The sequence below is a fragment of the Lynx rufus genome, unplaced genomic scaffold, assembly GCF_022079265.1.
Source record: "Lynx rufus isolate CCGP_SWC_20201006 ecotype Redwood Valley unplaced genomic scaffold, mLynRuf1.p SCAF_21, whole genome shotgun sequence".
In the NCBI taxonomy this organism is placed as follows: Eukaryota; Metazoa; Chordata; class Mammalia; order Carnivora; family Felidae; genus Lynx; species Lynx rufus.
Genome location: NW_025814836.1, coordinates 17,149,610 through 17,293,788, shown reverse-complemented (window position 1 = coordinate 17,293,788; position 144,179 = coordinate 17,149,610). Strand labels below are relative to the sequence as shown.

The window sequence follows — 144,179 nt, the reverse complement described above, 5'->3', positions numbered from 1 at the left end:
GAAAGAGGACTGGCTTGCAATTCATCTAGGTTAGTCATACCAATTATCAAAATATTGAAAATTGAATTGTTAAGATATTTCTATTCCAGCTGGTAAACTGAGAGTGCCCCCAAAGCACTCTCTTTATTCTGTTTGGTTGGTATCCAAGCCATACTCATTGATAAATATATTGAATATCACTCCTAGGAGGGGGAAAGAAAAGCTTTGCTCTACCAGGATTGGACATGCATGTATAAACGCTACCTTGAGCTACTGACAGTTCTATAAAATAATAGTCATTTTCTGTAACATCAGTGAGAAAGCTTGTGTGAAAGCACAGAGCATACTGCCTACCACGTAGCAGGTGTTCACTAAACATTAACTCCACTATAATCTAAGTTATGTTGCTAAATGGCTCCCTTGAGGGAGAGTTTGGAACCCAGCAATTCCCAGAGTTGATAGAACTGACACATTCTTTTAAGAGGCAACAGTAGAGCCATTTACATTGAAGTCCCTGAAGTGGAGATACGAATCAGATGTGGCTAAAATTGGAGCAATTGCCTGGCCACCAGAACTGCCGGACCTGAATGGGCACTAGGTGATAGACAAAAGCAAAGCGAAAGAGGAAAGAGGTTTGTGCCAACAGCAGAAGCCAGTGTACTCCCACCAAGTCCTCCCTGTGGACAGATGTTGGGCACTAACATTTACTGAGAGCTTTGTCTTCTTTGAACCCTTACACCCATTATAGAAAGAATGACAGTATTCCCATTTTTTTTTTCATGTTTGGAAACCTAAGTTTAGAAAGCACTGGTAACTTGTCCAAAGTCACATAGGTATCAAGACATGAAGTCAGAAATCCCATCAATACTATCTGCTTCTAAGGCAGTTAGTCTGTCCCCCTCCACTGCGCACCCAGGTATCTCCCTGATACTCTGCTGTGGGTTGTTTTAACAGACCCTTTACAAGGAGATCACAAAAGTAATGATCCAAGGGGCGCTCAGTTGATTAAGCATCTGACTTCAGCTCAGGTCATGATCTCACAGTTGGGTTCGAGCCCCACGTCAGGCTCTGTGCTGACAGCTCAGAGCCTGGAGCCTGCTTCAAGTTCTGTGTCTCCTCCTCTCTCTGTCCCTCCCATGCTCATGCTCTGTCTCTCAATAACAAATAAAAATGTTAAAAAAAATTTTTTTAAAGTAATTATCCAAATATTCACATGTTCCAAATTGAAGGTGTTTTTAATAGAACTCGCCCATAACCCAGAGAGGACAGCAAGGTCTGTGATGATGGGAACAAAGAGTAATGAGATTCAAAGAACAAAACATGCACACCTACAGCTGCCAAGGGAAACAAGAAAAGAAAGTATGAGCTGGCAAGACTAGTGATAACCAATGGCCTCTCACTGCCTTGAATGTTTCCAGTGTGGGTGGAGAATTCACCCAGTGAAATTCCCAGAATTCATCCAGTATGGGTGCCAAGGATATGCTTTGTCCATCAATGGCATCCCTGGATGAGCAGGCTTGGCCTCAGCATGGAAGGGAGCCATGAGCAATGAGGCAGGTAAATGTCCACCATGAGGTTGGTGGCCAGATTGATGCAGTAGCTGCCCATGTCCATGGACTGTGCATGTTTTCAACCAGCATCAACCCAGAGGGTTGATACAGTATCAACACAGTATTACACGTGAGGAACTATAGCCTGGAGCCCATCTATACGCTCACATAGCATCTGTAATGTCCAGCCTTCGTTAATGTATATGTGAGTGTATATGTGTAGCTCTTCATGGTTTTCATAGTGCCCTCTCAGACAGGATGGCGTTTTAATTGGATAAGGATTTTGAAGACATTCTGGTAATCCAGGTAACTGCAGTCCAGTCTTTTGATTATCACACGGAAGAATGACATTCATTTTCCCTCACTAGAATTAACTACTTTCTTACTGGTCTCCGTGTCTCCAAGCTGGACCGTTGTGTCCAGCCTTGTTCACTTCCTAAAATGCCTTCATAAATACAGATCTATATTTGTATCATGCTGCTGCCTACTGTAGTCTTTCCACAGACAGATGATATTCTGAACATGGAAATGTGGCTGAATAAGTTTGGGGAGGTACAGCAAACCAGACCTCTCTGTGTTTCACAAAAGACAGTGGCCTATTAAAAGGAGTACACAGACTTGTTTTCCTGTGTTTTTTGGATCTTCTCAATAAGTTGGGCTACAGAAATGTACTTAGCCCTCTTGAAACATCTGCTAAAATCTTAGACGACATCTTGTAGAACAAGCTTTGGACAAGTTCTATGTAAAATATACTATCCAGACCCTTTAACTTGATGTTCACAACCTTCAAGAATTTTGACCTAATATTCTTTTCCAACAGTGCTAAGAGTCCAGGGTCAAGAATCGGACAGATCCCAGTTCAAATCGCAATACTGACATTTAACTGCATGTGACCTTGGCCTTAGTCACTCTCTCATTCTGTGCCACAGGATCCTTATCTATAAATGGCAATGACTACACCTACCTGGAAGGGTTATGCAAAGTACTGCAATGAGATAATGAATGTAAAGCCCAGAGTAGAATATCTGGTCTGTAGAAAAGAACCCAATGAATGGAAAACTGTCCTAAGTCCCTTTGCCAACCTGCTGTAACTCACTCCAACCAATTTATTTACCTTTTTCCAGAACTTGTCCTATGGTGTCCAAATTTCTAAGTACTTTCCACATGGAAGGCATCTCTCTCTTCCCCATCTCTACAAATCAAAACTCCTTCCCATTACTCAAAGCACAGGCAAATGACAATCATACATTCAGCTTCCCTGCTGTGAGAATCCATAGAGGACCTTTTCATTCCTTCCACACCTAGCTTCTGTATCTAAGAGGGCACTTAATCCTCCCAACCAGTGTGGCTTTTAGGTCCATGCCTGCCTTGTGATGCAGTGATATGGGCTCAAGCTTTGTAGCCAGACACCTTGAACCCCACTTCCCCAGAAAGCTGGCCCTGTGACATTGGATATGTGTGTCCCCCCACCTACAAACCAGAATGAGGATTCTGATAGAATTCCTACAAGGACTTAGGGAGACAGCATGTGAAGTGTCTAGTGCTAGTGTTAATTCATGCTCCCTTCCCTCACCATCCACCTTACCCCATCATGCAATTATGTACATAAACCAGCACATGTTAGGGACACAAGGAATAGTGAACTGACTGGTTAAGCAGCTTTGATATATCGATAGTCTCTTTTAAGTCAAAAATGAGGGACATATCAGCTTACCTAGTCTCTAATCAACCTTGCTTTGATTTTTTTTTTTTTAAAAAAAAAGACCATTTCTGAGCATACAGTACCTGGCTTTCTTCTAAAACTTCTACAGGATCAAAGACCTCTGATCATAACACAAGCAGTGAAATAACTGATCAGGATGCTGAATACATATGAAAACTTTTAGGAGTTTTCAGCACCAGAAAAATGACACTGCTGTAAGACATAACTTACAATGAACATCATCTGTAGTGAAAACCTACATTTTATGGTCCTGGCTATACCCATAACTTAGTGTGGGAGCCTGAGCAATAGAGTCTTGCCCTCTAAGGGACTCAGTTTCCCCCTTGGCAAATGAGGATATTGGACACAAAGATAACAAAGTTCCCTACCAACTCTAACATCATGGGAAAACCATGGGCTCTCTTTCTAATGCTTCAAGTCTGATACGTGTTAATTAACTCCCAGGGTGGCATTTGCTATGTCACTCTAGAAGCATCACACTGAGAGCATCAGATCAACTGTGCTGCCTTCCATCACAAAGGACCATGCTGGACCACCAGCTTAGTCCAGATCTGCCTGTGTGATGCGGGTCACAGTAGCAGAAAGCTTTCCCTGAACATGCTGGGAAGTCAAGAGGGAAGGCAAAAAGAGAAGGTTTCTCCGCTATACTGATTTGGTGCCTTTGTCTGGGTCTCTGGTACACTTGGAGCCAATAAATTAATCCCCTGGAGTAGCAATAATGGTGAGGATTTTGGCTTTATGGTTCAACCATGTGGTAATCTCTGGAGAGGAATAGTGGAAATCTAGTCCCTAATGAATGAAGAGATGAGAGATTATCTGATTTGTTCATCTCTTTGACTAATTTTAAGTTCTGGTCAATTAAGAACTTCATGTCCACAAGGAAGGAGAGCAACTCTTCAAAGTCTAGGCTAGCAAAGTCTTGTGTTTCATATTTATTTTTAACTTCTGGCTAAAGTTGTAGAACTGAAACTACAAACTCCCTATGACTATAACTGAGAAAGTCCTTGACATCTCACTATAAGAATGTGAAATGATTTCCTACTTTTGGGAACACTGACAAATTAAACTGTGTTTCTTAAATTAAAGGAGCATTCTTTTTGACTTGTTTATAAACATAAATAATCACATAACTGGAATATTCCTAAAAATCCCACAAAATTAAAACACTGAATATCTGATACTTTAATAGGCTAGACATGACAAAATCATTCTTACACAAATTGTTGCTCAAAAACATTCTAAGGATCTAAGCTCACATAATTATGGTATATTTTGGCAAATCACATTACTTCAAGAAAAACCAGCTATCTCTTTTCTTTCATTTACCAGTGTTAAGTATAATGAGTAGTACATTTTATTTTACTTGGGTTTGTTTTTGCAAGGAAAAAAATCTTAAGTATCCTAGATTTACACAGGTTTGCTAAACAAATAAGCTAACATTACACCCAATGATGTTTAAGATTATTTAAATAATGTAAATTTGTGTTCAATTAAATTGAGTCATTACCTATGAAGTTTTCGTATCAACAGTAATTATATTTTATATTGAACTAGTTTAGACATAATTTCCAACATCTTTAGGTGAATTAAAACTTTAAAAAGTATATCAAACTGAGTTAATTAAGGGATCATCCTTAGATTATTTTCTAAAATAGAATACTGAAACATTAATTACAAAGTATAACTTATGGTTTGTGTACTTTTACTTATTTTTATATGCTATACAGCTATCTCTTTGGGTCATGTTAATAAATATATTCACCGTAATGTGTAAAAGTGATGTCTGTGGCTAAATAAAATTATATTGTGTGTATCACAAGCTTTGTTAGTCTGCTAAATGCTCATATATGACAGACAGTTCTCAATTATCTACCCCCCAATTTTCTCTGTAAAATGGAAGTTAGTTACTTTAGTTACAAGTCATAATTAATACGGACAGTTGAGACTATATTAGAAGCCATAGTGCCTGTGTTCTTTTGTTTTTCAAGCAAGTCTATTCCAGAATATGAAATGGGGTAAGTGAAGGACAAAACCTGGAAAGCGAATTCTATTTGCCTTGGTTTATATAATACCTGAATCTGAAGAGAAGCCATGAAAATGTTAACATTTTGGCAAACTTCTCTCATTTTGAAGGGTTAACTTCCTCAGTTTACTGACCAATGTCATTATCCACAATATAAAAGAATATTCTTTACCATCTATGTAATCTGCCTAGATAGGAAAGATTGTCTTATCAGAATAATTTTTATGCTTCTCTCTGTGCTTTATGTTTACTTTATTATGTCTTTGATTATTAAAAACAAAATGTTCATCACATGTAAAACAGCTAAAATGCTTTATAAGTCTATTATTTAAAAAAATATTTAGGGGCGCCTGGGTGGCGCAGTCGGTTAAGCGTCCGACTTCAGCCAGGTCACGATCTCGCGGTCCGGGAGTTCGAGCCCCGCGTCGGGCTCTGGGCTGATGGCTCAGAGCCTGGAGCCTGTTTCTGATTCTGTGTCTCCCTCTCTCTCTGCCCCTCCCCTGTTCATGCTCTGTCTCTCTCTGTCCCCAAAATAAAAATAAACGTTGAAAAAAAAATTTTTTTTAAAATATTTAATAGCCACCTTGAGAAATAGGTAGCCAATTATTATTTTTCAGGCACCCAATGATCCTATCTTAATTAAGTGTCCAATTCTCCTCTGGAAACCCTTTATATTTTGTCTTCCCTACACTGGATACTAATTTGGGAAAAAAATAAATAAAATGTTAAGGATATTTTGCATACCTGTCTTTGAAAATTCCCAGGAGGCCACTGAAAAATGGCAAATATCTGTTCTTTCACTTTACAGAGAGACAGATGCTGAAAATAATTAGGTTTGTTTGGTGTGAATCATATTCTTTGATTGGATTCATTATTGTAAGAGATGCATTTGAAGAGTTGTCAGCTGAGAAGGGCTGCTCAGCTTTCCCTGCCTGAGACAAGTTCCTGCCCCTGACAGGGAGGAGTCCCAGACACGAACCTGCCCCCTGGTCTATACAACAGTAAAAATGTCGTGGTTTCCCTCTTCCATCTTAGCTTGTACAAGGTGAGAGGATGTAGGCATCCAAAGGATTTGGGGTAGGTAAGAACTCAGTGATTGACAGATGTACAGAGAAGATTCTCTTGAATGCTTTCCTTCCCCATGCTCACAGGACCACCACCTTCCAGATGTTTTCTTCAACAGTTGATCCTTGAACTTCATGGGTCCACTTATACACAGATTTTTTTCAATCAATATAGTACAGTGCTATAAATGTATTTTTTCTTCCTTATGATTTTCTTAATAACATTTTTTCCTCTCTACCTTACTTGACTCTAAGAATACTGTATGTAATAGATGTAACATATAACATACAAAATATGTGTTAATCAACTGTTTATGTTATTGGTAAGGCTTCTAGTCAACAGTAGGCTATTCATAATTACATTTGGGGGGAGTCAAAAATTATACAAATTTTCAACTTTGTGGAAGGTCAGCACCCTTAATTCCTTCATTGTTCAAGGGTCAACTGTATGTGTAATGAGAGTGACCTTTAGAAATCACAGAGAAGCAGAACCACTTGGGTGGGTGGGTGGGTGGATGGATGGATGGACGGGTGGATGGATGGATGGATGGATAGATGGATGAGTGGGTAGGTGGGTAGATGGATGGATAGGTCTGCTCAGCAGGGACTTGGTCTTATACAATTGTAAGAAGACCCTGTAAGGCTGTTTGTCTTCTTAGCTGATGCTGCACTTTAAGTCTTCAGGGCAGGCAATTGGGATGGGAAGATGGAGGTAAAATGAGGGAGAGAATGGACAAACTGGAATTCACAAGATAGACTAAAATCTGTGTCAACCCTGATGAGCAGGGGTCGTGCAGAAGCTGATTTTAGGGCATGGGGAAAATACAACTATTGTTGTACATCATAAGACATTGTGTATTTCTCAGATTCTCTCTACCACATTTTCCAGGACATTTTTCTCATCTTGTAGTTAGTTCCTAAACTCATCTAAGGGTTCTATCAAGCAGGCATCCCCTTACTCAGCCTGAGAGAACAGCTCACAAGGGCATACACCTCTCACTTCCTCTCTGACTGTTCTGTCCTCCCCTAAGCCTGTGGAATTGTTATCTAGTCTGTGTTTACAGAAGAGAAAGAGCTGCTTGAAAAATAATCTTCCAAAATTTTTTTACCACACTCTTGGGCAGTGGTTCCTTACTCTTTAAAAACCAACCATGTGATATATTTTCCTCTGGCTGTACTGTAGTCATCATCTTGTAGGGAAATGCACTCACATCTGACTGCTGGGGTTGAGGGGGAAAAGAGTATGTGAGAAAAAGTGGAAGCATAGCAAAATGACCTTAAGGAGCAAATGGGGAAATTCAAAGTGGAAGCAGGGACTCATCAGTTAATATTCCAGAATTTCCTCCACTGCACAAATACTCAAACACAAGGACTACCTAGGTAATAATTTCAACAAATACTTCTTTCCTTTCCAAACCCCTTCCCAATGTGCCTACTGTACACACTGCATTTGAGTCCAGTGAGACAATGGCCTTGACACTGAAAGTAGTACATAGGCACTGTTGTTGGGAAAGGAAACCACAATGGACCTGAGCATCCCTACATGTTCTTCCTAGGTGTGTGAGGAATGCCAGGCCCTGACAGCTATTTACCTGGGCTGCTTCTCAGGGTTATTATCTGCAGCAAGTAACCTTGAGGGAAGAGGCAGCATCTCATTCCCCAAAGGAGGCTTTCTTCTCCTCTCTATAAAAGCAATGACTCCTCCAAGCTCAGTGTTCCTCTCCTGCAACATGATCCACCGCCTATGAGGCATTCATCTAGATGTACCTCTGGTATTTTCCCCCAAACCCCATGGGACCAAGGTCACAGTGAACTGATACAAATACGAAGCTCTGACACAGACTTTGCCATAAGTAATAAAGTCCTTTGTCTCTGACCCAGGAGTCTCATGTCTTTTGCCAACATCCATAGAACAGTGACATGATAGCTTGTAAGTAGGGTAAAATCCCAGACATTGACAGGTTTTTTTCAAAGTTCCTTTCAATGCCTTCTCCCAAAGGGTACACAGGTCATCTGTGACCACCATCTATGTGTCTTAGTGTGACCCAAAATAAGATCTTGCTAAGTGACATAAACAGAAGGAGAAGCTGTTGGTGATAACAAAAACCAAAGCCATTGTAGAAATCTACCATCCACCTCCCACTGGCTGGCCTCTAGCACCATGCCTAGAAACCCAAAAGCATGAAGACAGGAGAGGACAGTTGGAGGATGCCCTGGTCCAGCTTGGGTAGGGCCAAATCAGCTGACTGATATGGGCTGCATTCTTGGTGGTTTTAGAAAGAAGGCATCTACCCATCCAATTCAGCTTCTTAGCTTGCTCCTAGCAAATTGCTTGCCATTCCCGGATTCCTTGAAGCCTTTCCTGACAAGTTTTCAAACCTAATTAAGCTTAGCATTATCATTGTTTTTATCACATTAAGTTCCCACTTGGCCCTCAGCAGCAGAGACCACAAAGTCAGCACTGCATCTTTAAACAGAAACAACAGATTTTGGTTCAATTAAAAATTCATTAAAATGCAAATTAGTTTGTAAATTTTTTTCCCTCCTTCTGATGATTCCTCAACATGGCTTTTTAATCATAGCTGGTGCTGAAGGAGAGGTGAACCTGTAGCTAGGAAGGAATAGAAAGGGAGAGACAAAACTCTAGAGCCCCTCTCACTGCTGCAGGACAAAGGATTTCCTGACAGCCTTACCCCCTTCTTCACCCCTCCATCATCTCATTTGCTCCCCAGAGGGGACTGGTTTCATCCTCACTGACCCCCTGTGCTTGACTGATAAATGTAATCATTTTTCTTATCTCAAGCTTACTGAACAATGCTATCTTCACCAGGATAAAATGAATAATTAACCTTATCCACCTACATTCCCTGGCTGTCCTATAATATTTTGGTAATGCTTTCAGGGAGCTTTCTCCACAAACAGCATAGTGAAGTTTGACTTGGGGTTCCTGCAATGACTGAAAATGACAATTAACCCCCAAAATGCTTAGCCAAGTAACCTCTTTGCCCAAAACCTTCAAAGTCACAGCACCTACAGAGAAACATCTACAAACTAATATCAACATCGACTATACACAGGACCTACAAGGCTTTCCCTACATTTTCTCACCAATCTACCCAGCAATCTTAGTCAGTTCCCTATTTTTTATGCCCAGCTTAGCAATGGGGAAACTGAGGCTCTGGAATTTGGGGGATACTTGCCCAATGTCGCATTACTGGAAAGCGTTAGTCAAGACCTAAACTCGTGTCACTTGGATTCCAATTACCATTCCACTCTTCATAGAACTTGTCCAGCTTATTGTTTGGCTGATTGACCAGCTGTGACATTCAATGGATCCTAAGACAGGTTGGATATGTACATGGACTCTGGCTTTCAAGAAGACGATGCTGTGCTGCCTCAGACCTGAGGAGAAATGTTCTCAGCACTCTGTATGCTGTGGGAAGCAGGCAGCTACTGCAAGTTCATTAGATGCCCCTAATTGCTAAGAACACATTCAGGAAGTATGGTAAATGCAACTTAATTGAGAACTAATTAACTTGTTATAGTTATCTCGTTACATGCCAATTAAATGTCTAAATATTCTTTTCTTCTCAGATAAAGGAATTTAAAAAAAAAGAAAATTAGTGAAGAAGTTGTATCTCCAAATGAATGAATTCAGATAGTTGTTAGGTTTAGGTAGGTACCAACTCTGCAGGGGAAGCAATGGGGTCTCCTGGTCCAGAAGAAGTCAAGCTCATTAACATCCTTTTAAAGGAAGATGTTCAAAGGCAGTGGGCAGATTTTGACTTTCAGAAGAATTGTCCATTAAATCTGGTGTGAAATGGGATTTGGCCTCAAAGGCCCCAAGAGACAGGACCTGGCAAGGGCTGTTCCTACCACCCGGCTGCTGTCTGGCTATTTAAGGTTTGGTCTTCTTATCCCTTTGTTTGCTTTTAATCTGCCCTTTTCCGTGAAAATCCAAGGAGACCTTCCATGTAGCTGCATGCTGTTATCACGAGCATATTGCCAGGGCAGGGCTCGGTTTCAGCTCAGCTCCCAAGTAATCATTCGCTCTTAATCTGTTTTCAATGGCAATGTCGTTTAAACATCTCCTCTACAGAGTTTCCAGAAACTCTTCCAAAGAGAATCAGCAGCAGTGGAGGAGCTGAAAGGGGCCTCCCCAGAGGGCCAGGAAGAGAAAGAACTCTGTTCACAGCACTCTACCTTCAGCCCGGATGTTTCTTTCTAAATTACGCCTGTTTAAATCACGGAAAAAAAGCAAATCCTGCTTTTTTTTTCCTGCCAGAATCTCAAATCAATATCCGGTCCTGACAAAGGAGAGAGGCAGATCTTATTCTCACCAGCTAGTTCCTGTCAGAACTGATGGGCAGTGAGTTTGGGCTGCCTTATTGAGATCAGCTGGCATTGCATGAGGAAAGGACCTATCTGGTTTTCCATCTTAATGAAAAGCAGGCATGGCTGCTCTGAAATGTTCCACTTGACTCCCTCAACCTCTCCAGTTTGACAATTAGTACCTGTTGCCAATCTTTCTGGTTCCCTGTTTGGCTGAAGAATGTCCCAACTGCATTATCCCCAGGGTTTTTCCATTCTTCCTTTCTCATAGACAGTGTTTATTCTCTCTTCTAGGGACTTCTGGTGTGGACATAACTAAACAGCATTCTAGAGAGACATTCCAATGCTGAAGACCCATTCTCTAAGGGGAGATACGCATCCCGTCTGCCCCCGACAGGGCCTCCAAACCCCAGAGTCCAGGTATGTTTCTGCAAAAGGGCCTGATGGATTCCTTAGTTCTGGCCTTTGTGAAGACAACAGAAGAATTAATTGAAAACAATGAGCCACCCAATGGAATGAAAAATGATAATCCACTTATTACACAGTCAGTTTAAGCCATGGTGCATACAGCAAACTATACATAACACACAGGGATATTCTGATATGAATCTCAATTTCTTTTCACTACAAAACGAGGGCAACCTCTCTTTAGTATCATGAGAAGCTCGCCTGCCCTCTGATTCATCTGGGTTTTTGAAATTTATTTTATTGCCTATGTTTGGCTACTTTGCTTTCGCTGAGGCTCCAACTCCATTCTTATTCCCCTTCAGTTTGTGCTGGGACATGGCTTCATTGTGTGAAGCCCTTGCTTGCTTCTCTTTGCAGAAAACACTCAATCTCTGCTTATGCATTTGTTCAAAGTTCACTTTAAGTACAGAGTATTTATCAACTGTATTGCTCTGCAAAGCGCCTGCCGCTGGTTACTCATTACAGGGAATGGCTTCGCTTCCTATTTTGCATGGCCCCACAGCTTTCTGTCTGTGTCTCTCTCATTTGAGCGCTCTGTTTTCTTTGGCCAGCTGCCTCTGTGCTCAGACTGCAACCTGATGATCATGGCATATTTCAAACTCTACTCCCTGAGGGTGAGGAAGTTAACTACTAGTTTGGGAGTGAGATTAAAAGAGCTCTTCTAGGGACACCTGGGTGGCTCAGTAGGTTAAGCAACCAACTTTGGCTCAGGTCATGATCTCACGGTTCATGGTTCGAGCCCCACCTTGGGCTTTGTGCTGGCAGCTCAGAGCCTGGAGCGCTCTCTCTCTCTCTCCCTCTCCCTTCCCCACCCCCTGCCTCAAAAAATGAATAAACATTAAAGAAAGCTCTTTTATTGCATGGCAACGTGGTTACTATGTTAAAACTCTCCTGGTGGAAGCAACACCCTGGTAACAGAGGTTTAACCAAAGCTTTGGGAATGGAGGTAAAGGTGAGGGCCACAGAGAGGTGTGGTTTCTGCCAGAGAATGGTTCTCTCTAGCCTAGCTGCCCAGTTCAGTCTTCTGGGGGCGGGGGGGGGGGGGTGGGGGAGGGCATTTGAAAATTCTAACATCTCTATCCTCCTCAGAGATCCTGACTGAATGATTGGGAAAGAGGAAGCCTGAATCCAGGTTGTTTGAAGTTCCCTAGGTTAGACTGAAGACCACTGGACTGAAGGTTTGAGCTAAATCAGAGTCTGTAAGAAAAAGCTCAGCTTCACATGCAGAGGAGAGCAAGGCTCAACCTCAAGTCCAAAGGACCAGCAATAGGATTGGAGTACAGGCTACAAAGTGAAGAGTTCAAAGCAGGGCAGAAAGGAAGCACAGTGTAAAAAAAAAAAAAAAAAAAAAAAAAAAAAAGCCAACCATACAAGAGCCACAAGAGCCCACAGTGGCCTCTGCAAGGGCCATGGCCTGGTGGGGCCCACAGCTCAGCCTTGGAGGCTAAGGTGTCTGGAGCCCCAGTAGGTCAGCTTGGCTTAATGTCTGAGGCAAGACCCATGGCATGTCTGTGATTTCCTATTTATACCTCTTTGGCACCATTCTGCCTCTGGTAGCTAAGCGTTGGTCCATTTCATGCCATTGCTACACAGATTGTAATGACAAATGTAATGGTATAAAACCACAGAGTGTCAGAGCCCCAAGAAATAATGTAGTCCAACCTCCTCCATTACATCAAAATCAGATCAGAGACTGTTTCCCTTCCCAGAGACCTCCAATATAAAGACTTGAAAGACTCAAGTCAGATGTTCATAGAGACAAGCACAAATGGTTTAAAATTTTAACAAGAAAGTTTCAATTATCATCAACTCTGTTATTATTGCAGGGTGGTGAGAAATGGGAAAGAATCCCTAAATCAACCTTTCTTGAACATCATTGTGTTTGAAAAATGCCCAAGGGGGAGTGTGTTAAAAATGCAAAGTCCTGGGCCTACTGCAGAGAGTCTGATTCAGTAAGCCTAGGAAGGGGCCCAGGAATCTGCATTCTTAATGTGAGAGCTGGCCTACTACCTCAGGGATTCTAGTGTATGTGGTTCTAGAGCCAGATTTAAAGAGATACCAGTTCAAGAAACGATATCATCACCTGATTCCTGAACAGAAAAGAAATTCCAAATGGGCAGTCATCAACCTTGGTTGCATCACCTGGACAGCATTTTAAAAATACTAATGCCTGGGCCTCAACTCCAGCCAACTGAATCATAATCTCTGAGGACTGAAGCCTTGTATTAGTAAGACATTGCTATAATGATGCTGTGTAACAAACATCTCAAAACTCAACAGCATAAAGCCACAAGCATTTATTTCTCACTTACAGGTCTGTGGGTAGATTAGAGTTGACTGACCTAAGCTGGACTCAGCTGGGCAAATACTAAAAACTGCAGGTTGCATTGAGGTCAGCACTAAGTATATTTCATTCTCCTTAGATCAGTGGCTACTTAGGATATGTTTTCATGACGGATCATTGGAATGCAAGAGACAAGCCAAACTAAGCACATTTAAAGCTTCTGCTCATGTCATGTCCAGTAACATCCCATTGGCCAAAGCAAGTCCTATGGCCAAGCCTGATATCAACAAGATGGGAAAAAATATTCTGCTCAGTGGTCCAAACTATCACATGGCTCCATCTCAGAGCAATTAAATAATAATTTCTGGGTTGGGGAATGGGCAATGAAAAAGCCCCCTAAAATATGCAGCTGGGGTTGGATTCTTCCTCCTAAAGGATGATTCAGGTCCCAAGCTACCCCACAGATAGGCAGTTAACCCTGCATGAAGGAATTACAGGGCAATATAATTGGAATAAAACATGATAGCACCATGACAATAGAATTATTAATGATAGACAAAATAATAAAAATCAAACAAAGTACATTATTTGTCCATGTCAGCCCTTCATATATTTGGACTCAATGTTCTACACTGCCAACCCCAGCTCCTAATCTGAGCTTTATACTGTCTGTTCTACCAACTGTCATCTACATGCTATGCTTTCAATTCCCCTCACCATCTCATCCCACATGTCTCCAAATGCACTCTACATTATATGTGTACCCCTTCAATACTAGGTCCCCCCACAATATCCCACAGTGCTCCTGCCATGGCCTTGACTGAGAGGAATAAATTAGATGGCCTCTTCCATTGTCTTGAGACCAAATTCCTATTAATTCATCCCAAGTGAGACCAACGGAAAGGGACAACACCCACCCACCCAAGTCAGTTGCAGCAACCCTGTCAAGACCAATTCCTTAGCCAGTTGCCCTCACTTTGGGGTCTATTCCCAGATCTGCCTCTGACTCCCTGAGTTTCACTGGATAAGTTGCTTTCTCTCATCTTGGTCCCAGTTTCCTCATCTGGAAAAAGGTGTCTGCAGATGGCCTTTCCTTTCCTACCCTGACCTTGAGTATGGGTTTATGCAGGCATGAGAATGGCCTTCAGAGAACATGGGGATCATTCATCCAACTGCCTTTACCCTAACCAATAAGGCCCTGTGTAACCTGGCCCTTCCTCTCACTCTGTGCTTGTCCCCATGCTTTACCACGTGCTCATTATATCAGCCTCCTGGACATCCCTGAAATACACCACATTCTTCGCCTCTCACTGGACCTTCTCACCCACCGTTTCCTCTGACTGGGACACTGTTACTAGAGTAACCAACCATCCTGTTTTGCCTAAAACTATCCTGCTTTTAGCACGAAGTTCCCACCTCTTAGGAAATGCCTCAGCCTTGGGCAGAAGGAGGTTTGTCTATCCTACTATACTAAATATTCACATGGCTGGCTTTTTCATTTCCTTCAGGCTACTTTCCAATGTTATATCTTTAGAGAAGCTTTCATAAACCACCTTTATAAGATGGCCCACCCTAATTTCTTTTCACTTTTTATCACTTACCATATGCTAAACTTGACTGAAATTTATTGTCTGTCTTTTCCTTCTACATAGAGATCAGAGGGTTAGTCTTATTCCCCACTTAGAGGAAAGTCTGGTCCATAGAAAGCATTCTATAAGTATTTTCTGTTGGAGTAATTTTAGGTAAACTGAATTGGTGTCTTTTGTTCTCCAATCACAGAATGGAGTCCAGGGGCAATGCTTTCAACACCATGCTCTCCTGGAGCATTTTAGGAGGCCAACTCGTCCTTGAGTCCCAAGAGCTTGAACCTTTGCTCACATCATTACTTGTTTAACAACAGAACAAACTGCCCAGAGATGCAATAGTGTAGGCAGAAAACAGAATTCTGTTAGCTCTTTAAACCTGTAGCAAAGTTTCATGGAGAAACATGGGACCTGCTAAGAACAAATTTAAAGAGGAGAGGTATGGTATGCCCATGAATTGGAGAATAGCTCAGAATCGTGCATCCACTCTTTAATCATAATGAAAATGGCAACCAAGTATAAAATGCCAATCCTTAAGGTGTTTTTCCTCATTGAATCCTCATACCTCTATAAAAGTTAGATGATATTACTTCACTTTAGAAATGAGGAAACCAAGGAAAAGAGAGAGCAAATAATTCACATCAACTGGTAAGTGGAAGCAGATATTTGAAGGCAAGTCTGTCTGACACTAGAGCCTTTTGTCTTCTCTCCAGACCAAGTAGCCTCCTTATTTCACTAGCTATGCAGAAATTTAAAAACGTATTAGGACGTTTCCATAATAACTTGGGAAATACCATGTTGTAATGTTTCAAAAAATTAGGATGCAAACATGTATGTATGCTTTTTTAATATTTACATTTTTTAATGTACATAGGAAAAAGTATTAATCTAAACCAAAATGATACAGTGGTTAACCAAGTAACAGACTTTTAAGTAACATTTTTTTAATTTTTTTTAACGTTTATTTATTTTTGAGACGGAGAGAGACAGAGTATGAACAGGGGAGGGGCAGAGAGAGAGGGAGACAAAGAATCTGAAACAGGCTCCAGGCTCTAAGCTGTCAGCACAGAGCCTGACGCAGGGCTCAAACTCACAGACCGTGAGATCATGACCTGAGCCGAAGTCGGACACTTAGCCGACCGAGCCACCCAGGCGCCCCTTAAGTAACATTTAAAATAGTTTCCAAATATGTGGTAATTTTTTTTAACGTGGTTATTCAAATGGGAAGTTGCTGACACCTTGTTTATCTGTGATGAGGTGGGAGGAGAGCTCTGGAGATGTCTGATCTGTAATCTCATTTGGTTCTTTGGAAGGCAAGAGGAGGCTATAGAATGAAAGTAGTTTTTCAAGCAAGAAGTTGGACATGGAGTGAGAAAGGTGGGGGGGGAGTGGCTGGACAGTATCATGGATGACATCAAAATTAAGGCAGGGTCTCACTGGCAAGGGCCAAAGACCCATGTGGTCTGACCAACCTGAGTTAGTGTCCCAAGTTGAGGCTATTAGCAGGCAAGTGTCCCAAACCAAGATCATTCCAGAGGGAAAGTGGAGAATAAACTTGGTGCTCAGCCCCCTTTCACTCACAGGGCAAAATATCAGGCATGATTTCCTTCTGTCTTAGGTACTTTGGATCTGATGAGTTACCTGAGAAGCTCTCAATATGGCTCAGCCTTTAGATGCTCAACCATGAACAAGCTTTGTGTGCACTTTCAACAAAGTCTACTTTTCAAAGGCAAAAATTGGGAAATAGTGAAAGAAGGACTCATCTTCAAGGGGAAATTTTATTGCTTAGGATTTTTAAATAGATTCTATGAAACAGAGTTTTATGGAACCCAGGACCACATATGATAGATGGACTTCTACGGATGGCAGAATTATTGATTGTGGATTACTTTCTTTCAAAGGAAGGGAATTAGAAGTCTCTTTTTGAACACCATCCTTATGACAAGTTTAAAGACCAAAAACTATCCCAAGAATATTAGAGATATCTCAGGGCAGTTTGCATGTGCTTTGTCATGAGTTATTTTACCACTATTGCATGATATGTTAGCAGAATAATGGCCTACTGGAATCATAGATCATCCTGGAGAGATGGCAGGGTACACTGGAATGAATATGGGTGCTCCGGTCAAACAGACATAGGTTGAAATCCGGTGTCACAGTCAGCTCAGGCTTCCATAAAAAAATATGGCATAAACTTTGTGGCTTCAACAATAGACATTTATTTTCTCATGGCGCTGAAGGCTGGAAGGCACAGATCAAGGTGCAGCATGATTAAGTTCTGATCAAAACTCTTTTCCCTCATTTGCAGATGGCCACCTTCTCATTGTGTCCTTATATGGAGAAGAGAAAGAGCAAACTCTGTGATGTCCTTTCTTATAGAAGTACTAAGCCCATCATGAAGGTCCCCACCCTCATGACTTCCTCTAAACCTAATTATTTCCCAAAAGCCTCATTGCCAAATACTATTTTATTGAGGGTTATTATTTCAACATATGAATTTGGGGGAGGTAAAAACATTCAGTCAATAACACTCAAGCACACCACTTACTAGCTAGGGGGTCTTAGGAAGGCCATGAGACTTTCTGAGTCTCAATTTTGTCACCTGCAAAACTGGGAGACCTGGACAATTCCCCAAGTTAAATGAGCTAAAGTACATGAAAACTGAAAACTGCAACATAGTCCGTGGCACATGGGAAGCATCCCACATATGTTATTGATGCAGAACACTTTTCTTCATAGACAGAAGCACCATCTACACATATAATAAGGGAAGAGCTGATTCTGTTAAGGCAGCCCTCACATTTGAGTCTCATTTCTCTCTGGAATCAACAGTAGCACCAAGGACTTCAGAGAACATCATTTAAAAATCACTCATCTGGCATAAGTCCACCACACCTACTGAGTAGTCATCCCACCCTCACTTCCAGGGGTCCTAAATGCAAAATGCACACTCATATGAAGACACTGTCATAGCTCAGGCAAGCCTGGACTCCTGGTGACACATCCACACCCTCAGCACAGGTGTCTTTCTCTGTACAACCATCTCATCCCAATGCCCTATGTTCTCTCTTCGATGTCCGTAGCATGCCTCCCACTCCAAGCATGGACTTAGATTCTCAGCCTCCTCCCACTTGTGTTTAACCCTACCCCCCCCACACACACACAAAAAGGAAAAGGAATCCAAAAGATTTATTTCTTTTCACACTCCAGGTTAAAAATTTTGGAAGGGTACAGTGTGTGTATGTACCATGGGTCTCGGTATAGACAAACTTACTAGATTTAGGAGTCTTATTTTCTCTTAAGGAGTTGTACAGCAGGTTAAAAAGTGCATGATTCATAAATTTTGCATTCATTAGCATCATTTCTGTGCTGCTGAATGCATAATTCTGACTCATAGTTCCCACTAAACCTATAAGGAAGAGGATTTATTTTATCCTTTCCTTTTATTCATTGCTTTTTCTTCATTTTCAGTGTTTCCCTAGGACTGTGTCATGGGCAAAATTTTGCCTGTGGTTAGAGATGGAATTATAGCAGTGGGAGTTGGGAATCCGGGTACCAGTCTCTGGTTGGCTGCTACTTAGACCTGGGTGGCATGAGGTTGTTTTGAGAAGAGTTGTGGCCTCAGCCAAAATGTTTCTTGCCAACGCAGAAGAAGACTTGACCCTAAGGTATTAGGACCTACTCCTTAATATTTTATATTTTTGATAAGCTGCTTAGACAATGTATCTTCCTTTCAATCCAACTATCCTAAAATTCATAACTAGTTTCCATCATGAATAGCAGTTCACAGAAGAAACATAAGATGTTCACTCACACATATAATGAAATGATTTTCATTTAAAACAACAAAATACCAATTTCTTTCCACCTAGCAGATGGCAAAGATCAACAAGTTTGATATAATGTTATTTTAACAGGTGTGGAGAAACATTTTGATGGAAGAGGATATTTGCATAGCTCTTTGGCAATGGCCGCCAAAATGTAAAGTGAATATGATCCCTGATTCAGCAACTCTGCTCCTGGGACTTCTCAGAGCTACAATGGCCCATGTGAACATGGCTGAAGAAAATCCCATGCCTGTGCAGATTGGACTCCTTTTAATTTTAGCTTCAAATCTCAAACAGCCTCCCTGACCCTGCTCAGGGATTCTACCACTCTTTCCTAGTCTCATGACTTCCTGTTCCTCTAGATGACCCCATCATACGGGCACCTCACTTCTTACCTTGAACTTCTCTCAGCTAGAGATCCCTCCTCAGTCTTCATGGAGAAAGAGATGCAGATACAAACTTGTTTTCCCAATTTCAAAATTATGGCAGGTCTATCATGGGAAAGGAAAACAGTCTAGGATTTGCTAGTCAGCTTTAGAGGTAAATAGGTTTAAATGTCACCTATTAGCATGAGATTTTGGCCAAGTCATGTAAACTCTCTGAAATTCTTCTTCTTTACCTAAATAGCCTAGGTAGATCCTGGACATACCCTTGAAGGAAAGAGAAGAATCAAGAATAACCAAGAATGACCAAAGTCTCATACAAATAGGTGGCATTTAAACCCATTTACCCCTGAAGCCGACCCATCGCCAAATCCTGTGCTGTCTTCGATGCACAGATAAACCCTCCACAATCTTTCAGTATGTTTTCTTCCTCTGGGTTTTTTCGCCTACAGTTATAAGAAATAAACTAAATTCTCTAGTTATCCTCCAAAGCCTCTTGTCAGGAAGGGACTTTTCTTATCAGAAAAGAGATCTTATTAGGAGAAGTAGGGATGAGGCCCCAGGCAGGTCTTTGTACCTCCAAAAGCAAAGGTCTTCTACTAATTTCCTCCCATAAGTACTTTCACAGAAGGGAAACATTCAAAGATATAACAGGGAGGAAAAAAAAAGATCCACACTCCCTCCCCTTGACTGTTTCAGGTTAATAAGCCAGAATTTGTGCAAATGGATTGACTATGATGGCCACATGAATCTGAGCCTGCCAAAAAAGATTACTCCAAAAATGAGCACAAAATGGACAAGTCAATGCCACACTCAAATGGGGTCATGATCTGCCTGTCACTCACTGTCTTCCTAAAGACATCAGATGGCATTACCTCCCAGGGTCTGGGCCATCAGATGGGCTGTTAAATCTGAATTCATTCTGTATGGATGAAAAATGTACTTGATTTAGTCAACTCAAGAGAGGCTGGAAGCCAGCAGTGGGTTCCACAAAGGTTTTACAATTATTTGCTGATCAAGGAGACTGTGAGCCCCAGCCAGCATGCACCTGCAGAAGCTGGGGAAATATTCATGGGTGCTTGATCAAGGGATCCGGATGTAAGATTGGATTGGGCAGGACTGTGGGAGTCATTAATGTGTATGCATGTCATAGTGTAGGGTCCTTCCTCCTGGGACTCAGGTACCTCTTCAATCAAAAATTGGCTGAAACCAAGAATATGGGAAAGGAGATGTAATATTTTATGGAGGTGATTGCCCCCAGTCTTCTTCTCATCCATCCTTGATTTCTTCTGGTTTCACAGCTGAGCAGTAAGTACCCTTGTTGGATGCCATATATTTCATCTCTACTGCCACTGTGTTCTATTACTTGTCTCCAGAACATTCTGAATTTTCTGTGGGTCAAGCCTCTTGGATTCCACTCCTGCCCTGGTCCTCATCATGATAAATGTGCCCACATGGCCTTCATTGTTCCAGTGCCCTCTCATCCCTACTGCTCTCCGTGTGCCCAGCTCAGTAACAGCTTCTCCTATCACCAGCTCTGGCTTATAGAGGAGTAAAAACCAGTGAACTTTTTGGTGATTCTGGTGCTCCCGAACCACTGGTCTTAGAAAATGGTATCTTTGAGACTTCCTTAGATAATTTGTTGAGTCTCCTGGCTTTACATGACATATCCACTTCCTAAGGGACCTACAGCCATTAATTTGCATAGGTGTACACCTAGAGAAGGGAATACTCAAATGTTTGGAGGACTGTTGGACACAGGTCTGAATTAACACAGATACTTACAAACCTAAAGCATCACTATCCTCTCCTGCTCTGTTAGGGAAGGGATCAGATGGGGTCCAGGTAATAAGTGGAAGCCTGGCCAAGTCATGGCTTACAGTAGATCCTCTGGGTCCATAGGCCCACCTACTAGTCACTTCAGGGCCCCAAATGCATATTTATGGTTAACATACATGGGAGTTGATGCAACCCCCATATTGGGTTCTTGATCTGTGAGATGAGAACTATCACAATAGGGAAGACCAAGTGGAAGCTTCTGGAATGGTATTCACATTTGGAGGTAATTCCCATAATTCTGACATTTCTGTTCATCTTTCAAGCCAAAGGCCGTGTAGGAATGTTTCTATAACAGATAGCCTTAGAAGCTAGAAAGAGTGTTTCCCTAAAGATAGAAACTGCAGGAGACATTCCAGGATGATAAAATCTCCCTCCTCCCAGGAGAGGATTTTCTTACCTTCCAGAGTAATGAGCCTAATCTGGAGAAGAGGATGGGCATGTTTGCCAGCAACCGTTATAAGATTTAGCATTTTCTAAGCTTAATATTTCTTGGCTGTGACACAGACCTGTGTGTGCAGCATCTATCCATTCCACATCACCCCATGGTATTTGGGGGGGGGGGCAATGGGGCAATGGGAATCCATGCAAATACATTGTGCCATGACTAATGAATTGTCTAAATTCATTTTTCCTCATTTTTCTCTTACCAAATTCATGGAAATGTAGAAACCAAATTTTAGGAACTGCTTGACTGCTTGGTTTAACACACCCTCCTCCAAAACAAGATAGTAAAATTTCTTTAGGGTGGTAGAAATTAGTGACACTCTTAAAGACCTAAAGCTGGCGTTGGCAAATTAAAGTCCATAGGCCAAGCCCATTCTACCACCTCTTTCTCTAAATAAAGTTTTATTGGAACACAGCCATGTTCATTTGCTTATATATTGTCTATGGCTGTTTTTGCACTACAGTAGTAGTGTCAAACAGTTATAACAGAGATTGTGTGGCCACAAAGCCTAAAATATTTATTATCTTGTACTTTAAAGGTTTGCTAAAATCTAAAGATTGCAGGGTATGAAATCCACATCATACCTCAAATGAATTCATCAATATGGCTCCTGGCAGAAACCAAATGGATCCTGAAAAATGACAATAAAGTGCCACAAACTCAACAATAGAACCCCTAATAGCAGCTGTCATGTCAAATACATTGACGTTGTTAGGGCAAATTAACATGGGCTCAGTAGATGGTATGAAAAGAGGATCTGAAACAGTATTCATTCACACGGAATGGGCAACACTATATATTCATCATTTTGTCCCAGAGATATAGGAACCCTCCTGATAAAAGAGATAGGGATGATTTGGACATCCCACAAAGCCTCACATCTTCTACATTGATTACATTATGATAATTGGGCCAGATAAGAAAGAGTTGGCTAGCACACTGGATGCTTTGGTATGACACATGGTCCTGATGGTGGAAGGTAAACTGTGCCTATGCAGGGCCTGCTACATCAATACAATTTTTAGGGTTACAGTGGTCGGGGGCATGCCAAGACATCTCCTTCCATCCTTCCAAGTAAAAGATAAAGTATTACATTTATATCTCCAGCCATGAAGAAGGAAGGAAACATAGTGCCTGGTAGGCTTCATCGAGTTCTGACATTACCGTTCCAGCCTACAGACTGGATAAATTGAAACACTGCATACTTTGAGTGGATCCAGAACTTTCCATCATGATCTAAGTCTCTCAGACCCACCACGTCCTAAGGTTGGGCTAGCCCAGCAGCAGCCCATCATAAAACGGAAAAGAAGTGTGCCCAGAGGGCACAAGGAAGCTGCAGGAACAGATTGCCCAGGTGTCTATGACTCCTCCCTTAGCTCATGTCTGCAGCTGTATTGGAACCACGTATAACTGGTTAAAGGAAGAAAACAACAAACCTTGGTTTATAGATGGATCAGTACCATGGACTGCATGCTTACATACCCTCAGAATTCATACGCTGAAGACTTACCCTCAATGTGATGGTATTCAAGGTGGGGTCATTGGGAAGTAATTAGGTTTAGATGAGGTCATGAGGGTGTGTCCCTTGTGATGGGATAAGTGCCCTTATAAAAAAGGAAGAAGCACCAAAACTCCTCTCTCTACCATGTGAGGATACAGAGCAAAGGCAGCTGTCTGAAAGCCACGTAAAGAGCCCTCACCAAGAACTGAACCTGTGAGAAAATAAATGTCTATTGTTTAAGCCACACAGTTTCTGATATTTTGTTATAGTAGTCTGAGTTGACTAAGACAGCTTGGTACATAGATGTGAGCAAAAACTGGATGATGGTTGCACTAGAGCCTCACTCCAGGGAGTCTTGAAAGACAGCGGTGAGGAAAATTCTTCCAACAAGTAGCATTTCCAGCAGCATGCTTCAGTGTCCTCTTTGTACAGAAGGATAAGTGGCCAAAGGTGAGAATATATATGGCTCGTAGTTGGTGTGATTAGTCTGGCTGAGTGGTCGGGAGCCTGGACACAAAGATTTGGAGACTGAGAACAAAGAGATTTGGGTAGTGGCATGTGGATAGGCATATGGCAGTGGACACAAGGTGTGAAGATCTTTACATCAAATGTTAACATCTACCAATGAGCACCCACCATGAATGAGGCACAAAACAACCAACAAGACAAAATGACTCAGCCATTTGAATCATCCACCCTGAGTTATTGGCCACCCCAGTGCTCATACAATAGGCACATGAATAGAGTGGCCACAGAGGGAGGGGTGAATGCTATGCATGGTCCCAACAGCATGGGATCCCACTTACCAAGGTTGGTAAACTACTGCTGCTACCGAGGGTCCATTTGCCAGCCACCGAGAAAACCCTGAGTGCCTAATATGGCAATATAGTTTAAAGAATATACAGCTGGCCACTTAAATTCTTCCATTCTGGAAGAGCTAGAGATCCTTTTTAAGAGGAATAGACGTATATTCCAAGTATAGTTTTGCCTTTCTTGTCCACATGGCCTCAGCTAGCACCACTCTCCAAGGGCTTAAAATGTTTGATCCACCAACGAGGGATCTTACATAACATTGCATCATAAGAGGCACACTTTGCAGCAAAGGAGGTGTGGAAGTTGGCTCATATGGAACCCACTGGTCATATTACATAATGCACCACCCAGAAGCTGCCAGCCTTATAGAGCAACGGAATGGCTTGTTGAATATTCAGTTGAAACACCGCTTAAACACAATACTTCATGAGGATGGGGTACCATTCTCCAGGATGCAGTATACACATTAAATTAAAGACCTTTATATGGCATTGTGTGCCCAATGAGAAGAATGCATGGGTCTGGGAACCAAGAGGTGGAAAGAGGAATGATCTTACTTAACATCCCTCTCAGTGACCTGCTGGAGAACTTTGTGCTTCCCATCCCTGTAACTGTGCTCTTCAGAGTTAGAGGTCCTTTTTGCCAAAAGGGGCACACTTTTGCCAGAGGCAGAGCAAGAATGCTATTGAATTGTAAGTTATGATTGCCACATGGGCACTTCAAACTCCTTCAGTCCAGAGACAAAGAAGAAAAGCAAGGAATCTCCATTTTGACAGAGAAAACTGTCCCTGAATGTGAGGAGAGGTAGAGCTCCAGGTTATCTACTCAGTGCCTGTCAGCTGGTCTTCCCTTCCAAATGTGAAGGTGAGGGGATGGTGCACAACCCTGGCCTAAGAAGGAACGGCGACAAGGGACTCAGACCTCTGGACCACTTTATCAGGTAAGCCACTGAGACCAGCAGAGGTACTAACTGATGGTGGGGGAAATCTAGAGAACAATGAGTTCCAGGTGGGGCCCCAAGACCAGCTGTCATAGGCCCTTCTAATCTTTTTCTCCTAAATTTTCCACAGGACGGGAGCAGCACTCTGGGATCTCGGCAGAGCTGCTTGAGAATGTACGTGAAGAAGTGAGTCTGGTGGTGCAAATAGTGGACTGTGGACACAGAGACATCCACTAAGATCCCTATGGAAGAGAAGGCTTGTTCCTGCAGCTGTGAAGATTGCTCTCAGAGGACAACTTCCAGCTGTCAACTCCTCCAGGTTTTCTCAGCTGCAGAGAGTGACCTCACCCAAGGGCATGTCTTTCCTAGGGTAATACAACCAATGACCCATTGTGAGGAGTATAATATCTGTCATTTTCCACTCAATGGGGAAAAAATCTCTGGTTGGCCAAACATAGTCAAGAGTTCCCCATGTAGTTGGCCAAGCTTTTGTTAGGTCCACATAGCACCACTCCCCCACTCCCAACCCCAACCCAGCCTTGCTCCCTTTACCTCTTTTTTACTGTGGTTCACAGAGAAATGAGCTGCCCCAAGCCCTATTCAAGGAAAGATATGGTGTCCAGAAGATGCAGTTAGCAGCTCCAGTGTCAGCTCCTTCCTGCTCTGTGTCAGGGACAGACAGCCCCCAAGCAGAGGTCACTCCCCTCTTGGGGGCAGCTTGCATCCAGTGGCCCAGAAAGCTGGGCTATAGAGGCTCTGCCATTTCAGTCCCATTCCAGACACGTCTGATGGACAATATTTGCTCCAGAGTCCTCCCAACCCCAATTAGATGAAGCTGTATTAGTGGACACTGTGATTCAGTTCTCTTTTCCGCCCAATCCTGTTCCCTTCCCTTCCTTTCACAGGTGTTGAACCCTGATGAACATCTTGCAAACCAAACTCTGTTTCAGGGAACCCAACCTACAATGAAGAGAAGGGGGGAAATGTGAATTAAAGTCACCCCAAATCACAATTTCCACCATAAATATAGAGTGTGTCTCAGAGACATGATAGCTCTGTCATAAGTATATGAAATCAGCCAAATAAATTGTAAACTGTTAAGTCACCCTTCTGTTTACTCAATGACAATGTCAAAATCTCAATGTTTTCATCAGAATAAAATATAAAAGCCTGTCAGTGCTGCATCTAAGTGATGTGTAGCCCCCAAACGTTTTAAGAATGCTGGATTTATGCCATCCAGACACATTGACGTCTACTATTTTCCTATATATACCTCTAGATCTCTTACCTGGGGTGTTAGTTATCTATTGCTACGTAACAAATTACCACAAGCTTAGCAGCTCAAAACAACACACATTTATTATTTCAGTTTCTGTGAATCAGGAATCTAGACACAGCTAAGTTGGATCCTCTTTTTAAGAGTCTTCCAAAATCTGCAATCAAAATGTTGTCCAGAGTAGGGTCTCATCTGGAGGCTCAATAGGGGAAGCTCACTCAATGGTTATTTGCAAGATTCAGTTCCCTATGGGCTACTGGATGAAGGCCTCAGTTCCCCACTGGCTGCTGGCTAGAAGCCACCACCTCCACCCTCACCCCCCGACCCCGTTCCCTGCCAGATGGGCCTTTCTGACATAGTGGCTGTCTTCACCACGTGAACAAGCCAAAAAGGCAGCATAGAGAGCCCAAATGCAAGACAAAAGTCACAATCTTTTGTAGCCTAATCACGGAACTGACATCCCCTCAGTGTTGCTGTATTCTATTGGTTAGAAACAAGTTTCTCACAGGAAGAGGGTTATACAAGGCTGCAACACCAGGAGGCAGACATCCCTGGGCGCCATTTTGAAGGATGCTCACCACACCATGCATCTATGTGCATGTTAATAGTTGCAAAACTGGGGTCATATTGTTCTATAATCTTCAACTTACTAAAATGAAAAACAACTTTGATATATCACCTATTTATGATGATATAAATATCACCTATTTATGATTGCTAATGACAACATTGTATTCCACTGGATAGCTGTCACATGATTTGTTCATGAAGGCCTATTGACAGCCATTAGGTTATTCTCAATATTTCATTTCTATAAATGACATTGTCATAAACATCATCTGTCTAGACGTGTCCACATTCAATTATGTATTTCCTAAGGAAAACAATTTCTAGAGATGGGTGGGATTGTTAGGTTGAGGGAATTCTCTCTTTAAACACTTCTGTTATGTTATGGGATGTTTTCAACTCCAATTAATGGACTTGTTTGGTTAACGAGAGGCCTCCACTCCTCTCTGTAAATCATACTGCTAACCGCTTCCAGGGCATGCAGACTGTGCAGGAGGTGCAGACCTCCTTCCTGGTGGGTCTGCACACTTGTATCCTCACTGATCATCAATTCTCGTATAAGTGCCTCGTATAACAGGGCTTCCATATATCGCCAAATTGGCCTCCAGAGGTGCTGTTCCAATTTACCCTCTCTGAACAGTATAGGGGATTCTCCCCCATTTAATATCTATTATGTGAGAAGGTGCTAACCCATCCTTAGTGAGGTACACACTTTCTAGGGTCTTTTTCCTAATGATGTAGGTTTCATGTTGATCCAGTTCCCAGATGGCCCTGGAGCCAGGCAGAGATCACAGCGTGTGAATCAGACTAGATGTAAAACGACAGGGAGTGGTGGAGCCTATTGAGAGCTGGGAAGCCTGTGGTCCCCTCGAGGTTTTCAGTCTCAAAAACATTTTCAAACACTTGGCTAGTCCAAGAAAATATTTGGGAGGCTCGGATTAAACTTGGGCTATGAGTTTATGACCCATGATTCACACTTCAGAGAAAGACAGTGGAGAACAGTTATTGCCTCTGAACATGGAAAAAAGGAAAGAGAAAAAAAAAAGCATGCCTAAGCAAAGCCAACTGCCTCAGATAGGTGACCCAAAAGCAACACATCCTTACTACAAAAAAAAAAAAAAAAAAAAGTCATACAAAATGGGCCAGCAGGAACTCCAAGATGGACAAAATGCAAAAATCAATAAGCCTTCTCTTCTTGGGAAGCAAAATGAGGTGTCATAAAAAGCATAAATGAATGAACAAACAGTGACAGCTTGTGGGAACAGTGTTCACTTCCTCCTTATCTGCCACAGGACCAGAGCTCTCCTGCTTTCAGAACCTGGGAGCAGTGGGAGACACACTTATAAATACTCTGCACTCACCATGAATTGCAGTAGCTTCAATTCTACATCCCTGGGGGACTGACTATAGGAATCCATTAAGTTAATGAGGGGTTGGGTGCAGCTATATCTGTGCAACATGTGACAAGCGTCACCCCATAATTGAATCAGGGATCTTTTCCAAAGACTCTGGGGGAAGAGTTCTGATTTCTATTTCTTAATACCATAGCACTGGGCACAGTGGTGGGCACATAAAGGGATGATACCAAATAGTGCCTCATGGCCAGTGCATGAGCTGTAAGGACATGGATGCCGTATTAATATCACCCCCGTCCTCCATTCCCTAGGAAGCGAGCAGATTTGCAGTTTTATGTACCCTCCTTGGAGGAGGGGGGAAAGGCACCAAGAGAAAGGCTGATTCTTGGTCTAATTATATGTCGGGATAACTGGGAAAGTGGAAACATTTCATATCTTCTAACTCTTCAATTTGAATAGCTGGAAATGCACATCTACTGTTGTTGTGCCCAAATCAGGGACACTGCATTGATTTTCACCGATAGTGCAAAGTGTCTATCTATTATTGATTTCCATTATGGATTATCTGAAGAACTGCTCAAACTTACTTCCTCCACCAAGGCTGGAAGGGGCATTAATAAAAGGACCCCGCTGCAGAGACAACTTGGATCTTCCAACCAGTTTTAGGTGATCCATGGTCATCTCCTGTTTTGTTTGTCTTGAATACTGATTGCTGGAGATGCTATGTCTACTTCTCATCTCAATCCCAGTTACAAGCTTGAAAACTGGCTGATGGAAACTGGCTTCCGTGAGTCAAACACAGGTCAATAAGCAAAATGCAAGATTCTTGTCCCTCGGGTGCTCCTGTGCTCTCTCTGTTCACATTCCCTCTATCTCTCTTTTTGACCCTCCCTGGCCCGGGATCCACCCCGCACAGGCTCAGCCCTGTAATTCCATTTCATTTTTGGAGACCCTTGTCTAGCACGGCGCCACCTGGTGGCCCCTCTCAGCGATTGCAAAAGCCCAGAAAAGTCCACCAAATGAGTGAGGATGAGAACATCCTGGATTGATCGCATGAAAGAAATCAAATGAGGGATAAAGAGAGATAAATTCCTCCTTTTGCGGAATGGCCCATAAATCCCCAACCTGTATGACAGCACAGGAAGGATTGATTCTGCAGAGACTATTTTACAAATATCAAAACTATTCTCTTCTCCACGTCTTCTCTCAAAATACCTTTTACATCGTGTTTTGTCAGTGGACAAGGATCACTTTCGAGTGGTTAACCACTCCCAACGGAAGCCTTCTCTTTACTGGCTTCTGAAAGCAAAACTGTAAAATGGTTTTCTACTATCTAGCAAATTATGATGAATCATCAATATTATTGATACTTAATTCCTGCTTTGCACAAAGCGTCTGGCTCTCACGATGGCTAGCTGCGTGCTATAGTCCTGGATCCCAGCAGGTACTCTGCTGTGAGAAGAAAAAAGGAACAAAGTGGCAGTTATCTTTTTAAGCAATTATCTTTTTTTTTTTTTTAGCTACGCTTTGGAAATGACAACGAAAATGTTTGTTGGATATGATTTTTACATTTCTCTACCTTTTAAAGTGGATGCTGCTTAGCGATTTCCACCACATCATTATTTGTGGTCAATTACATTCTAGAAACAGAGAAAAAGAAGTTCTTTTCCATCAGCTTCCTCTTTCCCATTGGTTTCCTCGCCCAATGCATGCCCCTAATGGATCTTGAAATGAATATAGTGCTGCTGTTATTTTCTTCCTTTGTGCACGCACCTCTGCCAGGGCCAGGCTCCATCTAAGCCATGAGGACACTCATCCTGCAAGGAGGACGCCTGCCCCCGGGGCAAGCAAACAGGAAGTAAGAAAGAGGAGGGGAAGATGTGTCCCCCCTTTGCTGGGCCTGGAACCATGAGAGAACGTTTTCTTTTGAAATGAGCCTCACTACAGAAAATAAAAGAGAACCAAGAAGTTGGCAATTCAGGTGGAAAGGTGGGGTGGCAATACTAGAAATGTGGGAGCTCCTTAGAAAAAGCCAGATGGGGACACCTGGGTGGCTCAGTCGGTTGAGCGTCTGACTCTTGGTTTTGGCTCAGGTCATAGTCTCATGGCTTAGTGGGTTTGAGCCCCACATCGGGCTCTGCACTGGCAGCACGGAGCCTGCTTAGGATTCTCTCTCTCTCTCTCTCTCTCTCTCTCTGCCCCTGCCCCACTCTCTCTCACTTTCAAAATACAGAATAAACTTTAAAAAAAGTAAAAGAAAAAGCCAGATGAAGCCCTTTATACCTTTTAAGTACAAAATTAAGTGCCAAATAAGTACTACAAGACTCATCTTAAATGGTCCACACTAGGGATTATTCACACAGAGAACAAGGCAAAAGGAAGGATATTGTGAAGAAAGCGTTCTGAATCCAGCTGTCAGTGGTTCGTCGTCCGTTTTGACCGCCCCCGAGCACTCAAGAACCACAATCCACACAAACAGCTGAATCCATGGACGTGAGCCAGTGTGTCCCTCTGGTAAAATTTAGAGAGTTTGGCCAAGGATCTTATGGGCATTTAGAGAAGTATAATAAGCCTCTCTGGGGCCTTTCTGGATCTGAGACCCTGGCATTTTCCTTTTGGAATAAAACTGAAAGATCAAGCTGGCCTTCCTAATCTCTCTTGGACATATGTTCTGCTGTACTGGGAAAATCACATAGCATTTTTCTGACTCAGTATGTGAGTAACTTAAATGCTCACAGGGACTGCTGTTATGTGCCCAATTTACCTCTGGTGATGTCAGGTGGCTGGAGGCCATGGCTGCTCCCAGGGCCACTCAGGAAAATTTACGCACCTGTTTTCAGAAGAAAGAATGACCCAGAACTTACTTGTCATGTCAGTGAATTTCCAGAAACCTGCAAAATGGACCATATTTCTTCCAATGGATCAAGGCTATGACTGGGGTTCTGTTACTGACCAGCGGGCTTGGAAGGAAATAAATGCTAGCTATTACCAATAATATGTGGATATAAAGGCAGATACACAGCTACAAATCTCCATAATCATTTAAAATTATCAAAATCATCTCCCTGTTGGTGAACATCTGCTCTTAAGCTTTAGTTATACACGGGATCCCAAAGCACTCTGAACGATATTTGTAACAACAACAAGAACAAAACAAAACAAAACAAAACGAAACATGCAACACTACTAAGCCGTAAAGATAATCTTTCTCCCAAAAATGTTAACGATAATAAATGTTATGTAGTAATAATGCCTTTAGAATTTGGAAGAGTTTGAGACAATTTGGATTTTACTGTTCAGATTAAAAAAAAAAGTCTGGGGGATCTTAAATTATCGCCTTCTTTTTTCATCTCAATAAATTTCTTCCCACCAAAAAAAAAAAAAAAAAAGTAGGGAGGGGTTAGATATTCCAAAATAGGAAGTGGTCACATAGCTGCATTCAAAGTGAGGGTCATTCTTCTCAAAGAGAGCTGTGTACAATGAGATGCAAGGACTTTATGTGTGAGGATTTGAAAAGGAAAGATGTCTTGATTATGTCCCTCGTGTTTGTCTTTCCCCCTCTGCCCCTCATTTTAATACATCTTCAGTACAGTCGCCTGCACAAAACCTTCAGTGGCAGAGTGTGAGCCATGGTGAGAATGGAGAGGAGAGTCAGTCCCTTCAGCCCCAGGAGCTGGGTGACTTGAAGCATCGTGTGGGTGGGAGGCTACTTCCTTCTCTCCCTGCACACCAGTCACCCCTTTGGTCCAGAAGCTGGGACTTGGCTGTGACACAGAGCCACAGAGAAGTCCGGGTTCCATGCTGAGCGGGTGGCATCAGGTGAGAACGAGAGGAAAGCATCTCCAGGGCTCCCAATGCCGGTGGGCAAAGTTTTATGGATTGTGTTTTCCTTCACCAGAAACGGCAGTATGAATATTAGGCAGCTGCTCACAAAACATCAAAGAAAGAAATTGCAAAACCAATTTTCTTTACTAAATACATGTGTTTCTATTGGGTTATTAAGAAAGAATATTAAATTCTGGCAGAAAAAAATTCAAGGCAGAGAAAATAGGCGCAACAAATTGTAATGACTTTTTTTTTTCCTGATCACAGATTAATTTATGGCCATTGTAGAAAACGTATAAAGTGGGAAAAAGTGTGGAGAAAATAAAAAGCAACCCAAATTTCACCACCCGGAGATAACCACGCCTTGCATTTTACATACTGTGTATCTTTATTATCCTAAATAATAAAAGCCCGGCTGTAACGAACACTTACTTTATGCAGGCATCCTCCTAAGTACTTGAGTTACCTTCTTACCAAAACTCATGAGCTAACTGTTATTATCTCCCCCATTTAATATCAAGAAGACAGGAACTTAGATCAATATCACGGAAAAAGCGAAGTTCCAAACAGGAATCGGTGTGATCTCAAAATCAGCTCCTGTCAGGACCTTTCAAGGTGTGGCACAGGGGCCAGCGCTGGTGTGTGAACTGTACCTTCCTGGTCTGTGCTGAGGCAAGCACAGAAGCCGAAGACAAACGTTTAGAACCATTCACAGCAGTTCCACGTTTTGCAGCATCTGTGTGTGCGATCAGGGACTCCCCTCGATGAAGAGGGTTTAGGGGTGCTCGACAGGCATGGTGAGCGGCGCTCGGTGTGAAATGCCCACTAGTGGGTGCTTTGCAATCAATGACACTTAAAAGTGAATAAAAACCCTGGTCCCGTTCCACTAATAGTTTGAGAAGCTCTACCCCAAACCATGTCTTTAAATGTAGGTGTTATTATAATTCAGCTGTGGTGAAGCCAGTGATCAGGAGACCGTGACCATCGAAAAGATGCTTTGTTACAGCTCCCTCGAGGAGAGCACAGGCCGTGCCACATAGGGCCACAGCGTCCTTCAGGAGGCAAAGGAGTGGGAGGAAAACGTGGGCAAGAGCCTTTATTGTGGTTTTCACGGGAAGGACCAGGTGGGTCAGGCTTAGGATTCACTTGTTTGTGTAATTTCAGGGGACTCTGGGGCACAGGGGCTGTTTCTGGCTGCCTGGTATGAGGCCTTGGGGTGATGAGGGCACAGAAATCGTGGCCCAGAGAATGAGAGTCCACAGAGGAGGTGGATGGGCTCTGGGCTCTGGATTGGCTGGTTTGCATACGAAAGGCATACTCCCAGGCAGAACCCTTACTATCTCTAGGAATTGACTAGTCCTCGGAGGGTACTTTCCAAGGTCAGGGAAGCCGTAGATGTCAAAGCATTAGAATAGAAAGATCTGCTTAATTCAGATCACTGTGCTGCCTCCCTAGGGCGATAACAAAGAGATAAATGTGGCAAACTAGGGAGCGGAGAAACAGGAAGACATCAACAACGTGGAACTCAGCTTCAGAAACAGCTCTGTTGCCACGGACTCGGGCATTTCTGGTCAGTCCGCACAATTATCTGAAGGCAGGGCTAATGAGGACTGGTGTGCAGAGCTGAAGACGGGAGAGAAAAACCCTGCGGTGAGTGGTCTCTTCGTTGCCTTTGCGGCAGATCCCGGCACTTACCCCTCACATCTGCGCTGCCCTTGTTCCATAATGGACTATTGAGCTGAGCACCCAGAGAGCCAGAATCAAGGTCTGCTTCATGCTTGCCCTGCAGCTGGGTGAGGCCGTGTGACAGCATTCTTCTGGCTGAAGGGGACTAAGCAGAAGCACCGTGTGGTAGGTTTCAGGAAGTCTCCTTGCTTTTTTATCTCTTCCTCCATTCTACTGCTTGGAATCTGGATGCGAAGAGCCATGAGGAAGAGCCTCATCAAAGGGAAAGCTGGAAGGACCTGAATCCTAAGGACGTCAGGAGCACCCTGGCCAAAAGCCAGCCCTGCCTGCCTCCTTGGGCATTTGCACAGGACAGAGAAATAAACTTGTTTCGAATAAGCCATTGGCATTTAGGGTTCACTGTTGCTTGCTGCTTAACCTAATCCAAATACACTCATGCAGCCCAAAAAAACCGCTGTCTCTAGATCTCCCTGCAGTTTCCCAGTCTGCTTTGTCCAACCAGACTGGGGGAACTGGGGAGAGAGGAAGTGCAACCACAAAGACTCTGAGGCAGGGAGAGGTAGAAGACGACGCCCAAAGGGACATTTTGCAAGAAATGCATTTGGGTCCCAGGGCACTCTCCTTTGGCCACTGCTTTATGCCAAGATCCTAGCAGGTCGATATTCCACTGAATGCTGCCACCGCTTTGAAGACTATTCCATCTGGAGTTTGCTGTGGAGATGTTATTTCACCGGGGCGCCTGGGTGGCTCAGTCAGTTAAGTGTCCGACTTTGGCTCAGGTCATGATCTCCTGGTCTGTGAGTTCAAGCCCCACGTTGGGCTCTGTGCTGACAGCTCAGAGCCTGGAGCCTGCTTAGGATTCTGTCTCCCTCTCTCTGCCCTCCCCCCTCATCACTCTCTCTCATTCTCTCTCTCTCTCTCAAAAATAAAATAAACACTTTAAAAATTTTTCTTTAAATGATATTTCACCAGGGCACCTGGGTGGCTCAGTCGGTTGAGCGTCCGACTTTAGCTCAGGTCATGATCTCACAGTTTGTGAGTTTAAGCCCCGCGTCGGGCTCTGTGCTGACAGCTCAGAGCCTGGAGCCTGCTTTGGATTCTGTGTCTCATTCTCTCTCTGCCCCTCTCCCATTTGTGCTCTGTCTCTCTCTGTCTCTCAAAAATAAATAAAAATGTAAAAAAAAAAATTTTAATAAAAAAACGGTATTTCACCAAGCATGCTCACCAAGTTCATTGTTGCCACTGGTCACCAGTATTGTGCTGACGGTGACCCATGCTGATTGCTAAACAGAGCCATGTAAACTCCCACTAAATAAACTTATTAAACACAAAAGCCATACGTACTCAGAACTCATCACTTCCTAGTTTTATTTTCTAACTTTTACTACTACCTATGCCCTTGAAATGATTTCATTTATCATACGTATGTGATGGACATACTATACCATGGTGTGCCACTGCACACCCTTCCCAACATTGCCTTCAATGACATGATGTTGGTGGCTTGAAACTGGCCATGGGGGGAACCGGTATTCATTGGGTTTCTACAGCACTAGATAATGTGGGACCAGAAGAGGAATAAAGCTCTCTACCCCTTGGGAGCTTACAATCTCCTCGAAATGTCATGAAAAACGAGATGAAATTGTGTATGTGTGGGACACCTGGCATGGAGTTTAGCTAGGGGACAAGACAGAGAGGATTCTGTTCTCAGCTCTAAAACTCTAAAACTAGCAATGGGCCTGCAGGTTGTCCCTTGATCTCTGGGTCCCAGCATTCTCTATCTGTAAAATCCCATGGGACCCCGAGCTCCACAAGGGCAGAAACTGTGCCTGCAGTTCACCACTGCCGCGCGGGCTTCTAGCATAATTCCAGACACACCATAGGTGATGCAGCAATATTTGTTGAGTGAGTGAATGGACAGGGGGCATGCTCTCTACCCAACTTTCCAGCTCTGACAATGGAGAGGTCTGTGATCCAAACAGAGGCTAGGAAAAGTGATACAAGAGGGAGAGCCAGGGATGGCTGACAAGGGCCAGCTTCCTTGGATGCTCATGGGGAGGGAGTCATGCTGGCGTTTGGGCAAAGTTGGACGAGCTGATTCAGACATCCCAGTTGTAATTTTGCTCAAGCACTGTTGAGAATCATGACAGCACATTCCTTTTCATTTATCTCTGCCATCTGGTCCTTGACTTCATGTTTTGGTTCAAAACCACCTTTAATCCTGACTGAAGACTTTGGAAAAATCCCAGCAAAATACTGAACCACCGCCCTCCCCCACCCCTCACCTTCTGCTATTACCTCCAGCTCCCCTGTGGAGCCCATTCCAAGTCCCTCCCAAGGTCTCTAGCAGATAATCCCAGAAACATTTACAGCACTTGCCTGGGTATATTTCTTTTCTTTCTTTAGCTAATATACAATTTTGCTATTTACAAAAGCTACAAATGGAATGCAAATGTGCCCATTTATTTTCCCATATTGTTATCAACGGGTTCTGATTTTGAAGGGGGAAATGTTGCATTTGTGAGAACATTCAAATTTGGTGTAAATTTCAAAAGGGAAGGCAGGTTCTCTGCTTATGGGAGGTGCAGAAATACAATAGCCTATTAGTCTGTTCCAACTATGATATTCTAAACTCTTTACCCCCTCCTAAACAGCCCCCTCCCCTCTACTAGGCTATTCATAGCTCCTCCTTCAGAGATGTGAAAACACAAGGCTATTACCACTCTATTTTTTCTTAAGCGTTCTAAACTGCTTTCTGAATGAGTTCAAGGGTGTTCAGGACTGGGTCAGAATTCTGGATAAGAAAATTATTATTTATTATTGAGGGGTTTGGGGTGGGTTTTTGTTTTGTTTTGTTTTGTTTTTTGAGATTGGATTAAGGGGCACCTGGGTGGCTCAGTCAGTGAAGCATCCAACTCTTGGTTTCAGCTCAGAACATGATCTCAGAGTTCATGAGATCGAGCCCCGCATCAGGCTCTGTGCTGACAACGTGGAGCCTGCTTGGGATTCTCTTTCTCCCTCCCTCTCTCCCCCCACTTCTCTCTCAAAATAAATAAAAATTTTTTTAAAAGGTTAGATTAAAAGGACTGTTTTCTTCTGGGTGGAGAGATAAAAATTGAGATTTATGATTACAGTCTCACCAGTGATGGAGGGTGTACTGTGAGTGAAGATAAATTTGTTCCCTGAATCCTGACATACCCAGGCCGAAGGGGATTCCATTAGAATCAAAGATGCTACCTACTTATACATCCATTTAGAACTGCCCAAAGTGCTCAGAGGACCTTGGCATTCCCACAGTCCCAGAAGTCAATGAAGCCCAGAGGAGGCCAACTGCATTGCGATTCCCTCTCTGCCAACTGAGCTATCTTGGGCCATCGAGCCTCCTTTGAGCCTCAGTTTCCTCACGTGTAAAATGAAGATGATGGTACCTGTGCAAAACGATTGCCAAGAGGTGTCTTTTTTGCCCCCAGGAAGTAGTTCAGATGGAAACTCGCCATATCTGGGGTGAGCGGTATAGAGAGTTTGCTGATGTGTCAGTGATACATACGGTTTTGGGGTTTTCATGAATTTCAGCTCTGGATGGGGGTCCCCACTGTTGAGGTCAGCAGCTGGAAAGAGAAGCACGCCCTTAGCCAGAGTCAGAGACAAGGAAGGGCTGCCTAACTGCTACGTGTGAATCCACTAGGTGCCTTGGGGGCTCTGCAGAACCTCCTGTTACTCTATCCCTCATTAATATGAACTTCCTAGGGCCTTATCAGTTGCCCAGATAACGAATATACTACCATTAATGTGAGTTAAAATGTTGATGTGTGGTAAAGACTTTTAATTTGCTGTCGCTCCCATCTAACACCTGTGTTTTAACCCAAATACTAACTTAACCTAAAGATGTGATCACTGTGGGTTTTCCCAGTTTCTTGGAAAGACCAAGGCAGGAAAAGGGACTTGTTTAAACGGAGGGGTCGGAAAGAGGGGAGCGGTCAGGATGGCTGAGCCAAGTATGTGTGCCTGTGGCAGTTAACTCAGCATCCGCAGCGATGACACTTACTGCCAATGCAATCAGGTTCCCTCTTTCCAGACTCCAGGAACAAACTCAGTGTTCAGAGACAGCTGTGAGGCAGTGAGTGTGCACGGGGCCATGCAGATTCAAACTGCCTCCAGACAGCATTGCAGTCAACTGTCATGAGGGTTCCCTATCACCCTCCAAATAAAATCCCGTCCCAGTAACTCTCAGTACAAGGACAGCCTCAATAACAAGGATAGCCAGTTTTTTCCCAGCAGGTGTAGTTGAAGATGTTGCTCTGTGGGTCTGGTTACAAGCATTTCTCTATAAGGGATGGAACTGTCCAACAGTGTCCATGTTTCCTGTCCGGTCCTAATGACTCGTCTCAAGTGAGTCCAAAGAAGGAAGGCCCTGATTTGGATGAATTTAGGATCACAATAATCTCTCCATGCTGTTCAGCATAGTAAGAGTGTAGCTGGTAGAGAAGCAGGGAGCAGAGAAGAGAGAGGCCAGCCAGTTTCTTCTTGCTCTCTTGTGTGATCTTATTAATTACTTATAAGCTATGCAGGAGACTATAGCTATAGTGTAGCTCACTCACATCCCATACCATAATTACATCTGTCTTCCTCCTAAACCATGAGCCACTAGAGGGCAGGAAATGTCTCTCTCTCTCTCTCTCTCTCTCTCGCTCTCGCTCTCACTCTCGCTCTCGCTCTCGCTCTCTCTTCCTCCCTCCTTCCCTCCCTCCCTCTCTCCTTCTCCCTCTCTCTCTCCTCTTCATAGCTCTAGCCTGAAGCACAGAGTGGCTAGCACAGGGTAGGTGCTCAATAAACATTGCTGAGTAATGAAGTGAATGAATAAGTGATTGAAATATTGAGTAGCGTAGCAGGTACAACCTGTTTTTCTTACCTCTCCCTGTTCAGATATCACAACCATTCATCTCAGAAAAATAAAACAACAACAAATGCGATTCAACAACTCCTTAACCACCCATCCAGCAAGACAGAGGGAAAGATCAAGGCGATCAGAAGATGTGGAGACACGATGGTTAGACCATGTGGCCAGCCACACACACAGATGGTAAGCCCTCTTTTGGTGCATGTTACCACCTCTAATGGACTGGGAGATGAACATCCAACATTGTACCTCAACATCACACTCCAAGAAAAATATGGGGTATTCTGGAGAAGCTCGCTGTAGGAATGGAGGTGCAAGAGGCTGGGAAAGAAATTAAATGCTGCCGCGGGCATTGGTACACCCCTCCAATGGGGACAAGATGTCTGCTCCCCACAACCAAAGCTCTCCCCCTTTCTAAGGGCTGCTTCCCTTTCCTGCTCTCCAGGCAGGCTGATGGAACCCCTCCTGCAGAACTGAACTTATCTCCACTTCCAGGGTCAACAACAGCTGTCCAGCAGCCTCCTAGCTTGGAAGCCTTGGTCCTGTCCCTCCTTCCTAACACAAAGAGGCAGGATTCTGGCCAAAAGCAGTGCTTTAAAGGCCCTCTTACCTCCCCAAGGTGACCCTGAAAGGACTTAGCCACTGCCAGCCCCTCCCCAAACCCTCTGAGAATGGGCTCTGAATTGGTGGCCCTGAACAAATAGCCAATCTGCACACACCCCCCCCCTTTATTCTTCGGTCCTTTCCAGGCAGTTAAGATATTCCACACAGCTTCTTGAACAGGACCCTTTTCCCCAAACTCAGACCTCAAAGACCCTTTCATAAACCCGACCATCACTTCTGGGAAGTTACATTTCCTGATTTCAGGATTGTTACAATTAGTGCAAGAAAAAAAAATTAGGTAATTATCTAATTCCAGTAAAACTTAATGGGGCCCTTCCCAGGCTAATGGTTGGTGCAAAATGTAATTTGAGTTAAATTGTCTAAGGCTGGGGAAGCGAAAAATATTCGGCATGGGGGGCATTACCCCTTTGTGGGAGCCATATTTTCTAGGAGGCCTTTAGATCAAGGTAGGACTGGGTGGCGGGGGTGGGGGGTGTTGATTTTGCAAGGAGAGGGTAAGAGCTGGGGAGAGGAAGCCCAGCCCAGAGTTAGAAGGGCGAGGGCCAAGGCAGGGTGGGCGCTGAGTCTGCCATTGTGGGTAGAGCCGCCACTCCGGCAAGAGCCCCGAGTTCTAGCCAAGGCTGTGTGACCTCAGGCAACTCGGGGAGCCTCTCCGGATCCACTCTCGGCTGTATCAGTGGTGACCAAGATGACCGCCCTGAGGGGGTGGTTTCTCACGGGCCGAGCACCTGGCCCTCAAATTGCAATCTGCATCTCCGCCGAAGTTGGCCTATCTTAGGTATCTTTTCTCTCCTCCCCTTCCCCCACCACCCCTCCTAATTCGTCAACTGCTGAAACATCTGCCTGGTTGAAACCGCCTCCTCGCCGAGCGCTGGGGGCAGTCCCCAGGTGTAGGTCTTTGTGTCGCCAAAACTTTGCAAGGAAGCGAGGGCGCTGGACAAAGAGCGAGCGCGGGAGGGCGTCTGCCAGCCGTCTGGGGACGCCGGGCGGTGCGCGCTCTTCCCTGGGCTCAGCGCGGTACCCGGACGCCCGCGGTGCCCCGAGCCCAGCCTCCCTAGGCGGGGAGTGGCAGGTTCTGGCCACATCCCAGCGCCCTCGGGAGCTGAGAGAGGAACCAGGCGGGAGAAGCAAAGGCGGATGGCTGGACATTGGAGTTGACTAGGGTGGGAGGAGGCGAGCTGAGGCGCGGAGCAAAGCTGTCAAACTGCACTCAGAGCCCCGCGCGGGGCGGAGGAGGGAGGGGAGGGGAAGGGGAGGGAGGAGAAGGGAGGGGAGAGGAGGGGCGGGCAGGAGCGGAGAGGGAGCGAGCGGGCTCGCCGCGCCTGAGCAACCCCTGTCTGCCGCTGTCGCCGCCGCCGCCGCTGGCCCGCACTCGCCCGGAGCGCAGGGTGTCTGCCCCGCTGCGCGCCGCGCGCGGAGGCTCCGGCGCCCGCCGCTGCGCCCTCCAGCCCCCGCTCCTCGCGCCGGCCCGCGCGGGTCCCGGCGGGCGCGAACCCACCATGCAGCTGCAGTTCCGGAGCTGGATGCTGGCTGCGCTCACGCTGCTCGTGGTCTTCCTCATCTTCGCGGACATCTCGGAGATCGAAGAAGAAATCGGGTAAATAGCTGCGCCCAGGCCCGTGCGGAGCCCTGGCGGGATCTCTCCCACCCCGGTACTCCGCCCCCCACACCCGCTTTGTGTGCGCCGCGCCCCCCTAACGCTCAGCTGGAGAAGTGGGGGGGAGGTTTCGGCCCGGGGAGGCGGTGCCGGGGGACCGGGACGGTTTGGGGAGCGGAGGATGGGGGGCGCGGCTGCCGTGGGGTGTCCCCAAGCGGGGAGCACGGGCAGCCTCCAGCTGGCCCGCGTCAGGGAGCAGACTCGCCCACCCTACCCCCCTTCCCTAGCTTGTCCGCGGGCGCTGTCGCCGGGTCGAGGGAGGGCGCCGGGGAGTGTCTGGGGTGGGCGGAGGGGCCGAGAGTGGAGGAGGCAGGAGTTTCTTTGTCTCCAGCTCGGCCGCTTTCTCGCCTTGGCAAAGTGGGCAGGGGGCGCGCGGGGATCTCTGCGCTGGGGGAGGGGATCCCCGGGTCGGAGCGGAGGGCGGGGGCTCTGCACTGGCTCCCGGGAAGGGGAGTGTCCCCAGTACCCACGGACTGGCACACGATCCTCCCGCCGGCCCGGGAGCCCGGCGTTGGGGCGCCGGCTGGTACCGCTAGAGGCGGAGCGCTTGGGGCTGCGCTGAGACTCTCGCTGTCGCCTGGCTTTGGACGCTCAGCCAACCCCGCGGCGCCCCCTGCGCCCCCGGGTTCCCGTGCGCTCCCAGCGCCGATACCGAGACCGAGACCTGTCGAGAAAGTCTGTACCGTCGCCGGGGGGTCTTCGGGGGCCCCCAGGCGCGCTGTCTCGCCCCGGCTTTTCTGGGATCTCTCCAGAGGTGGGGAGGGACCACGAGCCCCTGCCCTTGGCGCGGGACTTCCAGGAGTGCGCACTTGCAGCTCGGGACGCACCCGCCGTGGGTCCGGGAGGCTGAGACTCGCGCCCCGCCCGGCCACCTCCCGCACGCTCCTCGCGGTCTCTCTGCTTCAGCGCCACAAAGAGCGTCCAACCCGCGGCGGGCAGGTGGGGAGGCAGCTAGGGTTCTGAGGGGCCCTGTGGAGAGCTTCCTGGCCCAGGACAGGGAAAAGGTGAGGTCGCCGAGTGGGCAAAAGGTCCCCTCTTCTTTGGGGCTACGGCCGAGCCGGAGCCCTACTCGAGTCTGCGCCGCGCGCGCCCCCTCCTCCTTTGTCCCATTTGTTGCCTTCATTATCACAGCGAGTTTAGGGCCCGCTATGCCGACACGTCCCTCAAAAGGGGAATGCCAGGATCCCAAGGCCCTAAGGACCCAGACCCCAGCCCCGGGGGAGGCGCCCACCTCCTGCTCTCTCCTTTTCTCCCTGCGCCTTCCCATCTCAGGAACCCAAGAATTCCTTCTGTGAACTCCACAGCACTTCAAGAACCCCTCTGTCTGCCTCTTCTTCGTCCTCGGTTTCCCCAAGAGCTCCGCAAACTTTCACAAATACTGTTCAGTTAATACATGACGTGCTCCCAAGCGGAGATAGAGGAACACGCTACTTTCCGGAGCTGTTCGCCTCAAAAACCAGGGTCGGAAAGGAAATCAGGCAAGCCAAGTCTTGGGGTGATGGATGACCCGGTGGGGAGGGCCTTCCTCCCAGTTCTCCCTCTCTCCTCCCAGATGTGGGCTTGCGTGGCCCAAACCACTTGCTGACCTTGCCCGGTGAGAGGGACGGATCAGCAGCTGCCCATTGTTCTACCATAAAAACCTAAGGAGTGCTGCACTCATTCAGGCATCCCTGGCTTATCCATTCCCCAAACTTTTACTGAATAGCTTCTACATGCCAGGGACTTTTAATTTTTAAAACACAGTCAGGAAATCACTTTGCGCATAATGCTGCACTTTCCTGCCAAATGCCTTATAGAGCCCCCACACCCCACATCAGGTTACTCCAACAGTGTATCCAGGAATAAGCCAGAAGGCCTGAGCTAAGGACATCTGCATATATATTTAAAACCCAGGGCTTTTCTGCTATGCGTGTGCCCCTGGAGACCTGTTTCATTGGGAGGTTCCCTGTTTAGGCTGACCCTGGGGAAAACTGTCAGACAGGTCAAATGTGTTATCTTCTGTGGCATTATCCTTCCTTCTTGGTGCCCCTGTCCTCAGGGTGACCCCTGGCTAGACCACTTGTGACCCAAGCTTGAGAATATCCTCCCACTTCAATCCCTCCCCCCAGGCTGCCCCACAAGTGTTTAAGTGGAGTGGAGCCGTATCTAGGATTCGCCGTGACTGGAGGAAGAAGGACATGGGGCAGAAGATTAGAATCCCAACAGGTCTGATATCTGCTTCAAAGCCAGGTTTCAAGCTCAGTCGTGTATATAACCCTTGGAAGCAGCCCATCTTCGAGTAACCAGTAGGGGCTCAGTGGTTTAAGAGCCCTGGCACAGTGGCCAGTAAGGGGCGCCAGGAGTAGGGTTCTGTCTTCCTTATCATAGTCCTTCCTGGGGGACCTGGAATCACACTGAAGACCATGGTGCTATTATACCAGGCATGCCCACCCTTCCCCAACTTGACCTCCCCTATGCTAGGGGAGATGGAAAATTACCTGCCGGAGAAGACGATGGTTCTGTAAAAGGATGGCTGTTTCTGGAAGGCAGTGAAGAGTGGGGACCTTGTGATTTTGATTTTGGTAGGAAGGAAAGAAGGAAGGAAGGGGAGGTAGGGAAGGGGAAGGGGAAGGGGAAGGGGAAGGGGAAGGGGAAGGGAAGGGAAGGGAAGGGAAGGGAAGGGAAGGGAAGGGAAGGAAGGAAGGGAAGGAAGGGAGGGAGGAAGCGAGGGAGGAAGGGAGGGAAGGAAGGAAAGAGGGAAGGAAGGAAGAGAGGGAGGGAAGGAGGAAGGGAAGGAAAGAGTGAAGGAAGGAAGGAAGGGGGAAAAAGGAAGGAAAAAAAGGAAGGAAAGGAAGGAAGGAAGGAAGGAAGGAAGGAAGGAAGGAAGGAAGGAAGGAAAAGGAAGGAAGGGAGGAAGGGGAAAAAAGGAAGGAAGGAAGAGAAAAAGAAGGAAGAGAGGGAGGGAAGGAGGAAGGGAAGGAAAGAGTGAAGGAAGGAAGGGGAAAAAAGGAAGGAAGGAAGGAAGGAAGGGAGGGAGGGAGGGAAGGAGGAGAAAAAAAGGAAGGAAGACTTGTCTTTCTGGAGTAAATATTCAAAGGATTAAGGAATGAGAAGTGAACAAGGAAAGAGAATTGTATATGCATATCAGGTCGAAAAAACTGAGATACACTTTTCTTAAGTTCTCCATCCCCTTTCTTGTAAAATGAAGCTTCTGGTATGGTAGTCTCAGAGGTCCTGTCCTGCCCAAGTAATCGTATGATGGGTTATGAGGGGCAGGATTTTCTTCCCGAAGCTTTTTCTGAGAGACTCGTTTCTTTTCCTCGGTGATGGTTTTCAACTTCTAACTTGCGCACTTGTGAAAATGCCTCCCTGGGGCTGGAAGAGAAAAGGAAATGTAGAAAGATGAATTCTCTGCAAAGCACTCAAACAAAGAGCAAATTCAAATTCTACATCCAACGTTGGATGGGGCTTTGATAAAACAGCCCCCATGGATTCATGCCATGCCCCAATTTTTAGACCCAGTTGTAAGCTACAATGTTTTTCTGATTGTCCCCTGAGCTTTAGTGTTACATGTAACCCACAAGAGAGGAGCGTGAGGCATGGCTGTCTTGCCCACCATGGTGTCCCCAGAACCCAGCACACAGAGCATTCAATACACATCTATTGCACTGGCCCAGTGATGGCCATGCATGGCATCCTTGGGCAAAGCAGACACCCACACAGCCTTAGGATGGAAAGGAAGTGTGAGTTTCCCCCTAGGAAACCTCCTCCCTTTTTACAGTTAGGGTAAATTTGACCCTGAGAAGCAACTTCACCTATCCAACATCACACCCTGACCTGGTAAAGAGAGGCCAGGCCCGCACAGATCTCCATATTTGCAACCCAATCCCCTCCTCCCCAGAGGATCTCCATGAACATAAAAGAGTCTCTGGTTTCAAAGGAGGTAACTGGCAATAATAATAGTCATCGTGATAATGGTGAAGATGAAGATGATGATGATCATTAGCATTTATTGATTTACTGAGTGCTTGCTAGGAGCCAAAGGCCATTCCAAGTGCTTCATAGATGTTAATACATGTTATCCTCATGGCCACCCAGTGGTCACCTCCCACTGGCAACAAGAGCTACTATTTGTTGAGTTCTGTTGTGTCAAACATGGGCTAATTGCTTTAAAGTACCACTTCACTCAATCCTTACTGAACCTCCTTAAGCTAGGTACTTGTGGCTGTCTCCAAATTATCAATGAGGAAACCGAGGCTCAGAGAGTTTTGGTGATCAAGCAAGTGACCCTAGTTCTGTGAGAAGCCAAAGCCTGTGCCCTTTTTTTTTTTTAATTTTTATTTATTTTTGAGAGAGAGCGAGTGGGGGAAGGGCAGAGAAAGAAGGAGAGAGAGAGAGAGAGAGAGAGAGAGAGAATCCCAAGCAGGGTCCACACTGTCAGCACAGAGCCCCACGTGGGGCTCAACCTCAGAAACTATGAGATCAGGACCTGAGCCAAAATCAAGAGTCGGATGCTTAACGGACTGAGCCACCCAGACACCCCACAGCCTGTGCTCTTGACCACCTTGCTAGACTGCCCTGCCCTGTGGGTTCTTTCCCCCTGTGCCAATAGTAGGGAGTGGGTCTCAGAACTTAACCCATTCCCCAGGGATCTTCCACAGGCCCAGAGATTTCCTGAGAGACTAGTCTGGCCTCAGAACCTTATAAAGAGGGAAGGTGAATAAAGAAGACTGTGGAAGCACTGAGCGCCTGTCTCCCCAAAATGCCCCATTGGTCCAGTCAAGTTCAGTAATGGCGCCATCCCCCTGGCTTGCCAGACAAGCTCCCATGCCATAGGTATGGGCATCCTAGACTCACAGCTGGGGCCTTGGCTAAAGCTTCCGGAGGGAAAACTCTCATCCCTCTGCAAATCTGATTCAGATGTCAATTGAAAGAGAATGCTGGCATCTATGTGCCATATGATTGGGCATCCAGGGGCCTGGAGCAGGGGTGATAGTAAAGATATTTAACAATGGGTCTATTGGAAGAGACATCCAACTGGTCAGAATGGATGCCATCCAGTCACCCTGGCCAGCGGTCCCAGTGCACCTCAGGGAGACATCAGACCATGTCTGGGGAAAGTAAAGGCAAGTTGGGGGGCAGGGGTGGGGTTCTACCTCTGGTCCTTGGCTGTGACCAGATCTGGGAGCAGGCAGCAACTGTGGCCGTCAGCCAAGAGTGAGGTGAGGTGCACCTTTTGGTGGTGGATGAGTCCAGGCTGATGTGAAAGAAAACAAGCTCTCCTCTTTGAACATTTGAAGTGCAGGCACTTTGTAAGAAGCATACATATTTGCTCAAGACGATACAATCTTTTTTTTTTCATTCTTTCTTTTTTTTTTTTTTTTTTGGAAGAAGCTCATTCTTCTCCCCAGTCATGGTGTACTTCCCTCACCTCGTGTAGAAATATGACTGGAGGGTAAAATAAGAGAGAAAGCTCTGGTTTTTAAGTCACTTGCTCCAAGTCCTCTTGCCAACTGTTCCTAGCATCAAATTTAAATTGTAAATACAGATCCGTCTTAGAAACCAATTCACCACTCAGGGCCTCTTTCCCCTTATAAAGCAGGGTTGCTAGGTTTTTAAAAATTATTTAGGTTTTACAAATTGGGGATGTTGTGAGTTGCCAATTATAAATACTTCTCAGAGAGAGTGGAATTCCAGAAGGGCTCTCATGGCTTTTAGCACGGTGTACAAGGTAATACATAATCTGGCCCCTGCCTCCTGTTTCAGCCTCCCTGGGTTCCAGCCATTCTGTTTTGCTTACAATTTCCCGGGATGAGCCATGCCTCCATGCCTCCATGCTTTTGCACATGTTCTTTCTCCTTTCTGGAAAAGCCTTCTTGCACATCCTAGCCCTCCTGAGTCCCACCCCACACTATCCTTCCTTCCCCTGCCTCCGCTTTCAAGGCTGAGGTCTGGTATCAGTTCCTTTGTAAAGCATTTCCAGACCCCAGACCCTCCTTGGACAGTCCACGGTAGCTGCCCCTCCTGTGTGTTCCCTTAGCATGCTGTCACGCCAGTATCCACGCCAATGAAGAGAGACTCGATTCTGTTTTAGTTCTCCCTGCCCCCAGGCCCCTGGTGATAAGCATATGGTCTAGTGCATAAAGCCCATAATATATTTTTTTGGATGAGCAAGTTCAGGCCTAGGACATGGCGAAAATAAGCTTTCAGTCTTTCTGCCCCCAAAGGTCTATACTAGTCTAATAACAAGTAAACACCCTCCACTTAGTCAGAAGGCCCTGCTTTTTCCACCATATGCATCCAACATGGAGAGCACAGCCCTGTTAAGGGCATTGTTCATCATCTTAGAATGTTGGAGGCGGGCCAATGGAAAAGCCTTTCTAGTTTGTAAAAGAAGGAGACCTGGTGGTATGTTCAGAACTGCCAGTTCAGATAAAAACCATAGCTGTAGAGACCCACCTCCAAGCCTCTGTTTAGCTCTTTATCCTCCACTGAGCCCCTTCCAGCCCTGCCACTGCCCAGAGTGCCAGTGCCGCCAGACGTCGTCCTTTTGCCCGGAGAGAAAGTGCCAGCCCTTGTGCGCCTGTATCACCTTAATGCTTCCATACGGGTGCTAAGAGCAGACTTCACTTAGAGCCAACTATTTCCTTCCAAGGGCTGATCCCCAGAGAGGATGCTGGAAGTTGCATGTTTGAAACATTGGGAGGGTAAGAGACGTGAGGTCAGGTCAATGTGTGTGATCTCCAAGACTTTTGTTATTAAGCATTTTTAACTGGTGTTTTGATTTTCAAACACTGAGCAAACCAGGGAATCGTGATGGATGGGTCAAGACTTGTGGCAGCTGTGTGGACCCTAGAGAAGCTCCAGAGATTCTGGAGGAAGTTCTGGAGGCAGATGGAAAGACAGAATGAACATAAATGCCATGGTGGGGGGAGGGGGGCGCAGGAGGGGTGGACACATCAGGTGGCCATCTCCTACCAGGGGATGGGGTAGGTCCATTTGTCCAAGAGAAGCCCCAGGGTGAGACACTTGGGTGCCATCTGGGTCCAGGAAAACTGTCTCCTGTGTCTGAATGACTGCCGGTCTGGGGCTTCTCCTTAAGTGTTGAGATTACTCACTCTCCTGGGTGGCAGCTGGGTTGGTTTTAAATTCTCCCCAGTCGCCTGCAATTCGTCACTAGGCTAGGAAGCTGCCCGGTGTCCTGACGGGACCTGTTTGTCCCCGCGTTTTCTCGGCTTCAGCTGTCACAGACTTCACAGTGGCAAGGGGAACTGCTCCATCTGGGGAGAGAGCAGTGGCTGTGACGAGACATGTATCCTGGTGACATGCCAGCAGGAGCGGCCCTTCCGGACACTTGTCCACTTGGAATCCTGATTCGCTGCTCTTGGAAATCCAGCGTCCGCCTTACAGGGTGGGTGTGGGTGTGAGGTCCTAAATTGCTTTGCTCTGCAAACAAGGAGGATCTTGCTTTGACCCAGACTTTCCCCGAACACTTTTGTGTTCTTATTGGAGGAACATGGAGGCCCTCAGCCCTGCCTGTAGCCCCTTTTTGAGGCTTAAAGTTTTTCCTTCCCCTCTAGCCTCTTAGTCAATGACTAGGGGGTCAAAATGATCCTTAGATCAGTGGTCCTGAAGGCTGATCTGCAGACGGGCGGTGATCTGAGAGGGAGAAGAGAAAGAAAAAAGAGAAAAAGCACAATGCATCCATGACAGTTATGTTCTTTTCAAGTTGCTCATCACCATTGCTGACAATGACTCTTCTTTGTTCAGAGATGACGTCCTTTTTTCTTTGGGGTATTCCTCCCTGAAAGAGGGTGTCAGTAGATAGTGATTGTGACGGTCTTCCTTAGCCAAAGAGGTTGATAACCCTATGACTCCCCAAGTCCCAATCTGGGGGACACATTACCTGTCCCTGAAATCAAACATACTGGGGTCCGAGTTTGCCTTGAAAGGTAAAGGGAGGTGGTTGCTTCTGGAAGCATGGCTTCACTACTCACACATCTTTTCTGCTCAGAGGCTGAAGCCAACAGAGAATAACGCATCACCTGTGGGTGTCTGCTCTGCGCTGAATGATACTCTAGACCCATGAGCCTTCTTCACCCCTGTAGCCTTCCCAGAAGTTCTGTGAGGGCTGTGTTACTGCCTCATCCACAGATGAGGAAACTGAGGCACAGAGCAGTTGAACAACTTGGCCAAAGTCACACAGCCAGTAAGCTGTGCAGAGCTGGGATTTGAACCCAGGCTCCGGGAAACAAGGAGAACTATCCAGAAACGATGTGCTAAATAGCACCCAGTAGGGAAGCAGGCACGCTCCTGCTCCAAAGGCTAAAGCTGGGAAACACAAAGGTCTGTGGGAAGCACCAGTGCCAAAAGAGACCCGCGGGGCGGCGGGCCAGTGCTAAGGCCGGGACAGCATCCTGCAGCCTAAGGACCACTGCCGCGTCGAATCACCCTGTGGCACAACGGTGCTCCCGCTCTGCCTTCTGTCTCTCTGCCTCCCCCAGCCACCTGCTTGCCCCGCCGAGTCTCATCACATCGGCTCTGGAGCACGGCATTTGTTTGCCTGTCTCATTACCAGACAGACAGATACACACTGAAGGAAGAGAGAAACAACACAAATGATTAAGGCCTGGAGCAATTTTCTTCGGGGGAAAGATAGAAGGGCTGGGGCTTTCAGCTTCCTCAGGCCGGGCGGGGGGCGGGGGGGGGGGGGCCTGGCGAGAAAGGAAGGAAGCTGCCAGGGAAGGGGACAGGCTTCTGCCGGGAGGAGGTACCCACCCAAGGAGCCCCGTGGCCTGGGGACTGCCTCTGGGCCCCCCGTTCTGCCAAGAGCCCCACGGGTCACCCGCTGAAGCCTCACAACCACCCTCTTTGCCCATTTGCAGAGGAGGAAGTGGAGGCCCGGAGAGGCTCCAGGATTTACTAAGGTCACGCAGGTGGGGAAAGTGAGGAGCTGGGGTTCCAGGCCGGTTTGCCTGATTCCACGGCCCACGCAGGCTGTAGCCGCTTTTGTGCACGGCAACTACAAGGCGGCTGGTCCTGGTCTTCCAGCTCCCGAGGCCTCCTCCGTACACTCTGTGCCACACAGTTTGTACAGGGGACTGGGGACATCTGACACTGCACACTAGACTCACGGCAGGGCAGGTGAGCCTCCGAAACGCAGCGATGGCCTTTGCCCTTGGGCGCACCGTTTCGGCAGATGCTGGGGGAAGGGGCAGCCGCGCTCAGACTCTGCCCGGTGAGGCGTGGGTGTGTGTCGCTAGTTACCCATCTCCGATTTCAAGAACAAGAACATTGGCTGCACTCGGAGGAGCGATACCCAGGATTAATTCACACCTTCTCTCTCGGTAAATGCCACCGTGGCTTAAATAATGAAGGGAGGAGGCAGAAGATATCCAGAGAAAATGAGTTGGTAAATTCATCAGGCCAGTGGCTTTCATTTGCTGTTCTCCTGTGAGAAGCAAATCCTCTCCTATTGAACCTCTGCAGTTCCCAAAATTTGGGAATTGGTGCTAAGAGGACCCTGGGTGATGTCTGACTATACCCTGATGGGTAGATTTAGTTCCAAGGAGAAGCAAAGAGAAGGGCAAGAGAGAAACCTGCAATGGTGCCTCTATCCTGGCCCTGGGTAGGATGCCTCTTGTGCTGCTGTGCATGAGGACGGCATGCTGACAAACGGCCTTGCATGGGCCCGCGTGGTCCAGCCTTGGGGGGGAACCAGCCAAAGCGCCATGGCCCCTTCTCCAGCCTGCTGGTGCTGCCCACCAAAGCTCCGACCTCTAGTAGTGTCAGAATAACTCATTTAGGTCTTCCCTGTAGATTTCTCTCAGCTGCCAACCTGAGGGTTACTGTGGGAACATTGAGGCTCTGGTCTCTTGAGAAATACTTATTGCCTGTGTGACCGCAGGCGGGTGCCCTCACCTCTCTGAGCTCCACTTTCCTAATCTAAATAATGGGGTCAATAATATCCAACTCACCGTGTTCTGAGGATTAAATAAAACAGGACTATGGGAATGAAAAATAGTGCAGCCGTTATGGAAATCAGGACGGTGGTTCCTCAAAAAATTAAAAATAGAATTATCGTACGATCCAGCAATTCCACATCTGGGCGTCTACCCCAAAGAATTGAAAGCAGGGGCCTGGACAGGTATTTATATTCCTATGTTCACAGCAGTATTATTTACGGTGGCCAAAAGATGTCCATGGGTGGATGATAGGATAAGTAAAATGTGGCATATACGTACAACGGGATATTACTCAACCTTAAAAAGGAAGAAAACAACGTGGATGAGCTTTGAGGACATGATGCTCAATGAAATAAGCCAGTCACAAAAAGACAAATAGTGTATGATTCCACTTACAAGAGGGGCCTAGAGTCGTCAAATACATCCAGACAGGAAGTAGCAAGGTGGTGGCCTGCGGCTGGGGGAGGAGGGAGCTCCTATTTAATGGGTACAGAGTTTCAGTTTTGCAAGACGAGGAGAACTCTGGAGACTGGTTTTACAACCACGAGAATGTACTTAGCGCTACTGAACTGTGCAGTTAAAAATGGTTAAGATGGTGAATTTTATGTTATGCGCACTTTACCACAATTAAAAACACACATACAGATGCGAGCCGCCGAAAGAGTGTCTGGCAGGTGCTCAACACCCATTGATTTATTTTAAGAGGGTAGTTACGATATTAACCGAGCAACATCAATGGGAACGTGCTTTAGTTCAAAAAATAATATAGTGACTAAAAGCGTGGTGCGGAGGAAGTAGAGGGCGAAAAAGAAGAAGGGATGTAGACGTAGATTTACAGAAATACAAACCGGTGTTTGTTATATTTGGACACACTTGCTGCAGGTGAGCAAATACCCAACACCTGGGATTTAGGATTGTGGAAAGTGCAAACGCATAATTTTTGTGTGTGTGTGGCGTTCTGTAAATACTTGTTGGTCTGCCTGCCTGTCTCCATTCAGTGGAGGAGCCCATGAGGTCTCGTAAAAGCCCAAGCCACATGTAAGGCACCAAATGGTGGGGGAAGACAGTAGGGCGCTGGACAGCCAACTCATCCTCCCTAGCAGAACTAGGTCCCTAGCTGCCCCTTTCCTTACCACCTGCATTGGGGTCGCCTGATCTAGTGTTTGGGGGTCAACAGTGAATCTGAAAACAGAAAAGAGCCCCCACATGCTAATACCCAGAGACTTGGCTCTTTCTGGCCTAGGAAGGGCTGAGATACAGCTGTCTCTTCCCTTTTAGGCTCAGGCCACATGGTTCCCATAGCACAAGAGGAATGAGCAAGTGCTGTGGGTGGATTCCAGGGACGGGAAGTGCCAGAGCTGTGGCTCAGCATCACATGAGGGTGTAAGAACACACACACATTGCTAGCCCCACCCCGGAGGTTCTGATTCAGCAGGTCCCGAGTGGGGTCTGAGAATCCAAATCTCGAACAAGTCCCAAGGACCCTTGGTCCTTCCAGGCACCATCCTTTGAGAACCACTGGGCTAGAGCCTTGTCACTCAAAGGGCAGTCCTCAGACCAGCCACATGGCATCCTCTGGAGTTTTGGTGAAAACGAAAAATCTCAGGCCTCACCCCAGACCCAGACTTAATGAAATGGAATCTGCATTGTAACAAGACCCCAGGTAACTTGTGTATACACTCCTTCCATTGGTGGGAATAGTTGGTTTCTGCAGAGTCCCAGCCCAAGGCAGTGATGTAGGCCCATGAGACAAGAGGATCCCTGTTACCCATCACAAAGTTGGCCTGGAGTTATGTTCAAATGGATGTCAAAAGACATTAATTATAATTATAGCCACTTGCTGGATGCCTGTGTATGCACCAGGAGCCTTTCATACATTATTTCACACATTGATTATAAAGCCCCTACAAAACCCACTTTATGGAGAGGTAAACTGAGACTGAGATAAAGTAACTACTTACTAAACACAAAAAAAAAGAACTGAATTTTCTCAAGGTCAAGCTGGCCATTTCCCAGGTGCTGGCAATTTAGCCCTAGAGATTAACCTGCTTCTCTCTCTTTGCCCATCTCCCAGATGAGGCAAGGCAAGGAGAAATCCTAATCAAGTATTTAACTGACTTACTAAATCAGTTTTTAAGGAGGCTGTGGCCGGTCTGTACCAGAAACAACTTTGACCCAGGCCTAGAGCACGTGATTGAAATTTCTGGAGAAGCTGGACAGCAGAGCACTCCTCGACTGGATCATTAGGCCCCCTCATGAGCTTGACTGAGAGGTGGTCATTCACACAGCAAATGGCACTCCCTTTACAGTTGGCACATGCAGTAACACTCCCCTGGAGTTCTTGGGGTTCCCGAATGTTTTTGGTGACCTGCCCAGCCTACAGTCTCATTCCAAACTGTGCTCTGTTCTGGAAAGCAGAAGATTTGAGGGAGGAGGCCTCTGGGGGCGATCTAAGACAAGTATAATGGAGCCTTTTAGAACCAACCTGCTCCTTCAGGTAAAGACAGCCTCTGGGCAGGTCGGTAGCAGAGAACTTAACTGCGTTTATTTTTGCCGTTACTTTCTACTCGGGGCAAGGGATATCGGTATTCTATTTATGGCAGTGACATAAAGATTCCTTTTGTGATAAATTCATTTAAATTTTTAAGCGAGTCATTGCAAAGTAAAGTATTAAGTCAATAATGTGGAGCTGGCAGAACACGTGAAGGTGGATCCAGGAAACAATTGACGTCTATGCAGCGACCACGTGCTAGTCTTTCTTCTTCCCCCTGGTCACTATCTGCCCCTTTGGTAGCAAACCTTCGACAACTCCTTGCAAAATTCCTATAGAGAAGAAGTGAGTTAACCTTCCCAGAAAAGTACCTAGTGACAGATACATTTTCTCACTGTACCTGGGCAATTGCCCAGCGTGCAGATAAGGAATGGTCCGATGAAATAATCTTGTGAATGACTCAAAAGACAAGGACAATTTCGACTCGAGAGACCTCCCCACCCCCAGCAATGCCACTAGGTTAGACCCCGATCTTGCCGTCTTAGGGCATGCTCTCCTGCTTTTTTGCACAATTTCTTGGGCTTTATGGGTCTTGTGTGTCTTGCATGGTATCTTTCTTGCCTGCTAGACAGTAGCCCGAGGAAGGCTGGGACCATTTCAGACCTGGGCTCCATGGTACTTCCAGCTCCCTGCAGGGTGCCTGGCAGAGAGTAAGTGCTGGGTTGGAGAAAAAAAGACGGAAAGGAGGGAATTAGCTCCTTGGGGTTCAGAAAGGCCCCTGACATCGACATCCTGAGATCATGTATATGTTTCTCTCCATGGCCAGAGGTGAGAAATGTATTGAGTTATATGAGCCCCTGCCATAGAACTGTCTTCTGTGAAATCCTTAGAGTTCTATCTTATTTATAGGTGAAGCCCCACTTTCCTTCTTCCTGATTCCACGAAGAAAGACCAGCCCCCTGCTAACGTATTCCTTGCAGGGTAATTCACGGTTCTATACCGGCTCCGTGGCCTGGTACACAGAAGCCAGAGGACTGGAGGGATGTGGCCAGAATCGGGAATCAGACAGGCTGGCTCCTGGCAGGCTGAGATTAAGCTGATAAAGAAGGAGATTAATAAGGGTCTGCAACCTCTTCCATCCTGTAGCATCAAGGAGGGTTTTTAAATCAATGCTGGTCTGACTGGCTTAATGGTACCTAATCTTACCTTTTGAAGCTGGAACATTTGGGAGTTGAGATCAATTGAGAGAAAATAAAGTAAAACGTGTTGACTTTTGGATTTCTTAGTCTTCATCAGAGTCCCATTGTGTAGCGTTGTTTTTATTTTCTGTCTTGGAAACAGGCGGAGATTAGCCACAGAGAGGGTCGTTCAGCCTGGACGAGGCAGTGGTCTGTTTACTTTTGTTCTTACTGTTTTCATCTGCCACAAGATGATCTCCGTGAGGGAAGGATCCGTTTCTGTCCCGTTCACCAGTGTGTCTCAAGTGCAGGGCACACGGTACAGGCTCGAGTGTCAGTTTCTCACATGCAACATTTCAGTGTAACCAGGGCATGCTATGCGCCACGGGCCAGTCTGCTGGAAAAGTCCATCTGCTCCTGATGCAGGGCCGGGGCAGAAACAGCAGCCTTACTAGGCGTTCACGGTGCCCCTGGAGAAAAGCCCCGGGAGGCTCCTTGGTGCCTACTTTTCTGTGACAGAGACCATGAGCTCCGTGCAGCCATCACAAAGCTGTGTGAGTAAAATGCATCCGACTCAGTGTATACAGGTGCTCACAAGCCCTCTGTTGGATGCTGGCACCGTGCAAAGCTGAACCCAGTACAGAGAAAGGACTCAAGGTGTTTGTGGTGTGACGGGGCAGAGAATCCTTAGGGGTTGATGACAGGCGTGTCTGGAGTGAGCAACAATTTGGAGACAGGGCTTTGGTTGTGGATTCGCCACCACCGGGCCGTTACCTTAACGGCAGGCCCTAAGCTTTCTGGGCCTCAGTTTCCCCATCTGTACAATGAACTCACACACGATGAACTCACACATCACAACTGGGTGCCTCCCTGGATGAGCTTCCCTGCTGGATGGAGTCCAGACTCCCTGGAAATAGCAAATCCTTTTGCTATGCCTCTGAATTCCTTGCCCTGAAATTTTAGAGCGGGGCAGTAATAGGTGCTGGTCTATTTTCACCCACCATCTGCTCTACATTAAATAGAATAAAAAGGCCACTGTCAGAGCGGGCAAGCTAACACACGGAGCACCTGCCACACGCCAGGCATTGCAGTAGACACTTTCACATCTCAACGAAGCGCCTTGATGAACTTGCAAGAGAGGTGCAGCAGCATTGGTGTTTCCTACCTTCCAGCACCACTTGGAGACTCGTTCTATTACGGCAGGATTGGCGTTCCAGATAAATTATGCTCAATATTCCATGTTTCAGAAAAGCGCCTGAGTGTGTGTAATAAAATACGAAAAAGCTATTATCGAACATAGCTAGGTTGGCGGATTTGGGAAGCCTTCTTCCTTTGGTTTTCAGGAAGATTCATCGTCACCAACCAACCTCTCGGGTGTGCAACGGCAGAGCCTGTCCTCAGCCGTGAGCCCTGCCTTGTAATAAAAATGAAAGTGACATTATTATGCTAACGGTACTGATGATTCGTACTATAGGAGTTTCAAAGAGGGAGTCCCCACCAAGGGCTGGGGACAAGGTAGACATTTTCTAGAGGAGACAGGATCAGGGTGGGACTTACAGGAAGGGTCCAAGGACTTAGCTGAAAAAAAAAATGAAGGTGGTGATCCAGATGGGGAAAATGGCCCAGGGCAAAGAAGGTATGAGTGACAGCAAGGGGCTTGGCTGGAGTGAAGGCTTCTGGGTGCCTGGAGGTGGAGGGAAATATGCCAGGTCAGAGGGCTCAGAGCCAAGCTGTCTGTGCTGAGGAACTCACACTTGGTTCTTTGGGGAGTCACTTCAGGTTAAGCTGGGGTCCAAAGACCTCTAAAGAGTCCGTGATGGATCTCAGGAGATCTGTGAACCTCCTGAAATTGTAGGCATTTTTCTGGGCAAAGGATACATGTATTTTAAAGGATTCTCAAAGGGATCCACAAAACTGAAGACAAGATGCTATGGACAGTGGGGACCCCTGAAAGGTTTTGAACAGGAGTGTGCAGAGAATATGTGAGTTGCTCAGAAGGGGACAGGCTGGGGAGACCACTCAGGTCATCTACAGGAGCAGCTTGGAGGGTGTGGGGTGTGGTCATGTCAATGGAAAGGAAGACAGAGTTAGGGCGTCTTGGTACAGAGAAGAAGTGACAGCACTTTGGGGACCATCAGTAGTGGCCGGGACAATGGCTTGGTCTTAAACATGATGGTTTTAACAAGATGGAGTTTATCTATGTGGGAATGAAGACATTTAAAAATAACTGAAACACCAATTATTGGAGCACAGGGACAAAAGGCCAGGTGGTCCATTCTCCTTTATGTTTCAAGTATGGCCACAAAGGTGCTGAGATGGTGAGAGACTGTCCGTGGTCACCGAGATGGTGAGCAACAGGGGACCAATCCATGAGAGAATTATATTTAGGAAGGAGGTCATGGAAGATGGAGATGGAAATTGGAAGCCATTTGTAGGGAGACATTGACTGAAGCCACGAGTAGAGATGAAATCCCTAAAGTAGCAGAGACCCTAGGATTAAGCCTTGGCCATTGCCCTTGGAGAGGCCAAGACAGCAAAGGCCATGGAGAAGGATGGCCAGAAAGATGAGAGGGGAACCAAAGGAAAGGCAGTGAGCAAGAGAGGTGAGTGCTCCTGGCAGGAGGACCACAGGAATGAGTGTCTCGGCTGTTGTCAGGCCCCTGGTGACCTGTGAGACAATGATGAGGTGGAAGGAGAGTTCGAATCACGGGAATGTACCCCCAAAACCAACAGCACACTGTACGCACTGTATGTCAGCCAATTTGACAATAAATTATATTCAAAACAAAACAAAACGAGGTCCCTGATCAAAGGAGCAGTGATCACAGTCTGGCCGCGCCAGAGGTTTGAGAAGGAAGGAGAAGCAGGTCAGGGGCGGGGAGACCAGGCAGGAGGACACTATTTTACAAAGGGAAGAATGCGTTTGTAAAAATAAGGCAGAGAAACCAGGAGTGGAAGGAGAAACGGGAGGTTCTACGATAAAGCCACAATGTTGAGGTGAAAACAGGCCCAGTATCAGAGGTGGGGAGGAGGAGGGGGGGTGGGAATGAAGGTTCAGAGACCATATTCTGCAGTGGGGAGGGTCCAGAAACATGAATTTTATTTTTTTTTTAAATTTTTTTTTTTCAACGTTTATTTATTTTTGGGACAGAGAGAGACAGAGCATGAACGGGGGAGGGGCAGAGAGAGAGGGAGACACAGAATCGGAAACAGGCTCCAGGCTCTGAGCCATCAGCCCAGAGCCTGACGCGGGGCTCGAACTCACGGACCGCGAGATCGTGACCTGGCTGAAGTCGGACGCTTTAACCGACTGCGCCACCCAGGCGCCCCCAGAAACATGAATTTTAAAGGAGAGAAGGGGCGCCTGGGCGGCTCAGTCGGTTAAGCGTCCGACTTCGGCTCAGGTCATGATTTCACGGTTCGCGAGTTCGAGCCCCGTGTCGGGCTCTATGCTGATGGCTCAGAGCCTGGAGCCTGCTTCAGAGTCTGTGTCTCCCTCTCTCTCTGCCCCTCCCCCACTCGCACTCTGCCCCTCTCTCTCTCTCTCTCTCTCTCTCAAAAATAAATAAAGATTTTAAAAAAATTAAAGGAGGGAAGATTCGGGATCCACTGACCCATCAGGGGCTTCTTGCCTGCATGCTCTGGCCTCAGCTGACCCCTCTGCCTGGGGCTCTTCCCACAGTCCCTGGCAAGGCTGGCTCCTCATCAGATTCTAGGATTCTGACAAAATGCGGCTCCTTCAATAGCTCTTCCCCGACCACTGCCGAGTCGCCCCCCAGTCCACAGGCTCACCACTCCCCCTGTTTTGTTCTCAGGGCCACTCTTCCTTTGCTGGGGCATTTGCTTTCCTCGGGTGTGTATGTGTGCAATTCCCATCTCCAAATGGAGATGCTAAGCACCTTCAAAGGGGGAGCTCCCTGTCTATCCCCACTGTGCCCCCAGGGCCCAGCTCAGGAGCCTGTCACATAGTAGGTACTCAGTAAGTGCGTGCTCATTGGCACAAAATGACAGGAAGGCAGAGGAATTCAGCCGTGACCAACCTCTCCTCTCTGAAAAGTTTTAACGAGAACAATAATAAAATAAAACAAAGCATCTGCCAAGCTGTTTGTATATATTCACCATCTCAGTGACTCTTCAGAGTTTACTCCCTTGAAGGAGTGAGGAGGCTCAGTTTTAAATACTCTGCTTGTGAAGGCGGAGCTAGGGAATCACCCTAAAGCCTGTGTTCTTTTGCTATTCATTTTTTTGACAGCATTGGATCAAAGACGCCTTTCTGTCAAAAAAAAAAAAAAAAAATGCCAGGCGGTGGTAGGTGCCCTGTCCCCACTCCTCCCCATTCCAAACATGCCATACAAAACCCTTCACATGCCAGGGTGTTTTACCAGAGCATGAAAAGGGTTACATTCGCCATCCACTTGTCAGTCCGCTCTGGTCACATGGAGAGGAATTCTCTTTGCCTGTGGATTATTCTCAACTCCAGGGAGGGGCAGACTACCCCCTCCCCCTCCACTTCACCCTAGCTTCTTCCCTGGCATATTCCATGGGAATTTGGTGGCAGGAGAAGTGGGGAGAGGGTAGTGCTCTCAAGCAGCCCCAGTACAAAGCCCAAAATTGTACCTTGAACCACTGTTCCCAGAGCACCATGCAGAGCCACCAGCCCAGACGCTGGAGGCAGACAGGCCTGTGACTGTGATGCTCCCAGGCCCCAATCTCCCCCTCTGGGAGTCTGGACTGAGGCTCAGGGCAAGAGGAAAAGCAAAGGAGGGGCTAGTTTCTAGTCCAGCGTTGCACCTCTCATTTGTGCATATTCACAACAGACACCAGGCACAGCCTGAACTCCCTGAAAAGCTGCTAGAAACATTCCATGCATGAGGGCCAAAGCCTTCTAGAATAAAAGGGTAGGAATCCAGTCGGATGGACAGTCCCAGACCCCTGCGCGCACACCCGTTATAGGACTTGGCTTCATGCTTCCTCCTCTCCACTCTGCCCGGTGACGTTTTTTGGGCATCTGTCTGGAGTCAGGTGTAGTGTCCCAGGTACAACGACTGCCTGGCCCTGCTCTCTGGATTCTCTTCTGGGTTTGTTCCGGTCACACTAAGCCCCAGTTTGGACTCCACTCAGGCTTTGCCAGGCTTTACCTGCCCCCTCACCCCAGCCCTTTACACCACGTTCCTGATTTGGAGACAATCTGTCAGACAAAGCCGGGTTCAGATCCTGCCTCCAGCCCCTCCTTGCTGTAAATCCTTGGATTCAATGCTTACCATCTCTAACTGAATGGGAATACTAAAAATGTCAAGCTCACAGGGCTGTGATAGAGATGGAAGGAGAAAATCCTCAGCGAGGGCGTGGCCTGTGAGTGCTGCATGCTAGGTGCCCAGCAGTAGTAACTCTGCATGGTCCCTCCTCTGGGCTCTGTCCACCCACACAAAGTTCTTCTTAAGCCCCCATCCAGACACCTGTTTCTAGGTCGACCTGACACACCCTCTGTTGCCACCATCCTCCCTACGCCTATCCCTACCCCACCCCCACCTGCTACAAGCTTCAGTGATCTTTGTTGAGTGGACTCATTTTTCCATGCCCTAACTCAGCATGGCTGGAGGTCGTGTTTTCCACCCTGAGCACCATCTCTGGGCTTTTCTCTAAGGCAATCAAGAGTAGGCTCACAGAGAGGACCGAAGGAGCAGAACCCCACCACAATCCCTCCCCAGAGCCCCAGACTCCTGCAGAACACAGGGCGGGGTTGGCGATGGAGGCCACGACTGTCACCTGAAGACAGTGGGGCTAAGTATCCTTCCGGAGTGTGGGCTGGCTTCCTCTTACTGTTCTATCAGTTGGCGATTCAATCAGTGAGCCTCAGGGAGCAGCCTTGCACTGTATTGTAGGAAGAACAAGGCTCCCAGATATTCCTTTCTAGCAGCTTCGTCTTCTACACGTTGCAGGGAGCAAAGGGCTGGGGTCCTGGGTGTTCCTCTTCTGTCTATGGTTGACTTGGTCAATAAGCATCTTGTCAGTTGTCCCTGAGGAGCAAGAAATTAGTACCCCCCAGCCACTCCCTGCACATCATCAGGTCCGGCAGGGTTACTCTGCCTGGCATAAGATGGGCTTCTACAGGGGAGTTAATGGAGAAGATGACGTGCACGTTGCTACCTGAGTAACAAAGAGTCGGTCCAGGGATCTCACACTTCAGAGTCAGGTGGGACACATACATAAGTGAGGCAGCTCGGTGTAATGCAATGGGGAGTGGAGAGGACTGTGGCATATCCCCCGCCCCAACTCCAGCCAACGTGAGGCATGGCTGCTTCTCCTGTGTGTCCAGTACATGTCACTGCAGTCCCACAAAAAGACCCCACTTTATCAAGAAGGGCATCGAGACCTACAGAGGTCTAGAGCTGCGAAGGTAGAACCATCAGGAGCCAGAACCCCTAGTCCCCTAAATGATGGTCCTGGCTGGCCTCCTTCTTTTTTTTTTTTAAAGTTTATTTATTTATTTTGAGAGAGACAGAGCGTGCAAGTGGAGGAGGGGCATAGACACAGGGGGAGAGAGAATCCCAAGCAGGCTCCATGCTGTCAGTGCACAGCCCGACACAGGGCTCGAACTCATGAAGCCACGAGATCACGACCCGAGCCAAAACCAAGAGTTGGACGCTTAACCAACTGAGCCACCCAGGTGCCCCGTGGCTGTCCTCCTTCCGTATGACACAAACACTCCCTGCTGTTGACCGCTGGGCAGGCAGGGTGGGGACACATCTGACACCCAGAAAAAAACATGACTTCAAAGTCCTCTGTAACACTGGTGCCCTCGGGGGGTTTCCTCGGGAAAAGGCCACAGCTGGCATTAATGGGGATGCTGTTTCTGAATGTGGCTCTATCAAGAAGTGAACAAAAGACGGGGAAGAAAGGCCGGCTTAAGGTAGAGGCCTTTCAAGTGCTGGCGAGGTGGGTTCAAGAGCAAAGCACGGCACGGTGGACGGGCATTCTGCTTCTCTTTAAAGAGCACGGATTTATCCACAGCAGGCCACACGAATGAAATGAGAAGTCTTCAGAGCTGCCAACCTCTTGCCTCAGGTTTTGCAAGAGTATATTTCCAACACAATGCGAAAGGGAAAAATGACAGCCAAGTTTAACACTGCGTCTGCAGCAGGAGGCCCAGGGACGGCCGATGATGGACGCTAAGTAACTGGCCAGGGGAGGCACTACCGTCTGAGTGCGTGTGTCCTCCCCCAAATTCACAGGTCACAATCCTAACCCTCAATGTGATGCTGTTAGGAAGTGGCGCCTTTGGGAGGGGATCAGGTCACAAGGGTGGGGCCCCCAGGATGGGATGAGTGCCCTCCCTGTAAACCCCATGGAGCACCCTCGCTTTCCCCACCACGCGAGGCTAGAACAAAGAGGGGGCCTCACCTAACTGTGCTGGCTCCCTGATCTCAATCTTCCAACCTCCAGGACAGTGAGCAATAAATTTCTGTTTATTAGCCACCCAGTCTCTGGTGTTGTTCCAGCAGCCCAAACGGACTCAGACAGTAGGATCGAATGAATTTTCATATAAAACCATTCCTAACTGTAGCTTCCAACGGCTGGATCATGTTTTGTCTTTACTGGGGCGCTGTGGGTAAAGAATCCAACTTGAGTATTTCCCCAGTTAGCCCACCAGCTGCCTCAAGACTACTTGTTGAGCTAACCTTTGCTTCCTCTTAACCCCCTGGAGCCCCCTTGACAATATATTAAATCCTTACTTGCAGCTGGTGAAGGGTGGGGGTCAGGGACTGGCTTCTGTGGTCACAGGAGATCCCAATGCCTGCTCTGTCAGTGTTTCCACTGGGCCAAATCTTTTGGGGCCCAGTGGATCTTACTTTTAAAACCAAAACATGGAAATTAATATGTCTTTTGCACCCAGCCTGGCACATGGTGGGCTCAGGCAGATGAGGTTACTAATATTTTGCACTGATCTCTTGGAATCTGCATCCCCGTCCCAGGAATATGTTTTGTTTTTTTTTTTTAAGTTTATTTGTTTATTTTGAGAGAGACAGCGTGAGCAGGAGAGGGGCAGAAAGAGACAGGGAGAGAGAATCCCAAGCAGGATCTACCCTGTCAGCGCTGACTCCAACACAGGGCGCAAACCCATGAACCATGAGATCATGACCTGAGCCGAAACCAAGAGTCAGACACTTAACCTACTGAGCCAGCTAGGCGCCCCAGGAATATGTTTTATTAACGTGTCCACCTGGGACAGGGATTATCACCTGGATTGGAGAAAGCATCACTCTTAGGAAGTAAATTTTGGTGGGAAAAGAGACTTTTTCATTTGGGAAAAAAAAAAAAAAACACATATTCTGCTATACTGTGTGTTTGAAAATTTTACATAACTCATATTTTGTGAGAAAAACCATAGAAAATACTGCTGGACAAAACCTTGCTGAGTTTGAATATAGAGAAAAATCAAGACTTTTAATTGGGGGTGCCCTGTCAGGGGAGCAGTGAGAATCAAGGAGGGATTTTATGTCACTGTAAAGTGGAACCTTAAAGTGTTCAGAGGAGATGATTTAATATAATAATGGATTTTCTGAGCCAGAAGGAATCTTAACGATGCCCTGAGGACTCTAACCCATCTCTTCATTGGGGATCATTCATCATGTCATTATCTAGTAGCATATTTCCTCCAGAGGGAGAAGGTCTGTCCCATGGCCAGACCCAGGAAGCCCTGACTTTACCTCTTTACCTCTCCAGGAAGGAGGACGTGGCCACTGGCGTCACACAATGACGGGGTTCAAATAAGACGGGGAATGAGTAACGTCCATTGCGAGATACTCACACAAGAGCTCTTCTGATGGTGTGATGAGGACGTAGACCAGATGAGAATGATGCCAGGAGGGGATGGAATGAGGAACACTGATGGTTAGTATAGACAGTGCATTAAGAAGTTTGCAAAGTGCTGGCAAGACACAGAGAAAGAAGTGAGGGGAAATGTCAAATTAAGGTTGGGGTGTTTATTTCAGAAAAGCAAATATAAGTATATAAATGCTAGTGGGTATTAGCCAGTAACTCAGGAGCTGGGCTCCTGAGCCAGTCTACTGGGATCAAATCCTGGCGTCCCTACTTTGTCCCTGTGCTACCCTAAAAAAAGTATTTCAACTTCTCTGTGCCTGGGTGTCGTCTTATATAGGATGGATAAGATAAATATCAGAAGTATTACAGAGCTGAAAGGAGGCTGTTGAATATAAGGAAGGGAAAAGAAATAGTAGAACAAGAGTCTCAAAAGGCAGGTAGCAATGCAATTCAGAGCCCAGGTGGGAGCAGTGGGTTTGGATAAGAGATCAGCCAGCTTCTCTGTTTTAACAAAGGAAGGGAGGGGGCAGGCTCCTTCTATTTACAAATATTCATTGGGCCCTGCTGACGTCCTGGCGCTGTGCCCAACACTGGGGGCGCAGCAGTCAACAAGACAGACACAACACTTCCATCACAAAGCTTACATTCCAGGGGCAGAAGCAGACAGGGCGCTTAATACACAAACATGGTGATAAGAAGACAAAAGGAGATAGGAGTGAGAAGGGCCAAAATGGGGGAGGGGGGTGGGAAGAGCAGAGCAGATGCTATTTTATGGGATGGATGGAGAGGTCTCTCTGAGAAGGTGACATATGAGCCAAGGTTTGAACTAGCAGGGAGAGAGCCATGGAGATATCTGTAAAAAGAGTGTTCTAGGGAGAGGGCACAGCCAGTGCAAAGGCCCTGGGACTGTAGCACCCCTGGGGGAACATGGGTAGGTGGGCAGTAGTATTGGAGGTGAGGCTGGGATTTCCCTTCTTCTTCCCCAAGCCATGCTTCTGGGAGGCTGAATCCTCTTCTCTACAGCAGAGGAACACTTTTAGCTTTTCTGACTCATCTATTCATTCAGCAGTACTCTCCAGAGCATGTTTGATGTGCAGGAGAAACACACCCACCCTTCGCAGTATGGAGATGAGCAGGACCTCGTCCTATGCTTGGCCGCGTTCTGGCAAAGCCACATGCTAGGCGACACTGCAAGTGGTAGGGAACACTTGGGTGCAGATACAACCAGGACACTGAGTAGGACAAGTGCACTGGCTCGCTGTAAAGTGGGGTCTTCAGAATGGGGACAGGAGTCCGGGGGACTCAGAAAAGCCTCCATAGCCATGAACAACTTACAGAAGTCTTCTCTGCCAACAGCTTTACTATTTCCAGCTCAAGCGACACAATAAATATGTCTCCTCTCTGACTTACAGCTGCTTTGGTTTCTGGGTTTTTGAGTGCTCAGGATTTTGGAATGAAGCATTCTCTTAGAAGTCTTTCTATTATAAAGTCCATCGCCTTTATAACATGGGTGTGGATTGGACCATCGATGAGTCCCACATGGATTGGTAATCGGTGCCTCAGTGTACTCTGACAGGGATCTGGTTTGGATGATAAGTTATATGGCCCCCCTCTCCCCCACCCCATTACAAGGGACAGTTTGACGATGAGAAAGGATCAGGAATAAACATGGTACAAAATGTTTGGCATCCGAGTGACTTGTTTACTTGAATTTTGATGTGCAGATGCCTCACCGCACCTTTATATAAAGATGAGGGAAATTAGCTGGCACATAATCAAAGCCCTAAGTTCACACAGATGTTTTCTGAAGTTGAGCAAAGGGAAGAGCCATGAGCTGGTTGCTTTTTGTACACCGACAGAAGCTGAGTAACAAGCAAAAGTTTGTCGAAATCAAAGCAAATGGATAAAATTTAATAATTTAATAATAAGCTAATATGTAAAGTGAGGACAGCAGAGAAGGGAGCTGAGTAGCCAACAGGGAGAGCGCAGGGGCCTAAGAGAGACACCCACAGGGGTGTAAGAGCGACACCTGCGAGCTTGCTGACATAACCCTCCTCCCTGGCATCTACAGCAGATATCTCAGTTGCCATGGCAACACCACGATCAAGGTGGAACCCCACACAGGTGTCTTCAGAGCTCTGTGCCCAGGGTGTTTCAGTATCTGTGAGGTTCAAGAGCTTCTGTACAGTAAGACTTGCTGTACAGGAAAAGGTGTCTCAGAGACTGTTGGGCACATCAGTAAAACTTTAGGCTTACCTGATGAGCAAGAAGCTGAGTTCATGGAACCAGAGGGGAGGGACAAACTGGTGACAGACATGGGTGGCATGGAAAATAAGTCTCAATTTGATGGAAATACCATGCCCAAAGCGTCACCTGCTGCCTATAAAGTCAGAGCTGCTGTGACCTTTACAGTGACACGCAGTCCTGGCTGGCAATCCAGAAGTGACTGGTCAGTTCCTGCTTTCTATGTGATCCACGGTAGTTGTCACGGTGGGGAAGAGCTGGCAGTGCAGGAGGGCATAGTCCTCCTGGTTGGAGCTGTGCCCAATCAGAAGGACATCATCAAAAACAAATATAGCAAAGACACCTCCCATGTGCAGGATGAGGGGCATTTTGCTCTTGACTTCCTAGAGCAGAGGTCAGCAAAGTGTGGCCCACAGGCCATAATCCAGCCAACTACCTGTTATCACGTGGCCCTCAAGCCAAGAATATTTGGACATTTTTTAAAAGCCAGGGTAAAAAAAATCAAAGGAAGTCTAACACTAATATTGAGTGCTTTATAATATGTCCTGCAGTGTTCTAAAGCCTTGCATTCATTAGCACATGCAATCTTTACAGAAACCCCATGAAGTAGGTAGTGTTACTCATTTTGTAGACGGGGAACCCAACGGAAGCTTCTAGATAGGTTAAGTAATAGTCAAAGGTCACACCACTAACCATTAGTCCAGCTAGAAGTCAGACCCAGGGAGTCATCCCAGAGCCTGTGTTCTCAACCCGCATCCCCATACAGAGTAAGGGTAGGTAGAGTAGAAGTCTGAGAGAGTCTCATGTTCCAGTGGGTTCATGGGAGGGAAGATAACAGTGTGGTGGAGAAGCAAGGGAACGGAAGGTTTTGTGGAGGAATGATACAGGAAGACTATTAACTCTGAACCTCAATTAGGCAAATTCTAATCTCCCCCAAAAAGAACTATATTCTTCTCATTGACAGACCTATACCAAAAAAAAAAAAAAAAGTACTCAATTACTTTTTCTATTTCATCAATGAGAAATATGTGGACATTTGTTTTTTTCTCTTGTTTAAGTTCTTCAATTTTCCCTCTTGGACCACAAAGCCTAAAATATTTGCTGTCTGACCCTTCAAAGGAAAAGTTCGCTGACTCATATCCTGGAGAATATAGAACCTTGGAGCTGCAATGAAATGTGACTAGAAAGGCTGGCTCCATTGGGGCACCTGGGTGGTCCAAGCAGTTAAGCATCTGACTCTTGATCTCAGGGTTGTGAATTCAGGCCCCACATTATGAAGGGAAAGAAAGGGAAGGGAAGGGAAGGGGAGGGGAGGGGAGGGGAGGGGAGGGGAGAGAGAGAGGGAGAGAGAGAGTGAGGGAGAGAAGGGAGAGAGAGGGAGAAAGAAAGAAAGAAAGAAAGAAAGAAAGAAAGAAAGAAAGAAAGAAAGAAAAGGGGGCTACATTTACATGGTAGTGAATGATGTGAATGCAATAGCCTCTAGTTCTTAGAGTTTGGAAAGTATGACCTTGAACTTCAGGTTTCTTGATGACCCCAGCCATTGCCTCACTCCTGACTAGCTGGTGACTGGGTGCAAGCACTTCATCAAGGACTACCCAGTGGTGTCTACTGAAGATGCCTTAGACCAAGATGACCAGAAAGCTTGCAGGTAGTATACAGGTTGTAGGGGTTGGTCTCACAGCAACCAACCCAAAACGGATTACTAAGCCTATGGACAAGAAGGCCTGCAACTACCTTCTGCTTAGAGTGAATCAGAGACCAGTGACAGAGAATCTTCAGGAATGCAAATTGGCTTAGCCCAAAGGATGGGGTGCCATGTTTCCCACTGTGCTAGGGCAACTGAAGATACTTTTATTGCCAGACTCATAGTGATGATCTGCAGTGGATCAACAAGGCCAGGCCCCTTGCCCATCTGAGCACTTGGCCAAGTACAACGAGCTCCATGGAGGAGGAGATGGACAGCAAAGCTTAATTTTCTGGCAACAAACTCAGGAAGCTCCTGGGCAAGAGAGCCCCCGAGCCATTCAAACACTGGTCAACCAGTAGAACCTCTGCTCCTATTCTAATCACAGGTGCTCAAGGATCAAGACATGAACGCTTTGGAGGGGTCTTTTCTTCTCTGGTCTCAATAACGTTCTGCCTCCTTACAACTGCCACATCAAAAGCCAGGCTTCTGATACATGCAACTACATGGAGGAATCTTGAAAACATTATACTAATTGAAAGAAGCCAGATACAAAGGACAAATATTATATGATTCCATGCATATAAAATATCTAGAATGGACAAATTCACAAAGATAGGAAGTAGAGGGGCGCCTGGGTGGCTCAGTCGGTTAAGCGACTAACTTCAGCTCAGGTCATGATCTCACAGTTTGTGAGTTCGAGCCCCATGTCGGGCTCTGTGCTGACAGTTCAGAGCCTGAAGCCTGCTTCGGGTTCTGTGTCCACCTCTGTCTCTGTTCCTCCCCTGCTTGTGCTCTGTTTCTCTCTCTCTCTCTCTCTCTCTCTCTCTCTCTCTCTCTCTCTCTCAAAAATAAATAAACATTAAAAGAATGTTTGGGGGAAAAAAAGGAAGTAGAATAGAGGTTGCCAAGGGCTGGGAGGAGGAGGGATTGGGGAGATATTGTTTAATGGGTACAGAGTTTCTGTTTGAGGTGATAAAAAAACAAACAAAAACCTGTTTCTGTGTGAGGAGAAAAATAGTGCTGATGGCTACAGGATTTTGTGAATATACTAAGGCCACTGAATTGTACACTTTAAAAGGGTTAAAATTGGAGTTTTATGGGAGCACATTTTAGCACAATAAAAATATTTTTTAAGAAACCTGCTCTTGAACTCTGTAGGGAAGCCCTAGCTCGGTCCATGTGATTGATCCCAAATGATTCATCCCTTTCGTGACTGTCCTCCCAACCATGCGTCTGTGGAGCCATATACTTATAGTGTGTCCCTTGGATGTCAACAAGTAGGAACCCCAAGTGGTTTTAAGGAAAAATTAAAAAACAACAACAACAACACATTTAATATCCTCCCAAAACTCTGAAGGAAGAACCGTCTGCAAATTCATGAATTATGCTTTAGTTTAATCTTTTATTCTCAAGACTAGTCAATTGCTTAAGTTGGGTCTAGACTCTTAATTAAAGCTGACAGTTTGTTTACTGAGCCTGACTCTCCAGTGAAAAACAGAGAACACAGGAGATTCTCACACAGCTACAAGACCCCAACATGCCGGGTGTTACCTTACCCAGAAACAACTGGGCTTGGGTGAAGAGGCAACACAGAAATGCAGTTTTCAGGTTTGCTAATTGCTTTTCACTAAAAACAGAGCTAACTGTGCATGATGTATTTTTTTAATATGCCATTTTGATGTATTGTCTTAGTTGACCACATACACTGTACTCAGAGGAAGTATTAGGTCAGTGGTGGAAGGGAGACCACTGTGCTAAAATGTAGAGCTTTAAAGCAGTCAATCTCTATTGTCGCTGTGGCTGAGAATATTTAGCAGGGTCAAATGAACAGTGGTTATTACTAGTATTATACCTTGTTTTATAGGGTTCTTTATGTGTGCGGAGTGCTTTCCCATATATTTTCTCCTTTGCATGATCTAAGCGCCTTTGTTTCTATGACTTAAGCACACTGTGAATTATCTTTAGCAAACCTTTCCCACTTGATCACCTTCTTATGTCACTCACCCAAGCAGATATCAGCATTCCCCTAGCATAAGGAATGTAAGCTTATTTTAATAACATTGAAGGCAAAACCTAATGAGGAAAAAAAAAATCCCTTCTTAATTCATGTGATTCTTGTTGAGCCAAAAATCTGCAGTCTGTTTCTTTGAATGTCTGTCTGCCCCATTCTATGGACATGTGAGAGGTAAAACTATGTCTGGTACAGGTGGAAATAATATGCAGGAACACAGTGTGCACACTGAAGAGAAGACTTTGGAAGAAAAGTCCCACTAAATCTTGAAGTCAGATTTGATTCACTGAGCCCCAGTTGGGTAAGGCTGTGAAGGTGAACAAGGCAGGATCCCCCCGTCTTAATATAGGTTTTATTATTATTTAGATATGGTCAGGCCAACAGATCAGGGGACAACTGCCATTAAAAAGATATTGGTTATACTCCTAGACCCCAAGAGGAGAGGACATGGTGCACCATGCAGGGCCACATGGACGAGTGCCAGGTCACTCAGGAGGCAGGAAGATGGGGAAAACTGTGGACAAGAGCCTTTACTGTCATTCTCACCAGAAGGAAGAGTGAGGCAGGGCAAGCAGGCTGAGGGTTAGCTAATTTGAATAATTTCAGCAAGCTCTGGGACATAAGGGCTGTCCTTAGAATCTGACACCTAGCTCTGGGGTAGTTAGGGCAGGGGAATAGTAGCCCAGAGTATGAGACTCCAGTAAGGGAGGTGGCAGGGGTGTGGGCTCCAGATTGGTTGGTTTGCACTCCCAGGTGAGTTGTTTACTGTCCCTAGGAATTGGCTAACCCTGGGAGGGGCAGTCCCTCCAGAGTCCACAAGACCTCAGACATCAAAGCATCAGAATACAGAAAATAAAAGATGTGGTTAATGCATGCCCTCCAGGGGCTTACATTCTAGTGTGGTGAGCCGCCAAGAAAGCTGCAACCAGGACCAAATCTCTAGTCCCTGATTTCAACTCTAAGAAGAGGAGTTTAGATGATACAAGTGAGATTTTTTTTTTAAAGCCTCCCATCTGTGAGTCCATGATATAATTAAATACGGAACTAAGGTGACAAATGCTATAAGAGAATTGAATGCTCTGGGAGAAGGAAAAGATGGTGGAGAAATGAAAATGGAGATGGTTCAGAAGGAAGGCGCAGGCATTGGCTTGGGGTTTAGCATGGGAAGGTGATGTGGATGGGCTGGCTGGTGGGGGATTCATCTTCCCAGGGGCACCAGGCAGAAAACAGGAGTTAGAGCAGAGATCCTGAAATGGAGACAATTTGGCCCCACGGCCCCAGGGGACATTTGGTGATGTCCAGAGACATTTGGGGTTGTCAAAGCTTAAGGGGTAGGGCGGGAGGCCTGCTACTTGCCGCAAGTGATGGAGGCCAGGATGCTGCTAAACACCCTACCCCAGAACCCGCCAACAAAGAAATACCCCAACCAAATGTCAACAGTGCTAAAGCTAGGAAGACCTGAGGTAGAGGAAGGCTTGGTAGAAAGAGTGCATGGAGGTGTGGTGCCACGTTGGCAAACCTGGGTGCCACTCAGCACCTGGCCTGGAGGCAGGTGAAGAGAAAGACCAGGGGCAGCTGTTGTCTGGCATATGGTCCTCTCTAAACTCGGGTCACATTAAACCAGAGGGTTCATACAGACAGTGCTCTCTCACCTGGTGCCTGCTTCCATCTCATGAAAGACACTGTGCATGGAGTTTGTTGAGGACTGTTTTTTGTACAAGCAGAGTTTTACATTTTTATGAAGTCAAATCTGTCTTGTATTTCCTCTCATGATTTCTTCTTACCCTTCTGAATGTAAAAAGTCCTTCATATACACTCTTCGTACCTCAACAAGTATATGATAAATATTCTCTTCCATTTTCTTACCAATTTCTTACGGGATACCCTCCTTAAATATGTAACTATTCAATTCAGTCTTTCCCAGAGGGTGCTATAAGTATTCTTGGGGATAATGTAAGTTGCTTCTAGGAATTCCGTTGATAAATACTTTTGTGTTAATGATTTTGTGTTGTCAAATAGATATATAACCATCATATCAAACCTGTATTTTCACAGATGTCATGGCTTAGGATAAGGAGTTTTTAAAGATGAGTCCATTTTAAAACTTAAGTAGATAATGGTGTGAGTGATAAACAAAATCCAGCAAACTGGTGATAGGGGTATAAGAATGGCTGAAGTTTAGGAAACACTAGTTAAATCACTTGAAATTTATTTCACGGTGTAGAATAGAGCAACACTCAACTGACTTCCCTCCACCTCACCTCCTGGTTGTTAACCAACTACTCTGAACCATTTATTGAATTTCTCATTGATCATGATTTTTTAAAGTCGTAAATCAATTCTTATATGTAGCCTTTTTGGATGATCTTTTTTGTTCCATTAACATTTCACTAGTCTTGAGCTATTACCACAGTTTGAATTACTGCATTTGACTTAATATCTGGCCATGCAGGTCTCCTCTCCCCACAAGGAGTACTGATTTTGAGGACGGGGGTCAGGGTGGGGGTGTGAAAGGTCAGTGACATGTGGACAGCAGTACACCCAGGAAAGCCCTTGGGGTTTGACCTGAGTAGCTATAGTTACAGGGCCAGAGCCCTGAGTTACAAGGACCAAAGATCTGTCATCCCAGGGAGAAACCAGGAGGAATAAAAAGGAAATATGAGACATTGATTTAAAATGTGAAGAACAAATGATATTCCATGTAATCAAGAACCAGACAGGAAGTGATGAAATCTGAGACCCGAGGGAAGAGCTGGGAGGAGGCTCTGGGTAGGACATAGCACGCTTCCTCTTGTCTGGCTGGTTGTGAAGTAGGAGGACATTGCCATTGCCAAGTAATGCTAAAAAGACATTTCAGTCCATCAGGAAAAGTCATGTATGTTTTCACAGACAGACAGACACACACACACACACACACACACACACACACACACACACACACACACACATACCTACAGATATGCTAACCCTAAAGAAAGCAGACAGAAAATTCAGATGTAAAGCCAGCATAGAGATAGGCATTAACATCCCCTGAAGAGTTCTCATTAAATCATAGGATCCCTCGAAACACAGAGCTTTGCTAGTAATTTAATCATTTCTTTGGATTGTACCAACACCCTGACCAAAAAGCTAGATGGAATTTTAAAAAAATGAGAAAAGTATGAAGAAATAGCTCTTCAAACCACATAGCCTATATAGATCAGTGGGGAAAAATTGTTTAATTTAATGAAAATAACTCATCTCACAACTTTTTAAAAACACACACAGAGCGCAAAGTGGACTAGGTACCGGGGACGGACGGATTCATCTGTTCCCTAGCCCATTATGATCGCAAAGCGGGGTGAAACTTCATGGCCTGAGAGTCCCCTGAGGATGGAATTTTCCAGAACTGAAGGGATCATGGGGCTAGAAAGGGCCTTAGAAAGCTTTTATTCCAAAACTTGATATGCCAGAAGAAGCAAAGGACTCCATTATTCCCCCAGCTCCTGCTCCCCCCACAAAGTGACACCGCTTAGTATTTTTTCTGCCACCAAAAAGCAAATCATTATTACATTCGGTTGGAGGCAATGACTGACTCAATCACTGCTGCCTCTGTTGAACTTCTGGTGTCTCAGTTTTGGAAAGAATGTGATGGACACCATCCTAACACATGTGAGTGAGAGCAAGAGAAGACTAGGGGCAGAGGCTGAATCATGCTAGCGTGAATGCCAAGCCATGCTGAGTCATACTAGAGCACATGCTGAGTCATGATGAGTCATGCTAGAAAGATGCTGAGTCATGATGAGTCATGCTAGAACAGATACTGAGTCATACTAGAGCACATGCTGAGTCATGACGAGTCATGTTAGAGCACATGCTGAGGTGTACCTGTCCTGTGGGATTAACCACCGGAGATTAATCTCAGAGGAGTTTGTCTCAAGAGTCAAATGAGAGTCTCAAGTGGAAATCTTTGTGCGGATTCAAACAGTGTTCAAGTGGGAGGCAGGGAGGATCTGGGAAGCCTCATTCCCTGAAAAATGCTTGGGTTTGTAGCTGGGCCAGGATGTTACCCATTCTGGAGAAGCCAAAGTAAGATCTCCTTCTCCCTCTGTAGTTCTCCAGGCGGGCTGCAGGATCTCCTGGTGATTGAAGAGGGCTTTACAAAGAAGAGCTGGGTTTATAAATAATGCATTTCCTTTGTCTTGCAGGGATTCTGGAGGCAGAGGTACAATCAGATCAGCTGTGAACAGCTTACATAGCAAATCTAATAGGTTTGTAAATTAGATTTTGTGTTCATTTGTTTTTGCTGTAAGGCAGCTATTAATCTGCTTCTCCTCTTTGCTGGATGGTGCCCTTCTTCCTTAGCAAATAGATCTGTTTTGTTTCACTTTGGCTTTGCATTTCCCTAATCACTTTTGGGGAGGAGCTGTCGATAGAAGAGCCCATGAAATGGCCCAAGGTCTAGAGGCTTCAGAGGTGGAAAACTGAGATGGGTAAGCGCTGCTTTCTGGAAAAGAGCCCACACTCTTTGGAGCACTTGAGCCGTCAATGTGCTTATTCAGAAACTTGGCATTTTTGCTGAACGGTGGAGGCTCTGAAGAGAATCCGGACTTTCACTCCATTTCATTGTGGTAGGTGGCTTGTCCAAGAGATTAAGACAGAAAATAAAACATTCGGGAACTTCACAAAGATCTCTTAAAATTTTTAGGGAGCCCACTCAGTAATGTTAACCTTGATTATTGAATGCACAATCTAAACTCTCAAAAAAGCATTTTCTCCTGTGATGATTCCCTGGCCAGGGGCAGCTGGGTATGGAGGCGTGAGCACATGTTTTGTAAGCCAACAGACTCACACTTGCCACTGGCTATGGTTGGCCCATGCCTCTGAGTCCTCATTCTCCATTAATGACAACTGCTCCATAGCTCTGACTTAGAGTCTTAGGAGCTCCAGCTAAAGGAACGGTAGAAGGGAGAAAGGAATGCCAAGTTACTTAACATAGACAACCACTACTGAAAATGAAGGTCTTGCTTTACTTCCTTGTGGTCAGTCTTGGAATGAGAGACCTAAAATTATTTAGAGCAGGGTCTGTTATTTGCTCTTCCGTAAATTTTTTTAGGTCTCTTGACCCTATTAGACCTATCAGTTGTGTCCCTCCCTGACCCCACATGATTCAGGAAACTGACCCTCTCTCCCTGATGTCATTGCTTCTGGATATCTAATGACCGCTTAACCACCTGGGAGCTACAGATGAAGCTTATACTGTGCCTGGTAAAACGCAGAAATAAAAAAGGAGGCCATGCGACCCTAAGTTCCTCTCTCTTCTACTGTGGAAAGATGTCCCCTATTGGAGAAAAAAGATCTTGTCCCCCGAGGGGGAACCCTGTGCCCCATGGTAAATTCAGGGTGGAAGAACCTTTCTTGAAATAGCGTGAGAAGCGGGAAGAAAAGTCTTGGGAGCCAAGCAGACCTGGATTCAGTCCCCATGCTTGTTAGCTGGGGCTGTGGGCAAATGATCTCTCCCCTCTGAGCCTCAGTTTCCTCACTCAATTAGAACAACCCACCAATCCAGGTGTGTTGGTGCAACATACAGCACGTAAACCAGTGAGCTGAAGTGGCTCCTGGGGTCACGTAATCCATCCCCTCGATGTTATAGAGAAGAAGGCAGAGGCGAGAGACCCGAGGTGACTTGACCAAGTTCCCCAGCTCAATAGCCACAGAGCCAGGTTTAGTCCAGGAAGACCATGGCCGGTGGTGGTAGACGATGTCCCCTCTGAAGTTTCACTTGGAAGTGGAGACAGAAACAGAACATTACCCCCAGCCACGCCAGTGTTTATCTCCTTCCCTTTATTGCCTCCACCACACTCTGTCCCAGAGAAGCCTGGAAACTCCTTCTGGAGTGTTCCAAGCAAATCCCCAGGGCAAGCAGCCATGACAGATCCCTCTTGCCTGAGATAGCCTGGGGTCACCCAATGTGCCCCAGTTTCTGAGGACCTTCACCTTAGACTGAGTCCACTTTAGGCCACAGATGCCAGGTTCTAGTCACCTGTTACTGACGAGAACATCAGCTAGCCTCTTAAGAAGACAACTCCCCATCACAAGTAGTCAAGTGTTTCTATCATAGATACCGTCTGATGTAAGCTGCAGTGAAGCTTGGGCTCTTGGGGTGTGACAGCTGAAGCTGTGGTCCCAAGTGTCACTGCTCCTGCCTGTGCCCTGTGCAGAAGTAGGCTGTACCAAAGGTTGACAGCCACAAGCAGCTCCTGCTGGAACCTCATGAGAGTGCAGTCAGTGACAGGTGCAGGTGACACCATGGTCCTCACTGAATTCCAGAACCTTAGAGGTGGATATCTTCCTCTTCCACACCTTCTTTCCATAAGTGGGCAAACTGAAGCTCAGAGAGGTAAAGTGGTTTACCCACAGTCACACAGCCTGTGAAATCTTTTCACTACGCCTTCTGCTCCCTTTCATGAAAACGGCAAAATTTCCAAGGGTCGGGTCTTTGGTTTCCTTTTCTAGTCCTCTGCAAAAGTTACATATGTTTGAATCCAGGGCCAGCTGTGTCATCCAGAGGAGTCAGGAATATAGAGAAATGGAGGTGTGTGGGGAGAACGTGCAGAGAAAATTTGCACCCCCAACTTCTCTACCTACAAAAAGAAAAATAGAGCATTGACTGTATACCTCCTTAAAAGGCCTGCAGCTTTTTTTTAACTTAGGTGCTCTGAGATAAACGCCGAGGGCATAGATGTTTGGTTTGAATTCTTTTTTTTTTTAATTTATTTATTTTGAGAGACAACGTGCACGAGCACAAGTGCAAGTGAGGCAGGGCAGAAAGAGAGGGAGGGAAAGAGAGAGAGACAGAGAGAGAGAGAGAGAGAGCGAGCAGGTGAGGGGCAGATAGAGAAGAAGAGAGAGAATCCCAGGCAGAGTCTGGGCTGTCAGCATGGAGCCCAACATGAGGCTCAATCCCACAACCGTGAGATCACGACGTGAACTAAAATCAAGAGTCGGACGCCTAACCGACTGAGCCACCCAGGCACCCCTGGTTTGAATTTTTTAGAGCTCCAAAATTTGGCATCACAAACCCACTTATTCTAAGTGGGAGAATCCACTTAAGTGGGAGAATCCACAGCAAAGGAAATTCTGCATTTGTACATATCCGACAGAGGCAGGCTGGCTACCACACTGCCTTTAGAGATGTAATTGTAACCTAGTTTCTTAGAAACCTACTAGCATAGATTGCAACCCTCAGAATTCAAGTGGGTCCGAAATGCCTGGCGTTCCAGCGTCAGGCGGAAAGACCATGCGCAGCCAGAATTGTGATTTGCCCCGAGGCAGGCAGGGCCAACCAGCTCCTTCACACATCCAGGCTCCCCCCAGGGTGAAATTCAAACTCAAATTCAACAAACGGTTATTTATCGAGCACCTGCTATGTGAGACCATCAGGGAATAAAGAAATGAATGAGGGAGCTCCCCTGCTCACCGCCTAGTGGGAGAGACAGACCCAACACCGATAACTCTAGAACAAGGCGGATGTGTGAGGTGGCATCGGAGAGTACAAACGAGGCAGTGATAAGATAAGGGGGAGGTGGGGGCGCCTGGGTGGCGCAGTCGGTTAAGCGTCCGACATCAGCCAGGTCACGATCTTGCGGTCCGTGAGTTCGAGCCCCGCGTCGGGCTCTGGGCTGATGGCTCGGAGCCTGGAGCCTGTTTCCGATTCTGTGTCTCCCTCTCTCTCTGCCCCTCCCCCATTCATGCTCTGTCTCTCTCTGTCCCAAAAATAAATTAAAAAAAAAAAAAAAAAAAGATAAGGGGGAGGTGGGGGAAGCCACAGGCTGCATCTCATTCCCCTGGCATGAGCTTTTGTTTTCTCTTTATTAAGTTTGCAGACCATCGTATAACACCCAGCTGCTAATGCAACTGCGGAGTTTCACAAAAGTAACTCGAGAGAAGACGTATGACTGTTCTGACAGTGACAGCTAGATCTCCCTGGGAGGAGACGGTGGGGCGGAGGGTGGGGAGAAAGATAGTTTTAATACTCCCTCCCTGTCTCCAAAGCGTAAGGAGCTTATACCTAAGGGAGAGAGCTCGGGCATTCCAGAGGATAAATAGACTTCCTTCTCTTCTCAGGTAATAACCTCAATTTTGCTCTCCCGAAGTTTACATCCAAGCCCGTGCAAAAACAAAACTATTAGACTTGTCATCGGCATGCTAACACATCATGTCTACCCTCTTCCTCTTTTTCCCCCCCCATCCAGAGCTGAAGTTGTAATAAATGGTTCCTCGTCGCCAGCTGTTGTTGACAGAAGTAATGAAAGCATTAAGCACAACATCCAGCCCGCCTCGGCCAAGTGGAGACACAACCAGACGCTGTCTCTAAGGATCAGGTAGTGGTAATTACCAATAGGACAAGAGACAGACCTGGCCTTCTTCAGCACAAGCCAGCAAATTGCCACTCTCCATCATCTAAAGAAGTCAGGATAGAAATAAAATGTTTACCTCCCGCCGAGGCAGGTGTCATCTGTAAGCGATCAATTGGAAATAAAAACCCGAGACAAGCCGAGCCGGCCAGCACGTGTATGCAGCGACCGGGGCCTGAGAGGGGGCAGGAGCACCCAGCTAGGGTCCTGGGTCTGGAAGGAGTGAGGCTCTTGGGCCAGCAGCAGCAGGAGCCTGGGGGCTAGAGACCACAGGCAGGAGTCCTTCTCTGGCAAGATATGTCTCCTGCTTGGGCCAGTCTGGCACCCGTGGCCCCCTTTCTGTGCATGACCCAGAGTGACACGACACCCGTTTGCCAAGGGAGAAGGCTGCTTAGCCAGAGAGCAGCTCTTGTCCAGCACTTGGACCGCGTGACTTTGACGTAGCCATGACTGACCCAGCAGAGGGTGGTCAGTATAACCCCAGCATCGTGCTGGGGGCCCGGGGTGCTAACGTGAATCAGACATGCTAGCAGGGAGACACAAATGTCAGACAGGACGGGGCCACGTGACGTACACAGATGGTGTTGCTTCTCATCAATAGGTGGAAATACAGAGATCGTGCTGAGAAGAGAGCACACTTCATTTTGTAAGGGAGCTGAGAGGGATAGCAGAGAAAGGAGCAATGTGTTTTGAGCGGTAATTAGGGGTTTGCCAGGCACGCCAAGCTGCGTCCCGCTTGCACACAGGCTGACTTCCGCTATTCGCGCTCAGTGCCTCTGGAGCTCTAAGTAGGAGGTAGGGGATACGGGTGGTGAGGTGGGCACAGTCGCCTGGATCAGACGGGGAAAGCCTCAACTATGGTGGCCAACCTTCCCAGGCCTTCCACCATGGGGAGGGAGAACAGGGGGCCCAGCTACCCAAAGTGTCACCACACAGACAGGGGGGCCCCTTCCAGGTAGGCTCATTGTCAAAATGGAAATGCCCCCACCCCGTAGCTCTCAAGGTTTTGCGTGGGGACACGAGAGGGTGTCGGGGCTGGAGAGGCCTGAGACCCAGATGGCAGCTGAGAAGCCATCTGAAGGAACGGACTTCTGCTGCCCCCAATCTGCCACCCTCACCAGTGCCCCTCCTGGGGCCCCCTGGGTGGACCAGCTGCAGGCCTTCCTCACTTGCCCTTGGATCAGTCAGTGAGAACAGCTGTGGCAGTAACCAGTTCCCACCCACTTGGGGGCTTCAAACAATGGGAATGTATTCTCTCCAAGCTCTGGGGCTAGAGTTCCAAATGCTCCCTCTGCAGGCCCTGGGGAGATCCTTCTTTGTCCCTTCCAGATGCTGGGGGGGTGGGGCAGGTGAAGGTTCCAGCCCTTTCTCACCCTGTGGCCTCATCACTCCAATCCCTGCCTCCATGTCACATGGTCTTCTTCTCTGTGTCTGTGTATTTCCCTAGCCTGCCTCTCGTACAGACACTTATCACTGGATTTAGGGCCAGGTAATCCAGGACCATCTCAAGATCCTTAATTTCATTACATCTGCAAAGATGCTCTTTGCAAATAAAGCCACATCACAGGTTCTGAGGGCTAGGGACCAGACATATATTTAGCGGGTGGGCACTGTTCACCCACTGCACCACCTATGAGTGAAATCCTTTCCCTGGCCCTTTCTCGGCCACTGCGTAGAGAAATGGACACTACACACACACACACACACACACACACACACACACACACACACACATCTCACTTTCAGAGAAGACCAGACCATGGGAGCCTACACACAGCCACCCGGGCAGGAGCAATGTGCCTTCACCAAGGGGGAAAAGAATTTCCTTTAACTTCCTTCAATTAATCACCAAAATTATTCTTAATAAAAGATGCTGGGAGTGATTTGGAATGATGTTTAATAATTGATAGTAATTTCTCATAATTAGCTATAAATTAATTCACTCACAGAGGTGTTTATTTATGGACTTTCTGGGGCGCTCTCCTTAGTTTTAAATACTGTGGGGTAAGTGACTGCAGAGGCTGTAGCAATTTCCATACTGTGTCAGTTTGCCAAATTGTATAATCCTTGGTAAAGGGCAGGGTGGTAAACAAAATTAATGCCTCTGTTTCCTATCAAGAGATACAAATTATTCAGCAAAGGGTGTCTCCCCTGCATGATGGCAAGAGTTCCCGGTCATTAATCAGGAAAGACTAGCAGAGAGGTGGTGCCCTGCCAAGCATTCTAGTTACTCCTTGGCTATTCCAGAGGCTCCCAACCCTGGGCACATGCTGGAGTCACCTGCTGAGCTTTGGGAAGCATGCTGGGACCTGGGCCACTCTTGGAGTTGGGGTTTCTCAGGTGGGATCCCAGAACTTCTGAATTCTTTATAGTCCCCTGAGTGACTGAGTGGGCACCCTACTGGGATGCACTGCAGGTTGTAAATATCTCACATCTCACAGGCTCTCAGGCATCAGTGTTACCATCTGCACAATGGGGCAACCATCCTGCAAATTCTCACCTTTGCCAAGTGCAGGAAGGCTCTATCCCTCCAGTGTTCTGTGGGAAAGAAGACTGCCATCATTGTATCTATTCTAGATAGGGGTTTGCTGTAGGAAATGAAGTGCATTTAGGCTAGTGTGGGTACCAAGTTTCTTTCTATTACTTGAATCATTTCTTTTTTTTTTTTTAATGTTTATTTATTTTTGAGAGAGGGAGAGAGAGCGTGCACAAGCAGGGGAGGGGCAGAGAGAGGGAGACAAAGAATCTGAAGCAGGCTCTAGGCTCTGAGCTGTCAGCCCAACGCAGGGCTCAAACTCACAAACCACGAGATCATGACCTGAGCTGAAGCCAGACACTTAACCAACAGAGCCACGCAGGTACCCCGACTTGAATCATTTCTAAAGATCTTTTGGGAGATTTAGACAGTTCTTCATGTCACTGCAGCTCCCCCCCCCCACCACCTAGGATCCCCTACCTTGGCCTGAGTGGTTTCAGTAAATCTCCCCAGGTGATTCTAAGAGTACATCTATCCTTTTTCTGACCATCCCCCGTTCCAACTGTGTACTTTGCCAGATGATTCTAGAACTTTCATCCTAGAGCCTAGAGAGCTGTCATTTGCTCACCTTTGTTCTGAAACAGCACAAAGGAACTTGCTCGGAGGGGCAAGACAGGTATCAATATTTACAAACTCCAAACTAGACAGCAGTGGGTTCAGGCAGCACACTTCGTGGAATGGACCGGCTCAGGGACATCAGGCGGCATGCTCAGTCTCTCAAAGGGAGAGCAGCTGACGCACCTCACAGTATCCATTCCCACTCACCCCATAGGAAACCCTTTGCGCAGAGAAGAAAACAGACCACTGAGGAGTGAGGGACAGGTGCCATCCTGGTTCAGGACCTCCTGTCAGATGATGGCCCCGAATCCTACTGAGAGGAGAGTGTGATGTATGCTGACCGCTGTCTGGGTTTATCCGAGACACGGGTTCCCTGCCACGTGGGATTTCCAGTGATAAACGCAGGTCCTGGGCAAACCAGAGCAGTAGGTCACCCTTCCTTCCAGGGCCTTCTGTGATGAGCTCACAGTGTGTCCTAATGGAGTCATTTCTCTGGGCAGTTATCACCTCTCACAGGAAGAGGGCGTAACCACAGCAACCAGACTGGCCACGCCCGTTGTTGCCTCTGGGTCATTTCTGATACTCCCCACCTGGAACCCATTCTCAGAGGGCCTCCAAACTCAGCTTCACCCGGGGGCTGGCTGCAGCAGGCCACAGGGTGACACAGGACTGGGAAAGCCGGGTTGCAGGGCAGAGGGCAACTGGCAACAGGACAACAGGAAGACCTTTTCTTCATGTGTATTTGGTGTTTGTAGGAAGCAGATCTTGAAGTTCTTGGACGCTGAAAAGGACATTTCTGTCCTCAAGGGGACCCTGAAGCCCGGAGACATTATTCATTACATCTTCGACCGTGACAGCACAATGAACGTGTCCCAGAACCTCTACGATCTGCTCCCCAGAACGTCTCCGCTGAAGAACAAGCACTTCCAGACTTGTGCCATCGTGGGCAACTCGGGGGTCTTGCTGAACAGCGGCTGCGGGCAGGAGATTGACACGCACAGCTTTGTCATAAGGTAACGGCTGCAGGGGCTCTGGGCCCAGAGCGACAGGCAGGTTGAATTTGAGCCTGGCCACTTGTCCCAGTGTCTCTGCAACCAGAGACACTGCTTGGGTTTGTCCCCATTCTCAACCTTGTGCATTAGAATTTCTTCAGGTGCCTTTAAAAGTCCTGGCGTCCAGACTGCACCCCAGTCCGATTAAATCAACCTGAAGGGTCAGGGGCATGTGGCCCAGAATGCTTCTGGTGAACAGCCAAGGTTGAGAATCTCTAATCTGACACAGAGGTAGGCAGACTATGGCCCACAGCCTGCTTTTGTCAATAAGGTTTTACTGGAACACAGTCATGCCCATTCATTTTCATATCCTCAATGGCTGCTTTCTCTCTGCAAAGTAAAGTTAGATTAGTTGGGCAGGGTTGAAGTGTTGCAACAGAGAGAGCATATACCAGAAGCCTTTATATCAGGTCCTTCCAGAAAAAGTTTGCTGAGCCTTAGATAAAGCCCGGGCTGACCAGTCAGTTGGTTCAAGTTTGCAAATCTCTTTTAAGTATTCGTGAAGGTGGTGCTCCGCTCGTAACTATTATCCTGCAGTCAAAATCTGGAAAGTGAAGGGGCAACAGAGAAACTTGGGCTTCAACTTGACCATCATTCTGCTGAAATATCAGCTCTCATTGTTCAATCTCCGGGGACACATTTGGACACAGTTGCAAGTGGCCCTGATACCTGACCCCCAACCCAGACAGACTTGGAAACAAGGCCTTGCTGTCCTCTGGTCAGAAGTAGGGCACACAGAGCCTCGAGTTTCGTCCCCAAACAGTGCCCCAGCCCTGGCAGAAGTGCATACGGCATCTCACGTTTCCTTCGGGGCTGTCCTGATGCAAAGAGAGCCTTGTCCTGAGGCTTTGGGAAATGGCCTTTATCACAGAATTCCCTGGGCCTCGGGACATGGGATTTTAGAAGGTGTGTTTACTCCTGCCTCCACTCTCATGGAAGAGCCACCGCAACCTAGCAGCCGAACTTGTGTTAGTGTCCCAGGCTTTGTCTGTGCCTGGCATAGCCAGTGGCTCAGTCCTTCCGGTCTAAAGTCTCAGGGACAGAGCGGGAGAAGAAGGCAGGCAGAAAGCGGAGCAAATGTCTGACAGAAGCCGAAGGAGGGTCGGGGGGAGCGAAGGGGACAGAGGTGTTAAAGGTGCAGGCGGAGGGTAAAAGCAGGGGTGCCAGGCAGCATGGAGGGAGGCCTTTCTGATTTGGTGTCACATATATAAGCCATGCCTTTGTCACTAGTTTTGATGACGAGGTTTCCCTCTCTGAACTAGCCCTGCCCTAGCAATTTCCAAAGGCAACGGCTGATTCCAGCCAGAACTTTCCCTTGTGGGCACTGACACAGCAAGATGAGCAGTGTGGCGTCAGAGTCCCATCTTGGCTCTGTGGCTCATTTTTGTCACACGACTCGGGAGTGTGTCACTGCCCTTTCTGGACCTCTGTTTCACCCTCTGTAAATGGAGCGGGTTGGACTGGTTGTCTTTGAGGTCCTTCTGTTAGGAATACCGGCTGTGCTCTGGGCCAGACCCGGCAAACTTTGACCTTCACAGGAGCCCCCTGAGCTTATTCCAAGGGCAGAGTCATCCAGTCTGGGGCGGGGCCTAAGACCATGCATATCTATCTAATGCCCTCCCTGCTGCTGTGCGGGCTGTACTTGGAAGGCCATGCTTTGCCTCTCCCGGGGGTCCTGTCCACACCTGTCCACGCGTGCTTAGAAAAGAGGGAGCTGAAGCACCAAGGAGAGAGCGCCTCAGAACAACACACAGTTGTCCTTCGAGCTTTACACTCTGCACGTGGCTCTCACACACCTGTGTATTTGGGGGGTGGACTTGAGTGGTCTTTTAGGACAAGATCACAAAGCTGTTCCGGGTACAGACCCCTGCTGGTGCCGAGTGGCAGCACTGGCTCCTCCGCCCCAGTGGGGCCATTCCTCTGGGCTCTTCCCATCTGGAGGATCACCCGTGTCCTCCCCCGGGGGGATCCCACAGGCCAAAGGCCCCATAAAGAGTAAACGGGGTGTGATGCTATGGCCACTGCCTGAGTTGGCATGTGTGAGTGTGCCTGGGCCATGTGTCCCACAACAAAGCACAAGTGTTCATCTCCCCGCTGCCTTTCCCTTGGGGTGCAGGGAGGTCACCCCACAATTCCACACCGTCTCTCCTGTACCATTTGCCTCTGCAAATGAGAGCTCTCCGTGGACCCTGTGTCTCCACCCCACCTGCCTCACACTGACCATGAGCTCCCCTAAAGCGGACTGCTTGTGTCCATCCCTGAACGCCAGCCCAAGCCTGTGCCTGGCATAGATGAGGGGCTCGGGCTCAGGCTCGGAGCAGCTTCGCTGAGAGAACAGATGCCTGGAGGGTTCTGATGGGATGTTCTTTGTCTCCATCAATTGAAGTCTTCAATCACTTTGCCTTGCTCTATGTCATTTGGGCCCCTCTTCTGCATGGGAGACAACAAGACCTTGCCCCCTCTCAGAAAACTCAACACTGAACCATGGGAAGACACCCCCATGCAAAATGCAATGAGGTTGCAAAAATACGCAGCCTCCTGGGGGACCTGAGGGCAGGCTTCTAGAAGAAGGTGGCTGAGTTTAGCACATGAAAATGGTGAGCATGAGGACGTAGTGTGAGGAAAGCCATGGAAGCAAGAAGCTAGACTCATGGATCATGGAAGCTGGTGCCTGAGTGAGCCTACGTTGTCTCGGGTGTGGCTGGGAAATGGGGCCAGACAGGAGGGCTGGTCCCCACAGGGTCCCCGTGAGCCTGCAATGGCAGGTTGAAGAGACTACCTAACTCAGGGTCATATATGTACAGAGTATATTCCCAGATGTTTAGGGATCAAAACTTCACTGTTTGCTCACATTCACATGTGTGCGCATGGACACACACACACACACACACACACACACACTTTCAATAGGGAGAGTCTTATGAACAAACGCCCTTTCACAGATAAATCCCCATCATTATCATCATGCTCATTAGTTACTTAGCATACACCAGGTGCAAATCTATGCACTTCATGTTTATTAACTTATTTTATTCTTGCAACAACCCTGTCAGGAATGTTCTATCTTGCGCTGGCTTTTGCAGGGAGAAAATTGAGGCTGAGAGAACCAGAGGTCCATGGCACACTCGGGCCAGGCTCAGGCTGTGGGCCTCACCCTGTGCCTGTGGACATGCCTGTTTCTGGAATGGATGGACTCTTGTCCAGCCCACCCACAGCCCACCCAGAATTTGCTTTGGGAGGCCGGGCCTGCTGTGGGATAAGATAGAGCTGAGCAGACTTACTCTAATGTCTCCATCATCCTCGCTCAAGAAGTGGCCCTGAGACATGGTCATGGGAAAATCCTAGCCTTTGCAGTTTTCCCCTGCCTGGAATACCTTCCATTAGCTGGGTCCCATGTTGAATGAGGTTGGGAGCCTGCCCCAGGGCGGTTGAAGCCCCAGGGCTCCCCAGAGTCTATCGCACCTTACTTGGACGATATCCCGAGTGACCAGTATCGTAGCTGGGTAAGGACTTCCATGGTTCCTCTCCCCTAACCACCCCAGAAGCCTCCTGGTGTCAGGTTCCACATCAGTTCCTCCTTTGCCTCTCCCACAGCCCTCACTGGCCCACGACAGACTCAGTACACCTGAACTGCACTGAGGACCCTGCTATCAGGACCTGGTGGTTGGCCTGGAAGAGGCCCCAGGCCTTCAGGAAGCCCTTAGAAGCCTGGTTCAGCTGGGCTATAGGACAATAGGGGTACCTGTCTCTAACTGGTGGACATGATGAGATGCTCTGTTCCTCTAAGGTCTGCAGCAGGGGCCCCTGAAGGTGTCTCAAGTCAGTTCTGCCTCCTTGCAATGTGTAACCACAGTCAGCGATAGCAAGGCCAGGGTGGGAATGGGGAGAGCGGGCATTTTAGGGGGTCTAGTCTGAGCAGCAAACAGGCTTTTGAGCCCGACACACCAGAGACTGAATCCTGGAGATTCCCTTACTAGCTCTGGGACTCTGGGCAAGTTACTTGGCACATTCTGGGCCTTAGTTTCCACATCCATAAAGTGAGGGTGATTAATACTGAGCCAGAATAAGATGAGCAGACCTGTGTTAAAGGACCAGGGGCTGACAAACACCCGGAGCCCCAGGATGTTAGTTTTCTTTCTGATGATCCTACTTTTTCTCCCCAATCGTTGAAGGAAGAAAGTCCTGGCTTGAAAGGAGGGTAAGTGGTGTCTCTCTGGATCTCATCATTTGGCAATGACCTGTGACCCTGGTCTTCATGTCTCTAGCCTCTGTTCTATAAATACTTACTCTAATTTCTCAGACTTAACTCCACTGGTCAAAGGGCTCCTCCACCAACAAATCTTCCAGGCAGACAGCAGCGAGGCCTCCCCAGCAGTGCCCTTGGCCACCCTAGTCTGATCAGCTTGCATCACAGGCAAGAAGCCCCCGTGTGCACATGCAAGCTGGACCCGTGAAGGTGGGAGAGTTCCCCACAAAGCAGGCCTCTGGTGAGATATCAGAGGCCACCCACCCAGAGTCCCAGGCTTGTTCAGCAAGAGATTGCAATGGCCTTTTAGTTTGTCCTCCTAGATACAATTCCATCCACTCTAAATACCTGTACAACTTCATCTTATTGTTGTCTAGCTATTGCCTAAAATGCAAATCTGTTACTCTCCTGCTCGGGAATCTTCAGTGACTCCCTATTGCCCTTGGAGCCAAATCCCTGACATATAGGCCCTGCTGACCTCTCTAGATTCATCGCTTCCACACAATATGCCCCAGAAGGCAAATCGCTTGCCTTCCCCTTAATACCCACACTGCTCCACACCTCTATGCCCTTACATACATTTCTTGTGCCTACAATGCCAGAGCCTGATGTTTCCCAAACTGCCTGGTTATAAGAATTACCTGAAGAGCTTGTAAAAATAAGTATCAATTCCTAGGCTCACCTGCTGAACCTGGATGCCCAGGTGAGAGACACAGTGAATCTGTATTTTTAACTACTGCCTGAAGTGATTCCTCTGCTCGGGCAAGCTGGAAAAACACTCTTCTAACTGCCTCATCCACAAATGGACTAATGCTCACCCATCCTTCTAGATTTCTCTCAGTGGTCACCACCTCTGGGAACACGACCAAACATTCCTCCTTCCCATATTAATATGGGAATATTAATAGGCCAATAGTTTGCATTTACTGAGATCTTGGTGTGGTCCAACAGGTCCTAAGTACTCAATATGCAATGACTCCTTTAATCCCTGGAATGGGGTGCTGTTGCAATCTCTATCATAGCTAAAGAAACCGTTGGGCATATTCCTTAGCTGTAGGGAAAGCTCTTAGGAAGCACAGAGAGGTTGAGCAGGTTGCCCAGAATCACACAGGTAAGAAGCAGGAGTGTGCCTTCAGAGCCCTCACTGTTACCTAACGTGGCCAGGTCACACCTGCAATAGCATGGTCATCTTGTGAGCTTAGGGTGGCTTACTTGCCTCCTTCCTCTGCTACATCCTCAACTCCAGAAGGCAGGCACTGTACAGCCCCAGGGACCAGCAAAGTTGTATGTGTGTGGTAAGAGCCTAGCAAATACGTGTGGCAGGGAAGAAGGAGCACGGGTGACAGGAGGGGCAGGTGGGTGCTGGAAGATGCCCTGGGTCTTTGGGGATGAGGAAGAGGTGAGGGGAGGCAAAGGTTGGACAAAATGAAATACAAGCAACAGCGTCTCATCTTGCCCCAAAGGACCATGATGCTTTTCTCCCTGGCAGGTGCAACCTGGCCCCCGTGCAGGAATATGCCCGGGATGTGGGGCTCAAGACAGACCTGGTGACCATGAACCCCTCCGTCATCCAACGGGCCTTTGAGGACTTGGTCAACGCCACTTGGCGGGAGAAGTTGCTGCAGCGACTGCACAGTCTCAACGGCAGCATCCTGTGGATTCCCGCCTTCATGGCCAGGGGCGGCAAGGAGCGCGTTGAGTGGGTCAACGAGCTCATCCTGAAGCACCGCGTCAACGTGCGAACTGCATACCCCTCTCTGCGCCTGCTGCACGCCGTCCGCGGGTGAGCGGCCTCTCCCTGGGGGTGGGGGCCGTCACCGAGTATGACAGGTGCTTGGTGGGCAATACTCCTTTCCCAGATGCATTTCCATTCCAGCTTACCCCCCTCACTGGTTGTATGACCTCAGCACGTCCCCGGCCTTTCTGAGCCTTCCCACCTGGAGGAAGGAGGGGCGCTGGCAGGTGGGTTCCATCTGGCACGCCAGTTTTGACCAATCGGTAGTGCCGGCCTGGAGAGCTGTGTTGAGAACGGTCCTCCCCTTGCTGCTGTGCGAGTGACAAACCATGAAGGGCAAGGATGGAAGGAGGAACATGTGTTGGAAGCTCTTGCAATAGTTTGGGTTGGGGCTGACTGTGGCTTTGACTGGGACAGTGCTGGCAGATAGGCAACAGTTGGCTCAGATTTGCTGAATACTTTGGAGGAGAGGCAGCAGGATTTTCTGGTGGGTTCTGCTTAAGGACTTCCAGGGTGTGAGAAAGAGAAACATCCAGGATGGCAGTTAGGATTAGAGCTTGAGCAGGTGGATGGACAGTGGCACCATTTTCTGTGAGTGGAGAGCTGGGGAGAACCCCATGCATGCCTGGGGGTATTGAGGAAGAAGGATTTGGGGCATATTAAGCTTGAGATGCCTGTTACAAACATGCCCCTGCACACTCCTGACCTTGCAGCTTGAGTCAGGCCCTACAACCAGATGCCCATCCAGTCACGTGGCAGGAAGTTCACTGTCCTGCTCTGGGCATAAGCGAGCCCCTTGTACAGACCCCCTGTGAAATTGAAATGCTCTTTACTGGGGCCTGAGCATAACTCAGTGTGACCCTGGGAAACTCTCTAGCCAATCAAAGGACTCTTGCTGTCCTCACCAAGGTGACCCCTGAGGCACCCAAGCCTGTGACCAGCTCTGGTCTCTTTAGGGTGGGTGTCAACACAGAAACCCATTGCCCCCCAAAAAGGCCTAAAGAGACATTCAGTAAGAGGCAGCCATGCTCGTGGCTGATGGAGCAGAGTGACTCCTGATGGACACAGGGCTCACTGGGGCCACATCCCTTATCCTGGAGGTTCACCTGTCAGGCCTTCCTTCAGCATCCACTTCACCCCTGTCACAGCGTGGGTCTTGCCCCCAGAAACCCCCATCTCTTGGATTTAGGTTCCAGGCCTTAAATGTTGCCTCTTCCTGGAAAGAAGAAATTCTTTGCATGGTTTGGAGGTCAGACGGGATAAGAAAAGAAGAAGGACTGCCCCTTGGTAAAGAGAAACAGTCCCTTAGACAGGGAAAGGGCCACTACCTGGAAGAGACGTACACAGCCAGAGCTATTTCCAGCTATAATTGACTCACTTTCATCTGTCAAAATAGCATTAAGCACCAGTAATAGGCCCTTTAAACAAACAGGCTGTTAATCCTGGGATGGCAACATTTTCTCTTGCAGCAACTCCCGGGAGGAAATCCTGCAGGAGAGAGAACAGGGCAGCCTTCTGCTTTTAGCAAGAAAAAGAGGTGGGGGGCGGGGGGCGGAGAGGGCTTCAGGGGCCTTGGAATGGATTTCTGCCAATGAGCCTCTCCCTCTGTGGGGTCTGGGGTCCAGGAGGGCGTTACAGGAAAGGTGGGCAGCATCTGTAGTGAGAGGGAGGGCTTGCCTTGGACTTGGTGGGAATTTACCTGGGGTTTGCTTCAAGAGGAGGAGTGGGCTGGTGGGGGCGGGGGGCACGTGGAAAAAAGCCACAGGAGAAAAGACCAAGGGATCACAGAAAAGATGGCTGAGGAGGAACCTGGCCCAGAGGCAGACCCATCTAGCATGAAAATTGTGGGCTTTGGAGTTAGGGAGCCCTGGCTTCAAATCCCGGCTCCGCTACTCATGCGGTTGAAGAGGCCCATTGTCTGCCTGAGCCCTGTTTTTTCTGTCCCTTCGCTGGGGAACACTTCCTACATCTGAGTGTGTGTCCTGTGCTGACGAAGGAGACACACAGTCAGTCAACCATAGCTCCTGCCACCACGCCAGCTGCCACCAACCACCCACCAAGGGATTAGACTTGACCTATAGACTTAAGAGGTAGAAGTTAGGGGGCGCCTGGGTGGCTCAGTCGGTTAAGCATTCAACTTTGGCTCAGGTCATGATCTCGCAGTTCCTGAGTTTGAGCCCTGCATCGGGCTCTGTGATGTCAGTGCAGAGCTGCTTCAGATCCTCTGTCCCCCTCTGTCTCTGCCCCTCCCTGCTCATTCTCTCTCTCTCTCTCTCTCTCAAATAAGCAAACTTAAAAAAAAAAAAAAAAGACCATATTTAAAAGGAAGAAGGAGAAGTAGGACCAGAAGGTGAAACCACAGGAAGGAGCCATATTAGGCTCAATTTTGATAAAGGATCCTGCAGTACAGTGATGGATGAAGTCAGAGTCACCTGTCGGGAGTTCTTCACCTCAAAGTTCCAGTATAAACTAGTTCACAGGATAATCTTGTTCCTTATTTAAAAATCTGTAATTAAATTCTGTTTATGAGGTGGGAGGGGATAAACATTTTCATTGTGATAAAATATATACAACACAATATTTACTACTTTAACCAGTTTTAACCGGGCAGCTCAGTAGCATTAAGTATATGGACACTGTTGGGAAACAGATCTCCAGAAGTTTTTCATCTTGCAAATCTGAAACTCTGTACCTATGAAACAACAAGTCCCCTTTTCTCCAATCCCTCCAGCCCCTGGTACCACTTTTTACTTACTTGCCATGAATTTGGCTACTTTATATACTTCCTACAAGTAGATTCGCGCACAGCAGTTGCCTTGCTGTGACTGACTCATTTTCACTTAACATAATGTCCTCAAGGTTCACCCATACTGTAGCATATGTCAGAATGTGCTTCCTTTTGAAGACTGAGTAATATTCTGTTTGTCCATTCACCCATCAAAGGACATTCAATTTTCTTTCACTTCTTGACAATTGTGAGTAGTGCTATTATGAACATAGGTGTGCTCTCTCTTCAAGACCCTGCTTTCTTTTTTTTTTTTTATGTTTGTTTTGTTTATTCTTGAAAGAGAGAGAGAGAGCAGGGGAGGGGCAGAGAGTGAGGGAGGCAGAGAATCTGAAGCAGGCTCTATGCTGTCAGTACACAACCCAGCTCAGAGCTTGATCCCACAAACTGGGAGATTGTGACCTGAGCCAAAGTCAGTTGCTGAACCAACTGAGCCACTCAGGCGCCCCAAGACCCTGCTTTTGATTCTTTCGGCTACATACCCAAGTAGAATTGCTGGATCGTATGGTAGTTCTGTTTTTAATTTTTTAAAGAACCTCCACACTGTTCTCCATAGTAGCTGCACCATTTTACAATCCACCAGCAGTGCCCAAGGGTCTCGGTTTCTCCACATTTTCACTGACATTTGTCATTGAGTTTTCCCACATCCCTGATAACACTTGTTATGTTTGTTTGTTTTTTTATATAGTAGCCCATGTTAGCCGCTTTTAAGTGTACAATTATAAGAAAGTGGCTATTAGAGGAAAATGTAGGGGAAAATCCTTATGACCTTAGGTTAAGCCACGGCTTCTTAAGAATGACACCAAAAACACAGGCAACAAAAGAAAAAACAGATAAAAGGGACTTCATCAAAATTAAAACTTCTTCTGCACCAAAAAGCCAATATATTAAAAGAGTGAAAAAAAAAATCCACCCACAGAATGGGAGAAAATATTTGGGAGAAAATCACATAAATGGGAAAATAAATGGGAGAAAATCACATATCTGATACTAAGGGATTAGTATCCGGAGTACACATGGAACTCCTACAATTCAGCAACATAAATAAATCAAACAGCCCAATTTAAAAATGATTTGGATAGACATTTCTACAGAGCAGATGTCCAGATGGCCAAAAAGCACATGAAAAGATGCTCAACATCACTAGTCATTGGGAAAACACGAAACCACAGTGAGGTACCACTCTACACCCACTAGGATGATGGCTATCAAAAAAGTGGGAAATAGCAAGTGTCAGTGAGGATGTGAAGAAATCGGAATCCTTGTGCCCTGCTGGTGGGAATGTCAAGTGGGAATGAACTTTGAGTCATCCTAGCGTCTTCGTTCTTCAAATGAGGAAGTCAATGCCTAGATGGGTTGGGTGATTTGTGGGAGACCACCCAGCCAGTGAGAGGCACAGCCAGGCACTCAAGCACATCACCCCACTCTAGCCAGTGCATGAGATGCAGCAAATTTACACCCAGCCCGGTCTGGATTGGGGGTCCAGTGAGCTCAGTGGGCCGGGCACTGCCGCACTGGGGAAGCGATGTTAGGAGACCACAGTGGGCAGCAGCATATATGAGCGCAGTGCACAGGGCAGTTCTGAGTATGGGGCAGCTTTCCCACCAGGCACAATGCACCAAAAGGTGAGAATACCTCAGGGTCCCACCAAACACCCGCTGGCACCTGAGGCTTGACACAGCCTTGTGGAACCCTCTGTTGAGGCTCTCAGTGTCGTTTGCCCCTTGACCTCACCTTGGTCTTTGCCCTCCCTCATTCATTTGGCTGTTGGGTGGCTTGCAATGCCCGGATATGTCCACATGCAAGTCACTGTGCTCCCAGGGCTGGTTTAGTGTCCGCAGTCCATCCATTCATGGGGAAAAAATTGTGGGATGCTCTAGTAACCACCAATAGGCTTATTGTGAGGACCACATGAAATCATGTATATAAATCACTTCTAGAGCCAATGCGGCTGGTGTTAAGTCCATCCAGCACTACACCTGGCACATGGTAGAGCCATGTCAAGAGACCAAATGACCATGGTTTCAGTTTCCCTGGTTCAACAATCTCCTAGTACACATTTGTGATTATTAACCTGCTTCTGGTCACTAATTGTTTCAGGTGTAAGTGCCTTGAGGCCAGGGTGATGCCACTTCCTGCTGCACAGTGCTGATACTCAGAGAGCATCTGGCGACTGGTCAACAGGTCCCCAGTGAGCTCAGATTTAAGAAGGACATGTAGGAAAAGAGACAAGGGCCACAAGTAACCATCCCTAACACTTCTGTGCCAGACACCGTGCTAAGCATTGTGTCACGTAATGAGAGAGCTACTACAAATATCCCATTTTAAAGATAAGAAAATTGAGCCTCGGGTGGTAAGCAACTTGTATAAGGTCCCATGGCTGGCAAGAGACAGATTCAGGACTCCTCCCTTGCTCCGGATCACCACCCCCCCCCCGCCCGCCCCCGATCCATTTGCCCCGTTACAATAACCAGGGAATAATGACAGAGGCCCTAGAAGAATAATGTCAGGAAGGCCAAAGCCTGAGTTTGAGCTTAAGAAAATAATAAGAACGACAGAAAGGGCATCTTATGTTTCAAGTAAGGAAAACCAAAAAGATAAAGGCAGGTGGTGCAGAGGCTACAAAAGACAGAGGGAAACTGGACTCTTGATTTCTCTTCTACATCTGTCTTCTCAGCAAAGAAGAGCTGTGGATAGTGTAACAAAGCCTTTGGTATCATTACTTACAATGCCACCCAACTGCTTGAAACCAGTGGTTCTCAACATGGTCCCCAGACCAGCAATATCAGCATCACCTGGGTACCTGTTAGAAATGCAAATTCTCGGGCCCAACCGGGCTTACTGAATCAGAAACTGTAGGACTGGGGCCAAGAAATCTGCATTTTAACAAACCCAGTAGGTGATTCCGATGCATGGCGTAAGTTTGAGAACCTCTACTCTCAACAAAACCGAGACCAATTAACATCCCGGGAGAAATCGTACACTAAGACCACTGAGAAGCTGGCTGTGATCTTCTCCAAATCATACAAAAATTGGAAAAGGACAGTCTGGAACAGCCCATCCTTGCCCCAATTTTCTAAACATGGGTGAAATATGGACTCCACTGGGCTTGTTGTCAACCCTAAGCCAGAATTTTAAAAAGGTCAGCAGCGCAATCAATGGCTCATGAACACCTGAAGAAGTAAACACCGAGAGCAGTTGTGCTCACTGGACGATGCCAGGGCAAACTGTCCTGTTCTGCTTTTCCAAGGAGGATGGTAGACAGGTAGAGCCAGGATCAATACTTTGACAAAGTATTTCTTGAGCAGCATGGAGAAAGAACTGCGATCTGATGGATGGTTCAAGGAGTAAAAGGGAGCAAATGTTAACTCTCTTCTCAGAGAAGCCTTGTAAGATACACGCTATTTTCATCCCCATTTTCCTCACAAGGAAACAGGCTCAGAAATGCTAAGTGGATCGCCCCAGGTCACTCAGATGAGGAGCGGCGGGACTAGAACCCATGTGTATAGGCTTCAGTTGTCTCTACTCTTCCACTGCCATCCCTCCTCTCATGTCCTTGACAGATAGGCTGACCACTGTCTGTTGACCACTGACACCCAAAAGACACTAATTAATTAAAGGCTGATTTCATGGGGATCTCTAAGAACATTCCACCAGCCTCTCATCCTGCCAACTATCCCCATTTTTACCAATGGCTTAGATGAAGGCATCAGTTGTCTCCTTAGCCAATGCACAGAAGACGTGACTTTTGGGACGTTCCTAATATTTGGGGCTCAGAGTTGAATCCACACTTCTTTTGATGGGCTGAAACAATTAGTCAGTCTAAGAGGCAGGAATTTAATATGGATAAATGCGAGATTCTGTACTCAAGTTCTAAACAACCGTATAATCTAAAATCTTAGATCTTATGCAAAATGTATAACATTTCGAGAGTCTGGGAGTCATCAATGACCTTGGTCAAATCCCACTTGGAGATGTTTTAGGTCCCAGGCCCAGGCATGAGAAGGACCACAGTGGCAGAGAAGTTCGAAAGTTGAAAGCTTTAGACAGAGAAGTCTCCAAAGAGCATGAGAACAATCTTTCTCCGATTAACAAGTATTTATAGGCTCCCAGAAGGCTCCAGGCCTGTCCTGGGGGAACACAAAAGTCAATGAAGCAAGGATTTTGCCCTTGAGGGGCTCAAGGATTTGGCCTGTGAGGCTCCAGGTGTAGAACTAGGGTTGAGAAGGGATATACAGGGAGTCAGGTTTCATCTGGACACTGGGAAGAACATTCCAACAAATAAAGGTCATCTGAAATGAGCTTGGTTGCCTCTTGTTCAGGCAGCAGTGAATGCCTCTTGGTGGGCCATGACTTAGGAAACCTGCATCAGGCAGAGTTAGTGTATTAGTTTGTGAGGACTGCTATAACAAAGGACCACAGGCCGAGTGACCTAAATTGACAACAGGAAATTATTGTCTCACAGATATGCAAACTGGAAGTCCTTCCAAGAGCTCTGAGGGGAAGAATCTGTCCCAGGCCTCTCTCTTGTGGAGGACCAGCTCCATCATTCTCCCTGTGTGCCTGTGTATCTCCAAATCCCCCCTGCGTATTATGACATCCATTGCATTGGAATAAGGGCCACCCTAATTACCTCATTTTAACTTCATTACCTCTGTAAAGACCCTTATCTCCAGATGACGTCACATTCTGAGGTTGACTTCCACAGACAAATTTTGAGGGAACATATTTCAGCCCACAACAGTTGGGCTAGATGGTCACTTTTTCCATTCAGAGTCTTTGATTCATTGCACCTGTGCCAGGAGAGTCTCTAACCACTGGCTACTCTGCAGATGCTTGCCCATCTGAGGTAGTCCTTGGGCAGGGGCTTTGCAGGGAGGGGGCAGCCTGGCGCTAAGAAAGCCTGCCCTTGACTCTTCATACTGGCCCTGCCCCTGACTGAACAGCTCTTCCAGAGGGCTTCTGGCTCTGCCACACTGCAGGTGGCACAGTGCCCCGGCTGGCTGCTGACAAGGGAGATGAGCAACCCAGCGGAAGGACACCCAGGCAGCTGAACGTGGCTGCAGGATGGGGAACACTCTGGTCCGCAGCTGGTAGTGAATGGCTCAGATTCAATGACAACAATTCGGAAGCCTGTGACCCACTGAGAGGGTGGCCCTCGGGCAGGAAAGCAGCCTGCTGCCTGGCCCGTTTAGCTGCCCAACCGTGGGCCTGGTGCAGAGGAAGCCTGTGAATTGATGCTTAATTGGGCACCCAAAGTGCTGAACGTAGGCCGTAGGATGGCAGTGATCCAGCGGGCATCCCAGCCAGGGCTGGAGCAGATCTTCAGAGCAGGCACTGCTGCCTGGCAGCCTGGAGAAGCCTGAGGTTGGATGCGTGAGAGAGCAAGCCTGGTGCAGAGAATAAGAGGCAAGACCAGCGCATAGTTGGGAGGTGGCCCCTCCCACACATGCCCGTCTCAGTCCCAAGAACGTGTCCCTAGGGCCAGTCCAGGAGCCGGGTTCCAGTCTCCTCCAGGGACGTGGAGTGTATATTCCATGACGGCGTTACATGGAGAAAAGGAGAGAGGTCTGCGGTATTAAGTCATTTTTCATAGACTGTCTCTCTATTTTTTAAATAGCAAATGCACATAGTAAAAAGAAAAATCCAAACAGTCTAAAAGGATTTAAAGTGAAAAGCAAGCAAGCCTTCCTCCACAGAGGCAGCCTGTTAAACTGGTTTTCTGTGTATACTCCTCCAGAAATAGCCACTTTTAAACAAAAAGGAGCGTTTTTTAAGTACCATACCTTAATATATTCTGGAAATCATTCCACATCAGTACACAGCACCTAGCTCTCCTTTACAGTGTCTGGCCAATAATTTCTGTGAGCAGAAGCCATTGGTGGTCATCGTGGGTTTTTCCAATCTTGTCCTAGTATAACCACTGCTACAGTGATCATCTTATACTGACACCTGCACACATACATGCATGTATAGGCTTGCTCGTTAGATGTGCCATCGCTAAAAAGAGATGAATGTGGGTATTGTTAGTTTGTATAGAGGTTACCAAATTGCCCTCACTAGAGGTAGGTACCAATTTTCACTCCCACCTACGATTATTGAAAATTCCTGTTTTTCCATAACCTTGCCAACGTTGTATATTATCAACATTTGTTATGTTTCCAATCCAGCGGAAAATGGCATCTGACTGTTGTGTGAAATTGGATTCCTTTAGTTATGAATGAGGTTAATTATTATTTTTTTTTCCTGTCTGGAGTGGTGCCAGTTTAACCTCCAGGATCGAACCATAAGTTTTCAGCCCCCAAGAGGTGGTCTTTCTGTCCCTGCTGGGCCAAAGGGTGATCCCTGTGCATGAGCGACAGTCTCTTGACTCCCCAAGGGGCCCTCCCTGTAGCAGGAGGAAGCCCTGAAGGGATCAGCATCGTGATTTTTCCTCATGTTTTTTGGCACCATACCGTTGGCGTGCCTCTCTCATGTGCAGACCTGGTGGCTGCCTAGAAGGGTCTATGGTAAGGCCAGCCTCCTTCACTTCTCTGACCAGTGCCCCCACAGGGAATCACTGGCCTCTGCTTGCTCGTTTCCACTCATTGCTTCATTGAATAAAGATTTGTGATTCACCCACTTTGTGCATGAGCTATGCTAGGATCTGGGGTCATAAAGAAGCAGGAAGTCAGTCCACTTGCTCACAGAACTTTAATTGTAGGGGAGGAGAAAGACAAGTAAATGAATAATTATAGCATAGGGTGATAAGCGCTCTGCTAGGGAAAGAACAGCACACAGGCACAGACCCATCTGGGGAGGTCCGGGAAGTGACATCGAAGCTGAGACCATACGAAGGAATTGCCAGCCAGGAGAACTGGGAGGTGGTGATGTCCTGCTAGAAACCAAGAAGTACCTTGTAGCCATGTGGCTGTGTATGCCAGGTGGTAGGAGGGATTTCAGGCCCAGCTCACGAGGGCTTCACAAGCCTGGCTGAGGCCACTGGACATTCTCCCGGGGACTCCGAGAGTCACTGGGGAGTTTTTGGTGGCATGGTCATACTTGAGGTTAACCTTGCTGACTCGACTGAAGAGCATTGGCTTGGGTAAGCACGGAGGCCTGGGGACCAGGAATGGGCCTCAACCATCCACGGGACTTAGCTCTGCACTGCCCCCCTTCCAGATTTTGAGACAAAATCCCCAGCTCTCCATCGTCACAAAGCTGGGCAGCCTCATCCTGAGATGTTCCCCAGGATACCAGAGCCCTACGCAGAGGGCTGTGGTCAGAAAAAACAGCTGTGGGCCCTCAGATCAGGGCCCAAGCTATTGATGTGCATAATGGAAGACCAAGAGTCTGAGGGTCTTGTCCCCTATTTTGCTGCTGACCTTGCACAAAGTGACACCAAGTGTCCCATGGTAACTACCTGTAAGGCATTCCTGATCCTTAAGGACAACATGAGCTATGTCCCACAAAGTGCTTTTAGTGTCTTAGAGAAAGCCCTTTTGGCGTCTTTTTCCAACAGTGGCAACCATTGCGTTTGCCACATCCCGAGCCCAGGGAGCCAGGAAGAAGGACAAATGTGCTTTGGAGATGATTTTGGCAATCCTCATCTATTGCTGTCCATGCTCATAAAATACGGCGCTTAATCGTCTTGGCAATTGGGGTAACCAATTTGAAAAATAATTACTGCCTTCTTTGAGATTACTTTGCCTTCTAATTAAAATCTCAAGACTGGGATATTAAAGGTGCATTGTCAATACAACATCCCGGATGCACCCAGCTAACCTCATTTGGGAAGGCAAAATTAATTAGTTTGTGTTTTAACACCCAGCTGTTATCCTAAGGAAGGAAATAGTGTACAAGTCGGCCACACACACAGTCTCTAAATTGGCCAGAGCGGCTGAGGAGATAGAAAGGAAATCAAGGGTGATTTGTTCCCACATGACTCAGCCAGCTTCTATTACAAGCTGCTCATTAAACGGCACCCCCGTGTCCCTGTCAGACATCGCTCAGGAGTGTTCTTGTTTACCCATGGCTGCAGGATGGGAATTAAGTGGGTCCCTCCGTGCCCCTGAGCTCTCGATTCAATCTGGAGCCTCCTTTGCTGTTAACACCTTCCCCAGTGATTGACTCTCGGTGGAAAGGCTGGCAGCAGATCCGAGAGGGCAGGCATCTCCGGCCCCACCAGCCACAGGTACAAGGCCGTGTGCGCTGCTGGGCTTCCCCCTTTCTGCTTTTTGACTTCTTTGTATTTTCCAGTTCCATTTGAGTCAAACGTTTGCTGAGCACAATGGAAGCCAGGATAATAGTGGTTCTAGGCTGTGCTACAGTAACAACCCCCAGACCCTTCATGGTTTAGCACAACTGAAGCTCATTGCTCATTCGTGCAAGGTGTGGTGCAGGTCGGCTCCCAGCCTCTTCCAGCCAGTGATTCAGGGATCTAGGATTCTTCCTTCTTAGGCTGACACCGTTTTTATGAGAGGCTTTGAGGTTCTCCAAGGCAGAAGAGAAGAAGGGAGGGCCAGCTCTTAAGAAACATTGGCTCTGGGGCGCCTGGGTGGCTTAGTCGGTTGAGTGTCTGACATCAGCTCAGGTCATGATCTCGCAGTTTGTGAGTTCGAGTTCCACTTCGGGCTCTGTGCTGACAGCTCAGAGCCTGGAGCCTGCTTCAGATTCTGTGTCTCCCTCTCTGTCTGTCCCTCCACTGCTCGCACTCTGTTTCTCTCTCTCAAAAATAAATAAATATTTTTTAAAAATTAAAAAAAAAAAGAAACATTGGCCCCCAAGGGACACATTTCTTGTCACAGCCTATTGGCAAAAGCTGGTCACATGACTCCTGTCCAATTGCAAGGGATACTGGGAGATGTAGGAGGCCACATGGAGTGTTTGTTGAGTGCTGCTGTCCTCACCACAGTGCCCTGGCTGCCCCGTGCAATGAGCCAGGTGCCTCTGAAGCTCCTACCAGGAGTATAAGGCACAGCCCCTGCTCTCGAGGAAATTCCAGCACTGTTTAGGGGGGGAGACCAACCCATACACTAGCGAATTATCAGGCCAGATTGATAAGCACCACAGGAGAAGCAGGAGCAACGTTCATAATAGGTGGAAGCGATTACCTCAGTAGGGACTGGGAAGGAATGGAACAAAGAGAACATTTCCAGGAAGATGTGATTCATGTGGTTAGTTTGGGGGAGGGGGGCGGTGAGGGGAGGGGAAAGACAGTGTTCACCAAGGAGACGTGGGGATGAAAGTCACATCTGCAAGGGAGGGCAGAGCATGTGTCTGTGTAACCTCAGACCTCCTCCTGATCAAACTCTTCCCTCCCCGTCTCTGAGCACAGCACTGATGTCCTGAAAAGAAATTCATATCCAATAGCCTTCTCAGGCGAAAGGTCTTACAATCAGAAAATAAACAAACCACAAATCCCTTAATCTGGCATGTGGCCGGTGTTAGGGCTTCAATTTGCTCAGGGAGCAAATGGAGCTATGCTCTCGTGCAGGGACACTGCAGTGGCTCACAGGCCCCTGGGTAGGGTCAACAGCCTCTGTGGCCAGCTCGGTCCTGGCCTCGACCCTCTCAGAATCACCCTAGGGCGGAAGAGGCCCAAAAACCAGGAGTGGGGAGGCAGCGTTTTATCTAAGCTCTATCTAACCTTTTCTCAGGCACATCTAGGACTGCTGCGTTTTCCCCTGGAACCTGAAAGAAGAGGTCAAGTTCAATCTAGGAGACCCATCGATTACCCACAGATACAGTCTGTTGACTCACCCAATAGGGCCTCACATGATGTTTTTATTTTATTTTTTTGAGAGAGAGAGAAAATGTATGTGAGCAGGGGAGGGGCAGAGAGAGGAGACACAGAACCTGAACCAGGTTCCAGGCTCTGAGCAATCAGTGCTTAGACAGACACGAGGCTCGAACCCACGGACTGTGAGATCATGACCTGAACCGAAGTTGAATGCTTAACTGAACCACCCAGGAGCCCCTGTTTGTTTTTTTTAATTAGTTGCCAACATTTAAAGGCTTTGAGAAATTGCATAAAAATCCAGATCTCTGATACTCTTGGGAAAAAAAATCAGAAAATTCGGCACCACCATACTGGACAATGGTAAAACTGAGTGCCCTATTAGATGCCACAGTCCCATCACTGGCAAGCCTGAGGGTGGGCACTGGTTTTCTCTACACACATCCCAGCTCCCAGCTCACTCTGTCACATCCCCTGCCAGGCTGCCGGGCTAGATGAGTTCTCTGGGCTCAATCGTCTTTAAAACTCTACGACTATTCCTTTCAGACTCACTCGTTGCCCATCTTTTCTCTAAATATACCTTCCTCTTAGCAGAACCACCTACCAGTGAGAGCAGGGCTTTGTAGCCTTGGCTGCACATTTGAACTACTGGAGAAGGTTTTAAAATTTCCAGTGTCCAGTCTGCACCTAGAGGTTGCATTCAGGTTCAGTGCTCTTAAAGCTCCAGGCCATTCAGTGGACAGCCGAGGTCGAAACCATCGAGTTAGAACCAAAAATGCAACAGGCTAGCACAGGAATGGGAGAGCTCCCTGTTATCAGAGGTAGTTAAGCCAAGGTGAATGAGCGCTTTGTTAAAGATGTGTGGGGCGATCCAAACATCAGCTGCTACTCTGCTGGGATTCTTCTCCTCCTTGTACTCTCCCTGCTTTTGCCCCCGCTCCCCCGGGGCCCTTCCAAGCTCAGCTCAGCCCCGTTGAACACACAAGGAAGGACACCTTCTCTGGTGAGCCTCGACCTCAGCACCAAGCGCCCGCCCTGAGCCGGCTCCGTGACCTCCACGTATCAGCTGGGAGTAAGCTTCTCAGCCGTGCAGGGAAGAAACGATGAAGGTCTGCGCGATGTCCACACAGGTTTTCCCCCTATTTTTTCCCAGTTGTGTTTGTGGTTAGTGGAGCCATTGTCTTGCTCTCTGCCTGTCTGATTCTGGGTTGAAAAATTCAGCCACAGGGAAGTTGCTTGGCCCAGACAGGATGAAACAAGAGACCCAAGCACAGTGGTCTTCAAGTGACAGGCTCATGAGATAACAGCAGTTGCCTGTACCCGCCTCCCCCCGGAGCACACGGTGCTCCAGAGAATCATGTTTGCTCTGATTCTGGCCACCTGGGACCACAGCCTCCACCAGCAAACTCTAAGGGGAGATTCAAATCACCCACCCTGACAGAATGGACCAAGGGAGGTGGGGGGTGTCCTGGAAATAGGTTTCATTATAGCAAATATTCCTGATATACTGAAATTATATGGGTTATTAGGAATCTGTAAGCTTGTCTGAGCCAACGGCTAATACCTCCTCCCCCCCACAAAAAAAAAAAAAGGATTTTAAGGTTAACTTTCTGGAATGTCTTGGGGTTTCCCTTTGGGGGCTGCAGAAAGAACCACTTGCAAAAGACAGGGCATACCTGAGCTTCAAGAAAATCTTCCCCTTGCTCACCCAGCTTTTAGCTAAAAACCACTGTGACTAATGAAGCAGTTTCAACTTCCAGCAACATGTAAATGTCCTGCCTGGCATACTTTTACTTCTGGCGTGAATTCAGTTGGTGTGTGTGACTATACAGTCACACGTATCACTGTGCTCAGGTGTCATCAGGAGCCGCACCGTGGCTGGGGAGTGCATGTGTCTCACAATGGCAGGTGGAGCACATGGGGTGTGAGGTCAGAAAAATACAGTCAGCGTCTGGCGTGGACACATGGTCGTGAGGAGTCGGTGGTAAGGAATTCTGTCTTTCCACCGAAGCATATGTACTGCATGTAAAGGGATTCAGCCTAGGGTAAAGGCAAACTTTTACAAGAAAGAAAGAGGTTATACCACACACCCCAGTGAGTTTGAAAACCAAGCAGAAGAACCACAGTGGAGGGGCGCCTGGGTGGCTCAGTCGGTTAAGTGTCCGACTTCGGCTCAGATCATGATCTCAGGTCTGTGCGTTCGAGCCCTGCATCGGGCTCTGTGCTGACAGCTCAGGGCCTGGAGCCTGCTTCGGTTTCTGTGTGTTTCTCTCTGCTCCTCCCCTGCTCATACTCTGTCTCTCTCTCAAAAATAAGATTAAAAAAAATTTTTTTAATTGTCCCCTTCCTAGGACCCTTTTGTACCATTGGTGGGAATACAAACTGGTGCAGCCACTCTGGAAAACAGTGTGGAGGTTCCTCAAAAAATTAAAAATAAAACTGTCCTATTACCCAGCAATTGCACTACTAGGAATTTATCCAAAGGATACAAAAATGCTGATTCTAAGGGGCACATGCACCCCAATGTTTATAGCAGCGTTTTCAACAATAGCCAAATTATGGAACTATCCAAATGTCCATTGACTGATGGATGGATAAAGATGTGGTGTATATATACAATGGAGTACTACTCAGTGATGAAAAAGAATGAAATCTTGCCATTTGCAACAATGTGGATGGAACTGGAGGGTATTATGCTAAACAAAATAAGTCAGTCAAAAAAAGACAGGTATCACACGATTTCAATCATATGTGGAATTTGAGAAACTTAACAGGTGATCATATGGGAAGGGAAGGAAAAATAAGATAAAAACGGAGAGGGAGGCAAACCACAAGAGATTCTTAAATACAGAGAACAAACTGAGGGTTGATGGGGGTGGGGAAAATAGGTGATGAGCATTGAGGAGGACACTTGTTGGGATGAGCACTGGGTGTCATATGTAAGAGATGAATCGCTGGGATCTACTCCTGAAGCTAAGACTACACTGAATGTTAACTAACTTGAGAAGGAAGGAAGGAAGGAAGGAAGGAAGGAAGGAAGGAAGGAAGGAAGGAAGGAAGGAAGGAAAAGGAAGGAAGGAAGGAAGGAAGGAAGGAAGGAAGGAAGGAAGGAAGGAAGGAAAGAAAAGGAAAGGAGGAAGGAAGGAAGGAAGGAAGGAAGGAAGGAAGGAAGGAAGGAAGGAAGGAAGGAAAGGAAGGAAGGAAATCTAACATTTCAAACCTTAAAAAAATAAAGAAATTGTTCCCTTCCTGGAAAAGTGATTCACAAGCTCACGTTTCTTTTTTGTTTCTCTTCTCACTTTTTCTTTTTTTTTTTTTTCAGATACTGGCTGACCAACAAAGTCCACATCAAAAGACCCACCACCGGTCTCTTGATGTACACCCTGGCCACACGTTTCTGCAACCAGATCTACCTCTATGGCTTCTGGCCCTTTCCACTAGATCAGAACCAGAACCCCGTCAAGTACCACTATTACGACAGCCTCAAGTATGGCTACACCTCCCAGGCCAGCCCCCACACCATGCCTTTGGAGTTCAAGGCCCTCAAGAGCCTGCATGAGCAGGGGGCTTTGAAACTGACTGTTGGCCAGTGTGACGGGGCCACGTAAGCTGGGCACCTCGTGGGACTCAGTGGCTCACATTTCCTGCCAGCTACACCACAGGCAGATGGGAGTCGGGGTGGTACAAATTATACAACAAGCAGGCTAGTGGTTTTCTTTGTTCAAGTGTAAAACAGTGACCAGAATATATATATCTATACCTGCATATATATATTGACCTGAGTATTTATAACTGTGTGGTGTTCATCTAGCATTAGGCAGATAAGCCACAGGAAGAAGGTGTGGAGAACCCACCCAAACCAGATGGAGACTCGGTCCATCTTTAAGGGCAGAAGGACTTGACATGAAAAAGAAGCCAGTCCCATGACTTTGGATGACAAACTGCTTCCTGGATTGGAGAGATCTTTGGGCTCATGGATGGATGGAGAGCCACCTGTTGGCAGCTGCCCCAAGCCTCTGAGATATGTGGATCCTGGGTGAGCCAAGACCCAGAAGGGACATCTTGACCCAAGTCTAAAATGGTGCTGTTCACAGAGGAGAAGGAGATTGAGGGGTCCAGCCTGGCAGAGGAGTATAGGGACACTGGGAAGCAGAAGCCGCTTCAGAGCCGTGGGCCTTGTTCCACAAACTTGGAGTTTAACTCTCCCAGGGATGATCCCCGGTGGACCCACCTGTCCCAGCCAGGCTTCCACAGCTGTGGAGGGAAGGCTAGAGAAGAAACTATGGTCAGTGCACATTCTGGCTTTGCAAGAACCACCAAGGACCTGGACAGAGCAGGCAGATGACACTAAAGAGCCTTGCGTTTTTCAAAATTTGAGACCTCCTGCTCAGGGGAGCACTCTGCCCCACAGTGAGGCAGAAGCGTGTCCAGAATGTGGTGGTTTGGTGGGTGTTCTTTAAGGCAAGTAGAGTCCACCAAGGAGCAAGGGGCCCTGGGATTCCACCCTCTGGGTTAGCCCCCTTCCTGCTCTGTTAGAATGTCACTGGAGGGACCGGACTGTCCCCTTCTGCCACCGGGGAAGCCATGGCAAAAGCTTGAAAGGGCACCATCAAGATAAATGTCACCCTTTTTAAAATATACATGATTGCCTTTCTGGGTGCCTCACAGAGCCCCAGAGCGTGAGACCTGAAAAAACGTTAAGCACCCAGCTTCATTTCTCTGTAACTGCTCTGTTTGCTTTCTGCATCATGCACTCGGGGGGCCTGTGCAGCCAGACTGCCTGTGTCAATGTCACTTCCTTATCATCTTCCTATCCTGATGGTCACATTAGCCGGCGCTGAGCTCCAACACTGAGGCTTTCAAGTCTGCAGGGAGCGGTTCCAATTCCACCTCGACCCCCACCGGCCCCCCTCCCCCACGGAGGCAATGATTTTAGAATTTCACGAAGATCCTTCTCGCCCCCTATTAAGATTAATAGTTAAGATTTTTTTTTTCAACGTTTATTTATTTTTGGGACAGAGAGAGACAGAGCATGAACGGGGGAGGGGCAGAGAGAGAGGGAGACACAGAATCGGAAACAGGCTCCAGGCTCTGAGCCATCAGCCCAGAGCCCGACGCGGGGCTCGAACTCACAGACCGCGAGATCGTGACCTGGCTGAAGTCGGACGCTTAACCGACTGAGCCACCCAGGAGCCCCAAGACTTTTTTTTTTTTAACCCAAAGCCAAATGCAGTATCCAAATACTGGACACGATCTCCCTGGGGAAATCTGGGCTCCATGCCAATCACTTAGGGGCTAGAATCAGAGGTCACATATAGACAAGCATCAGTCGGCCCGATTAGTTAGATGTATTCCCTCACCTGATAAATAACAGTGTTTTCAAACATATTTGAAAGATAAGTAAAAAACCATTATCTCGAAGGTGAAGGGAGTTAAGAAAAGCAACCCAGATCTGCTCCCAAGCGCATGAGACCGGACATAATTAATCAGCGGCAATTCAGAACAGGACGTTGGCTCTAAATTCGTGACTGAGGGGAAGGAGAGGCTGTGGGAGGGTACCCAGAACCATCAACCCCCACACGTGGATACCCCAGCTCCAAACCGCGACTACGACTGCCACCCTGCATCTCTGTGTTTCTTCCCTTGTTGTTCTTGCCGTTGATGCTTGAAGTCTGAGATTTGGGATTTGCATTATAAAATGAATATTTTAAAAAGCAACAGCCCTAACAGCCTCTGTGGGAACTGAGTGGTTGGACTCCCTCACAAGAAATGGAAGTAATTAGTATCATATTTTACACTTCTCCAGAGCCTTTCATCTTGAGGATCTCAAAGGCCCTGGAAGACATTTAATGTCTGAAGCTGGCAATGCCCTGGGGAACAGGTAGAATTGCCTGGGTCTCGGTGGATTAACTAAGGCTTTGGACTCCAGAACGTTCCAGTGGTGAGTCCTAGGGAAGCTGGGATGCCAGGTCCTGGGGTTGGCCCCGCGCTCTGTGTACCGGCCAGAGCTCCGTGGAAGAGATGATTTTCCTTCTGTCCCATATTGAGCATTGTCCCCCATTGTCCCATATTGTCCCACTGTCGTGGCTCCTTTAAACTGACAGTGGCGGCTGTTGAAGTAGAAGGAGCCCTGAGAACCTGTCCTCAGCTTCTCCCCAGAGAAGGGCTGGGGAGCCAGGACCATCCACACCCTTCTGTTCCCCAGCTCACAGGTCCTGCGCCACCAAAATGCTCTGGCCACTGATGGCAGAAGCTCCAGGGGCCTGGGCTCCCCCACCGGCTCCTGCTCCTCCAGCTGGGCGCACAGTCAGGAGGCAGCCTGCCCCCTCTGCCCATTCAGAGAAGTTCAGTTTGACTGAGGCGACACCGTAGCCTCTGGCACAGGCCAGCTAGCCTGGGTGGCCCCGAGTCCCAGCCTGCATCCTGTCCCTACCACCTGGTCCACCACCTTGTGACGACAGTGGGCATGGCCATCCTCGGAGCAGGAGACCCTTCCAGTCACCTCCTGTTGGCCGTTGGTCCCCAGTACTCTGCCATCACCCACCCTGGAGCCCCCGAGACCCCTATGCCCCTCAAGTCCCCAGATGACCACCGCCCTCCAGCAGCCACCTCCTTGGCTGATGGAGCCATCTAAAACACCATCTCTCCTCCAGATCTCCTGCTCTCTTTCCTCCCCGCTCCCCTCCTTCCTCCCATTTCTTGGAGGAAGTGACCTCTGTCCTCTGACCAGTGACATTTTCCCCAGCCACTCCTCTGCCACCTCTGTCCTCCCTTCCAGCAGCACACACCACCCATCCCGGCTTCTGCGGCCTCTTCCCTCCCTTCCCATCACTACCAGCCTTGGGAAGCGGTCTCTGGTGCTTGTGCTGAGGTCCCCCCAACCTGGCCTCCATGCTCCAGGGACCTGCAACTCAGCACCCTCCACGTGGCCACACAAAAGACCCCTTGTCATCCCCAAGCTCCCCACATGGCTTGGTTCCACAGTGACCCTTCCTGGAGACCCCTGTCCCCTTGGTGCCCAGGATGCCATGCTCTCCTCCCTTCCCAATGCCTCATCATGTATTTATGTATTTATTTATTTATGTATTTATGATTTATTTATTGCCACCCTTACCTGGATCCAAAAAGGACCCGAGGAGGGTCAGACCATCATTTCCTTCTCTCCACCTTGCCCCACCACATGGACACTCTGTACATGGGCGCCTTCCGTGGCATCCCCACACTACCCCTTGGTGGCGCCATAGACCTCATGCACCCAAAGGCAAGTTTATCACGTCTGCCCCCGCTTCTGCCACAATCCTCTCTCTTCATGAGAAAAGCCCCACGACCTTCTCAACCACCCAAGTCTGAGACCCAAAAGTCATCTTCGACTCTTCTCCAGGGGTCCCCTTGTCACCCCTCCCCACCAGCCCTGTCCTTGCCTCCCCGTGGCTCACACAATTGCAGCAGCATGCTCCCTTGCCCTCACTCTGGGCACGTTGGCACACCCCCGGCGTCCTGCACCTGCATGGCAATTTTTATCTCCAGCCATTCACAAAACTTTAAACATTCCCCTGACCCACAAAATAAAGTACAAGTCTTCACCCTGACACTATAGACCACCCAGTAACACCCCATTCCTTCTTTACACCTTGCACTGGTCCATCTAGAATTGTTGCTACTTCTGGAAGGGGTGCCCAGGTTTCCTGTCTCTGTGCCTTTGGTCTTGCTGTTCTTCTTCTGTTCCCTTCAAGGCCCATTCAGAAACTACATCTTCCATGAAGCCCTCCCTGATCTACCAACCACTGGGATCTCTCCCTCCGCTGGACCACCATAGCACTTTATTTGTACCTTTCTCATGGCACTTACCATACTCTGCCTTGTATTATAGTTATTGTGCACTTGTCCTATGACCGTTCTTAGATTGTAAGCTCGCCAAGGGCAGGGACTGTGTTTTACTCATCTGTGTCCATCACAGCACCAGGAGAGGTGCATAGCACACAGCAGTTGCTCAATAAATGTTTGTTGGATTAAATCCTGAATGCCTGTGGAGGGCTGTATACTTAATGAAGTCATTTTGCATCTGTAATGTCATAAGAACCTCCAAAAAAAAATCATATGAACTGGGCAGATGCAGAAATCATTATTCCTATTGGATGGGTCATAAAACTGAGGCAAAAAACTGCATGAAGCCCCATAGCTCACTGGCAGAATTTGCACTCAGGTCTTACCCCCTTATGGAATCTTCTGTTAATCCTTGTGGCTGGGTCACTGCAAACAGGAAACTGACCTTAAGCACAGTCCTGGCTGCCAGAGGTCTGGGCATTGCCTTCACAGAGTCAGACATGAACATGAACCTCAACATGAACCCCAGATTTTGCACCCACAAAGGCAAAGCCTCCCTCCTTTTGGGGGGAGGACAAAAGCCATTCAGGTTTTACCAGGTCCCTGCGGGACCTCATAAATCATTCCCGCTGTTGTTGTCACAGGGTACGAAGCCATCCGTCCAGATGGCAAAGAGACCAACAGCTCCAAGGGGCCGCCGTTTGATAAATCTCTTCATGCCTAATTAAAGCCCCCCTTCCAGAATGAACGGAACAGGGACATTTGTTGATGCCAGTCCGATGGGACTCCAGACGTGTGTGCTGCCTCATGAATGCCCTTAATAGCATCCCCAATGACACTGACAGCCTGCCCTAGCCCGCCTGAATCCTCTCTTCCCGTCTCCGTCCGCCTCCTTCTGCTTCCCCTAAGCAGGGCTCTTCCCTCTGGCATCCACCAAGAGCAGGGTGAGCCTGGGGAGCCGGGTTGCAGCTCTTCTCGGGTATCTGAGCCCTGACTGGGGCAATGTGGGGGGATGGCAGAAAGGGAGGAGGGTGGGGAGCACCCTATGCCATTTCTCTGGGAAGCAAAATCCCAAGGGACTCTGCTCCAGTGGCAGGTTATCCACAGCAACAGGCAGGCAGCGGAAGGAGGTCTATCCGGAAGCAATTACCGCCCTTGGGCTTCATGGTGAGGGCAGGAGTTTCACCATTAGTGGTCCTGGTGGTGGGGCCGTATTCTACATACTACACATTGAGCCATCTATCCCCAAATCATCCAGTTTCCAGAATCACCCCCGTTGTGTATATCCAGAACCCAACAGAACCACCCAATGAGGACACTAAGGGTCCCCTGTGGCTGTTCTTAGTCTTCCTCTCCATTTCCTCAGCCATCCCCCCCTCCTGAGAACCTGGGGTGAGAAATGGGTCTCCCAGGGGATCCAAGGGCTATGTCAGGAAAGACCCAAATGCTCCAGCCATGATGTTCTAATATTAAAGAGGTTTCTCCAAAACTGACCCAGCACCAGCTGTGAGCAGCCAGAACTTGGGGAATTAATATAAAATGAGAGCCCACAGCCAAGCAGTGGGGAAGCTGCTCAGTGGCCGCGTGGACCCTGGCAGGGCAGACTCCGTGGCCAAACATGGAGGTGAGTCAAGTCGGGGTTGGCTCCACAAAACACCCCTTCGATTTGGTTCAAAGCACCTTCATGTTCTAAAACGAGGTGGTCACAGGGGAGTGCCAGAGAGAGTCTGTGAAGAGACGACTGGCAATGAGAATAATTAGCCCTTCCTGGAAGGTAGACGTTGCAAAGGAGACCACTCTGGGGCAAGCTGCTTTGCTCAACGAAAGCCAGCATTCTGCATTCCCCTTGCAAGGGCCTGGGGTTGACAAGAATGTAACTCACTGTAGTAACAACTGTGGCTGCTGCGTGAGCTCAGGAGCAACCCATCTCCCCGCAAGAGCTCTGGGACCCGCACCCGATGATCGCAGAAGCCTGCACTCAGAGCAGCAAGACACAGTCAAGATGAAGCCAGTCGACTTGGGCGCCATCTCTTCTGTAAACTGGAGAAGATGCCTACCTACCTCTTTCACCGAGTCATTGTGAAAATGCATATAAAGAACCGGGTAGAGGGGCGCCTGGGGGGGCTCAGACGGTTGAGCGTCTGACTCTTGTTTTTGGCTCAGGTCGTGATCTCATGGTTCATGAGTTTGAGCCCCCCGCACTGACAGTGCTGAGCCTGCTTGGGATTCTCTCTCTGTGTCTCTCTCCCTCTCTCCCTCCCTCCCTCCCTCCCTCCCTCTCTCTCTCTCTCTCTCTCCCTCTCTCCCTCTCTCAAAGATAAAGAAATAAACTTTCAAAAAAAGAAAAAAACGGGGTGGAGAGAGAAGCTGGGTGAGGGGAGTGGGGAGGTTCAGTGCCATAAAGCAAATGAAATGGGTGCAGCTATGAGTTTGTAGGAATCTCCCCATGTCATTGCCCTGCTCAAACATGTTAGTGGCTTTCCTTAGCTCTTGGAAAAAAAAAAAAAAAACGCTGACGTTTCCGAGACTGCAAAATTCCACGGCTTACTGGGGCTTGAAACCCCCTCCCCTTTGGCTCATGCCATTCCAGGCACACAGCTTTTTCGGCTTCTCCTAAAACTTACCGGCCTCATTCCAGTCTCAGGGACTTTGCACTTACAGTTCCCTCTACCTGGATCACAGCTTCCCCTGCCCCTTGCAAGCTGCCACCTCCTCATGTTTCAAGTTGCAAATTGAACTTCACCTCCTGGGGAGTCCATCCCTGGTCTCCCACAGCTAATTACTCTCTATTACCTATCGCATTATCCTGCTAGGTAGCCTCTATAAACTCTCTGAATTGTCTCATTTATCTTGTAGTTCTCAGCTCCAAGAAACGTCATAAAAGGTCCCAATGCCCAGGCCACACTCTGGATAAGTTTCATCAGTTTCTCCGGAAACTCATCGGGGACGTCAGTATTTTTTAAAAGCTCCTTCTGGTGCACAGCCAGGATTAAGAAACAATGGCATTTGCTCCCTTGTTTGTTGCCTGCCTGCCTTTCTAGAATGTTCAGTGGGAACTCGTTTCTGACAGCAATGTCTTGTGCCCCGGGAGGGAGAAATGTCCACCCTTCATCATTGTTGTTAATGTGTCTGCCCCGGGTGCTGGCAACAGGCTGGCAATGTGACCAGTTCTCTGGCACTCTTAGGAGGCACAAACCAGCTTTGCACTCTCAGGAGCGACAGTTTGTCCCCTGCAGCCGCGTAGGTGGCTGGGTAGCAGTTGGGCAGGTGGCCAGCATTTTATCCCGTTAGCTGAGTTGGGAGTGGAGTTTTTCCGGTGCCCTTTTCACCTACTCAGAGAACTTCACGACTCCTGCCCTACCTGGGGTCCCAGCTCGTTTCTGGTCTGAGCAGGCTTGAGAACCCCAGCCCCATCCCACTGCAGAAGCTGGGGGCGCTTTCAAATGGCTGGTACCTCAGCCCTGCACCCAGCAGGATGCTGATACAGTTGGTTCTGAGATGAGACCTTGGCGTCTCTAGAAGGCCCCCAGGGGGCACTGAGGTGCACCCCCACGGGAAGGGCTGACCCAGACCCAGCTCAGGAATCCCTGCACCAGTTCATGGCAACTTCCCTCAGGCCGCTGGTTGGAGGTCGTTCTTTTGTTTCTGGCTTCTGGAGTTTTCCTTCCTCGATGTCAAGCTTGGTTCCGTTGCATCTGCTGGGTTCTGTCGATGCTGCTGCTGATGAAACACCTCCAGGGTTTGAGATCTCTGTGTGCTTGCAGCAGGAGGAAAGGCCTGGCCTCACCTGCCTCCCCTTCCCAAATGTAAAGCTCTGTGAGGCCCGGGGCCTGCCTGGCATGTTCACTGAAGCATCCCCAGCACTGGAACTATGCCTGGCACCGAGAAGGCACTTAACAAAGTCTTGTGGCCTGAATGAACAAACGGGCCCGGGCTGCAGGGAGTGAGTGCTTTAAGGAAGATTTGCACCCCGCTGACCCCCAGAGTGGGAAGGACTCCTATCTTAATGGGAAGAACACCGGGGCCTCCTGAAGAGGAACAGAGATTGCACCCATTTCTCCTTGTGGGCCCTGCATGCTGGGCCCTGTGCTTTCTGTAACACTTATCTTTACAACAGCCGTGTGAGCTTCATGCCCCCATTTTATAGATTAGATCACCAAGGTCTCAGAGGCTAAAAACTTTTGCAAGATGCCAAAGCTCACGAGCAGATGGTTTGATGCCAAAGCCAACACTTAGCACAGGCCCCTCGAACCCCCTACTCTCTAGACACAAGCTGAGCCCGCATACAGGAAGGGGCTCAGGAGCACCCAGACCCCTCCCGGCCTACTGCTTGCATTGGCTCTTCCCATGGGCACAGCTGCTATAGACCCAGAACACACTCGCACAACAATGTCAACTGTTAAAAGTACTTCCTTAAACATTAAAAAAAAAAAAATTAAAGGGGCACCTGGGTGGCTCAGTTGATTAAGCATCCGACTTCGGCTCAGGTCATGATCTCACGGTTCATGGGTTCGAGCCTCACGTCGGGCTCTGTGCTGTCAGCTCGGAGCCTGGAGCCTGCTTCGGATTCTGTGTCTCCCTCTCTCTCTGTCCCTCCCCCAGTTGTGCTCTGTCTCTCTCTCTCAAAAATAAGCATTTAAAAAACTAAGAAAAGAAAAACTACCTCCTTGCCAGTTGGTTACGAGCTACCATGCTGAGCCCTCCCGAGTGCGCCATGCTCCAGCACCATGACCAGAGTCCACTCTGACTGCCCGGGGCCCCTCACCATTTCCCACATCATCCCCTGCTCCCAGACCCTCCAGGCAAGAAAGCGGCTGGAGCATCTGGATCACAGGGCAGGACACCACAGCCTCCTCTCCTCGGTGTTTTTGTGGCAGCCAGGCCTGCAGAGGTGGCTGGCTTTCCCCCCTCTTGTTTCCCGTGGACACACCCTTGACCCAGAGCAGATGTTCTGTGCAGCTCATGTGAGTGTGGGTGGTGAATTCAACTGCAGAAGCATCAAGAGACCTAAGAAGCAGGAGAGGCATCTTAGGGCAATCAGCCAGGACTGGTGGTAAGAAATGATTGCCTTCACGAGTGTATGTGAGGCACAAGTGGAGGGTGGGAGACGGGCCAGGAACAGAGGGCTGGCAGAGGACCAGAAAAGGCAGGCAAGGTTCACTGACCACTAACTGAATGCTTTACGTGGACTAACTCCTCACAGTGCTCCTTGCAGGTGGACATTATCATCATTCCCACCTCACAGATGAGGACACTGAGGCAAAGGGTTTATTAATTTGCCAGGGGTCAAAATTCCAGGAAGTGACTGAGTTGGGATTTGAACTGAAGTCCACAGATTCCAAAGCGGTGCGGGAAGCCCCTCACCATCACCTTGGTCAGCACATCTCAGTGGCCTGGGGGGCTGCATTAGCCTCACTGCTGCATGACCAGCCTTTTCCCACAGGTGCTGTTCCCACACCAGTCGCAGCCACCAGCCCCCGCTGACCCCCAGCTGTCACCACCAGCCCACTGAGTGGAAACGCTCATTAGCACAGTGACAGTGACAGGCTCTGTCTGCACAGGGCCCTGTGGATGCAGCTGTTGCTTTTTGAACTTGGCGAGGAAGTGGGGACTAGACATTTCCCTGTGCACACGCCGAGCCACTTGGCCCGTGTCCGGGGATGACATGGGGGGACAGCCAAGCCACAGGCTGCTAGGAAAATGTGGAAGCGCCCTCTGTCAGAGGCTAGCCTGGAAAGGGACAGTGGACAGAGGTGAGAGGGTAAAGAGCAGGAACAGAAGAGACAGAGCATGGAAAAGGTCATGGAGCTTTCCTGTGAACTCTGCCAGATGTCACCAGCTGTCCTGCCAAGACCCTTGCTCTAACAGCCTGCCTCAAAACAACCATTCACACGAGGCTGAGTTACAGCACACAAGGGACCTCCAGACCTGCTTTGCAGCACTGTGGAACTGGGGCACCCCAGATGACCCAGCCCCAACCTTTCCTCCACAGCGTCCTGTCTGAGCTGCTGGGTCCAGCAACTTCATCCCCTGTCTGTGTTTCCCCATCAGCAAACTGGGAAAATGAAAATTTGCTTGGCTTAGATGCCCTTGTGACTAAGTCTGACCAGGCACCTTGAGCCCTCCCCCACCCCACCTCGCAAAGCCAGCGAGGCCTTCTCCAGGGCACTCAGGCCACTCGGGTGAAGCCTAGCCTGTGATGAGTTCTGCTTGGTCCCCGCCTGGCTCGGCCTGTCTGCTTAGCTGTTGCAGAAGTGAGTGGCAGGGCCTGGCATGAATGGATGAGCGATGCTTCCCAGTTTCCTGAAACCACTTCTCTCCAGCTCCTCAACAGATGGGCTCCCCAGCCTTGGTTTCCATACCTGAACAAAAGAGGTCCATTCCTCTGCCTTCCTCTACCTGCCAGCCACAGCTGGGAACATAGTAGTGCAGCAGATTACCATGGGTTTTGAATGCCAGTCAGAATCCCTAAATTCCCTCCCCACTGCACACCAGAAGAGGGCTTTCTCTAAGTGGCTTTGTGTCCCTGCGACACCCCGAGTCATGTAGTCTTAGGACCTGCCATTTGTTGAGTATCTACCGTGTGCTCATTGCCGCATCGGGCACTTTGCCCTCTGGGGTCAATAGTACTATCCCCATTTTATGGATGAGAAAGCCAAGGCCCATGCCTGTCAGATGGCTAGTATGGCAGCGCTGGGATCTAACTCAGAGGGAGAATTCCTTCTATGAATCTCTCCCTCCCTAATCTATGCAGCAGGTGGAGTCTGCTCATTCATTCATGCATGCATGCATGCATGCATCACTCACTCATTCATCTTTTCACCCACTCAAGAAACACTGGGGAGTTCCTCTGGGTGTCAGGGCACAAGAAGAGCCCGTGCTCACTCCGGAGGGGCTCACAGTCCAGTGTTGGGCATGGCAGAGGGAGGGCAGACACACAGCACAGCACTGTAAGGGTACATGTGAGGGGAAGGAGCAGATTGCCCAGGGAGAGCAGAAAGAAAGGAGGGAGGAACCTGGCTGGCAGGAAGGCACACCAAAGAGAAGGGCCCTTGGAGGGGCAGCTCTCAAATGAGGAGTGCTTGAATTCTTACAGTAAGTGACTGTTCCCCTTGTTGCCAGTTTGCCAGCCCGCACATGTCAGCTCCTTCCTCTCCTGTTTGTCCATTCTCTTTGATGACCTTCACTACGGAGGGGCAGTGGAACTCTAAAATACGCCCTAGGGACTGAGTCTTCGTGCCTGTGAAGACAACTCTCCTTTCCTCTACAGACACAGGACCCCAGTGGGGGCTGGGACCCTCTGGATCCTACCTCCTCACACCCTGGAAGCTTGGTGAGCCTCCGGCTCTGGGAGTTGGGGGGTGTAGTCCACATACACAGCACACGGCCCCCACCAGTGAGCTCACCAGTAGGAGCAGGGCAAGGAGAGGGCCCCAAGTGGTGCCTGTGTCTGCTTGTAGTTGTTCATTCATTATCAGACACACTGAGAGCCAGCAATGAACTAGCTTTCTCTGGGCACTGTGGGAGACACAGAACCTGCCCCCAGAAGCTCAGGTCTGATGGGAAGGACAGTTCTGCACAACCAATGGCAGAATGAAATACAAGGGAAACGTCAGTCCAAGCAACTGGAGAGATTCAGGGCAGGCTTCACAGAGGGGAGGATAGATGAGCTGAGGCTTGAGGAATGAGTAGGATTTTGGTAGTTGGATGTTGACTTTCTTGATTGGCCCTCTGGATGGTTCCACCCTCCTTGGCAGCAGCGAGGAGCAGGGGAAGGTTCGGGCAGCGGACTGCCACACTCCTGCCAATCCCCACCAATTTACGAAAGCCACCAAGGGAATAAACCTTGCCACTGGCCTCCCCGCTACATTGAAATGCTGCCCCAGGTGAGGTTACCTGGATTCATGAGACCCTTGATCTGTGGATAATGGTCTCTGCCATTCCAGAGGGAGAGAAGGCAAGCAGGTGCCCACCCAAAGTGCTACAGTTTCCCAAGAGTGCTGTAAACTACGCAGACCACTGAGGCACTGATCTGCTTCCTCCTGCCCTTTCTCAAGGAACATAGGGGCCTCCAGCTTCTCACCAATGGGAGTCAAGCAGATAGAAAGGAGGAGCTAAGGATAAAAGTAGTATCACTGAGCTGGGTGAGCAGGATCTTGCACTTTTTTCTTCAGCCCTGGAGGAAAAAAAGACCTGTCCTGGATCTGAGGAGCAGCCTCAGCACCTAATGATGTCATCAGTCGGGATCCCACCAAGCTAACCAGAATCTCCAGGAGACATGCTATCCTACCCCTGCCTGAGAGCATAAAGGATATGTGACAAGGTCCTAAATCTGAGCCCCCACCTACAAGAGGAAGAGGTGGATGGCAGGAATAAATGGGGCACGGTAAATAGCGGGGTGCCTCAAAATTTGCCTGCTTGGTTAAAAAGAACGGAGAAATTAACAAGATGACCTACCCTGAATTATATCTGGAGGTGGTGGTGGAGGACGGAAGAGAAGCCCATTCTACAAAGTGGCACCTTTTCCCAAAATATTTAAGGTACTAAGCTGACATGACAATCACTAAGAATGATGAAAAGGAGGAGGAGCAAGGTGAGTCAAGACGTAGAGACACATGGCTAAGTGGTGGCGCTTTGCTGGTGCTTACAACCTCACACCCAACAACGCAGATGCCAAAAGAGCTCATCCCTGCTTGCATTTCCAAAGGGAGACACGAGCTACACTTCTGTCTATAACAGATGGTGACTTTGAACTCAGCCTATTTAAAAACAGCATGCACAATGTGGGGTCTAGCCTTTCTCAAGAGCTGGGGCACAGAAGGTAGCCCTGCCTACTTTTGACTCAGGCATTATCTTTGCCAATCATGAGAGAGAATTTTAAGGACAATGGGACTTCCATTATGGAATTATAAAGAGGCTTCCCAGGGAAGCACTAAGTCATAGACTAGATTCAAACCCAATTTTTCCTCCTGCATGTGCCAGTGACAGGAAGCTGGCCTAGATGGCTCTATAATTCCAGCTCATGTTTCCTATGCTGAACACAGGGCAGCTGCCACCAGAGCTTAACTCAGAAGGGCCTTAGCTGTACATCAGGGGACCGGATAATATCAAATATTCACATGTAAATCTGTAGATAGGGGATGGGCTCAGGATGACTCATATGTACCCAGAGTAGGTTTAAAAGCAGAGTTGATTAGCTGAGTCTCAACCATATTCTAAACAAACTCCAAGCACAAAGCATGTGTTTATCCTCCCTTTGAAAAGCACAAACAATGACCCATTTCTACTGGAGGGTCTATTTCAGGCTGTACCTTCAATATAGTGTCTCTGTATCCCACAGACACCACCCCTCCCCTTGAAATCTCCTTTCATTCTGCCATATTCTACAAGAGAAAAAAAAAAGATAAATTACGATGTGTTTCTGGAAATAAGGTCTTTTATAACTCCCTATAAAGAGAACAAAGTGGGCTCTCATCAAGCTTTCCATAAACCATTAAATAAACTCTTAAAACATTAAGAGACACTACGCTTCTTCCAAGTTGAAAAAGCCCATGATAAAGCCACAATATGCTACCCTGAAGGTTTATGGTACCAGAGTCACAGCACAACAGTTTTAGGGCTTGAGGGCATATGTGGTGGATGAATTTGTGTTCCAGGTAATGAAAAAGAAAACTCTCTCTCCACATTCAGTGGTCCTACTCTACCAAGCTCCTTTGAATTAACTATGGTTTGTCATCTACAAAAATACTCCAAAGCTAAGATACCTACTTACCACTCTTACTACAGAGAAGGAAGGCAGGGTGAGTAAAGTGCCCTGTTTTGCTTCCTGAATGGGAGTAGGACAGGGCTGTCCCAAGTTCCAATAAAAACAATTTTAAATGATAAGATGTATGTAAGAGTCCAGGAATTGTCATTTAACAAGAAAGGGAGATTTCTAAAAATTGTGAGAACAGGTCTTCTGCATAAAGATGGGGATTGAAAGCATCCATTTACCTCTATTGACTTTAGAAATCCTATTAAAATGATTTTTAAAAAGGATACAAATCCGGGCGCCTGGGTGGCTCAATCGGTTGAATGTCTGACTCCAGCTCAGGTCGTGATCTCGCGGTCTGTGAGTTCGAGCCCCGCGTCGGGCTCTGTGCTGACCGCTCGAAGCCTGGAGCCTGTTTCAGATTGTGTGTCTCCCTCTCTCTCTGCCTCTCCCCCACTCGTGCTCTGTCTCTCTGTCTCTCTCTCTCTCTCTCTCTCTCTCTCTCTCTCTGAAAAATAAATAAACACTAAAAATTTTTCTTTAAAAAAGGATGCAAATCTTCTGGCACATAAATCATGGGGAAGAAAACAAGAGAAATTTGGAAGATGAAAAGCAGAGGGATTAATACAAACTGACCTGACTACGTTGTAAGCTGGCATAGGAAAGGTGGCACCAGGTGCCTGTGAATGTGGGGTGAAGATGAGGCTAAAAACAGGAAAAATGGTTAAGACACATTACAGTAGTGATTAAACCCTCTGATTCCCTCTGCCCTCTGGGAAACTAGATGACAGCTCCTCACACATCTAGCACTGGAGAGGATAAAACCAAAGAACGGGGGATACCAGGCAAAGGTACAGGACAGAGGCACTGAGTGATTCCGGGCATATTAAATGTAGAGATTTCCCCTCCACAAACCCCATTTTAGCCTTCTTCCTCCTTCCAGAGCATTGGATATGGGGAGTCACTCTATAGGTAAGAGATTAGAAGAACTTCTTTTGCAATCTGACTATCTCAAGAGAAAAACACAGAAAGATATTAACACTGGGGTCCAGCCAGATCACTGTACAAGAGCCCACAGTTAAAAAGCTTGTGGCAAAGGCAGTGCTGGTCAACAAGCATTCCATCTGCTCTCCCACATTTTCCAGCCCACTTGCAGTGAGGCAGAACCTAATTCTAACTAGATATGGCCAATTGACTTTAGGCAGAAGTGGCATAGTACTTCTGGAGTAAGACATATAAGAACCAGCACAAACACACACACACACACACACACACACACACAGAGCCATCTGGTTGACTATTCCTGTACTGTGCCCAAACAGACAACATGACCCAGATGAAACAACAATAGAATGATGGAAACTCCCTCAAGCAGGGACACTGAGTGCAGAGCAGAGTTCTAAAGTAACCTTCACTAAGTATGTTCTGTTAAGTGGCTGAGAACTGGAGATTGTTTCCAAACATAAGTCTATGGGAGCTCCCCTCTACTTGCTGAATGGTATACTACCCAATTCATAAATTACTTAACAAAGCCAATTAGATCTTCAAATTAAAAAAAGAAAAGCATAAGTGTAGTCTCTCATGACTAACACAAATACACACACATATACACATACACTGACACACGAGTTTTCAAATGCTATTTTCGTTCACAGTGCTAACACATGAGCATTCAAGGATCACCAGGCATCGGGTCCATCATCCTTCCAATTGTACCTCCTGGGCAAAGTTTCCAGACCAAATCTCCTCCTCACACCCATTGGACTCACAGAAAATTCACAACATTGCCTGCCAGCAGCCTCCATCCTCCCAGCTCTGGTGCCTCAATCTATAACTTCATCTCTAATCCTTAATCAATAACTCCAACATGTATCAGGTCACAGTCCACTGTGTCACCCAATTCTAAGGAAGAGCAGCATTCCAGGTGGTCCTCCAGAGGCTTTCTTACTTCTTTTGCCTCCTCTTCCTGTGGTGTGTGGACTGGGGTATGGGGCGGGTCATATCACCTACCAACTCTACCCCCAAATATCCTCTTTCCAATTGCCATTTTCCACAATTATATGGCCTTGAGATGCGCAATGGGCTAAGGATCAGGACACTGGATTTAGGTCAGCCCTTTTGCAAGTCCTGAGTGGATGTGTAGCTCCTGGCTTTGGAATGCGAGAGTCATGTTCCTGGCCTGTGGCATCTCAGCGAAAAGAGAAATAGAAAGTCACATTTTATTTATTTTTTTATTTTTCTCAATATTTATTTATTTTTGAGAGAGAGAGAGAGAGAGTGAGTGAGTGGGGGAGAGGCAGAGAGAGAGAGGGAGACACAATCCGAAGCAGGCTCCAGGCTTTGAGCTGTCACGGAGCTCGAACTCACAAACCGTGAGATCATGACCTGAGCTGAGGTCGGACACTTAACTGAGCCACCCACGCGCCCCAGAAAGTCACATTTTAATGTACCGTTACAGGTAATGGTTCAGGCAGCTTGCTTGAAAGCCTGTTCTACAGGGTCAGGCAATCTCAGGGCCTAGATTTCTTAAAGCTCAATCTCCAAGGACCCAGAAAATAGACATTTGGTAACTCAAAGGCCATGATTATAGCTGACTGAAACCCAAAGAGCTACCAGAAGAGATGGGCCACACCTCAGGGATCTGAAACAAGATGAGATTCCATTATCTAATGGAATTATTTAATGGTTTACAATCTCATTAAAATCAGAATTCCAGAGTAGCTGCATCTGTGTTTCCATGACATCAAACGGTCTGTTGTTGGAACTATTCCCTGTCTGGGCAGGAAAACCTCACAGCAATGGGCAGATGGACATAGGGGTTTGTGTACAGGCATTCCTCATGTTCGAGAATGCTTTGAAGAAGTCCGAGCAGCCTTCTTCAGTCACTAAGAGGTTTCCAAATGGTGCCCAGGATCCTCAAGGTCAATTGTTGAACAAACTGAATCATAGTTACAAAAGGTTATTGCTGGAAAGGACCTTGGAGACATTCAATTCTAAACCAAGTAAGTGGTGGCCATGCTCACCTCCAGGCCCCAGGCTCACAGCGAACATCTAATTCACCTCACCACCATGCACACTAAGCCTCAGCCAGTACCCACCAGTGCAAGATACCATGAGAGATGAAATCCATTTGCTATTGCCAATTCTACCTAATTCCCGTATTTTATAGGTGAGGAACGTAATCCCAGCACTCGCTCAAAGTCACACAGCTAGTCAGCAGCAACGTGGGTAAACAGGAAAATGAGCCCTTCCTTCTTACTACCTTTACTCCGTCTTTCCTGTCAAGTTTCTCCAAACACTCAAGGCTTATTCTAGTTGTAGATATGATCTAGATGCCATATTTACCAGTCTCTCCTGAGCCACAGTACTTCTGCTTTTCCATTCTGAGATCACCCCAAGAAGCATCAAACTAAGTTCAAATGTGCTTGAAAGGACTAGAACAAGCTAACTCGTTATTTATAGTCTTCAGACTTTAACAAAAAGTCAAATGTTATGCTTTCAAGTTAAAAGGCCTAACATTCTTGGAAAAGTAAAAATGGAATACTTCCAAGTGCCATATTATGGATGCACTAAACTCTTAGAACTGATTGCATTTGAGGTCTTGAGTCTAGAAGGAGCCAGAGAAAACAAAAGCCATCTCTTCAGACTTTCAGCATCTTTCTGAATCTTTTCCAGATAAACTTGCCTACCTCTGTCCAGAACAGAAAGTGCTTATGGGTTAGAGGTGACCGACAATGCAGACGTAGAGAAATAGTGCATTCTATTCTTGGATTGAATATCACTGTTCCATATGTGGGGGCAAGCCAAAACATATGGCGTTCCATCTGCAAGATGGGGCTGGCTGGGTCCCATGAATGGCTTTTAATGCGAGTAGATTCAGCCTGACTTGGTCTGCCTCCAAAGGAGAAGAAAAACCAGTGATTCAAATATTGTGTAAAACCATTGAAATTAATGGCACAAAACAAGACTCATTTGTATTCCGCCTAATTTAAAAGATGTCTGCTTGGTGTAAAGTAATGAATTAGTTACGGGGGTGTTTGGACTGAATGTTTGACATTCTCCTTGAAGGAATAAATGCCTTTTTTCCTTCCCTCAAGCCACTCTCTGTTATTTTGTGTTGTTTCCCCCCAGGAAATGCACTAAGCATTTTGGCTTCTGTAACAGGCCAGATTTCATGAAGTTCACAACACTAGGCACAGCTGATCCTGTTTCAACTCCCTAAGATGAGGTTGGGAGAGAGAATTCAAGTAGATGTTCTTTTAAAAACTGCCTAACGGGGAGTTGAGTGCAAGATGGCAGTGTAGGAAGATCCTGAACACACTCCTTCCCACAGACACAATAAATGTACAGCTACATATGGAATACTTTCCTCTGAAAAAGACCAGAAAACTGAGTAAACAGAGGATCCACAACAAAGGACAAAAAGGATAGCATCAAGACAGGTAGGAGAGAGAGAGACACTATGTCACAAAAAAAAAGGGGGGGGAACCATCCCAGGCATTTCAATCCACAATTGGGAGGGATCTCAAAAATATAGAACTTTATCCTGAGGAGTAACGGGTTTATGTTCCGCATCAGGCATCTCAACCCTTAGATCCTGCACAAGAGGAACAAGCCCCCTAAATGGCAGGCTTTGAAAAACACTGGGGATTATGTCCAGGGAAATCATAGAACTGTAGGGAACAAACAACCCAGTCTTAAAGGGCTCATGCACAGGAACTCACCCTAGGACTCAGCACAAAACATCAATTTGAAAAGCACCTATACCATATGTGAAAAAGACCCACTTATTAACCTTAAATCACCTGCCAAAGAGGCAGGAAACTATTAGGACTTCCTCTGGGGACAGAGACGCTGGAAGGCACTATATTTGCAACTTCATTCTATTTTGCCAATGATGGCACTGGCACATGCCATTTTGAAACTATTTCCCCAACATGCTAGAGGTGGTGGGCTTACCCAGCTGAAAACACTGCCCAGTGCAACAGCAAGTCACAGATGGGCCAATTACTAGCCCTTCCTGTCCCTACACCACAGCACAACTACACACTACAGCCAAGCAGGTGCCAGTCTTACTTGCCTCTATGCCACAGATATGGCCCCACCACAGCAGACAGGCATGTGCATCCCACATAGGGGATACCCTTTAAGTGACTAGCTCTAATAGTCAGAGGTGATTATGTTTCTGGGCTCCATGTGACATCTCCTACACAAGACCACTCCTTCAAGACTGGGAAAGGTAGTTGATTTGCCTAACACATAGAAACAAACTCAGAAAGTCGGGCAAAATGAACAGACAGAGGAATATGTTCCAAATGAAAGACCAAGACAAAACAATGGAAAAAGAAATTAATGAAATGGACTAAGCAATCTACCTGAGGAAGAGTCAAAGTAATGATTATAAAGATGCTCACTGAACTTGAGAAAAGAATGGATGAGCCAAGTAGACCATCAATAAAGAGCTAGAAAATATAAGTAAGTTCCAAACAGAAGTTACAGAACTGAAAATATAATAACTGAACTAACAAATACAATAGAAGGTTTCAACAGACTGGATGAGGCCAAAGATAAGATCAACAAACTGGAAGACAAAGAAATAGAACTCATCCAGACCGAGCAGGAAAATAAAAAAAAAAAAAAAAAAAAAAAACCTTTTAAAAAATGAATATAATTCAAGGGACTTTTGAGACAGTACTAAATGAAATAATATTTGTATTATAGGGGTCCCAAAAGGAGAAGAGAGAGGGAAAGGGCCAGAAAACTTATTTGAGAAAAATGGCCCAAAACTTACCTAAAGAAGGAGACACCCCAGGTCTAGGAATCCCAGAGAGTTCCAAATAAGATGAATCTAAAAAGAGCCACACCAAGACACTTTATAATTAAAAAGGTAAAAGTTAAAGAGAGAATCTTAAAAGCAGAAAGAAAGAAAAACTTACCACATACAAGGGAAATCACATAAGGCTATCAACAGACTTTTAAGCAGAAACTTTGTAAACCAGAAAAGACTGTCATGACATATTCAGAGTACTAAAAGGATAAAACTTCCAATTAAGAATTCTTTACCCAGGAAGGTTATCATTCAGGAATTAAAAGAGATTATTAAGAGTTTTCCAAATAAGCAAAAGCTAAAGGAGTTCATTACCGTTAAGCCAGCCTTACAAGAAATGTAAAGGGACTAAAGAAAATGGCACTAATTTATAATAAGAAAATACAAGAAAGCAAAAATCTTACCAGAAAAGGGAAAGGGAAATATATAGTAAAGGTAGTACGATCAATTACTCATAAAGCAACTATGAAGGTTAAAAGACAAAAATAGTCAAATTAACTAAAGCTATAATAATTAGTAAAGTGATGCACAAATTAAAAGATGGGAAATGTGACATCAAAAATATAAAATGGGAGGCAATGTCAAGTTTATAATGCAATCAAATTTAAGTTGCTATCAAATCAAAACAGACCTTTATTTACTTAGGAAATTATATGTGAACCTCCCAGTAACCACAAAGCAAAAATTTATACTAAATACACAAAAGAAAATGAGAAAGTGGTCTAAGCATAACACTAAAGAAAGCCATCAAACCACGGGGGGAAAGAAAGAGAAAAAGAAAGGAAGAGAAAAGAACTACAAAAACAGCAGAAAACAATTAACAAAATGACAATAAGCACATACTTATCAATAATCACTTCAGATGTAAACACACTAAACTCTCCAATCAAAAGACACAGAGTGGCTGAATGGATTTAAAAAAAAAAAAAAAAAAAAAAAAAGCAAGAACAAGACCCATCTGGGGGCATCTGGCTCAGTCAGCCGAGCATGCGACTCAATTTTGGCTCAGGTCATGATCCCAGGATCATGGGATCGAGCCCCACATGGGGCTCCATGCTGAGCATGAGCCTGCTTAATAAGATTATCTCTCTTTCCCTCTGCCCCTCTGCCCTGCTCACACTCTCTCTCCCTCTCTCTAAAATAAAATTTAAAAATGTTTTATTAAAAAACAACAAAATCAACATACAGAAATCTGTTGAGTTTCTGTACACTAATAGCAAATTATCAGAAAGAGAAACTAAGAAAACAATCCCATTTACAACTGCATCAAAAAGAATAAAATACCTAGGAAAAAATTTAAGAGAGTGAAAGACCTGTACACTGAAAACTATAAAACACTGATAAAGAAATTGAAAAAGACACAAATAAATGAAAAGATATTTCATGCTCACATATTAGAAGAATATTGTTATAATGTTCATACTACCCAAAAAAGTCTATAGATTCCGTGCAATACCTATCAAAATTCCAATGGCATTTTTCACAGAACTAGAACAAATAATTCTAAAATTTGCATGGAACCATAAAAGATCCCGAATAGGCAGGGCAAACTTAAGAAAGAAGAAAAGAGCTGGAGGCATCATGCACCCTGATTTCAAACTATTAAAGCTATAATAATCAATGGGGCACCTGGGCTCAGTTGGTGAAGTATCTGACTCTTGACCTCGGCTCAGGTCATGAACTACAAAATTCATGAGACTGTCCGTGCTGACAGCTCAGAGCCTGCTTGGGATTCTCTCTCCCTGTCTCTTTGCCCTGCCCATAGTCACACACACACGTGTTCTCTCTCCCTTTCACTTTCAAAGTAAATAAATAAGCACTTTTTAAAAAAACAGTGCTACAATAATCAAAACAGACACACAGAACAATGCAACAGAATTGAGAGCCCAGAATTAAACCCACACATATATGAGCAATTAATTTATGACAAGGAGCCAAGAATATACAATGGAGAAAGGACAGTCTTTCAATAAATGATGTTTGGAAAACTGGGCACCCACACACAAAAGAATGAAACTATATCATTATTGCATGCAATACACAAAAATAAACTCAAAAATGTATTAAAGACTTGAACGTAAAATCTAAAACCATAAAATTCCTAGAAGAAAATATAGGTTATAAGCTCCTTAACATTGGTCTTAGTGGTATTTTTATAGATGTGACTCCAAAGAGAAGGGAAACAAAAGCAAGAATAAGTGAACGGGATTCCATCAATTAAAAAGCTGCACAGTGAGGAAAAAAAAACATCAAAATGAAACGGCAATCTACTGAATGGGAGAAAATTTTTGCAAGTCATATATATGACAAAGGATTATGTATCCAAAATACATAAAGAACCCATACACCTCAACAACAACAACAATCAACCCAATTTAAAAAAGGACAGAGAACCTAAATAAGCATTTTTCCAAAGAAGACATACAACAGCCACAAGAAAAGACATTTAACATCATCAATTATTACAGAAATGCATATCAAAACCATAATGAGTTATTACCTTACACTGGTTACAATGGCTACCGTCAACAACAGAAGAAATAACAAGTGTTGGAGAAGATGTGGAGAACAGGAAACCCTCATACGTGCTGGTGGGAATATAAACTGGTACAGACACTATGAAAAACAGTACGGAGATTCCTCAAAAAATTAAGAATACAACTACAATATGATCCAGCTATTCCATTTCTGGGTATTTCTCCAAAGAATACAAAAACACTCATTCAAAAATATATAGGCACCACCACTCATGGCAGCATTATTTACAATATCCAGGAGAAATGGTAACAATCCCAATGTCCATCAATGGATGCACGGATAAAGATGTGGTATATACACATTTCATATATACAATGGAATACTAATCAGCCATAAAAAAAAAGAATGAGATCTTGCCATTTGCAACAATATGGATGGACCTAGAGGGCATTACTCTGAGTGAAACAAGTCCGATAGAGAAAGACAAATATCGTATGGTATCACTCAAATGTGGAATCTAAAAAACAAAACAAATGAACAAACAAAATAACTCAAACTCATAGAGACAGAGAACAGATTGGTGGTTACTAGAGGGGACTGGGGTGGGAGGGTGGGAGTGAAATAGGGGGTGAGTGTCCATAGCAGATGGACAGTAACTAGACTTTTAATGGTGACCACTTTGTAGTATTACTGATGTCAAATTATAATGTCGTACACCTGAAATTTATATAATGTTGTATACCAATTTTACTTCAATGTAAACAAAAATGCATCATGGGGTCTTCTTGTTCATGCCCCTCCAGCAAAACTCCATGGGCTGCTTATCCTCAAGGGACCAGTGGGCAGACTTGCCCTTCCTAAATGTAGCAAGAGAGAATTTGGAGTTCTTCCTTGAATTGCGCTGTGCTTCCATGTCACACATTTCACGTCCCAGAGGGCTCACCTGCAGCCCCTGTGATGCTCAGTCACTGACCCACAGGCCATCCACTCCTGAGATGATGGTGATGATGATGATGATAATTCAGTAAGATTCTGATCTGTGCCAGACAGCATGCTATGCGTTACATGTGAATGATCTGATTCCGTTTTAGAAGAACTTCGTAAATTCTGTCCTCCCCACTTTTCAGATGAAGAAAGTGTAGCTGCCAACGTCACAGAGTTAGTGAACGGTAGACCAAGAACACCAGTGTTCCTGCCCCAAGCCTATGCTGGGATCAAACAGGAAAAGGTGGGGTGGCATCCTCTGTGAGCACCCACGTGGGCTGCTGCATCTTGTGATGGGACAGCCCAGCATGCCTAAAGTGCCAGTTCACTCAAACCAGGGCTAACAAGAAAATCAACTGCTCCCTAGTCATGGTCCTTGGTCAAAGCAGTACAGGGCAGAAGCCTACACAAAACATCAATGGCGTCATTCCCACCTGGACGGGACTGGCTTCCTCAACACTGTAATATGACTCCGATCGAGACATTTCTGGGGCGCCTTATATAAGGGTGGCTCAGTCAGTTAAGCACCTGACTTCAGCTCAGGTTGTGATCTCATGGTTCATGAGTTCAAGCCCGGCTTCCGGCTCTGTGCAACTGTCAGACCTGGAGCCTGGAGCCTGCTTCGGATTCTGTGTCTCCCTCTCTCTCTCTGCACTCCCCTGCTCATGCTGTGTGTGTGTCTCTCTCTCAAAAATAAATATACATTTAAAAAGATTACGTTTAAAAAAAAAACACTTCTGATCGAGGGGCATCTGGGTGACTCAGCCGGTTAAGCATCCAACTTTGGCTCATATCACAGTCTCAGGGTTCAAGGGTTTGAGAGTTCAAGCCCCAAATTGGGCTCTCTGCTGTCAGCACAGAGCCCATCTGGGACTCTCTGTCCCCCTCTCTCTCTACCCCTCTCCCTCTCTCTCTCCCTGTCCCTCCCCCTGTCTCTCTGGCCCTCTCCTGCCTGTGCAGGCACAGGTGCAGTTTCTCTCAAAAATAAACGTTTAAAAAAAACAGGGTGCCCAGGTGGCTCAGTGGGCTAAGCGTCCAACTTCAGCTCAGGTCATGATCTTGCAGTCCACAAATTCGAGTCCCGCGTCGGGCTCTGTGCTGACAGCTCAGAGCCTGGAGCCTGTTTCAGATTCTGTGTCTCCCTCTCTCCCTGCCCCTCCCCCACTTGCACTCTGTCTCTCTCTCTCCCTCTCTCTCTCTCTCAAAAATAAATAAAACATTAAAAAAAATTTTTTTAAAGACACTTCTGATTGAGGCTGAAGTTAACCAAAACCCCACACTCAATCTTTCCCTACGGAGTGAAGGCTTTTGTCCATTCGGGGCTTCCTAGTCACATGGTTTTCAAACCTATTTCAGCAACAGAGACCTTTTCCCCTCCAGATGAAATCGGCAAAGAGAACCCCTCCATTTGAAAAGTGAGTGGGGGCTCATGGCTTCCTTCTCTGAAAGAAGGAAATCTGGAAATCTGCTGGAAATCTGTAGTTGTAGACCCATTTTTCACCTTCTACCTGTAAGAGTCCTGACAGACCAGCCATGGACACATCTCTTGGCTTTTTGCAAGGAAGCAGAATTGTTGTGGGAAGCAGCCAGGCTCGTCGTTAACAAGAGCCATTTTCATAATTGCGTGCATTAAGGGAACCGTATCATCCTACATGATCACAGAAGGTGGAGTTCAAGGGAGTCCCCACCTGCATCATTTCCAAGAGAGAGTGTTACTGCGCCCTCTGTCTGGAGCAGCCCTCGCTCGGGTAGCAGACCAAGCATCATGTGCAAGGTGACCGTGCCTTGCTCGGTGCTTGATAGGAAGGAGGTCACAGAAGAAGCCGCTGCATCTGTTTGTGATGTGTCTTCTGGTGTTTTCAAGATCCAAGTGAAAGATATAAGGAAATTAAAAGAAGACAGTTTTAGCTCCCCGGTATCCATTCTAAAAGAATGGATTCTGAGAAAATGAAATGTAGATTTCTTTTACTGGAAAATCGTGGAGTTTTTTTTTTTTTTTCTGGTTCCTTCTCGTTCCTCATTTTGACACCCAATGTAAGGCTTAGCACAATTTATTTCAGGTTTCCCTATCACAGAACACACCCATCAGAGCATTCATTGAGAAGCTATTTGTCAGCAGCTGATCCAGGAAATGCCACCACAGGGCCGGTAAATGCAAAGAAGCCGCACGAGAAGTAGGAGATGCTGAGCAGAGCTGGAGGCCCAGGAAGGCGGCCTGACGCACAGGCTCCCAGCTTTCTCCTGCCTCCAAAAGAAAGCTCCTTGTGGTGGCCATGTCTGGATAATTTACGTTATGCTGAGACACTGGCCTCTGCCCCCTCCCCACCTCCCCTGGGACAAAGACACAAAATTGCATCCGCACACCAAGCGCCCCCTCCCCATCCGCACTCACCCTCTTCCTATACAGGCCTGTATCCCCCTCCCCTAATTCAGGACCAGCCCCTGCTTCCTTCTCCAACATCCAGTCTGTAGAAAAGGCCAGAGTCCTGCCCCCTGAAGAAAGGGCCTTTAAAAAGTCTGGCAACATGGGTGGCAGACATGAACTGTAGTCCCCCACTCGGTGTGCAAATAAGGAGACCTGCTTGTCTTTCCGTAACTCGTAACTCGGGTTTAGTTCTGTTTGGAGCCATCGCTCCATAAGGCTGGGAGAAAATCTGACTTAGTTCAGAATGTCCTCATCTCCCTGTGATGGCCCCCAAATCCTGAGGACCTCTGCGGTGTCACCATCTGGTCCTTGCTGTCAACTGCCAGATGTCTGCCCATATTCCCTTTGACCCTCTCTCTCCTCAATGCCCTTGGGGTCAGCTCTGCACTGCTTCTATGCCTGTTGGAAGGTCTGGAAATGATTTCGCTCTTCATGGGGCCATGGGGTGCTGGGGGCAGTCACCCAGCCTCCAGGCTCTACCCTTGGTGTGCCCATGAACACGCTCGCTGCCTGGGGCTCTTGCCTCCCCTGGAACGCAGTTGCCTGTGGGCCCCCACTGATGTTGTCTACTTTGAGGTGACTTGGTACCACGGTTTGCAAGGTAAGCGAGGTGGGGCAGGGACGACAAAGACAGGGATTGTTAAATGACAAGAACACAACAAAATCTCACGGTCGGTGAGTTTGAGCCCCGAGTCGGGCTCTGTGCTGACAGCGTGGAGCCTAGAGCCTACTTTGGATTCTGTGTCCCCCTCTCACTCTGCCCCTCCTCTGCTTGTGCTCTGTTTCTCTCCCTCTCTCAAAAATAAACATTAAAAAAAATTTTTTTTTTTAAATATGTTGTCACCTTCCAGGTGGCCACACAGCAGCAGCCCCGGGCTGGGATCTATTTTCCACCCTCTTTTGAAGGTGAACCAAGCCTGAGAGGACGGGAAACAAGGATGCCTGTGGTCGTGGTGGGGACGACCCAGGACCCCCTCCTGATGAGGCAGGTTGTAAACTAGAATGGAAGGAATGTCCCCGTGCAGATGGCGCTGGCCTTCCCCCAGAGCTCCCGGCCACTTACGTGGCCAGCTCCTAAGGAACTTGGAATGTTTGCAGCCGGCATGTTCCTTCATCTGACACAACGCACACCATGTGCTCAGGATGGGCACCCCAAGACTCCTGGGGTCCTTCCTACGACCCAGGGAATTGAGACTGCGGTTCCTGTTGCACTGAAGACGTTTTTATTTGTCAGTCTCCACCTCTCAGGTATGAGCTTCTCAAAACTGGCTCAGGAGAGTTCTGTCTCTACCCACTAAAGGAGAGAGTAGTGAGAACCTGTGGGCCAGAGCCCCGGACAGGGCCAGTTTGGGAATCAGGGAATCAAGGTTTAAAGTCTGGCCATGCCTCAAGCTAGCAGTGTGATCTGGGTCTCCTGGAGTCTCCCATTTCTCTATCTGTTAACTCAAAGGCACCTGTAAGAATGGGATGAGAACATTTGTGTGCAATCCTTCGGCACAGGGTCAGGAACACAGTGAAAGCAAATGACAAAGAGAGTTCAGCCAATTCCAATGTCATGATCACCAGCTTCACCTCCAGCCCATCTCCTTACTCCTCTTCCTGGGCAGGCAGAGCCAGGGAGGGGTTCTCCAAGACCCCCTCCTCACCTCCTCTGAGGAGGGGCATAAGCCCCGGCTACCTCTACCCCAGGGAAGACCTGTCTCTATGAACTGACCCAGTGAGCCCCGATTTTGTCCTGTATCTGCAGAGTTAAGAGAAGGGGTGGGAAGGGTAATGACCACCTAAGACTGGCTCTGGGACCCTCTCTTTTTCTCCACTCCACTCAGGCTTCACTCTGCACGGGGACACGTTCTGAGTCCCCCAGATAAGCATTAGGGGCCAGAGACCAGGTGGTTTCTGTGCCAGGCACACCCCCCCTGGGCATCTCCACTGCCCCTTGCTATAAGCTGAGCCTTTCTGGGCCAACCCACTATCCCTTAATGTCTTAGAGTGCCACCTTGGCCCTAATTTATGGGTAAAGAGACCTGCAAAACCAGAGCCCCAGACACTGAACCCCAATATCTCTGAGGCTCAGATAGCTAGAAGCCAAAACCTGGAGCATTAATTTCTAGTGGATTTGGGCAGAAGTTGTGGTTTTTCTTTGGGGCAGGACCTGCCTGGTGTTGGGAAAAGTCACCACAGTGGCTATTTTCCAGGGTGCAGACCCAAGTCCCCATGTAAATGTCCTGAAATGGGGAGTGCTTAACAATGCAGAAGCCAATGCTATGATTGGGATGTGGGTCTCCAGGTGTGATAACCTAACAGGAAATCTTCACAGAAGGTGAGGGATACCTCTCCGAAGACAGTTTTGATGCCAGCTCTGACCTTCCCAGGCACAGGGGTGGGGAGGCTCCAGAACGAGGTAGGGGGCTAAGTGGATAACACCAGATTGACTCAGCTGTGCAAGGAGAAGCCTCACAAGCTGGGGACAGGCCTGAGGCTCAGCAAATAGATTGCTCTGGAGATGGGAGGGAGCCGGAGGCAGGTCTGACACCTGGAGGTAACAAACTTTGAGGAAGTGAAACCCCAGGACCACTTCTAAGGTTTTATTTTCTTTAATACAAATCCTTCAAGCTTCAAGTGAAGCTTTTATTTTTTTTTTTAATTTTTTTCAACTTTTTTTTTTTTTTTTTTTTTTTTTTTATTTTTGGGACAGAGAGAGACAGAGCATGAACGGGGGAGGGGCAGAGAGAGAGGGAGACACAGAATCGGAAACAGGCTCCAGGCTCTGAGCCATCAGCCCAGAGCCCGACGCGGGGCTCAAACCCACGGACCGTGAGATCGTGACCTGGCTGAAGTCGGACGCTTAACCGACTGCGCCACCCAGGCGCCCCAAGTGAAGCTTTTAAAACAGATCCATGTTCGTGTTTATCTCTTAGAAGACAAAGGGAAGAGTCAGTGGTTAACTCTGGGCCAAGGCAGCTAGAGGAGGTGGGGAGCCCTCTCTGGTCGAGGGTCCCCCTTTCAGCACTTGTGGGTAGATTTCCCAGATGGGGTGGGGGTGGGGGTGCTGGACACTGACTTACCAGAAAAGCACTTGAGTTGTGGCCATTTGTTTTGTAACAGAGGGAGGAATAAGAATGCATATAAACTTACTTATTCACCGTTTAGTTTATTTGTTTCAAGTTTTTATTTAAATTTTAGTTATTTAACATACAGTGCAATATTTCAGGACTAGAATTCGGTGATTCGTCACTTACCCAGTGCTCATACAACAAGTGCCCTCCCTAATACCCATCTAGCCCATTCTCCACCCACCTCCCTCCATCAACCCTGAGTTTGTTCTCTATAGTTAAGAGTCTATTATGGTTTGTTTCCCTCTCTCTCTTCCCCCCTTCCTATATGTTCATCTGTTTCTTAAATTCCACATATAAGTGAAATCATATGGTAGTTGTCTTCCTCTGACTGACTTATTTTGCTTAGCATAATACACTCTAGCTCCATCCATGTCATTGCAAATAGCAAGATTTCATCCTTTTTGATGGCTGAGTGATATTCCAGACTCACCATATTTTTTTAGCATTTTTAATGTTTACTTATTTTGGGGAGAGTGCAAGTAGGCGGGGGGAAGGGGGCGGTGGGCAGAGTAAGGGGACGGAGCATCCAAAGTGGGCTCTGTGCTGACAGGCTTGACAGCAGTGAGCCTGATATGGGGCTTGAACTCACAAACTGTGAGATCATGACCTGAGCCGAAGTCGGACGCTCAAACAACTGAGCCACCCAGGTGCCCGTAACCATTTATTTTCAAGTACATGCCATGTAAAGTGGTTAGGATACAGAGTGAAGAAAACAGTCACAGTTCTTGCCCGGATGGAGCTTCCAACACCAGAAACGAATGAATAATCATGCTGTACACAACGTATTAATTAGGGCTCTGTGGAGTACAACAGGAGAGATCCGAGAGCCCAAAGAGAATGTAATGAGTGACCTCACCTACAACTCCTATTTATTGGATTATGCTTTGTTATATTTTTTTAATGTTTATTTTATTTTTGAGAGAGAGAGAGAGAGACAGACCACAGAGGAGGGGCAGAGAGAGAGGGAGACACAGAATCTGAAGCAGGCTCCGGGCTCTGAGCTGACAGCACAGAGCCCGACGTGGGGCTTGAACCCACAGACTGTGAGATCACGACCTGAGCCGAAGTCGGACGCTTAACCGACTGAGCCACCCAGGTGCCCCTATGCTTTATTATATTTTTAACCGCAGATCATTATATTATTTAAACATCAAATTTTGTTAGCATTTCATCATAATGGCAACCAACATCTAGTAAAAATGAGGTTCCAGACACTGTACCAGTTTTCCGGTTTGCTTTTGAGACATGCTTCTAGAACAGAATCCTGGCGATTCTCCTCAACAAACACAGCATGGGGGCAAGGGTAGCCCAGTAAAGATGACTGGTCAGGAGCAGGTGACTATTTGGGACTGAACTGAGTCCTACCAAAGTTCTTATGGGGAAGTCTTAACCCCGAGCACGTCAGAATGCAACTGTATTTGGAGACAGATAGGGTCTTCAAAGAGGTAAAATGGGGTCATATGGGTGGGCCCCAATCTAATCTGACTGGTGTCCTTATAAGATGGAGTGATTAGGACATAGATATTCACTTGGGAGACCATGTGAGGACTCAAGAAGAAGACAACCATTTGCAAGCCAAGGAGAGAGGCCTCAGAAGGAAACAACTGTACCATCATCTTGATCTCAGACTTCCCACTTCCAGAAATGTGAGGAAATAAATGTTTAAGCTGCCCAGTCTATGGTATTTCATTATGGCAGGCCTATAGCAGATTAACACAGGGGTCAGGGTGGGGAAGACACTCTGGGAGGAGGTAAGGACCAGCAGAGTTTGCCCACATCTCCAGCCCCTTGTCTCTGCACTGGCCAGAGGGTCAGGCCTCCCCTCCTCTCAGAGCAGATGTGGGGCCTCTGCTTCTAAAGGCAGGGGGACCTGAAGACTGATGGCAGCACGTGCCCTTTCCAGGAGTGACCTTTATCTTCCCCGATGCCCAATCATCCCTTTCGCCAGACTGACTGGGATTGAGAGCCTGATCTATCCTCCTGAAGACTCTGTGAGCGTCACATATTTTTTGCCTTCTCCCCTCTTCTTTTAACCATGGGGTGAATACAAAACAACCTCTTGAAAGTCCCCAGCAGTCATTGTGCATTCCAGCTCCTCTCCCTTTACAAGAAGCACCGAGCTTGTAGTTTAAAGGAGATTATCTCCTCAGATTTAATGAGAGTCACAGTGAAAACAGAGTCCCCAGGAAAAGAAGAAAAACACAATAAAAAAAAAAAAGGAGGAAAAAGGAGATCCGTCCAATTAGTGTCTCTAACACGGCCTCATTATACATCCACTTCTGACATTTGCCAGTGATGTTCGAATTGAGCTGCAAAAAAATGGCTTCTAAAAGGCAAATTGACATTTGCCTAACTATCCCCCACCCCTTCGCCCCCTAAAATGTAAGCATTTACCACAACAGCTGGGATTAGGGCAAGGAGAACCAGGCAGGGACCGGATTCATGGCAGAGGAGGAGAGGCTGGGAATCAGGGAGCGAGACAAGGCGAGAGCACATCATGGCTACATGTGAATGACCCTCATCGCCCGTGTCTCTGTGTGATTTCCTTTTTAGGGAACATTTAATAAGATACAGAAGCCAGATTTGGTTGAGCTGAATGCAGGATCGCCATGGCAACCTTCCTTTGGAGGTTATCCAAGTCAGGTAGTGACAGCAAAGCTGAGTTAAAGGTCACCCCTGCAGAGAAAGATGGGCATTGATAAAGTATTTTAACAAGACCCAGAGGAGCTGGTATTTGAAAGCTACCTGCAGAGGACCAGCGAGGCACCAGGAATGGGAAGCAAACAACAGCAGAGGGGGTGTCCTGGGGGGGGATCCCACCAGAGCCAACACTGTAAACACCTCGTCCTACAGACAGAGGACTCAGGTCTCCACCGAAAGCTCAGACTTGCCACAATCTGTCCCTGCTCAATGGAAGGTTTGACAATCTTTTTTACCCAGGCATTTGGATAGTAAAGAATCCTGCGTGCGCCTAAGACATGTATGCCTGAAAAGTTCTCCACAAGCCAGAGTTTTGCAAATGGAACAGCACCGACCTTCTTTATCACTCCCGAAATGCTTTATTTAATCTCTTTTCTATTAGAAAGTCACTTCAAAATCGTGGAGTTCAGAAGACGCTGCTTTGCATGACACTGAAGCCAGGAACTTGCAGAAACCATATAAATATGAATGTCTGTGTGGCTGGCCCCTTGAGAAAGGTGATAAACTACATTTTAAGCATAAGAAAATATGGAAAATTAACCCAACCTTCCTTATATATAAGTATATGCCAATTTAAATGGTGACAAAAAGATGTCCATTAAAGTAATAATTTTTTGCTTCTCCAATAAGCAAAAATCTAGATGTGTGGTACTACCTTGAGCTGGCGGAGAATGGGTCTCATACGTTCTCGGTGGCAGTGCAAATTAGTATCGTTCCAATGGGGAATAATTTGCAAATAACTATCAAAATTCTAAATGGCTCTCCCTTTGAGCTGGAAATTCCACTTGTACATATCTGGTCTCAAACAAAGATGTGTGGATGTAGATGTTCACTGCGGCCTTGTTTATATTAGCAAACATTAGAAAAAACTTCAAGGTAGAGGAGACTGATGGAATACATTATGGAACATTCATGAAATGGAATGATATACAGCTTTTAGAGAGACTGAGATTCGTGGCTATGGACATAAAGCAATCTCCCTGGCATTCTGAATGAAAAAAGCAAGTATGGAATCATGAGTATAGTATGCCCACCTATACCTTTCCACAACTAGAAAACGTTACTAAGTGCATGTATTAATTTTTTAATTTTTTTTGAGAGAGAGGGAATAAGCGGGGGAGGGGCGAAGAGAGAAGAAGAGTGAGAACCCCAAGCAGGCTCCATGCTCAGTGTGGAGCACGAAGCAGGGCTCAATCTCACAACTGCGAGATCATGACCTGAGCCGAAATCAAGAGTCAGACACTTAAGTGACTGAGCCACCCAGGTGCTGTTTAATTTTTGTATTTAACAAGTTGCATTTAAAAGGTCATCTGGGTTTGAATTATGGGCCATTTGTCCCATGTAGTGACCTTTGCTGGTACCTCTCCAGCTTTCATTTCTCTCTTCCTGCCTCCCAGAATCTCAGCTTTATTCAGGAGTCCATCCCTCCCTTAACTACTCTATGTGATTCAAGGGACATACCCACTCAGCTCCAGTGGTGGGCCCTGAGCCAGTGGGTTTCAGGCTTGAGGGGGCATTTGAACCAGCTGGAGGACTTATTAAATCAGAGAATTTCTGACTCTGTAGACCTGCAGTGAGGCCCTGAGAACTTTTATTTCAAAGGAAGGTTGACGTTGCTGTTCTAGAGACCACACTTTGAGAACCCCTGATGTAAGCCAAGAGTATAATACCCCTCCTTTTTGCCAATGATGGCTTCTGGGATAGGTCACCTATGCCTTCTGAGATACAGTGAGATGTTTGATAAAAGTTTTTTGGAATAAAACTTCCTTAAGATAGAGCCACAGGGCAAGTCAGACTTTCTCTCCTTTTTTCCTGCCCTGAACACGAAACAAGAGGAGAGTTCTAGGTGTCCTAGAATAACAAGAGAAATCAGCCTTAAGATGTTATCGATACTCTGAAAGGTGGAAAGATCTGAGTCCTTGATGTGAAGCCCACCCCATTGCTAGACCTACCTTTACATTAACCAATACCCCTGATTACAGTTTAAGCCCCTCTGCATTGTGTCTTCTGTCACCTGCAGACAAATACATCATCACTGACACAAGTTTAGGAGATAGTATTTTAAAATATTTAAAATGAAAACAATTTTTTCCTTCGTGGCAGAATGTCATACGCAATACAAAGACTAAGAACAGATAAAGGAAAATGTTTGTAAAATGCACCTCACTTGCCCCATCTCAGTTAATAACCTGGTCAAATGAGTCTTCTGGCTCTCCTTAAATCCAGTGTCACATAGAGCTAAGTACTAAAGAAATACAGCTCTGTATCAAAGCTCAAGAAAAGAATTTTATTGAATAAAAAGCTCAGGGAGGGGGAAGAACCAGAGTCTACAAAGGAAAGGTTACAACACTCAGAAAAACGTTCTTTAAAAAACTGTTTGGCCCATCTATCTTCCCCACACCCCAGAGTGGAGCTGCTCCCCTCAATCGTCTCTCTTTCCATTTTCCTCCATTGATTCTTCTCTTTATGCTTCCTGCCTTCTCTGGATTTGTCACTATTATGTACAGACCCAACCCTCTTGGCTGCTACCAATGCCATCTCTCCCAGTTGTCCCTGGAGGGGTGTGGTTGAGAGGAAAAGACTAATATTTTATACCTGTCCAATATGGACTAATTTACAGATGAAGAAGTGACAGCAGAATTTAAATATCTTAGTTTGATCTCGAAAACCCAAGCTCTCAGCCACCACTCTAATCTGCCATCAACAAAGGATGGAGATCCCTAACACAAAAATAACTCTTCCAAATCAAAGAAGGGGGAGAAAAACCACCCTAATGGAAAAATTTGTAGAGAACACACACAAGCAAATTAAAGAAGAAAAACAAATTGGAAAAGATGTTCAAGCTCACTAGTAATAAAACGAATGGAAATTAAAACAATATTTCAGCTAGCAGATGAGCAAAGATTTTTTTTTAATTAATTACAGCCAGTGTTGGCGAGGGTACAGAGGAAAAGGAACTCCACACTGCTGACGAAAGAATTAAGTAATTAGAAAAATTAAGTAATACCCCCTCCAAATTTAAAATTACCATACATTTGACCCTACAACTCTGCTTTGAGTAATTTATCCTAACGAGTTCATCAGACAAGTAGGAAAGAAATACGTACAAGAATGTTTACAAAGCCTGTGTTTTAATAGTAAAATATGGAAACAATTTAATGCATCCATAGGGGATTAAGGGAAAGAGAGAGAGAGAGAGAGAGAGAGAAATACTGACTATGGCTTCCCAGTACACAGCCCCACCACTGACTGCCTTGCCTACTGGATCACTGGCAACATTGGGCAAAAGCAGGCTCCCTCAGCAGGACCAGATCCTGTCCCTGTAAGACTCACAGTAGGGAGCCCCAAGGCAGAATGGGGGCTCTCTGCATGTCTCAGGCAAGTGGAGGTAGTGACTTTTACAGGCCCAGCATCTCCAAGCCCCTCCTCTTCAGAGGACTAAGTGAAGCATTAGAGAAAGGCTAGAGTGTTCCTCTAGTCCAAGTGTTACCATGTGGAACCACAAACAGCAGAGAAAGGAGGTTCCCTCTACCCACACCCTAAAGTAGATATGTAGCCACAGAAAAATGTCTGGAGGTGGATAAATATCAGAAAGGGAGAAGTGGTTATCTCTGAGCAGTGGACCCATTTCCCTTCCTTTAACCCACTATCGGAGCCAGACTTGTGATTGCCTACTGAAGAAAAAGAAGGGAAGGAAAATTGATGTCTTTTTTACACCCTCTATGTACTGGGCTGCCTTGCCTCCAAGAGTATAAGTTGGACACATTAGTGTCTTTCCCCAGTGAGAGAGCAGCCAGAACCTTCATCCTGGCTTACCACTGAGGAAAGCAGGAGGAAGTAGAACATTGTAAGCCAGCAGGCCTGCCATGAGACTGCAGTGGCGAGGGGCAAGGTGCTACTGAAGGCAGAAATTGATAAGGAGATGGCCCAAGCCATGGACAGATGGAAAGTGAAGAGAATATCTGCAAGGCCCACAAGAACCCTGGTAGGACCATCGAGAATTCAGATGATGACAAAAGGACCCTCCATGAACCAGTCGCCTGCATACTAGCATGAAATCACATACACCTATGCCTACACCCAGATGCCATCTTGAAAAGATGGAGAATAGAGAAAAGCACTTGAAAGAAGAAAAAACTGGCCCAGTAGAGGCTGAACATAGAATTTGATTGGATATTTATAGATGAGAGTTAGAACTAACTTATGACAATTGTTACAAGACTACAAGACTGTGTAAAATTTTTTTGAATTTTATTTGGTGTGTGACTAACATATGGAGGAAAAGGAATGCCCATACTCTGCTGGTAAGACAGTAACTGAGGAAAAATTAGGTAATACCTCTCCAAATTTAAAATCAGCATACAGGGGCACCTGGGTGGCTCAGTCGGTTGAACGGCCGACTTCAGCTCAGGTCATGATCTCGCGGTCTGTGAGTTCGAGCCCTGCATCGGGCTCTGTGCTGACAGCTCGGAGCCTGGAGCCTGTTTCGGATTCTGTGTCTCCCTCTCTCTCTGACCCTCCCCCTCTCGTGCTCTCTCTCTCTCAAAAATAAATAAATGTTTTTAAAAAAATCAGCATACATTTGAGCCTGCAATTCTGTTTCTAGTAATTTATCCTAACAAGTTTATCAGGCAGCAAGAAAGAAAGCAATACAAACCTACTTACAGAGCACTGTTACAGTGCAAGCGTCCTCAATCTCCTCTAGAATCGGCAGTAACTGATGGTGCCACATGTTTTCTCACATTTGACTTAGAGTGTGTTAATTTCTACCTTATTATTCCACCATACATTAGTCATATTTAAAGAAAAAAAATGAGGGGATTAAATGCTTTGCTGGTTGACCTCTATTGGCAAGCTATGAAGAACTCATCTCGAGAAGGAGAAAATGATGTGTGAGTCTTTATGCAAAAGGAGAGGAGTGAGGTGTTAGAGGCAACTCACACCGTGCCTTCAGGTAAGCCTGTAAGGATTTTGTTCCTACTCCTTGGCCCTTGCTTTTTCTCACTTCGGGCTGTGTTTAATGTGATTTTCATGTAGGATACTGTTTACAGTACATAGGGTTGGTTGCCTGCCCAATTCCGTTCCTTTCCCATCTTTCCTGATGGCAGAGCAAAGCTCAGAGCTCCCTCAACGTAGAGCGAGCGTGAAATTTGACACCCTCCACAAAAAGCTGGGACCCCAAAAGCCATCCCTTAGTGTTAGAATGATTTAGAAAGAAACCCACCCGTCAAGAGCTGCAAGGAAAATGACCTGTCTCAAATCTCTGTGGTGAGTAGAGAAGAAAAAACATCTCCCCTGAGACTCTGTAATCCCAAATCTGACTCGTGCATGTTCACAGACTGAATTAAAACACCTGCTTGATTTTAAGAACCTCAAGGAGAGAATGCAGTTCAAACAGTCCCAGACTGGTGATTCCCCAGCCACCTGACAGCAAGGGATGCCTTCCCTATCTGAGAAACATCATCTTCAACCCAGCTCTCAGAGCATTTCCTCAGATAAAGGTCCAAATAATATGAATTCACAATCTATAGCGAGAAATCACGAATAAGAGTCAGCTGAAAAAACAGCAGAATGAGACCTGAAAATATGGTAGCTAAGGTGATTATTGGACGCCGAATATAAAGTAAGTTTAATATGTTTTTGAAAAGTAAAGAAGAGGGATGCCTGGGTGACTCAGTTGGTTAAGCATCTGACTTCAGCTCAGGTCATGATCTCACCATTCCTGAGTCCAAGCTGACAGCTCAAAGCCGGGAGCCTGCTTCGGACTCTGTGTCTCCCTCTCTCTTCCCATCCCCCACTTGTGCTCGCTCGCTCTCTCTCTCTCTCTCTCTATCAAAAATAAACATAAAAAAAGTAAAGGAGAGTCAGGTAATAAACAAGCATATCTAAAAATGACTAACCAGATTTGAAGAAAAATGAATAAAACCTCTAGAAATAAAAAATATAGTAACTGAAATTGCAAATATATTACATAAACACCACACACCTGCTACAACAGCTAAACTTAAAAAAGACTGGCAATATCAAGCGTTGACATGGATGTGGAGGAATTGAAATGCTCATACATTGCCAGCAGGAATGCAAAATGGTATGGAAGCTTTGGGAAATGTTCAGCTGTTTTTTTTGTTTTGTTTTGTTTTTTGGTTTTTTTTAATTTTTTTTTTCAACGTTTATTTATTTTTCGGACAGAGAGAGACAGAGCATGAACGGGGGAGGGGCAGAGAGAGAGGGAGACACAGAATCGGAAACAGACTCCAGGCTCTGAGCCATCAGCCCAGAGCCTGACGCGGGGCTCGAACTCCCGGACCGCGAGATCGTGACCTGGCTGAAGTCGGACGCTTAACCGACTGCGCCACCCAGGCGCCCCATGTTCAGCTATTTTTTAAAGCTAAACACATTTACTCTACAATCCAGAAATCCTACTCCTAGGTACTATCCATAATAAGTGAAACAAACGTCCACACACACAGACCTACAAGCAAGTGTTCATAGCATTCTTATTCATAATAGCCAAAAATTGAAACCACCCAAATTCTATCAATTGAAAAAAATGGATCAATAAATCATGGTACATCCATACAAAGGGATACTATTCAGGAATAAAACAGAATGAACTATTGATGCATGGATGAATCTCAAAAGCATGCTAAGTGAGTAAAAGAAGCCAAACATGAAAGGCTATATGCTATATGATTCCATTTAGATGGCATTCTGGAAAAGGCAAAACTATAAAAAAAAAGAAAATAAACCAGTGGTTTCCAGGACCTGGGAGAGGACAGACAGAAATGAATATGAAAGATCTTGAGGAAACTTTTTGAGGGGATGGAAATGCTCTATGCACTGATTGTGGTGATGATTCCACTATTGTATAATTTTGTCAAAACTGATCATATCAAACTACTAAAAATGGTGAATTTTACTGGCTATAAATTATATCTCAATAAACCTGACTTTAAAAAACAAGATAACATGAGGGCACCTGGGTGGCTCAGTAGTTTAAGCATCTGACTCTTGATTCTGGCTTAGGTCATGATCTCACAGTTGTGAAATCAAGCCCTGCACTGGGCTTGGCACTGGGCATGGAGCCTGCTTGAGATTCTCCCTCTCTGCCTGTCTCTCTCTCTCTCTCTCTCTCTCTCTCTCTCTCTCAAAAAAAAAAAAAAAGATAACATGGGGAAATTTTTCTTTTCTAAAAACACACTACAGAGGTGGAGCACTTTAGACACTGCTGAAGAGAGAATTAATTAACTGGAAGTTACAGCTGAATAAATTATCTAAAAGGCAACACATGGAAAAACAGATGGTAAGTATGAAAGAAAAAAATAAGAAATATAGAGACATGCATCTAATTAGAGCCCAGAAGAGAGACATAACCTATAAGACTCATCAGCTTGAGACTTTCTCTACATGACCCTTCTAACCATAAAGAAAATATACTTCAAAATAAGACATAATTTCCCAAATCAGTACAACTAGAAAGTTTCTAAGAAAAAGGTTCACCAAGAACACACAAGACATCTATGGTGAAACTTTAAAATTCAGTAAAGAATATTCAAAATTAATTAAATGCAGATACTGCATTTCATTTTCTTGAATGATATTACTTAATATTATAAAATTACAGTCTGCCCTCAGTAATGTATAAATCCTATGCAATCAAAATTCTGTTTCGATTTTTTAAGGAACTCAATAAATTTACTTTAAAACATACATATAAAAATAAAGATTTGTGAGTAGGTAAATCATTTTTTTAAAGTACAGTTAATTAAGGGACACCTGGGTGGCTCAGTCGGTTAAGCATCCAACTCTTGATTTCAGCTCAGGTCATGATCTTACGGCTCATGAGTTTGAGCCCCGTGTCAGGCTCTGTGCTTGGGATTCTCTCCCTCTCCTTCTGCCCCTCCCCACTCACTCTCTCTCTCAAAATAAATAAATAAACCTAAAAAAAAGTACAGTTAATAAAGGGTCTTTGCTTACATAAGACAGTCTACAAAGACATATTCACATATTAACAAAAATCATTTTGGCAGTAGAGAAAAAATAGTTAAGTAGACCAATAGAAGAGAATGAAGAGCTCAGTTCAAACCTACAGATTTGAGCTAACCTTATGTATACATCCACATGCATACACACACACATATAAATGCCTATGTGCACACACATGTGCATGCATTGGAATTGAATATGTGACGAAGGTGTCACCATGAATCAGTTCGAAAAGAATGGATCATTAAATCTGATTTTAAACCTACTACTAGAGGACTTCTGATGGATCAAAGACCTGAATATGAAACATAGTATGAACATAAAATTGATCAAAGAAAATGCACAATAACATTCTTGTGGTTTGGGGGCAAGGAAGGACCCTATAAACAAATTTTCAAAAGTATAAATCATAAGGCAAACATGTTGATAAAATCAACAATTTTTCAATGTCTAAAATCAACAAGAGAATAATATCTAGAATATACAAGGAATGTGTGTAAATCAACAGGAAAGAACAGAAACCCAATAGAAAAATGAGGAAAATATAAACAAGCATTTTACTAAAAAGAAACCCCAAAACCAAAAAGCATATGAAGAGATGCTCAAACTTATTAGGATAAGAAATGCAAATGAAAGTAACAATGAAATATCCATTTTCATGTATTAGCTTGGCAAAATTAGGAAGATGGCCTATGCCATGTGTTGGAAGAGATGAGGACACAGAAACACCATACACCACTGGCAAGAGGGGTTCTGAAGCCCCATGCAGATGACTTCATCAAATTAGGAATATGCAGGGCACCTGGGTGCTTCAGTCAGTTGGGCGTACAACTTCAGCCCAGGTCATGATCTCACAGTTCATGAGTTCAAGCCCCACGTCGGGGTCTACACTAACAGTGTGCAGGGCCTGCTTGGAATTTTCTCTCTTTCTCCATCTCTCTGCCCCTCCCACACTTGCACTTTCTCTCTCTCAAAATAAATAAATAAACTGGGACACCTGAGTGGCTCAGTCGGTAGCATGGTCAACTTCAGCTCAAGTCATG

At 46.9% G+C, this 144,179-nt stretch overlaps 1 protein-coding gene across 2 annotated transcripts; it reads left to right on the top strand.

The window, feature by feature from the left end:
* Positions 1-40,483: 40,483 nt before the first annotated feature.
* ST8SIA2 (ST8 alpha-N-acetyl-neuraminide alpha-2,8-sialyltransferase 2) lies at positions 40,484-103,653 on the top strand. Of its 2 annotated transcripts, XM_047086842.1 has the most exons (6): positions 40,484-40,581; positions 73,207-73,269; positions 77,254-77,382; positions 81,265-81,522; positions 87,297-87,590; positions 103,368-103,653. In XM_047086842.1, the coding sequence occupies exons 1-6, from the start codon at positions 40,484-40,486 to the stop codon at positions 103,651-103,653; spliced, it is 1,128 nt and encodes a 375-aa protein (XP_046942798.1). The 2 variants fall into 2 exon arrangements, with proteins under 2 accessions (XP_046942798.1, XP_046942799.1); XM_047086843.1 differs by lacking the exon at positions 73,207-73,269.
* Positions 103,654-144,179: the final 40,526 nt, after the last annotated feature.

Coding starts and splice junctions, on each gene's coding strand:
- ST8SIA2 (XM_047086842.1), top strand. CDS start 40,484: ATGCAGCTGCAGTTCCGGAGCTGGATGCTGGCTGCGCTCACGCTGCTC. Junction 81,523..87,296: donor ACGCACAGCTTTGTCATAAG/GTAACGGCTGCA, acceptor TCTCCCTGGCAG/GTGCAACCTGGCCCCCGTGC. Junction 87,591..103,367: donor CTGCTGCACGCCGTCCGCGG/GTGAGCGGCCTC, acceptor TTTTTTTTTCAG/ATACTGGCTGACCAACAAAG.